This window comes from Lissotriton vulgaris, chromosome 1_1 (assembly GCF_964263255.1).
Source record: "Lissotriton vulgaris chromosome 1_1, aLisVul1.2, whole genome shotgun sequence".
NCBI lineage: Eukaryota > Metazoa > Chordata > Amphibia > Caudata > Salamandridae > Lissotriton > Lissotriton vulgaris.
The window spans coordinates 109,767,912-109,912,090 of record NC_141685.1 but is presented as its reverse complement, the minus strand read 5'-3'; the positions used below and the strand labels follow the sequence as shown (position 1 = coordinate 109,912,090).

At 47.1% G+C, this 144,179-nt stretch overlaps 1 protein-coding gene and 1 long non-coding RNA gene across 2 annotated transcripts; both read right to left on the bottom strand.

The window, feature by feature from the left end:
• Positions 1–38,772: 38,772 nt before the first annotated feature.
• Positions 38,773–65,853, bottom strand: LOC147737642 (uncharacterized). The gene is made up of 3 exons (XM_086939584.1): positions 64,196–65,853; positions 63,756–63,775; positions 38,773–38,901 (listed from the first exon to the last, which is right to left on the bottom strand). The coding sequence occupies exons 1-3, from the start codon at positions 65,676–65,678 to the stop codon at positions 38,773–38,775; spliced, it is 1,632 nt and encodes a 543-aa protein (XP_086795710.1). The 5' UTR covers positions 65,679–65,853.
• A 648-nt stretch (positions 65,854–66,501) lies between these two features.
• Positions 66,502–132,960, bottom strand: LOC147737641 (uncharacterized). The gene is made up of 4 exons (XR_015299338.1): positions 132,702–132,960; positions 115,563–115,613; positions 110,634–110,752; positions 66,502–67,048 (listed from the first exon to the last, which is right to left on the bottom strand). It is a non-coding gene; the product is annotated as an uncharacterized LOC147737641 (long non-coding RNA).
• Between the last annotated feature and the right edge of the window lie 11,219 nt (positions 132,961–144,179).

The following is a 144,179-nucleotide window of genomic DNA, read 5'->3' as shown; positions in this document are numbered from 1 at the left end:
GCCGAAAAACAGAACCTCCGACTTGCTGGAGTTGGCCTTCAGACAGTTTTGCTGAAACCAGCTGAAGACCCTGTCCAGGCAGTCCCGGATTCTCTCCCCGTCAAATGTCTGATCTTTTTCACATGTGAAGAGGAGTTGTGTGTCATCGGCATAGGACACGATCTGGGCTCCGTAAGCCTCCACCTCGGCCGCCAGAGGGGACATAAAGATGTTAAATAATGTCGGGCTCAAGACCGAGCCCTGTGGAACCCCAACACCCAAGTTCAAGTTCAAAAGCTTTTATTCGATTTGTACATACAAATCATACAAGCAAAACACAATTGAAATATTAAAAATCACGAATAAGCTTTCCTGAAAAAGGCGAAAAAGCTGAAGTGCAGCAGGTAGGAAATAAACATGCCTCTATAGGTCGACATGATCTTATAAAATACACGACATTCTTACATAGACTACCTAGGAGTCAGTAGAAATTACTTACTAGGCCTTTACTGGGAACTGTATATTAAAAATTTGTTAAATAATCATTCAATACTGCGGAACACTGTATAAATACCTTAATACAGACATTGATATAAAATTCAAGGAGAAGTAAAACATATATATACAGACAGGGATAATAACATTAATTTCATCATAAATAAACCCTGGCAGCTGTATAGCACAAGTACAGACAGGTCAGTAAACAATTTTTAAAATACAATACTTTTCCTGGCAGCTGTACATTTTAAAATAAAAGTAGCCAAGAAAAAACAAATCTCCTCGTTCACTAGTAAGGATAAGATTAGCAATGCTGTTTGCGTGGTACAGATGTTGTATTTGATAAAAATTGGTTTAAGGTATTTAAGCCTAAAACACTGGTAAAATTTACAAAAAAGTAAAAAATGGCAACTACTCTGACGCGAAGTACCATCACACGGACAAGGTGTGTTTGAACTAGTCTTTGTGTTTGGAAAAGCAACCAAGTGGTGTACAATACCCAATCTGACCCGTGTTAAAACATACTGGTGAGAAGGGCGGGTCACAAACACAAGATAGGATTGCAATCCAGGAGCTAGATTTAGATCTTTGTATAATTTCAAAGTAGCAAGATTTCCAACAGCTTTGTCTCGCTCAGCCTTACGAAATTTAAGGAACGTTATCTTAATTTCTTTTTTTGTAATAGATACAACCTTTTCCGGCTCACGGAACACATTAATGTTAAACAAAAGTAGATACCAATGGTGGATGTATTTTAACCATGATACCCGTGAGGAATGATCCAAACCTATACAATCAAGGATAATATCCTGAGTGAATCGAGTCTCCGACTTAGCCCAAATAGATCGCCACAATAAAAGTGGCCGAACTGCTGCTAAGTCAGAGATGTACTCGATCCCAACTTCATCATGGATCAACTGTATGGAGGCGGAGGGAGGAACGCATAATAGCCTCCTTAAGAACTTGTTTTCCTCCTTCTGCAAGAGAATACCCTCACAGTGACCCCACACCCCTGCCCCATACAGAGCAGAGGAAACACAACATACATTATATATGTTCATCATATCATAGATACTTCGTGAGCCAAGTTTAGAGGCAAAACGAAAAATGCTACTGGTGGACCGTAACATTTTTATTTTTACGGCATCAAATTCCGCATTCCAGGACCCACTGTTACTATATGTTATTCCCAAATAACAAAAAGATTTAACAGAGGTCAGCTTTTCCTTATCTAGGAAGAAAGTATGTTTTACCTGCTTGGCTGCCTGACCACAAGACATTACGTATGTCTTAGTTTTATTCACACGAAGCTGCCTAGCTTGTATAAACTGTGTGAAATTATCAATAAGGCGCTGTAAGCCCAACTGTGTTCGAGATAAAAGAACAGCGTCATCCGCGTAGAGTAACAGCGGAACAGGTTTACCGCCAATCAAGGGGGCATCTGCTAAAATGTTGGTCAGGGATCGGTCTACCCCGTTAATAAAAAGGGAAAATAAAAGCGGGGCTAAAACACAACCCTGACGAATGCCCCGAGACACTTTAAAGAACGGGGTACATTCGCCAAGGGTGCCATAGCGGACTTTACATGAGAGTTTTTCGTATAGTCTGGCTAAAAAATACACTATTTCCCTTGGTGCCCCTGCATCAAGCAGAACCTCCCAAAGAATACTATGGTTAACCAAATCAAATGCGCTGCTCAAATCAGCAAAACATAAAAAGAGGTTGCCACTTTTGGCCACAGTATATTTGCTGATTAAAAGGTCCAGGTTAACGCATTGGTCCAGTGTACCCAGACCTTTGCGGAAACCATATTGGACTTTAGTTAAGATGTTAAAATCAGTTACCCAGTCTTCTAGCCTCTTTAGCAAAATCCTGCTCATCACTTTTACAGAGGCATCCAATAGTGAAATTGGGCGATAATTAGAGGCCTCTGACTTATCGCCCTTCTTATGTAAAGGGATGATAATCGATTGACCCCAGGTAGAAGGGAATTCATTTTCAGCCGCACAATTAAAAATCCTTGTCAAAATGGGGGCCCATAACGCTGTTTCATCTTTATATAAATCCAGCGGGACCCCATCGGGGCCAGGTGCCTTGCCTCCTTTACTCAAAGAAATTGCTTCCTGACATTCTTCCAATGTTATAGCCAACGAAAGGGGCAACCATAGATTTGTATCTGGTGGTGGTAACTCAGATGTTGGCCCTTCAGGGTTAAATATTTTCGAGAAATGATTAACCCAGTCGCTACATGCCACATATGAGGTCAGTTCTGGAACATTTTCTCTACTGAGAAACGGACTATTTATCGTTTCCCAATAGAGTTTGCTGTTTTTAGTCTCAGCGGCCTCCCTCAGCTTGTCCCACGCCTCAGACTGTAAAACCCTTTTCCTTTTATTAATGGCTAATTTATAACTAGCCCTGAGGTGTTGTATCACAGTCTTAACGCGTGGTTTGGTACCTAGCGCTTTCTTTAGGTTGCGGAGGGCGACGATACATGTCTTGTCAAACCACCCCTGCTTTTGACTACTATTGGCTGACGGGGACTTAGTAAAAATACCCTCAATAATGATATTCAGAGATACAAAACATTCTATTAAATAGCCAGAATCACTGTCATCATCCAGACAATAACTAATTTGATTCCTGCATTGGGTGACCACCTCCTTCTGCTTAACTTTGGAATTTGTACTGGTCCATTTAACCCTAAGGCCCTTTGGTCTAATAGGCACTATATCGGTTGTACATTTACCACCTGAAGCTGTTGAGGTGCCATGGCCCAAGAGGGTAACCCTTAAGCTGTTATGGTCACTGAGACTTTCCTCGTTCACATATAAATCAGTGTAGTCTCCACTGCTAGACAACAAGATATGATCAATAAATGAACCTGCATCTCTGCCCGTGAATGTAGGACATGGTATTGCCCGGTTGTTGACATTGCAGTTAAACAGGGTCATATCTAGCATGGCTAGCATATTGTTTAGGGTGGAACCATAACTACAGTGTTGAAAATGAGGGGAATCCTCCTTCTCCCCCTGATCTCTCCAATGACTATTTAATGCTACATCAAAGCCACAGATATTCCCGTTAGATAGATGGCAAGGCTGCAAGTTAAAATCCCCAGCCCATACCACCTCAGCCTTTCTTTTCGAGATATCTAAAGCTTTAATGATTTCCTTTTCTAAAGGCAGTAAAATATCCCCCCTGGTGGCATCAAAAATGTTGTTATAAAAGTTAACAATAACTAAGTCAATGTTCTTTCTGCATTCCACCCTTATAACTTGGCTGTGTGTCCCCACGGTTGTACTATATTTAACCGTACAGTCACATAGCCTAGTTGACACTAACAATAAAAGGCCTCCCTTAGCCCTGCCCGAGCTGGATTTGGTTGCACTGAGACAAAAAGATACATACCCTTCAATATTAATAGGGTCTGGACACCACGTTTCCTGTAGTAAAATTAAATCAAAACCCTCGCCCAAAAAGCTGGTCCAAAAGGGTGTACCCAATTTACTAGCAAGACCGGCAATATTCCAGGAAATAAGGGAGATTCCTGCTGGTTTCCCAGCATTACCAGCAACAGATAGCTCCTGCTGGTTTACTGGTGATAATGAAGCAGGACCCTCTTCCCGAAAGATGGTAACCGGACTTAGGCTGGGGCTAGCACTAGTTGTACATATATCCAGGCTACCCTGAATGCCTATGAGCTGGGAAGATCTTAATGAAGACAGTTCAATAGAATCGTAAGGTACGACTGGGGGCTTGGCAGAGGGGAAGGAATACTCCTTCTCAGAATTAGGGTTATTAAGATCCGATGCTTCTAGTGAGCTGAGTCAGTCTACCTCATCTAGCACGGCATATCTATTTGGGTGGGCGAATTGTGAGGACATGGGGTCTTGAGAGTGGGGCGGGTCCTGCCACGTTTGTTGCCAAGAATATTTATCCAATTGAGGTGGCTGAAAGGATTGCGGCCATTGGTAAACTGGCTGGGGTAAAGGTGGTGGGAAGTGAAAAGGGTGTTGCCAGTGGGCTTTTGCTTGATGCATAGGAAAAAGTGGGGCATTTGGGGGCTGCTGCTGTAAATTAACATGATGTGGAAAAAAAGGGGGCGGATAAGGTGGTTGCAACCAAGATTTTGCAGGTTGCTGTGGAAAATATCCGGGTCCACTATTGCTTTGAAAAGTGGGACAGGGGGTGTTAGGTCGTGCGGGCTTTGATAGAAAATAAGACAGGGGAAGTGGGTTAATTTGGGTCGCAGGACCACTATTGGGTGCATTACACACGTAACTTGCTGCCCCTACATCCCTAAAATTAACAGTTATTACGTCCCCTACTATTGATTTCTTGCTTCTGCCCACCCAATCCCCTCTACGTACGGTAAGGATTTCACCGTTCATGTTGTTAGGTAGGGGTTTATGTAGATGGAGCCATTGAGCACATTTATTCCTAAGCTCGGTAAACGATTCTTTTACTCCCTCCTTTAATGGGGGAACCGCCGTCAACACAACTACAAACGGGGAAACCTCTGGTGGTAGGTTTATGGACCTAAAACGTGTCTGCTTTGGTTTGGGCACTTCAGGTTTATTTATAATGGGAGGTGCAGAAGTTGAGTTAGGATTCCCTGCTGCTTCTTTAGCTTGAATAGTGGGGGTAGCAGTATTAGTAACAACAGAAAGTTGGGTCGCCTGGACAGGAGTATTCTCTTTTGTAATGTGGACAGTCATTGGTTGAGCGGGAATATTCCCTGTTTGCGGCTTTGGGGGTATAACTGGGTTCCCATGGACTGCAGTACCTTGAGCCGTATTTGGTACACCTTTGGGGACCTGAGTACTCGTTGGACATTCAGTGGTTGATTCCAGGGTCCCTTGTGACTGGACAGACACTTGTACCTGCTTTTTTTGTGGCCATTTAGATTGTATTAAAGAAGTAAGCCTGTCCACTTTAGAGATTAAGGGCTTAATTTGGGCTGCTAAAGTGGCTTCTAGGTCTAGTTTTAAGTCTATTACCATGTTTTGCACCCAGCACGGGATACCTGATGTCAATTGTGGGGTAGGGGAGATCAAATTATGATTCCTTGCTTTACTTTTACCCTTCAAAGTGGCCTTATGGGGTTTAGGAGCCCTTCCCCGTGGAGCAATGGGTACAGAAACTGTATCCACAACCTTATGCCCACTCAGACTCGGCTCCACTTTGTCAGGTGACTGACAAGTTTCGAGATCTGGCGTAGCCTCCAGGTCTTCAAAAGACGGGTCCGAGTCTGATGGGGCAACCGATAGATCTACAGTATTCGGTACAGTCGAAACATGATTAGTGGACAAAGTTATAGGTAATGAACAATTATTCACAATCTGCGGAACAGGAGATTTAGCCTTTGCCAAAGGGCCCAGGGATGAACGCCTAGCGTTAGCGAGGTCCATAGAGACTCTTTTTTCCAATAAAACAATACTTTGATCAATAGTCTCATGTACGCGTGAAATAAAAAGATCAATAGGACCAGTCACCTGGGCTACCGCCGTAGCTTTTTTCGCGCAACTTCGGGTTCTGTTGCGTATGGTCGACATCTTGGGTGTTGATTTTCAGGGGTGAAGACGCAAGAGGTTCTGGGCCAGGGCCGTCCTCTAACGGCCTTAAACGGCCCGCTCTTTGCCCGGTCTTCGCCCCGGTAGTCGCCCCGCGCGCGTCCCGCGTGCGCGTTGCTGCAGCACAATATATGGGAGGGACAGGTGGAGGGGCGGGAAGAGGACCAGCTGCGGCCGATCAGCGCCGCGCTGCCTGCTGGTCCTCGCAGTCCCGCCTCACGCCCTCTGTAGCAGATGCCGGCTCTACAAAGCCGCGTTGGTGCTCCTATGCACTCGGGGGTTGGTCCAGCAACACAAGACTGCCAAATAGCCTGGCCTTCGAGCGGCACCCGCGGAGCGGGGGCCGCGAGGCGTGGGTCTCGGCAACAGAAAGATGAGGGTAAGGGAGCTGCACACGCTGCACGTCAGCTGAAGGAGAGTCCCAGGCAACTCACTCGGCACGGTGGTTTTGACCGGTGGGGGGGCGGGAAGAGGACCAGCTGCGGCCGATCAGCGCCGCGCTGCCTGCTGGTCCTCGCAGTCCCGCCTCACGCCCTCTGTAGCAGATGCCGGCTCTACAAAGCCGCGTTGGTGCTCCTATGCACTCGGGGGTTGGTCCAGCAACACAAGACTGCCAAATAGCCTGGCCTTCGAGCGGCACCCGCGGAGCGGGGGCCGCGAGGCGTGGGTCTCGGCAACAGAAAGATGAGGGTAAGGGAGCTGCACACGCTGCACGTCAGCTGAAGGAGAGTCCCAGGCAACTCACTCGGCACGGTGGTTTTGACCGGTGGGGGGGCGGGAAGAGGACCAGCTGCGGCCGATCAGCGCCGCGCTGCCTGCTGGTCCTCGCAGTCCCGCCTCACGCCCTCTGTAGCAGATGCCGGCTCTACAAAGCCGCGTTGGTGCTCCTATGCACTCGGGGGTTGGTCCAGCAACACAAGACTGCCAAATAGCCTGGCCTTCGAGCGGCACCCGCGGAGCGGGGGCCGCGAGGCGTGGGTCTCGGCAACAGAAAGATGAGGGTAAGGGAGCTGCACACGCTGCACGTCAGCTGAAGGAGAGTCCCAGGCAACTCACTCGGCACGGTGGTTTTGACCGGTGGGGGGGCGGGAAGAGGACCAGCTGCGGCCGATCAGCGCCGCGCTGCCTGCTGGTCCTCGCAGTCCCGCCTCACGCCCTCTGTAGCAGATGCCGGCTCTACAAAGCCGCGTTGGTGCTCCTATGCACTCGGGGGTTGGTCCAGCAACACAAGACTGCCAAATAGCCTGGCCTTCGAGCGGCACCCGCGAAGCGGGGGCCGCGAGGCGTGGGTCTCGGCAACAGAAAGATGAGGGTAAGGGAGCTGCACACGCTGCACGTCAGCTGAAGGAGAGTCCCAGGCAACTCACTCGGCACGGTGGTTTTGACCGGTGGGGGGGCGGGAAGAGGACCAGCTGCGGCCGATCAGCGCCGCGCTGCCTGCTGGTCCTCGCAGTCCCGCCTCACGCCCTCTGTAGCAGATGCCGGCTCTACAAAGCCGCGTTGGTGCTCCTATGCACTCGGGGGTTGGTCCAGCAACACAAGACTGCCAAATAGCCTGGCCTTCGAGCGGCACCCGCGGAGCGGGGGCCGCGAGGCGTGGGTCTCGGCAACAGAAAGATGAGGGTAAGGGAGCTGCACACGCTGCACGTCAGCTGAAGGAGAGTCCCCAACACCCAATGGCGACATCTCGGCGGAGCTCTGGGAAACCCAGACCGTCTGGCGGCGGCCCTCCAGGAAAGATGTAAACCATCTGAGCACCGTCCCCCTTAGGCCGATGTCGTAGAGCCTGGCAAGCAGCGCCTTATGGGGAACGGTGTCGAAGGCCGCCGACAGGTCCAACATGTGGACACACTTGTGTCAAAAACATATTTTATAGATGCGGGCAGCAAGTGGGTAAAGTTTGTGGTTGTAGTGGCCCAGAAGAAAGGTAAGAATGTGCAACTTAAGATTCGGCGACTATGGCGGCATTCAGAATTATGCCTGAAGCCTCCAAAAGCAGCCCGCCGGAGCTTGAGGAATTGCCAGTTCTGAGTTGCAAACTGCAATAGTCTTTAGTCTACAGACCTGAGGACGTGTGACTGGGCGCCCCAAGGCCACAACGAGCCTCTAACAGCCTGGTCGCAGGGCATTGGATTTATTTAGGCATTTTTTTATAGCGCATACTTTACCCAGCAGTGTCAGAGCACTTTACAATAGAGCGAAGTACATAGGATTAGATATTTTGGTAACATATTTACAGAGTATAAATCCGCCAAAAATTACACGATACAAACTAAAGTTGGAGCGATTAGGGTTCCAAAAAAACACATTCCACAGTTGAAGCGTATGGACAAACAAGTCTCCAGTGAGGAACACGAAACAGTCAATGCCTCCAGGCTGTGTTGGTGTATTGTTTTCACCCCGCCCCCACATCCACTGACCACTCCCACAGGCCCCGCCCCCAACTCACACACCCTGCCCCACTGCCACAGGCCCCTCCCCCCACAGACACCACACCCTTGCAGGTCTCATACGTTAATGCTCTTCCACCGCTTCCACTGCTGCCTCGAGGCCTTGTCTCCGCTTACCTCTCTTGTGGGTTTGAGGGGGGAGTGGCCGGAGCAGAAGGGGGGCAGTGTCGGCCTAGTTGGAGGGGACACACCCGAGGGCCCCGCGTGACAACAAAGCGGGACAAGAGCCGCTCTGATGATTTGCATTTTTCTATATTAAAGCTATTATGTGGAATTTCTTTCTTGGTGGTATATACGTATAATTAACGGATCTTGTGTAGATGTGATTGAGTAGAGTGGATTGAATGGTGGCTATACCTACTTAGTGATACTTTTGATTCCAAGAGGCTATTTTAATTTATACTCTTCAATAAAGACCAGATCTCCAGAGGACAGCGGACCTGTCCTGAAAACATTTAACTTCAAGGATTTCGAACAATTGAACTCTGAAGTTCCATCGTCTGACCTTCTCAACTCTCAACCCACCTCCAGTCCTGGCCACCGTGACTATAAACCTGTCAATTTATAAAGATGTGTTTTCTTCTTGGTTTCAGTGTCTAAAAGGTGTCAGCCCAGTATGTTTATGGTATGCCTCTCCTGGAGTTCATGGACCTAAGGCTTCGTGCCTGGCATATAGAACGGATGACAGAGGGCGTCCACGCCCAGTGCCCCAGGTGATCTGAATGGCGTCTGTGTTGAGCCCTTTTACGTAAACTCAGGCCATAGGCTGTGTGTCCAGCAGCTTCCTACGTGATCTCAAACTCCCTGACATACCAAGGCGCCTAAACGTCTCGATCATAAAAGACTGTTCCAGGGAGTGAAACGCCTTATCGGCATCACCAGCCTTCATGTGTGTGTTTTCCCGATGCAGAACTGCGAATACCGTCCGTAGATGAACCGGTGTGGATTTATGTGGGACAAATCCCAACTGTAATGGGGAGACAATTCTCTCTCGTAGGAGGGATAGCCGAGTTGCATCACCTCAAGCAGGAATTTATTTCTAAGCTTTATAAAACTCTACACCTGACCTTCAGATCCCGGAGCCTTTCCTCCTCCTGGGGCGTCTATAGCTGCAATGATCTGTTGCCCAGAGATCGATGGCTTATGACTGGATGTGAAAGCAAATTAATATAGCACTGAATAACTAGTTCGGGAAAGAAGCGTCCTGGTGCTAGTATAAACACATAAGTATCAAAATCCCACAGCCCCTGAACATGATTAGAAAGGTTTTGATTTGTTTCCTGAAAGAACTCATGTTTTCTTGGGCGCTCAGGGCAGGTGGGAGGGCCTTCCATTCCAGGTACCTGCAGTCACCACAGGCAGAGAGCAGCCATCTATTCTGATTTTTATAAATTTAGAGACTTTACACCGCAAAGCATGATGGGTTCACACCCCTCGGCCAGCTGATACTAGGCAAAAGGCGAGGACATTTAAGAATGAATCCCCTGATTGTAGAGCATTTATGACATAAAGTGCTTTATATTGACATCTTTTCAGGACAGGAAGCGGTTGCAATTTGACCAGTTTTTTGGAGATCGACCTTGATTTTATTAACCTCAGAACAAGCCCAACTGCTGTCTTTGTAGCAGCAACAATCTATGTAGGCAATATTCAGATATGCCTACATATAAGGTGATGCAGAAATCCACTATCGATAGAATCAGAACCTGTACCAGGTCCCTCCTAGATAAAGCAGGGAATAATGGAAGTATTTTTCTGATAACTTTCAGCAGTCAGAAGCCTGTAGAGCAGGTGATTTTAATGTATCCTTTTAGGAACAGATGCAAGTCCACCCAAACTCCCAGTTTGCTGACATGATGGAATGGGGTGGGCAGAGCTCTCAAAGACACCGGCCGCCACCCTTGTGCCATGAGGCTCCGGTCCCAAATACCACTATTTCCGTTTTTTCACTGTTTAGCGCCAGGGAGTTTGAGCTCATTCAATCAGCGACTTCCTGGCGGCAGCCCCTGAAATTAGTGAGCATTTTCTCTGTATTTAATTCTAATCCAATGATTTGTGTACATTCGAGTAGAGGTGATATTGAATGGCTCCATCAGGCGTATTTTCTTCTAATCTAATGATTTGTGTATCATCGAGTAGAGGTGATATTGATTATCGAATGACTCAATCAGATGTATTTTCTTCTAATCTAATGATCTGTGTATCATCGAGTAGAGGTGATATTGAATGACTCGATCAGGCTGGCCAAGTGGGCCATGTAAAGATTGAAAAGATTGTGGCTCAAAACCAGCCGGGTGTGTCGGGGGGGGGGTGAATTGTCTTAGGGTTGATCTGAAGTTAGCTGAGGCCACCGCTTGGGTCAGATCTTTCAAAAAGGATAAGAACCAAGCAGGCACTTTCCCCAAAGACCTACAATCTCCAATCTCTGTAGTAAAGTGGAGTGGGAGATGGTGTCAAAGGCTTCTGATAGATCTAATCAGATCAGAGCCCCGCCTCCCCACCCCCATACATAATGTCTCTAATATCCCACGTGGCTTTAGCTCTGTTGGAGCCCTGGATGGACTTTGTGCAGAAGCTGGTGGGACTCAGGGTATTTGGTGAGCTGCTTGTTCACCGTGGCCTCAGTTAGTTTGGTGAACATCAGGAACAGAGAGACAGGCCAATCCTTAAAGTTAGAACTGCTGGGACTACTGGAGCAGACATCTGGAAGTAATGTTGTCTAAAACACTCTGGCTGCAGGCTGGGGTGCAACGCAGGGCGAGAACAAGAAGGTTGGGCTTGAATGTGTCCCAGAGTAATTACCAGAGCCTGGGATGAACTCAAACATCCCACCCATCATTTTGCTTATTCATAAATATGCCACGTGTGCCCATGTGTGGGTCCCGTGCGCGCTGCACCGCTGGAATCAAGTCGCACCCTCCAGTCAGAGCCCAGATGTGGGTCCCGAGCACGCTGCACCGCTGGAATCAAGTCGCACCCTACAGTCAGAGCCCAGATGTGGGTCCCCTGCTCCCTGCACCGCTGGAATCAAGCCACTCCCTGCAGTCAAGGCCCAGATGTGGGTCCCGTGCTCGCTGCACCGCTGGAATCAAGCCGCACCCTACAGCCAAGGCCCAGATAGGCTGAAACTGGTCTTGGGTTGATTGTGTTCTGGTTCAGAAAGGATCTGGATTGGCTCTTCATGCTGGACTACTCCTATTGGAAGAAGTCTAAAGCTGATTTGCATATGTCTGCTTCCTGTTTGAGGTGGCAGTGTGGGCCAACAACCAATTGATCTCCCTCTCAGGCTTGGCCTGGTGAGGACCTGGACGTGAGCCGGAGTCTAGTGAGGAAGAGGATGTGATCAGGGCTTGTTGAGGACTAGGACGTGAGCCAGGGGCTTGTGAGGATCAGGATGTGATCAGGGCCTTGTGAGGGCCAGGACGTGAGCCGGGGCCTTGTGAGGACCAAGACGAGTGTCAGAGCCTGGTAGGGACCAGGACGTGAGCCGGAGTCTAGTGAGTACAAAGATGTGAGCCGGAGTCTGGTGAGGATGAGGATGTGATCAGGGCCAGGTGAAGACCAAGATGTGAACCGGGGTCTTGTGAGGACCAGGACGTGGGCTGGGGCCTTGTAAGGATGAGGATGTGTGCCAGGGCCTGGTGGACCAGGAAGTGAGCCAGGGCCTTGTGAGGACCAGTAAGTGAGCTGGGGCCTTGTGTGGACCAGGATGTGAGCAAGGGCCTTGTGAGGACCAGGACTTGAGCCAGGGCCTTGTGAGGACCAGGACGTGGGCTGGAGTCTAGTGAGGATCAGGATGTGAGCCTGGGCCTGGTATGGACCAGCACGTGAGCAGGGGCTTGGTAGACCAGGACATGAGCCAGGGCCTTGGGAGGACCAGGACGTGAGACGGGGCCTTGTGAAGACCAGGACAGGAGCCAGGGCCTTGAGTGGACCAGGACGTGAGACAAGCCTTGTGAGGACCAGGACGTGAGCCAGGGCCTTGTCTGGACCAGGACTTGAGCCGGGGCCTTGTGAGGACCATGACGTGAGCCAGGGCCTTGTGAGGACAGGACGTGAGCCAGGGCCTTGTGAGGACCAGGACTTGAGCCAGGGCCTTGTGAGGATCAGAATGCGAGCCAGGGCCTTGATAGGACCAAGACGTGAGCCAGGCCCTTGTGAGTACCATTACATGAGCCAGGGCATTGTGAGGACCAGGACATGAGCTGGGGCCTTGTGAGGAGCAGGAAGTGAGCTGAGGCCTTGTGAGGACCAGGACGTGAGCCGGCGCCTTGTGAAGACCAGGACGTGAGCTGGGGCCTTGTGAGGACCAGGAAGTGAGCTGGGGCCTTGTGAGGACCACGACGTGAGCCGGCGCCTAGTGAGGACCAGGATGTGAGCTGGGGCCTTGTGAGGACCAGGACGTGAGCCAGGGCCTTGTGAGGACCAGGATGTGAGCCGGGGCCTTGAGTGGACCAGGACGTGAGACGGGGCCTTGTGAGGACCAGGATGTGAGATGGAACCTGGTGGACTGGGATGTGACCCAGGGCCTTGTGTGGACCAGGACATAAGCCGGGGCCTGGTGGAACAGGATGTGAGCCGGGGCGTGTGAGGACCAGGACGTGAGCGTGGGCCTGGTGGACCAGGACGTGAGCCGGGGTCTGGTGGACTAGGACGTGACCCGGGGCCTTGTGAGGACCAGGACGTGAGCCGGGGCCTTGTGAGGACCGGGACATTAGCCGTGGCCTTGTGAGGATCAGGACGTGAGCCGAGGCCTGGTGGACCAGGAAGTGAGCCGGGGCCTTGTGGGGACCAGGACATGAGTGTGGGCCTGGTGAACCTTGTGAGAACCAGGATGTGAGCATGGGCCTAGTAGACCAGGATGTGAGCCGGGGTCTGGTGGACCGGGGACTTGTGAGGACCAGGACGCGAGCCAGGGCCTTGTGAGGACCAGGACGTGAGCTGGGGCCTTGTGAGGATCAGGACGTGAGCCGCAGGCCTTATGAGGATCAGGACATGAGCCAGGACCTTGTGAGGAACCGGATGTGAGCCAGGGTCTTGTGAGGACCAGGACGTGAGACGAAGCCTGGTGGACCAGGACGTGAGCCGGGGCGTGTGAGGACCAGGACGTGAGCGTGGGCCTGGTGGACCTTGTGAGGACCAGGATGGAGGCGTGGGCCTGGTAGACCAAGATGTGAGCCGGGGTCTGGTGGACCAGGACGTGACCCAGGGCCTTGTGAGGACCAGGACGTGAGCTGGGGCGTTGTGAGGATCAGGACGTGAGCCGGGGCCTTGTGAGGACCAGGACGTGAGCCAGGGCCTTGTGAGGACCAGGACGTGAGCCAGGGCCGGGCGAGGACCAGGACGTGAGCAGGGGCCTTGTGAGGACCAGGACGTGAGCTGGGGCCTTGTGAGGACTAGGATGGGAGACGGGACCTGGTGGACCAGGATACTGAGCCAGCTCTCGCTCCATTAGAGATGCCAGACTAAACACCTGGTTTGTCCTCTCTTGCAGGACCAGGGAAGGGTCAGTCCAGAGATCCAAGGACACTAGAGACTGGGGCGCTGGCCTTGCACCCCCTGTTTTTCATTGTATTTCTCCCTGATACAGAAAAAACTGTGTGAAATGTCCTTGAGAGAGATTCATATTATCACAGATCTCACAGGACTCACAATCTGCAGAAGGAGGCTGAGAATGAACAGCCTTGCACATGAACTGTTCTACTCTTCTCTGCCACGATGCCCCGGGAGGTACCAAATATTTCAATAGAGTGGTCCCCGAATATTCATGCCTGTACTTTCATGTGATACGCAAGTGCATTCTGGGGGTTGTAGTCTTGGTTACTTCACTAAAGACAGTGGTTTAAAAATAAACTCCATGCTTGGAGGAGATGTGTGACTTTGACAGGAGCCATCTGAGGCTCTGTGGTAACTTCAGATACTTTTCAAAAACTCAATTATGAGCTCTTAAAATAAAATGATATGTCTGGAAAGGAGCATCTCTGGGCGGTGAGAGCAGTGGCTGAGGCGGTCCACATTCTTCATACCAAGAGAACAGGACTGGCCTCACCTCCTACCCCTACAGGGCAGGTTTCATCCCAGCAGATGACATGCCTCCACTCCTCTGCATCCTCCTGGACAGGCCTCAACCACTCTGCACCCCTCCCAGATACGCCTCACCTCCTCTGCACCCCCAGCTCAGGACAGTTGCCACCTCCTCTGCACTCCTGGACAGGCCTCACCTGCACTTAACCCCATGGACAGGGCATGCTTCACCTCCTCTGCACCCCGGACAGGCCTCGCCTCCTATGCTCCCCCTGGACAGGCATCTCCCATGCACCCCTCATGACGGGCCTCACCTCCTCTGCACCCCTGGACAGGCTTCACCTCCCTAGCACCCCTGGACAGGCCTCACCTCCTCTGTACCCCTGGACAGGCCTCTCATCCTCTGCACCCCTGGACAGGCCTCACCTCCTCTGCTCCCCTGGACAGGAATCACCTCCTCTATACCCCTGGACAGGTCTCACCTCCTCTGCACCCCTGGACAGGCCACGCCTCCTCTGCACCCCTGGACAGGCCAATCTTCCTCTGCACCCCTGGACAGGCATCACCTCCTCTGCACCCCGGGACAGGCCTCAACTTCTCTGCACCCCTGGACAGGCCTTTCCTCTGCACCCCTCAGGACAGGCATCACCTCTTCTGCTCCCCCTGGACAGGCATCTCCTCTGCACCCCTCAGGACTGGCATCACCTCCTCTGCACCCCCACGGAACAGGCCTCAACTCTTCTGCACCCGCTTCGCAGACCTCATCACCTCTGCACACATGGACAGGCCTCACCACCTCTCCTCCCCCTGGGGAGGCATTACCTCCTCTGCACCCCAGGACAGGCCTCACCTCCTCTGAACCCAGGGACAGGCCTCACCTCCTCTGAACCCAGGGACAGGCCTCACCTCCTCTGAACCCAGGGAGAGGCCTCACCTCCTCTGCTCCCCCAGGACAGGCATCTCCCCAGCACCCCTCAGGACAGGCCTCACCTCCTTTGCACCCCGGGACAGGCCTCACCTCCTCTGCATGCCCAGGGACAGCTACCACCTCCTCTATACTCCTGGACAGGCCTCACCTGCACTTAACCCTATGGACAGGACATGCTTCACCTCCTATGCACCCTGGACAGGCCTCGCCTCTTCTGTTCCCCCTGGACAGGCATCTCCCCTGCACCCCTCAGGACGGGCCTCACCTCCTCTGCACCCTTGGACAGGCTTCGCCTCCCCTGCACCCTTGGACAGACCTCTCCTCCTCTGCACCCCTGGACAGGCCTCTCCTCCTCTGCACCCCTGGACGGTCCTCACCTCCTCTGCACCCCTGACAGGCCTCTCCTACTCTACACCTCTGGACAGGCCTCTCCTCCTCTGCACCCATGGACAGGTCTCTCCTCCTCTGCACCCCCACAGAACAGGCCTCAACTCTTCTGCACCAGCTTCGCAGGCCTCATCACCTCTGCACCCATGGACAGGCCTCACCTCCTCTCCACCCCCTGGGGAGGCATCACCTCCTCTGCACCCCTGGACAGGCCTCACCTCCTCCAAAACCAGGGACAGGCCTCACCTCCTCTGCTCCCCCTGGACAGGCATCTCCCCTGCACCCCTCAGGTCAGGCCTCACCTCCTCTGCACCCTGGGACAGGCCTCACCTCCTCTGCATGTCCCGGGACAGGCCTCACCTCCTCCGCACGCCCCGAGAGAGGCCTCACCTCCTCTGCTCCCCTGGACAGGCCTCTCCTCTGCACCCCTCAGGATAGGCATCACTTCTTCTGCTCCCCCTGGACAGGCATCTTGTCTGCAGCCCTCAGGACAGGCATCACCTCCTCTGCACCCCTGGACAGGCCACACCTCCTCTGCACCCCCACGGAACATGCCTCAACTCTTCTGCACCAGCTTCGCAGGCCTCATCACCTCTGCACCCATGGACAGGCCTCACCTCCTCTCCTCCCCCTGGAGAGGCATCACTTCATCTGCATCTCTTGGACAGGCGTCACCTTATTTGCAACCCCCCCTGAAAGGACATGCCTCACCTCCTTTGCACCCTTTGGACAAGCCTCGCCTCCTCTGTACCCCCCTGGACAGTCCTCACCCCCTCTGCTCCCCTGGACAGGTCTCACCTCCTCTACACCCCTGGACAGGCCACTCTTCCTCTGCACCCCTAGACAGGCCTCACCTCCTATGCACCCCTGGACAAGCCACTCTTCCTCTGCACCCCTGGACAGGCCTCACCTCCTCTGCACCCCTGGACAGGCCTCTCCTCCTCTATACCCCTGGACAGGCCTCTCCTCCTCTGCACCCATGGACAGGCCTCACCTCCTCTGGACAGGCCTCTCCTCTTATGCACCCCTGGACAGGGCTCACCTCCTCTGCTACCCTGGACAGGCCTCTCCTCCTATGCACCCCTGGACAGGCCTCGCCTTCTCTGCTACCCTGGACAGGCCTCTCCTCCTCTGCACCCCTGGACAGGCCTCTCCTCCTCTGCTACCCTGGACAGGCCTCTCCTCCTCTGCACCCCTGGACAGGCCTCACCTCCTCTATACCCCTGGACAGGCCTCTCTCCCTCTGCACCCCTGGACAGGCCTCTCCTCCTCTGCACCCCTGGACAGGACTCACCTCCTCTGCACCCCTCTGGACAGGCCTCACCTCCTCTGGACAGGCCTCTCCTCTTATGCACCCCTGGACAGGCCTCACCTCCTCTGCACCCCTGGACAGGCCTCTCCTCCTCTGGACAGGCCTCTCCTCTTATGCACCCCTGGACAGGCCTCACCTCCTCTGCTACCCTGGACAGGCCTCTCCTCCTCTGCACCCCTGGACAGGCCTCTCCTCCTCTGCACCCCTCTGGACAGGCCTCTCCTCCTCTGCACCCCTGGACAGGCCTCACCTCCTCTGCACCCCTCTCCTCCTCTGCACCCCTGGACAGGCCTCCCCTCCTCTGCACCCTTGGACAGGCCTCACCTCCTCTGCACCCCTCAGGACAGGCCTCACCTCCTCTGCACCCCTGGACAGGCCTCACTTCCCCTGCACCCCTGATACAGGCCTCACCTCCTCTGCACCCCTGGACAGGCCTCACCTCCTCTGCACCCCTGGACAGGCCTCACCTCCTCTGCCCCCTGGACAGACCTCACCTCCTCTGCACCCCTGGACAGGCCTCTCCTCCTCTGAACCCCCTGGACAGACCTCACCGCCTCTGCACCCCTGGACAGGCCTCACCTCCTCTGCACCCCCTGGAGAGGCCTCACATCCTCTGCATCCCTGGACAGGCCTCACCTCCTCTGCTCCCCACTCAGGCTCAGCAGCAGGAAGAGCTGAGCTCTCCTGACCTCATCATGAATGCCTGGGGGGGGGGGGGGGGGGGGGGGGATCTGATCCTTGGATTCATACATTGCCCAAGTGGCAGCTCTCCTACCTGAGCAGAAACCTGTCCAGGCTCTCTCCTCCTCCTGGGGGGCAGATCTGGGGTCTGATGGGGGGGTCTGAAGATGGAGGTAACTGCACAGTCAGACAGGGCTCCTTCCTCCTCTGCTGCAGGCTGCACTCATCAGGAGAGGCCGGAAGTGATGTCACCGCCACTGCTGGTGCTGTCTCTGCCACCGCTGACCGGGAAGAGGAAACCCTTCTCCCTTTCATCCAATGAGCAGCTCAGTGGCTTCCATCAGCAGGCGAGGAGCGCCCTCTGGTGGCCGCTGACGGAACCGCCGCCTCCAGGCTCCAGCAGTGAACACATTTCACCCAAACAAGCACTTATACCTGTAAAGACCTGGGATTTCAGATGTCACAGACAGGAATGTTTTTAAGGGTCAGACAGTTCAAGTACAGGGCCTCACACTTGGCTGCTGCTGTAAAAAAGCATTTATAGCTTTACTTCAGATGAGCATCTTCCAAACACTGATGTAAAGAACTTAAGAGTATTTACAGAAAGGTGACAACTGGAAGCAACAGTTTGTATTTCAAAGAATATATCTGTATTTCAATGAATATATCTGTATTTCAATGAATATATCTGTATTTCAATGAATATATGGGCATATGGGTCAGTTTTCCAATTAAACTGGGCAGCTTATTTTTTAAAAAAAAATCATTTATTTGCTGGTTTTTCAAATCCACAGCGTAACACACAGGAAAGTAAACAGCGGAAAATACCATGGTGTTTTAAACACCAGATCAAATAGAATGTGTCATAGGTCATGTGTCAAAGCGACAATTAAAGGAACCGCTTATTTCTAATTTTCCTGCGTCTGTGTCTGATTCCTTATATTTGATACGGTTTTATATCCTTAAACAAGACTGAAATTTAGGCCCTAATTAGGTTTTGAGTTTCTGATTTAAGAGCACAACTGTCTCCTAAATTATCAAGATAGCGGCCTCTTCCAGGCTTTGTTGTTTTGTTTAAAGTAACCACCATCCTCTCTCAACAAGGATTCACTGACAAAAAATAAAGCAATATATCTTTGAAACAATTAATTCCTAAGATAGAGATATCAAGTAAGAACCAGAAATTTCTCACACAGTTTGCATTGTATCATAAAAATGAGTGGGTGTTACTGGCCTGAAGAACAGGGGAGGGGCATTTCACTACTCAAAAATATTCTACTCCTTCAGATAGGCCCCTATATCACAGTATGCTCGTCATCAATACACCATTGATTAGTGAGTGTGTCAACACTTTGTAGCATTGTCATGCAAGCAGCCTTGAGTGCCTCCACAGCAACATTAGTTTGCACGTGCATACATCAGAGCCCTCAAGCCTCACTCATCACGAGTGACACTAACACATTTGGAGGTCGGTCTGACCTGGCCCATTCTTCCAAACTTTAGGGATTAACTAGAAATTCACACGTGATTATTTGGCACAGAGCAGACCCTCTATCCCACATTTTGTTGGCAAAACCTTTCTCATATTTCACCATGAGTACTGCACACAGTTCAGTAGATTAAAAAATTTAATGTTTATTTTAGTGAGACTTGGTTGTTAATTTTATCACTTTACATGTGTTCTCACCATGTCTGTAAATTTAGTAATGCCTCTTCCTTTGGTATTGTCAAAGTCAAATGTTAAGTGACACCGCTCCCTGTGTCTTTTTTTAATACCTCAATTCTCTAATGATTTTTCATATACAATGAGCATATAACAGGGATGGAAGTTTATCGATTCAGCAGAGTCCAAGATACTGTGTAAACTAGAACTTGTGAGAAGACATTCATACCAGGAAAAACAATATATAAGATAACCTGTCCAGATAGAGGTGATGTGGCCCAGAAGATCCTGCAGATTATCAGGGAAGGAGGACGAAGGGGAACACGAGGAGAAGGGACGTGGGAACAGGGGAGAAAAGTCAGGGTGCCAGGCCCCATGGTCGCCCCCCCCCAAAAGCCAACTCCCACAACGAAGGCCGTAGCCAGAAAACTCTTACCATGGTGTGTTAAATCCTGGAATATTGACATTTTGTGAAGCAAGGTCAGAAAGGCCATTAATTGCAGTGCCTGCCCTAGGTTGGTCATCAAGGTATCCCAGTAGCACAAAGTGCTGTACAGTCCGCAGGAAATGTAAAATGTCGCAGGCAACTGTGCCACACCGTCAATACCTCCATCACTTGGAATCGTCTGCCGTTTTTGCTTTATAGATCCACTCCAACGTCCAGTGCCAGTGGTGTAGGGACTTGAAATAACTGAATTTCAACCTGGCCGCCTGGAGGAAACTGCCATGGTCTTTCCAAAGGTCGTGCCCGTCCTGCTCAGACAGTGAGAGGCACAGTCTCTGCTCCCACAAACAGCATAAAGTGTGGGCAGTGGTGCTCAAAAAAAGGCTGTCCACAGCTGTAAGATACAATCCCACCATAGTGTCCTTGCATCCTTTCCACATCAGGATATAATGCAACATTGGGTCAGTCTGTAGATCATAAGGGGGAGCACCCAGCATGCAGATGAGCTGTCGGTACTGTCACTGATGCGATTGTGGCAGCCCATAATCACACATGAGAGTAGCAAAGGGGGCCAACTCACCGTCCCCTACTATATCGTCCACAGAGCAAATCCCTCTGGTCCTCCACTGTGTAATGGGAGTTCAGGTCATACTTAGCCCCAAGCAGCTTCTTGAGAAGAGCAGGGATCAGCAATGCGTTATACGTCTGAGCCAGGTGAAACGTGAGGTCAGTCAACCAACACTGTTATGCCTCACAGTGGCACTTATAGGCAGCCAAATCGATCATCGAATTACCTCTCAAAGGCCTTCTTGCCCTCCCACAGCACCTGTGCATAGGAGATGGAGCCAACGTTCTCCTTTAAGTACTGGCTCAGATATTGGCACCATCTGTGTTGTCTTCAGGGGCTTTATACCATGCTGTGTGCATACGTCAAATGGCCTGAGGGGTCAAAGATTATGGTGCTTAGCATGGGGGCGTGGCCAACTGCCGAGCATGAAGGACGTGAGCTGAAAGAGCTTCGTGCCGAGCCCCGACACTTTGCCAAGAATCCTGTAAGATCGGGGGCCATTGGAGTCACAAATCAACACATGGTGCGGCGTAACACCTGAGGCACCGGCAACTCTGACACTGAGGATCCGGACACCGATTTTCTTCGTTCCTGCACCGCTGCTTTTTATAGCAGCGAGCCGGCAGGGTGTACTCGAATGGAGTGCTGGTTGGTGCTGGGAGTATCGGAATGATTTGAAGACATGGAGTGACCCCCGACCTATTGGAGTTAACCGCTGGCTGGATTGAATGGCCCATGCTGCCTGTGTATGCGCTACCCAGAACTCGGCAGGGCGATAAAACTGTCGGCTGGGCGAGGAAGAGACAAAATGGCGGTCAGCAGCGAGTGAGAGCGGCGATTCACTACAGGCCACTGGGGAGCTGCTGGTGTTGTGCATAGACCCTCGCTCAGGCTAACAGAACTATACAGCACACCCAAGGTAGACCAGGGTAGACTACTGCTGGGGTGTGAGAAAGAGAACGCAGGGCTCAACTTCGGGTCGCCATGGAAAGAACCTTCCGACATCCAAAATCAGCGAAGTGCATTTCAGAACCTGAAGGCCAACTCGAACAGCCAACAACCATCCTGTTATACTGTCTCTTCACAGAGGGACTACGAACCGAGGCCGGAGGTGGGCTGTGTCGAACCCGGAAGTTGTTTCCCCGCTCCAATGACAGGAGGGCAAGACAAGAAAGAGACGTCTTAGACCAATATCGGAGAGGAAGCGAGAGTGAAGGTGGAGGAAGATGGACACTGCGGAGGACGACGTGGATGATGAGGACGCCAGTGTAGGGGACAAGGATCCTGACGAGCGGTGGAGCAAAGAGTGGTGGTTCCCACTGGAGTAGGCCGGAGAGCGGCTACAACTCAGGAGAGTTGCAGCAGAGCCGGCGAGTGCTAGCGTCTCAGGGGACAAACGGTAGGGTGCGCAGGAGGAGAAAGGAGGGAGGCATACACAATAGAGGGCACCGGTAGTAAAATTGAGGACACAGCCTCAGAAGTTCGCGTGTTTCGCAAGTCACTTACATTCCCCTGCAGAATCAACACTTTATCGGTGTGGTCACTGAGCGTTGTTTTCACTTTCTTTTCCCTTTCTCTGCACGTTTCCAACTAAGGACCGTTACGGCATGATATTCCCTATTGTTTAAAGCACTTTTCCTTAGTAAGACTGAATCTAAGGAAACCCTTGCACCGGAGTGATTGACTGCTCTCTTTTCTCTCCTCTCCTATGAGCCTCTGGGGAGACGCCATCAAGACCGAGGAGGAGCCGGGAAAATCTGCCTCAGAATCCCCGAACAGCTCAACCAAGAGTGAATTTGGAGAAGAGCAGGAAGAAATACACTCTGAGAAAATTACCAAACCCATACCTGATAATAAAAACATACTTTTGAAATATATATTCAGCCTCCTCACCTGTTTATTAAACCTGCCATCCCACATGGGAATATATTCGACCTTTGTTGGGTGGGGAGGACGCGCTGCAGTACTGTTTCCTACTGCGCAATAGCCATGTGCTCCTGCCACGGAAACACGAAACTTGCGGCGGTGATACCTTGCAGACTTATTGCCTGGGTACCGGACACTCACACTGCGTGGAGGGCTTTGGATTACCCCACAGACCAACACCATGATGTCGAGGTAAATCTAGGTGCTGCAGCTGCGCTAGGGCACTACATGGTGGCTGGATGGTCGCACCGCGGCGGCAAAGAGTAGGGCTGTGTCACTTGTGGCCGTGAGACTTGGTGCGGTGAGATGACTGTCGGAAACACACTGCAGGCCCCCGCGATGGTGATACAAAGAGGAACTGTCACTGCATCGCCACTGCGCAACAACTCGCTGCTAATATCCCCTTCAAGATCTGATGAGGTGGCCAACGGCAAACAGTACTGGGGCATGGGTGCACCAGCTTGCATCGGAGGAGGTCTGACTGTGCTGTTGCCTTGCGAGCGCACGCCATCGCACCACCACTGTACGGCAAGACTGTCTCCAACACACGGGTGTATCTAAAGGGACTTGGTGCGGCTCCTGTGTGTGCGGCCATCAGTTGTCTGATGCCTTCCTGGTGCAGTGTCCTAGAACATAGCTGGGATAGTGACCCCCCAGCCTGCATACATTCCAGTGCAGTTGGGCTTGGATGGTCAGTGCTGCTGCCGGACTCCAAAGTACTGTAAGTGGAGCGAGGGAGGGTTTCCCCGCTTGTGGTTCCGGAGTGAGTTGTTGTGTGGAGTCGCTGCTCCTCTACATCATGGGTCGCACCAGGGTCAGACAGGCCTTCCCCCCTACATCTGATGACTCACATACTACAACAAGCGGGAATCATGTGCATAGCTTTGATACTGCTGTGGTTCCGCCCACGGGAGTTGAATAACACACTGATAAGCTGAACTTAATACTAAAAGAAAATAGAGATTTACGTATGGCGATTGAAACGCAAATAGGGTCACTCTCTACTAGCCTCAATCTCTTAAAAGCAGACCACAAGAAACTGGCCGGAAAGGTAAAATCCAACAAACTTGCTGTAGATGATTTGATCCTGCAACAAACTATGCATACTTCCCAAATAGAACAACTACAACGCCAGCCATGGGGGCTTCAAGACAGGGTGGATGATGCCGAAGGGAGATCACGCAGAAATAATGTCCGCATACTGGGAATACCGGAAAAGAGTGAGGGGCGTAATCCCACCCAATTTGTGAAAACTGGCTGCGAGAACATGTAGCGAAGGAGGGTCTGATGGATCTCTATAGTGTGGAGAGGGCACACAGAGTGCCGCCCAGGCTTTTCCTTCTGGGTGCGCCACCCAGACCACTTATAGCACGCATTCTGAATTATAAGAACTGGGACACGATACTTCGAGAATAAAACAATCTCCCTATACCCGGTGTGAGAAGTTGGCCTGATATATAATGCTCACTAATTCTAGTGATCACTTTGTATCAGTCCAAATAACCCTTACGGTGATTGGTTGTAAGTCAACCTTATAGACCAGCTATCCTAGTAGCGTGGACAAGAGCAGTCCTAGGCTAAACTCTGAATGGTATGTAAAGCCAGCTGTTTTACCACATATAACCCTTTGAATACCAAATGAAAAGACACCACACAAGTTGTTATGAAAATAAACTGTCTATTTATTTATAACATACACCTCTGAACTCTTTATGAGGTCAGAGGGCTAAGCACATGACAATTGCTAAAAAGAAATACGAGTATCCACACAATTTACACAAGTGCCTTAGGGGCACGACAAACCATATACTAAACAAATGGAATGCAGGAAGAAAGAAGAACAGTGAGAGGATCCAGAGGCTAGAGGATTGCTGGGACTATGCTACCAACTCAAGAAGACAGGAGCAGGAGGCCCATGGGACTCACGTGCAGAGTGGAAACTCACACGCGAGATGCGTACCAACGTCTATGGATCGTACTGTTTATAAAGTTAAGGATTCCGGACGAACCCAGCAGAGATGACAAAAACAACAGTGGACCTGGACACTAGGAGAGTGAACACGTACTACAGCACCTAGATGCTTAAGTTACCTAACCAACGGACTGCGGGTGCATAGGGCTGAAAGTGTGTCGGGTTGCTGTGTTGAAGTCAATGGAGCCTGAAGTAAGAGATTCTGGCAGGCGACCAGATGGAGGTGTCCGGAGTGATCCAAGGGTGGATCAAGGAAGCTGAAGACCTGAAAGAGAAGGGACAAAGTTCACAGCCACTAGCCAGTGACTGGACCCGGGACCAGGAGGGAACCAGGTGATGTCGTCGCGATCAGATGAAGAGGAGACGCTTGACTCTGCAGCTGCACGGACCAGGAGGCGTTGTCGACGACCAGGCTTGAGGCACAAGCTGTCCCACAAAGGCTTCTGCTGATGGCGGTGTTGGATCGAAGATCTGGTCAACAGGCCTTGGCAAAAGCAAGCCCACGCGGTGAGCAAAGATGTCGTCTGTCGCGGACCAGGAGGGCCCGGGTACTTCTCCTTTGCAGGGAAGCAAGGACCAGTCTGGGGGAACCAGACCAGCAGTGTAGATTCTTCGGGTCGTCGTCAGGAAGGTCACAAGCCAGCCGGCAAGTGACCAGACAACTAGGGAAGCAGCAACAAAGCAAAAGGGCCCCACGCAGATCTCGTGGATGCTGGGGGGCTGGTCTTTGGTGCAGGTGCTGCTTAGGGTTAGGGCTTCTAAAACCCCGTTGCACTCACTCGAGGATCCCTCGGCGGTCGTGCTGGAAGCGCTGTGCAGGTTTTTGAAGATGGCCGTCTTCACGTGTCTCGTGGCACCCACAGGTCCCAGCTGTGCTGTGGATGCAGGTAGAGGTCAGAGACGTCTGGTGGTCCGGGTCTCGTCGAGCTGGGCAGTCTGGTTCCTGGCGGAAGGACGTTGCAGCAAACCGCAAAGATGCTTGATGGTGCCTGCTTGTGCAGGGTGGTCACTCCTTGGCCACAAGGGAGATTCTTCAGTCTTCTGAGGAGCAGAACGTCGAAGGTCAAGAGTTTCTTCTTGGGAAGTAGTCAAGATTTATCTAATTTGAAATGGGACCAGCTCCTACCTTTATCCTGCTAAAGGGGGCTGCACTACGTCTAGGTCCCTCCCCTGGGTGGGACCAGGAAGGGGGGTGGTTACACCCCCTTTCCTTTGTCCGGTTTCGCTCCAGAGCTGGGGCTGGAGTGCCCCAGCAACTGGTTTGAGCCGGCGTATGCACGGGACACCTTGTGTGCCCCCGGCATGTCTCATTCCTTTCAGCCTGGTCCTACCTAATACACAAAGTCCTGTCTGGGGTGGTGCTAGCACCTCCCAAGGCAGGAAACCCTTTGTCCAAGCCTCCCTCGCTGGAAGGACTCCCAGCAGCAGGAGGTCAGACATGTGTCTGTGGTGGCAGCATCCATTTTATGATGCTGAGGCTCTGGTTAAGTTTAACCGGGGTTCTGGTTCTGTAAATGTTGTGTGCCTCTAGAAGGGTGGAATGCTATCCCCGTCGCCAGAACTGGCGAGGGGGTAGTATACCAATTCGTATGACACCTTACTCGACATGTTTTGATAATGCTATACCTAAGTTGGCAAATAACCGCGAGGATTATAATGCACTTAAGAGTATATGGTATAGCCTTATCGTGGAAACAGCTAAAGGACTTGGTTCCGAAAGCTGCAGACAGGCTCAGCTCATGCTAGAGCACAATCTCACATATTTCCAAGCACTCTGCCTCCAGGATTGATGAGGCCTACCATAGGAGTGACTTATAGGAATATATGTGCCCACTTTAGGTTAGATATAGGTGTCTGATTTAGATGGCCAGCCAGGGGTGGCATAATACATGCTTCAGCCCCTGGTAGGCCTAGGGTGCCCCTATGCCCTGGGTACCTAAGGTACACAGTACAAGGACTTACAAGAGGGCCCCCACACCAATTGGTGGATGTACTTAAGGTATATGTGTGTAATTTAGAGAGAGAACAGCTAGGCTGTGGGTCTGATTAGCAGGCCCACAGCCAGGGAAAGTCGTAAACCAGTGAAGCAAAAAGCATAAATCTGGGGTGATCATAGGATTGCAGACCCTACTCTCCTGCAGTGACCAGATTGCTCTGTGGGGTGACTGAGCGACAGATTGATACGGACAAGGGGACGTGCCTGCTACACTGGTTCCCGCATACTAGTAAACATGAGATTACCAGTAAGTTTATGGATTTAGGCCTCATTTTAGCCAAGAGGGAAATAACATCACATTGGAAGCCAGCGGTTGGCCCTAGCTATGTTAGGTGGAAAGCAGCGTTGCTCCAGTGGGCGGGAAGTGAGAGCTCCATAAGAATGCAGCAGGCGCATAGGTCCCACAATGAAAAAGGCCTGGAAGCGGCACGGGCATGGGAGGGCATGGGAGGCCACAGTCTAGTCCTTGTATTTCATGTCCATTTGTACTTGAGGAAAGCACAGCATTGATGGCAATTGTGTTTTCATTTTCTCTCCAGTACTCGAGAGCACGTTTGGACGGCTTTCATAAATCGAATTGATCCTTTCGCATAATGGCACACCATTAAAGGGTGAGTGCCTGTGGAGTACTGTTTCTCAGTCCAAAACCTTCATGTTGTAGGTTTGCAATACTTAGCCCTTACATTTTTTGTTACAGGTGTCAGCCCAAACCATTGGGGTTACATGAGAATATATGTAACTTAGCCCTTCCCTTCACCTCCCGTCCTGATGAAGACCCGTCCATGAGGATATAAACTGCCCGTCGTATCCTTGGGTCGAAACGTCGACAATCTCCCCTACATTGAGCCTGCATCTCCTGTGCCCCTGCCCACTCACCCCCTCTGAAGACACGAAACTACGAGCGAATTGACCGCCGCAAAGACAAAAAAGATTGACTTTTTCTTTGCATTAACCATTGAGGGCAGGCTCTTGTTGAACAAAACCAAGGACTATCTCAGCCTTGGACTCAAAGACAATCGTGGAACTCGCTATCCCCTGACCTCCTTGTCCTTTCTCTCTTTCACACGAGCACAAAACCTCTCACACTATGCACTTTACTTTTTCCTGGTAACCCCCTCTCTTTTTTTATTTGAAATAACGGTATATTTTTGTATAGTAATGTTGAGGAGGAATTTTATTGAAAATAAACAGTAGAGTCTTCTCTCCTCTACTTTTTTAAAACAATTGAATATCTCTTTTGTGTGCTTACTGAACACCTGTTTTTGGGCTATTGTGTGTTTTTTCCCTTTTTTCTTCAATACAGGATTAATTTCGCACATGGAATAAGAATTAAGAAAGTTCATTTGCAATAATATCAAACATTGTGTGTGAAATTTGTGTCTAGGACCACCATATCTGTAACATTGAATACCCAGGTCCTAGGACTTGCTTTGGGTTACCCCGTATGTAATAACGATCTCTTGAGCAGGGACTCCTGCGAGGGTGTTGTGTTTTATATGTTAAATGTACCCAATGTGTGTGAATTTTGTATAACTGGTTATCCACAAAAATCGAGATAGGATATGGCAGAGAAAGACACTCTAACTTATAGTGAGGAATACATCAACAAACTCATTGAGGCCCAGAAGGGTGGTAGCTTTTTGGGGCGCTCCACAACCCCCATCGACCTCACCTTGAATGATAAAATCAATAAAGTTGAGAGACTAGAGAAAAAATTAATTCGTACTAGACTACATGGCCATGTACTAACTCAATATTTACAGGCGAATGTAATCCCAATAGGCTTACAGGTGAGAAACGAACCTGCCATATTTATCAACAACCCACAATTCAAGGGCAAATTTAGCTTTATCAGTAATAACTGCTCCAGGCACTGGATGGTGCTTGGAGTTGAGACTGCCCTTGAAGAGGTAGAGCGCCTGATAAAAGAAATTGCAGACCTCAGAAAGGAGATAATAGACGATAAGGCTCTGAACAACGCTAAAGAAGCGTTGGAACGCCTTGAAAAGACACTGAAAGACTTTGACACCTTCACTCAGTCAACTAAATTAGACAAACTAGCAAAAGATCTGAAGTTTTACGATAAGACAAAGGTCTACCCGTATCTGGCAGAGGGGTATTACAACAAGGAATCCCAAGGGAGGTTTTCAACTAGGGGGAGGGGTGGGTACAGGAGGTACACTACTTTCTCCGACTCCTCTGCCACCAGCAACTCAGAAAACGAGCAGGAAAGACCCAGCACCAGCAGTAACTCATACCCTGACTATTCCAATACTTTTTTAGAGGAGGAACAATGGGGAGGGTCCCTGGGGGAGACCCAGGGGCCGCGGACAATCGAACTGTATTCAAGGGAGGGGTGGAACAGGAAAGAAACAGGTCCACTTCAGACCGGAACAACATGGGGAAATCAGAACCCGGCAGAAACACTACAGGTGGTAGCATTCCAACCTGAACCTAGAAAAGACAGCTCGATAATTAATCTGTCCACCTATGCCCTAAAACCAGAGAAGTCTAGAATACTTGAAAAGGGCCTCTCTTTTGTCCCTACCAGCCTTCCTAACACAGTCAGTTTAAAAACTGAGTTGCACCAGTTTTTCAGAAAGGTGAGACTGAAACATCATTTCAACAAAATCCCTTACAAACCTACATTTAGCAATACTGGCCTACGGCCTCCCTCCACCTTTACGCCACCAGCACAAATGATGTCAAATAAAATTCTGGCATTCGAGCAAGTGGTAATGAGAGACATCAACCAGGTGCTAGCTAAAAAGAAATACACCAAATTTAATACCAGCAAACAAGAGAGACTGGCACTGGAAACCCTTAAACAAAACCCTGACATCGTGATTAAACCAGCCGACAAGGGTGGGGCAATCGTTATACAGAGTAGGGATGACTACAAGTCTGAGATAATCTCACAGCTTGGGGTGGAAGGCAATTACAAGAAACTACAGTCTGATCCCACTAAAGATATAGGCGCTGACATAAAATCTATCACTAGCAAGGCCTTAGAGGATGGTTTTCTAACCAAACATGAATACGAATACCTTAACAACAGCCACCCTAGGCTACCTACGATCTACACGCTCCCCAAGGTGCATAAACGGTTAGAAAACCCCCCGGGACGACCCATCGTTTCCGGTTGTGGTTCAGTGTTAGAACCCCTCTGTAAGTACGTGGATATATTCATAAAACCCATTGCTGAGACAACCACGGCTTATTTAAGAGATGCCATGCAGGTGATACAACTGGTGGATGAGTACCCTTTTGACCGCACTAACAACTTGCTGGTCACTATGGATGTAACATCACTCTACACCAATATCCCACAAGAGGCAGCACTTGAAGTCATCAAAGGGGTCCTGGATGAGAGGCCGAGACCTTGTCAGGTCCCGACGATTTTCATTCTTGATCTCCTTGAAATTGCCATGAAGAAGAATTTCTTCTACTTTGATGGTGACTACTATGTTCAAACGAAGGGCGTAGCCATGGGGGCCAGTTTCGCCCCGGACCTGGCCATAATCTTCATGAACTCCTATGAACATACCTTTGTACTCAATGAGACCAACCCTTTCCATGCCAACATCGTACTATGGCGTCGTTACATAGACGATGTGTTGATGATATGGCAGGGTAGTGAGGAACATCTGAGACACTTTCACACGTGGCTCAACAGCCAATCCAATGACATCCAATTCTCCCTCGAATTTAGTGACAATAAGATCAATTTTCTGGACATCAGTATAGTCGAAGATGAGGGACACCTACGAACCACACTCTATAGAAAACCTAGCGAAAGGAATACTTTGCTTCGCTACTCTAGTCATCATCCTCGCAACCTCAGGGATAACCTACCCTATGGGCAGTTTCTGAGGTTGCGTAGGAATTGTAGCCGGAAGGTGGATTTCTTCAATGAATCATCGCTATTGATTGAGCGCATGGCAGACAGGGGCTATCCACGCAGGCTGCTCAAAAAGGCCCGTAAAAAAGCATGGTTCTGCCACAGGGAAGTCCTTCTCGAACCCAGATCGAGAGAGAAAGATACCAACAACAGAATGACCTGTGTAACTACCTTTAACACCAGGAGTAGTGACATTAAGAAAATCATAAACGGTCACTGGCATTTAGTTGCAGACGAGATAGGGATCCCAGAACCTCCTATGCATGCGTTTAGGAAAGGGAAAAGCGTGAGGGACCATGTAGTCCGATCCCTGTTTCTCGGCAAACCCAGCAATACGCAAACAACCCTTTGGAATACTCCGCCTGTGATCGGCCACTATAAATGTGGCTCGTGTAAAGCCTGCCCCATGACCCTGGAAATCAAACAATGTACGCACAGCAACTACACCCACACTATGCGCCAACAAACCAACTGTAATACAGCCGGTGTTATTTATGCGATCAGATGCCCGTGTGGCTTCCTATATGTTGGCCAGACCATACAGAAGGTAAAAGCTCGCATTCTGCAACATGTAAGCAGAATACGCTGCAAAGTGCAGGGCGCTTCCCTGGTGGAACACCTTCTGACCTTCGGTCACCCACCAGAAAGCACGCGTTGGTGGGTTCTGGAGAAAGTCCAGGTGAATGTAAGGGGTGGGAATTTTGCAAATACCCTTAGCCTCCGAGAATGTAAATGGATGCATATATTTGACCCAGTCAACCGGGGTCTGAATGAATATGAGGAAACAACAAGGCAAATGGCTATCCTGTATAATGGTTGATGTAATCGTGCTGGTTTAATTTCTGTTCACAGGCAGCCAATGGAGACTATATGTAAACATGTGACCAGCATGTATATAATTATTTATGTATCTCGTAATTATGGTCTACTACTTAATTTGGCGCCGACTGAGCATCTCCCAGCAGTCGCCAACAGACAGAGCCCCACTGATAGGCCACGCAGTTCTACTGAGGAGGTATGTTACAGCAATGGGCATCCTTGAGCTCATCTTCCCCTCTTTGGACTGTTGATCCCTTTAGCTAACCATACATTCTTGCCCACAGACAAAGCGTGTATACTGCTCGACCGACCAATCAATCACCATCCGTCGCCCAACACAGCGAGGGTGAGTGTAACTAGCGTTCTCCAACGCTCTTTATGTCATTGTGTGTAGTATTGTCACAGTCTAGTCCTTGTATTTCATGTCCATTTGTACTTGAGGAAAGCACAGCATTGATGGCAATTGTGTTTTCATTTTCTCTCCAGTACTCGAGAGCACGTTTGGACGGCTTTCATAAATCGAATTGATCCTTTCGCATAATGGCACACCATTAAAGGGTGAGTGCCTGTGGAGTACTGTTTCTCAGTCCAAAACCTTCATGTTGTAGGTTTGCAATACTTAGCCCTTACATTTTTTGTTACAGGTGTCAGCCCAAACCATTGGGGTTACATGAGAATATATGTAACTTAGCCCTTCCCTTCACCTCCCGTCCTGATGAAGACCCGTCCATGAGGATATAAACTGCCCGTCGTATCCTTGGGTCGAAACGTCGACAATCTCCCCTACATTGAGCCTGCATCTCCTGTGCCCCTGCCCACTCACCCCCTCTGAAGACATGAAACTCCGAGCGAATTGACCGCCGCAAAGACAAAAAAGATTGACTTTTTCTTTGCATTAACCATTGAGGGCAGGCTCTTGTTGAACAAAACCAAGGACTATCTCAGCCTTGGACTCAAAGACAATTGTGGAACTCGCTATCCCCTGACCTCTTGGTCCTTTCTCTCTTTCACACGAGCACAAAACCTCTCACACTATGCACTTTACTTTTTCCTGGTAACCCCTCTCTTTTTTGATTTGAAATAACGGTATATTTTTGTATAGTAATGTTGAGGAGGAATTTTATTGAAAATAAACAGTAGAGTCTTCTCTCCTCTACTTTTTTAAAACAATTGAATATCTCTTTTGTGTGCTTACTGAACACCTGTTTTTGGGCTATTGTGTGTTTTTTTCCTTTTTTCTTCAATACAGGATTAATTTCGCACATGGAATAAGAATTAAGAAAGTTCATTTGCAATAATATCAAACATTGTGTGTGAAATTTGTGTCTAGGACCACCATATCTGTAACGTTAGACTTAGGTCAAGCTGCGATTAACTTCTGATTAAATTCATGAATTTTTATCTTGTGTTCTGATTAACTTGGACATATTATATCTGTTAATCTGTAACTTGGAAGATGTTTTATCATTTTATGTATGACTTTTATGGTTTTCTTTTATAAATCCGAATAAAGTTTGTTGATAATAATCACTAGGGCATTCATTTACAGGGTAGCATGGTATCCCTCACAATAACTCCAGGAGTCACAGTCCACACAATATACATGCTTTGTTACCCCTACTCCAACCTTACATATACCACCAATCACCTGCCCAAACTTCTTTCTGCTGATGCCAATGTGATCCTCCGTCAACCCGCAGACCATATTTTTGGCCCCTGTGAACACGCCCATACAATAAAAATGCTGCAGTTGTAAATACATATCTGACAATGACGCTGCCAGGCTGGCCACCGGGCGGGTGCCCGCTCTGATGTTTGCGGATGACACTCTGTTGTTATCTAAAACATCATCGGGCATCCAGCGTACTCTGGACGGCTTTGCAGCATTCTGTGCTTCACGTGGATTGGAGATAAACTTGGACAAGACCAAGTTTATGATTTTCAATTCACCGAAGCAGTCCCGTCCAAACCCCATTCTCAATGGTTCTGCCTTAGAAAGAGTCAAGACCGTTGTCTACCTCGATATTACCTTGACGGAAAATTTTGACTGGTGTTCCCAAATGTCTAAATCAGCTCTTAGGCTATCCCGAGTAACGGGGGGCATTAGTAAAGTCCACAGAATCTCGGACTTCAAACCGGCAACCCTGGTTATTGAAATATATCGACTCCAGGCTAGAACGGCCTTGACGTATGGTGCTGAACTTTGGGGCCATAAAAATACATCTAATCTCCTGAGGGTGGAGCAGGGCTTTATGAGGAGGCTTTTTGGCTTGCCACTAAGTACACCACTTATCCCTTTTGCGACTTGATCTGGGGCTGGAATTAATAGAAGAGTTAGTAGCAGCACGGCCCATGCTCTATTGGAAGAGACTTTGGTCAGTGCCAGAACTGGCTCCATACAGAGAGGAATTCCTAGAGGTTTGGGCTCTTCTAAAAGGCAAGAACATCCCGTGGCTGCACCACATCAAGACTCTTAGTATCCGGATTGGCTTGTCTGAGCTCTGGGAGACCCCTGAGGTGTGTTGCCCGGGGATATCCAAACTGGAACTCATAAGTCAGCTGAGGCAACAGAGCTCACTAGCTTTACAGAGATCAGGTTCCCTAGGGAGACTGTCTGCAGAGTTCCTCCTAGTGAAAACTGAATTGCGAGCAGAGAAATTCCCAGATGTAATTTATCCACCCCTTGCGAGGAAGCTTTACATCCAGTTAAGGCATGGCAGTCTACCATTCAGGGCATTTACTTGCAAATGGGCAAAATCAGAAAATATAGCCTGTCCGGCATGTAATTATAAGCGATAAGATGTTTGCCATGTTATATTTTTTTGCCCTGCGTATGAAATTATAAGGAAATGCTGGCTGATTCCGTTATGTAGGAATCTAGGGTTCAGATATTGCACTCAGGCCTGTAGAGTTTTAACGTATGATACTCACCCCCCCCCTCCCACCCTCCCCCCCCATCGTCTTTGCCTTATCTCGTTTTTTATTTGGCATGTGGCGTAGAAGGAATCGTTTTGGATAAATATCTGTGTTTAATCATGAATTTTATATCTTCAAGTCCTTGATAACTACCTAGTTTAATCAATTTTTATGTCTAATATTGACTTGTTCTCTATTTATTGTTTTAATTATTCGTGCTTTTCTGTATGTATTTTACTTGCACTTTTATGGTCCTCTGACTGAAATAAAGTTATCTATGATGATGATGAAATACATATCAACTACCATTTGTTTTGTTTGAAACATGTTATTGAATAATAAGACCAAATAAACATAAGCTGATTATTAAAGCAAAACAAAACATCAATTGCTATACACATAAGAGACAAAAGTTGTACATAAAAATCAACATAGTGTAACACAGCAAAGTTATGTAGAGCACAATTCTTAATTTCGGGCAATCTTTACAGTTCAACAACAGAAACGTTCATAAAGAACAGAAAAGGAAAGAAGGTGGTAACAGTGATTTCATTAATGTAATGCTTCCTAGATATAGAAAAACAAATACTAATTATTTTCCTTAAGCAATAAAGTCCGCACATTAAATACTAAGAAATATATTGAACAATGAACATTTCATTGGTAATTAGAATTCAATTTGAATATTTTAACCTCTTTAAAAGAGTTCAAACAGACCCAGCATGAGCTCCGCGAAAAATAGAAATTGACTGAATTGCACTTAGAGAAAATGTCGTGATAAGTAATCTATTGATGTAAAATACAGTGGGCAGGCAATGCTTGTAGATCTAATCTATTCAGATTTTAACTCCATAGTTTGTATAATAAATTGACTGAGCATAATACTTGAAGGTCCATCTCTCAGATCAGTTCTATTACAGTTTTAGTTGCGATAATAGAGATCATTGATAAATAGATTTTAAAAGCCATGGGTGGAATTGATCCTTGCTCTGAATCTAGATCATTGTCTGCAATAGAAACAAGTACAAACAGATCAAATCTAAAAAGATTGAATATGTTTATTATAGTGGTTTAGAGTAAACCAAGAAGACACACATTGTTCCTGAAAATCAGAAAATGTATCTAAAGATTATGATTACATCCTATTTTATGTCGAGAGACTGCTTTGGCTGTGTTCCTGTTTAAGTGACAACAATTGCAAATATATTTAACATAACATTAAAGCTGGATGTCAGAAATTCTGTCTTTAAGTTATGTGTGATGATTTTTATTTGATCTGAAGCAACACTAACACTAAATAGGTACGTGCACCGGTTATCGTTCAACTAACATTATTAGTAAACTTAATTTGGAGGGAATTGAGAAAAATGGCCTCATGTACCAAGGGTTTTATTGTTTAAAAAATCCACTGGTTCGGTAATTCACAGACTTTGCAAATGCTAAACCCCTTTTTGAAATGTACTAAGCCCATTTAATAATTCAGAATTTGGAAGGGGCATGTTAACAGTTTCCCTTCTGAATATTTAATACATCCTTAAGGTATGTATTAAGCTTTGAAACCATATGTGGGCTGAAAAACAGTAACAGGAGGTAGTAACCCAAGGGGACATTTGTGAATTTGAAAGTAAAATGGGGTGCATTAAACAATGCCTTTAATGTTTTCGGCCATGTTGAAAGGGGAAGGTCTTAGCCAGTCGGGATTCCTATTTAAATTTGGCAATCCAAAATTCTTCAAAAAAATCAAATTGAAGGTCCTGCATGGCTTGGCGAAAACATGGACTGAGGTAACAAAATCTATTAAACAGGGGTATTATTGCGATAAAACGCCGCTTTGGGGGTTACCTGATAGTCCAGCCTGGTTGGAAGATTCCCTATCCACTCCTTTAAGAGAAGCAGGACTTAAAGAAGGGGGGATCTTTTCTATGAGGGGGACCTGCTTTCATGGGAATATCTACAGAATAAAATAGGGCCAACCCTTTCAAGGTTCAAATACATTCAAATCCGAAGCCGGACAGTAGCATATAACGATCCACTAACAAAACGTAGCAAGTTTCCTCTCAGAGGGCATAGTCAATTAATAACTAACTTGGTTGGTACCCCTTCAACCAAACGTGAGATTTCACTATGGTATAAACTTCTTTTAGATGAATCTGATGGGGAATTTAAGCTACCAGCTCAACTTTGGGGGGACGTAATATTGACTCAAGATTTACAAGAACTTTGGTCCTCCTCATTCGAGCTTTTAAAAAGTTTGGTGAAACCCTCATGGCTACATAGGAACCATCTTTTTACCCTTCATAGGGCGAATTACTCTCCCCAAAGACTATCCAAATTTGTCGCAGGAAACTCAGTGGCATGTGCGCGGTGCGGGCTGATTGCAGCTTCAGATATTCATATGTTCTTTGAGTGTCCTCGAATTGCACCATATTGGGAGGCCATAGGTAAGACTCTTACGGCATCGTTAGGTATCCCAATTACTATAGATTTACCATTAGTGATTTTTGGTCTCCTGAAAACAACTCAAATTACAGTTAAAAGCCTGGTCTTCTATACGGTCCTCTTGGCAAGGAGAGAGATCTGCAGGAGGTGGAAGGATCCTACGCCCCCTTCCCATGCGGATTGGTTGATATCAACTTTACAGACAGCACGTATGGATTTAGCCAGATCGGGAAACCAAAATAAAAGGGCCTTTTGGCATTTGTTTGTATGGGCACAATAAAGATCCGGGGTTTTTTTTTTCCCCGGGTCCAATGATTATACTACTATGGTGCCAAATACTAATGTTGTCTGGTCCCAGTCCGGCCCAGGCCCAGCAGTAGGCCTCCCCACTGGTAGCCTAAAGGAATATCAAGCTGTGACAGTTGCGGGATTAATGGCCTTCCCACTCGAAATGAAATGATCACTCCCAGTTAAAATCACTGTGTCAACTGTACTAGAGCATATTCTAAATGGCTTTCTTAAACCATGGTGGATATGAGGACAAAAAAAAAAACAATGCCTTTATTTAAAAGCAATCACAGACACAGTAGTGTGCTGACTCTACAAGCAACCACTGTTTACCAAATGGATTATTAATTAGTACATGAACCTCAGTATTTTCTATATTGCTAAAATTTAGTCTCTAATATTTTTGTCATGTGGTGTAAATATTTGTTCCTGTTATTTCCCATTTCAGTATTGTCATGAAATGTACCTATTCTTTTTGTCAAACATATTGAAATATCTGTATCACAATTTTTGGGGCATTCTAAAAAGTGTTTTCACTCTCTAACTTGAAGCTTCCTATGGAAATACTGACGCGCAGTCCTGGTTTCTCCTAGATCATTTAGCTTTCTCACTAAACCAAGCACAATTTTCCTTTGAGAGCGGTGGTTATTGTAGTTAAACGCACTGGGGTTAGTTTAGAAAAGACAAATATAGAACTTCCTTTATCTTTAGAAATAATAATTGCAAAAGTTTATGTCCAATAATTTCAGATAATTTACTGATAAAGATATCAGATAAAGATCCCCTAATTTCTTATACCTTGTGGTATCAAAAATCTGCTAGAATTACAGACTTCTCTTCTAGATAAATCCAGGTTTGAGAAGGTATTAAATGCGATTATCAACTTTCTGTTATTTTAACACATTTTCTCAGTGCACAGAGTATTTTCCCTACATAGATCACAACATTTCATGCAATGGTCTGTGCTTAAACGTACAATGAAGGGGTAAAAATGTATTTCTACCACAGAAAAATATAGATATTAGTCGTATGTTAAGAAACAAGGGTGAGTAAAAACCTTTTGGGTGGAGTAAAATTGAAGACATTATTATTGTGATTTTTTGGGTATTTAGTTGATTTTTGCAAGCACTAACACTTCTCTGTGTAAAGTAAAGACCTTGAGAGTTTTGTAACTTTCAGATACTCAAATTGTAGATTCTGTTGCAATTAAAAATATTTCCAGGCCTGAAATTTCTTTGGAGGTTGCATGTGGGCAGCCTACGTTATCCAGCAAGAGTTTCTTGATGAATCCTATTGCAACTACAATATGTGCTCTCTCATGTAAAGTCAGGTTGTGAGAAGCTTTTCTGCAACTCAAGATACGCCTTACTTTTCACCTGGTGAGGACGCATTTCTCATTTTTAGTGAGATCTCCTTTCTGAGTATAATGTTTCTGGCTTTCCCCTCCAGTATAAGGCTTTAGTCTAGTGTGAATTCTCTCATGTGAAGTGACATTGTATTCAAGACTAAACCTTATCTGACATTCAGAACACACATGAGGCTTTTTTCTCCCGTGTGAGTTTGCTCATGTCAAGTGAAAAGTAATTTGTAACCAAAACTTTGCTTGCATTTCGAGCACTCATAAGGTTTTTCCCCAGAGTGGGATCTCTCATGAAGCATAACACTGACTTTCAGATTCAAGCTTTTATGGCATAAGGATTTTCTCCAGTGTGGAGTTTCTCATGGTGAGATAGTGTTTTTCTCTGCAGCTTTTCTGGCATTCAGAGCACTCATAAGGTTTTTCACCAGTATGGAGTCGCTTATGGTTAGTGAGGCTGTGCCTATTAAATAGGAATTTCTGGCATTCACAGCATTGGTAATGTTTTTTCCCTGTGTGCGTCTGCTCATGTAGAGTGAGATTGAGTTTAAAATTGATGCTTTTCTGGCATTGGGAGAACTGAATTATTTTGATGGTGTGGTGTGTGGCGCTTGTAACCATCTCTACCTCTGAATCTTATCTGACATTTAGAGCACTGATAATTTTTTTTCTCCAGTGTGGATTCTCACATGTTGAGTGAGATGAGATTTCATGGTGAAACATTTTTGGCATTCAGAGCACTGATAAGGTTTATCCCCAGTGTGGCTTCTTATATGCTGAATGTGATTGCTTTTTTGACTGAAACATTTGTGGCATTCAGAGCAATGATAATGTTTTTCCCCGGTGTGGGTTCTTATATGCTGAGTGAGGAATCTTTTTTTCATTAAAACATTTGTCGCATTCAGTGCACTGATAAAGTTTAAACCAAGTGTGGGTCCTTGTATGTATAGTGAGTCTCCTTTTGTTAATGAAACATCTCTGGCATTCGGAGAACTGATAAGGTTTTTCCCCTGTGTGGGTTCTTATATGCAGCGTGAGACTGCGTTCTTCACTGAAACATTTCTGGCATTCAGAGCACTGATAAGTTTGTTCCACAGAATGGGTTATTGCATGTCGAGAAAGACTTTGTTTGTTACTAAACCTTTCCTGGCATTCAGAGCACTGATAAGGTGTTTCCCCAGTGTGGGTTATTGCATGTTGAGAAAGACTTTGTTTGTATCTGAAACATTTCTGGCATTCAGAGCACTGATAAGGTTTTTCCCCAGTGTGGGTTATTGCATGTCGAGAAAGACTTTGTTTGTATCTGAAACATTTCTGGCATTCAGAGCACTGAAAAGGTTTATCCCCAGTGTGGGCTCTTCTATGCTGAGTGAGACTGGATTGTTGACTGAAACATTTCTGGCATTCAGAGCACTGGTAAGGTTTATCCCCAGTGTGGTTTCTTCTATGTATATTGAGATTGTTTTTGTAAATGAAAGATTTCTGGCATTCAGAGCACTGGTAAGGTTTTTCTCCAGAGTGGGTTATTACATGTCGAGAAAGACTTTGTTTGTTACAAAACCTTTCCTGGCATTCAGAGCACTGATAAGGTTTATCCCCAGTGTGGCTTCTTATATGCTGAGTGTGATTGCTTTTTTGACTGAAACATTTGTGGCATTCAGAGCACTGATAGGGGATGATGTCATGAGAGCACACCTGGAGCTGTGGAAGTTACAGAAGAAGGGCTGCCCTGCTGCCTTAAGACTGCCCTGTTGCTAGAAGGACTGCCTTGCTGTCTGAGAAGGAAGACTGGACCTTCTTACCTACATCCCAGTGTCCTCTGATACTGCCTCACTGCTCGACCAAGCTACCACTTTAGCGAGTAAGGTTCTATCTAAATTTAACCTCTGCCTACCTCTGGAGGGCCTTGGACTCTATACACACTGTACCTCACTTTGGTGCAGTATACAGAGCCAGTTTCTTACAATACCTCACAGTATGTCTCTCTCAATTCACATGTGATTTTTGTTGTCCAGTGGAAAGAGCAAGCTACTTCTGGTAAACTTTTGCAATGCTGGAGTTACACACCGGGTTGAGGGCAATATAACTCTGCTGGGGTCTGTACTTCAGGATAGCATCTTGAAAGGTCAGAGTTATCACTACATTTTTTTACAGGGGATTTCAACACTTATATGTGTGGGGACATCATGCACTGCAGGTATACTGATCCTGCGTTCTGAATCCTACGGGGATGCTGTTATCTTTTTAAAAATACTACTGTTTTTTTTTACATTATTATGGTGCACATTTTGTTTTCTGCACTTTGTTCTCCTGATTGTTGCTGCCTCCCGCCTGCCGCGCACCCCGTTCCACCGCGGTCTATACCGTTTGTGTGGAGGGTGAAAGTGGCTTCATTTCTCCTACGGCCGGCTGGTGAAGGGGTGGAGACATGGGGGTTGGAGCTCTAATGCGCTAAACTAGTCTCCCTACATAATAAGTATGCCCTGTCCTCCGTGCAGCGGACACGCGCAGCGGGCATGCCAAAGGCAAGCCCGTCTGCCCCCGTCGGCACCAAGACCGCTCCAGGGGCCAGGGATGCTGCCTCTCTGCCATGAGTTGACTGCCCCAGGCTATGGTATTCGAGGGAGGCGCTTTTGGAACTGGGGAGGAGGAACACACTGTGCTGTGATAGTATGTTTAACATCGAAAGGCTGCACAGAAAGGGGCCGTCTGCCTGTACAGAGTGCCGCATTTTCTGCTTAGGAGGACAAGTGAGTAGTCACTTGGGTAGAGCAACTAGTGAAATCCCCATTAAAAGTAACAAGCCACTACAGGGTTTTCTCATTAACACTAGATCCCTGATTAAGAATACGTGGCGTTTGAAGACTTTATGCTCCAACATTCCCCTGACTGGGTATTTTTAACTGAAACCTGGGCAAATCAGTTTTCTGGTCCAGAGCTTGTAGAGGCTATTCCAGCTGGCTTCTGACTTTTTAGACTGGACAGGGAGGGGCGCCGGGCGGTGGCCTAGGTATTTTGCTCAGGGATTCCTTCACTTTTAGATCTGAACCTCTCACTTCGTCGCTGGATTCTTACCAGGCCCTATATTTTTCAATGAATTTTACCCCTACGGAGAGCTTTTCAGGGGTCCTACGTTATAGGCCCCGGGCTCCAGGGCCTTGTTTAGCCAAGACCTGTGCAATAAGTTTAAACCCTACCTGGAGAGAGCCAATTTTACTCTTCTGGGGGACTTTAACTTTCATTTAGAAAATAAAGCGAACCTGGACACGCAAACGCTCATGGAATGCATGAATGGCTGCGGTTTTGCACAACTAGTTGAATTCCCCACACATTCTGTGGGTCACACCCTTGATGGAATTTTCTCCAATGATCATCGGTGGTGGTGTTGGGTGTGCCACTCCCTTTGGCATGGTCGGATCATTATGCTATTCCTTTTCAGCTAAGGGGCAAGAGATCAGGCTCCGCCAGCTCTGCCAATAGGGAGGTGGGCAAAAAGCGAAATTTTTATTTGGTTACTAGTGAAGAGGTCGCCACTGCTTTTGCTGATTTTCAGCTCTCTGAACTTTTAAGTGCTACTGCAGGGGCTGATATCTTCTCTGAGAAGATCATAGTGGTGATGGATACCCTGGCCCCTCTAAAACCTTATTATTCGGCAAGGAAGAAGCCTTCTGCACCTTGGTTCTCTGACCGGTTACGTAAGATGAGACAAGTGTGCAGAAGAAAAGAAAGGATTTGGCGGAGGGATTTGGCACCACAGGGTAGAGACTTACATAAGCTTTCCCTGAAAGCTTACAGAGCAGCCATCGTCGAAGAAAAGGGAAGCTACTATTCTAAACTGAGAGCCTGTCATCTTCCAAGGAGCTTTTTAACATCTTTAACTCCCTTGTCGCGCCCACTGTCTCAGATGCGGTGGAGCCATCCCAGGCGCTCTGTGATAGATTGGCCTCTTTTTCTGCTCCAAGATATCGGACATTTATGTGCAGTTGGAGATCTTAAACGCGAACAAGACACCCAGTGGTCTCCCTGTAACCTATGTTAGTGACAGTCCGAGAAAGGTGACTTCAGCAAGTCTCTCTTCTTTTCCAATCCTCTCTCCGGAATTAGTCGGGAAATTCAATTCAATTCAATTCAATTAACTTTATTTCGATAAAAAGATATCATAAAAGTTCATAGGCAGTACAATAAAATACAGTCATAAAAATATTTATAAAACCAGTATATACATAAGTACTACACATATGCCTTAGTTAATCGAATTAATCACAGTAGGGATATAAATATGAGTTGTTTGTAAATGTAACATTTTTCTTAAAAAAAATAAATAAATACTATGTAAACATTTCCTATAGACATTATCGATACCAGCTGTAATCAGTGATCTTATTTAGGTTCATATTTTCTCGCCCGCTTTTTTCCTTATGAAATACACTGCAAGCAAATACCTACTAATGCCAAATACAAAAACCTGACGCGTATCTTTTAATAAGATTCTTTCTGCATCTCTGCACCTCCGCACTCCTAGATTTCTACAAAGATGTTTAATCCACTTTATCCGTTGTGCCTTATAGGCAGGGCAGAAGAACAGAACATGCGTGATGTCCTACCTCCCACCTCCATTACACATGGTACATTTGTCATCACTGTTATTGCTCCACCTTGCAACACAACTTTTTAACAAGAGTATTGTATACCTGAATTTAAGGTATAAGGTTTTAGCTAGTGGTGGGTTCACTTCATTCAGGAAGGATTCATAGTGGGGGTCTATTTTGAACAACAGAAATTCTCTGGTTAGAGAGCCATTTGATATGTCGTTAGTTCTGTGTTCGTTCATATAGGCCCAAAAGATAGCTTTTAGTGTCTTGCTTGAATTAGGGGTTAATGCGTAAGGGCTATTCCAAAAATGTGACAGACCTACCCTCTAAAACCATACTCTTATGTGTGTGAACCATGTGATAAAATTGGAGGTATCCAGATCTTTTAGCTCCTCTAACTCTGCTCTATAATGAAGGAGTGTCGGTGTGGTCCATAACCGTACCCAGAACATTAGTGGTCTAAGTATTGCGAGATGATCAGTGCGCCTCATCTTGAGGTCTAACATCATCGGGATTATAGGGGTGCGCACGGGTATCTTTAGAAGAGATCTATAGAATATATTTTCTTTCACCTCAAATGATTTTTTACATGCAGGGTCCCACAGTTCGGCCCCATATAAGGCAGCCTCTTGAGCTTTAGCTCGGTACACCTCAAGAGCAGGGAGCACTGCTTTGTTCTGGCTATTCCCGTGCCTTTTTAGTATGGGGTGACTGTTCTGAATTAAGAGTAGCTTACTTTTTTCAATTTGGGTTTTCCACTGCATTTTAGAATCAAGTGAGACCCCCAAATAATAAAAATTTTGGACATATTCCAGTTTTTGGTTTTTGAGCAGATTTCCTCTGAAAGAGCTGTGAGGGTTTATGGCCATATATTTGGTCTTGCTAGCATTTATCTCTAATCCCTTGTCACTGCAGTAAGAGGCAAAGGAGTTGAGAAGACGCTGTAAGCCATTTGCAGTTTGAGATATTAGAATGGTGTCATCTGCAAACAGTAGTGATGACACCACCTCTCCCCCCAGTTTAGGTGAATCATTTCTACATTTGCTAAAATAAATAGGGACATCATTAATAAACAAGGAAAAGAGGGTAGGCGCCAGGACGCAGCCCTGGCGCACTCCTCTTCGTATGGGGATAGGACTCGTTAATTCACCCCCAGGGCCCCACCTTACCCTAGCAAAGTTGTCACGGTGTAGTCTTATTAGCTGCTCTATGATATTAGCTGGTAGTCCCTGTTCCTCAAGTGCTTTCCACAACAGATGCCTGGGGATAAGGTCGAAAGCGGCTCTTAAGTCAATAAATGTCCCTTCTTTAGACTAATGTATTTCCATGTCAAACAGCAAAACCTGAACACTTGATCTACTGTGCTGATTTTGGTTCTAAAGCCCGCTTGGAATTTGGAATGTACATTCCCTTTTTCGATCCATAGGTTAATTCTATTTAAAAGGTGCCTAGCGTATATGTTTTGCAGTACATCTATCAAACTGATAGGACGGTAATTTACTGGGTCTCTCCTATCCCCCTTTTTGAAGATACAGATAATTACTGCCCCCCTCCATAAAGCAGGTATTTCAGCTCCCGCAGCTATAAAATTAAACAAGTGATTAAGATACGGCCCCCAGATGCTCGGCTCGTGTTTATACAAATCTCCTGGAATGGAGTCTAAACCGGGGGCTTTACTTTTTTTCACCATATTTATTGCTAAAATTGTTTCCTCCAGGTCAAACTCCAGGATACTCTTTTCCTGATTAGATACTGGGTGGCAGTCCCACTCGACCTCAGAATCCGGGGCTGCGTATAGGGAAGTGAAGTGGCCTATCCACGTGTTTTCTTCCAGATATACTTCTCCGGTACCCTTTTCTTTGTGGTTTTTATTACCCACTAATTTCAAAAATAAAAAAGAATCTTTGTTCCTTGTTGCCGCTAACATGATTAAATCATCCCAGGCTGATTTGGCTTTCACAAGAACTTTCTTATATCTTTGTCGCGCTTCCCTTACCTTTGAGCTTTTATCCTTGGTTTTAATTGAGTTTATTAGTTCAGATTTGGCCCTCCGGCAGGCTTTATTATACCATGGTTTCCCAATGGGCCGCCTATTTCCAATTGCTGAATCTGCTTTAACTGTCTATGTTAGCATTGGTACTATTGCACTAAAGAATCCCTTATGTAATTCCAGAAACAAATCCCCATCCATTATCCATTGGAGCATCAGTATATGTAAGGGGGGAATAGGTTAAGACTAATAAGTTGTACATGTTGGCTAACTTAGTTCCATTGTCCAGAATCTCTACTCATTTGACTGCTCGACGGTTGTTGGAAACAATTACATTATCGGTTCTTGTAGGGTGGGGACTAATGGGGTCTGCAATATTAGGTATTATCGTACCTTTTAATAGTAATTCAATTGGCCGGTGGTCACTTTCCAATCTTAGCTCTACCTTGTAATCAATCGCATATTTCCAAAGGTCGAGGGACAAAACTATATAGTCTAACTTTCTATGGTAGTTATTTCTATAAAAGGTAGGAGCCATCAAGGGAGACGGCCACTACATGATCTTAGCCCATTGATCATCATTACACTCACTATTTGAAGTGCAAGAGATGTGCAAGAGACCGATTTTAAACTGGATATTTCAGGTATCTCGTTTACCATGTCTTCCTCCTCGTGAATATGTTCCAGTCCCTTTATTGGCTCATATTCGCAATTAAAATCACCTCCAAATATTACACCTGCACCTTTACTATTCTCACTGATGATCTTTTCCAATTGGGCAAATACTAGTGATTCTTTTGATACCAGGCAAGGTCGGCTATAAACATTATATACATGCAGGGCCCAGTCACTATTTTAATGCCAAGGATGTCGGGAGAGTGCGTCTCTAGCTGCTGCACTGTTCCATTGATGGTGATTTTAGTCCAGATAACTAAGCCTCCGGATGGCCTACCTCTGGGTGAAGGGGTGGCTGCAATAAAAAAAACTCTTGTAACCCACACGGTGTACATTCTTAATAGCCCACGTGTCCTGTAATAGACATATATCAAATTTCTCAATGTATTTATTCCACCCCGGGTCTATTATGTTCTTCCTTAAACCAGCTATATTCCATGACATAATTTAAATAAGTGTCAATTGGCTCAGTAGATACAGTGGAATTAATAATAGTATCTGGGGTCACTTCAATTGAAATGGCTACATCTTTGCCACACATGTTATCCTTAGTCACTTCTTCCATTATTTACACATATGGTAGATTTATTGCCTATACCTGTATTAGATTCCACCCTTGCCTGACTCCCCTGGGTGTGTAGTGGATGCAGTCAATCCACTGCTTCCAACTGGGATAGCTCTTGGAACCTATTGGACAGAGCAATCAAACTTATAATGTTGGGGAAGGCTATAGTTTTAATGTGATGAGGTTTGTAGAAATAAAGCAATGGAAGAGCATGAATGTTTGTTTGAGTTGTGGAAGTTTCTTCTTGGGATCTTAACAGGGATCGAGCCAGATGTGGGTGTCTAAAGTTGATGACTATACAGTCCCCAGTGATGTCTTTCGATGAGACTCCCACCCACCCTACCCTTCGTACCATTATGATATCGTTGGGTGCCCTATGATTAAAAATTTTATGTTTGGCTAGCAACTCGATGGTTTTATTTTTTAAATTACTCCAAGATTCCAGTTGATTTCTTTTTAGTACCGGAACACCTGTCAACACAATGACATAGGGGCATGAGGCGGGAGGGAGGTCCAATGCATCCATATTAGGGACCAAATCTGTCCCCTTAGGGCTGTATTGTATATCGCTACCTAATTTGTGTGGGGCACCATATATATCCTTATCTATAATTGGAGTTGGTGGAATCCTCCTCTTAGGTGGAGACAGACCAACCAACTCCTTGGTGGCATTAGGGCATGGTCTATCTAGATTAGTCCCACCTATATCCTTTGTGTTACCCACTGGTGCTTGTACATCAATATGCCCCCCAATCTTTATTAGTGGAGCTTTTAGTGTAGTGATCAGCTCTTGACCTTTCACTACTAGTGTTTTCCCTTCATCTATGCTCTTCCCCATATGGATAACAGCGGTGTTAAGTTAGACAATTTCAGCATTCAATCAACGGAGTTTACTGTTCAGTGACTCTTCTTTTTGTTTATGAATTAAGGATAGAGCTGTTTTTAAAAAGACTGTCATTGACTGTTCAATGCCTTCTAATACTCCTGTATCCCTTAAAGAATCATTAACGTAAATGCCTTCAGTTTGTGTACCCATGGTCCTTAATATGAGCCCTAAAGTTACAGTTTCCTTAGGTGTGACCCCCCCTTTGGTAACAGATTTCTTTTTTTTCTAGCTGATTTCCTTCTCCCTGGTCGAATTATCGCTCTTCTCACTATTAATTTGCCCCCTTGAGCCTTCGCAGTCCGTAATCTACTCGAAATGCCCGGGCTTGACGCTAAGTTGACTATAGCCTGATTTATGGTTGAAAAGGAATCGCAGAAGGGCTTTCATTATTAGGATTTTGCATAACTTGGGCCGTTTGAGATAATGGATGCTCCAATGTTGACGTGTCCATTTGGGTAACATAGGTCGGCAATGTAGAAGTGTCCAAGGAAAATCTTCTCTGTACAAGGTCCATCTCACGTTCTACAAGTGCCTCCGCTCTTGAAATAAAATCTTCCAAAGTACCATTACGTTTAGACACAGATATTTTACTCAGTGTAGGTCCAGACATAGTCAATGATTATAAATCGATAGCACAATATATAAGGGAGTAATGAGCAGGGCTATGAACGGCTCGCCAGCTCAATGAGGGGGATTAACGACAAACGCTCACGACCAATATGAAACAGTACCTTTACTCTGTTTAGATGAACTTCAAAAGGAGTGGGCCCAGCCCGGCCTCCTTCGGCCTGTGACGGCCTAGGACGGCCCGCCCTTTGCCCGGGCTTCGCCCGGCTCGTCTCACGCGCGTTCCCGCGACGCGGGAGGCAAGTGGATTTTGAATCGCCTCCGGGCGCGGTGATTGGCAGGGGCGGCGTCAGCCGCTGAGGAGTCTGGATGCTGTAGTCCTCCTCACTGCGGCCGCGGTGACATGTGCGGCGGCGGGAGGACAAGACAGAGCAGGGCAGCAGCGTCGGCTCAGGACCCTCCAAGATTCAGGAACCACAAAGTGAAGAAAGAATGCCCTAAGCGTTTACTTGCTCGGGAAATTACTTGAGGGAATCAAATCGGGGTCGCCCCTGGATCCCTGCCCTCTTAAGGTCCTGAAAGGAGCCAAGGGGGCCCTTGTCCCCTTTCTTACCGTGGTCCTGAATCTAGCCATCTCACAGGGCCAGTATCCCCGAAGATGGAAGGCGGCTGTGGTCAGGCCTCTTTTGAAAAAGCCTTCGTTAGACCCGCCTAACTTGAATTTTTTTTGCCCCTTTTCCCTTCAGCCAGTTCTAGCAAAACTCCTCGAAGTCCATCTGAACTCTCATTTGAGTGCCTATCTGAGGGAACATCAGATTTTGGATAGCTCACAACATGGCTTTAGAAGGTTCCATAGCACGGAGACAGCCCTCACTGCAGTTGTGGATAAGATTCGAGTACAGGTGGATGCAGGGTACACCACCCTCCAGATCTTACTTGACCTTTCAGCAGCTTTCGATACCCTGTCTCCCCAGAGACTGGTGGAGCATCTTAGGGAGATAGGGGTCGGGGCTCGGCCTTGGATCTTCTAACTTCTTTCCAGGAGGAGCGGTCCCAAATAGTCAAATTGAGCAGCTTCCACTCGGAGTCCTCCCCTCTAGTCTGTGGGGTTCCTCAGGGCTCGACTCTGAGCCACACCTTATTTAATATCTATGTGGCCCCTCTGGCAGGGGTGGTAAAGTCATTTGGGTTGAAAGTTTTGTCCTATGCGGACGACACCCAAATTATGGTGTCACGCATAATGTCAGGGATTCCGCACAGAATTTTAAGAACTGCATGTTAGCAGTCTCGTCCTGGATGGTGCAAAACTATCTCAAATTGAACGGTGAGAAGACAGAGTTCTTGGTCTTTGGAGATAGCCTTAACATTTGGTCTAGGGAGTGGTGGCCTGATGCCCTGGGTGCCTGCCATATCCCAGTCTCCCAGGGGAAGAAGCTGGGAGTTGTGGTAGATGATTCCCTTTTCAATGAATCTACAGGTCTCCAGAACAGTGGCCGCCTGTTTCGGGCTCATCCGGATCACAAGGAAGATCTCTCAGTTCCTCTCACTGAAAGCTCGTAAAAACGTGGTGGTTGCGTTGATACTGTCCAGACTGGATTATTGCAACGCCCTATATTTAGACATCAACAAAGGGCAGCTGCGACGTTTACAACTTGTGCAAAATGCGGCTGCCAGGTTGGTGATGGACATCCCTACACTAAATACACAATTAACAATGGGTCCAAGGGGAAAGTGATTAGAGACCAAGTAGTATTATATCCCCCATCCACAGTATGCCAAAACAAAAATGGATACTACTGGTCTAACAATAAAGTAAGATGCAACCAAAAACTGAATCTATAGTAGCTGAGCATGTGTTAAACAGGAAAAGAAACCCATCAGCCCAGATTCTTGGGCTTTATCGATTATAGTCCCAGTATTTAAAAAGGGAGATCGGGACAGTACCTATTGTTATAGGCCTATTTCTCTTCTGGACTCTATGGTGAAGGTGGTGGGCCACATGTATCCTGGGTTGATGAAAATAACTTTTTATCCGATTTCCAAAACAGCTTTCGCTCAGGTCGTTTAAACCTGTACATGGTTCTGAACAAATACACTGAGGCTCGTTCCAGCCCCATATACCTAGCCTTCATGGACCAGTCCTCAGCGTTCAACTGTGTCAATAGGTCCAAGATGTGGCAGTTGATGTCCTCCATTGGCATTGACAGTAACATCATTTTCTTTCTGAGGGATCTTAACCGTGATTCAACCGAGGTTGTCCGCTATTCAAAGGATCTGAAAGTGTCCAGTCAGCTTGACATCAAGAGAGGGGTGTGTCAGGGGTAATTTTAGCACCCTTTCTTTTTAACCTATATATTAATTCCTTGGAGAAGGCCCTTTTGGCCACAAATGCTGATCGTCCCCAGGTAGACGAGCGTAGCCTGCCAGTCCTATAGGAGGGAAGCTAGGGGCCTACAACTTCTTCTGAATTATTTTGCCCTTTTTATGGAGGACTTGGACCTTTTGTTTAATCATGCCAAGTTGTTCATTAAGCAGGTGGGACATCGTAAAGCTAAGCAGTTTACTTTTAAACTCGGACTTTCGTCAATGCCGAAGACAAATGTTTTCTCCTATTTGGGAGTTGTGTTTGACGATTCCCTCGGTTGGTGCCCTTTGCTTACTTGGAAGAAAGGGGATCTAGGGAAAGCTTTTGCAGCTGTTTTTAACTTTGCCAGCAAAGTAGGAGGGAAGCCAATGGGGTCTCTTTTGAAGATATATGAAGCCAAAAATATCTCAAAGGTTAGCTATGGGGGTGAGATATTGGGCCATATTGGGGTAGGGGCAGTACAAAGTGCTGAAAACTCTTTCCTGCAAAGGCCCTTTCTGTCCCACAAAGCACCCCATTTTATGTCGTGCACGAAGAATTGGGGATGCCTTCCCTATCAGATTTACTGGCTTTCGCCCCCTGGACTTGTGGCTTAATATTTGGGCTAAGCAAGAAAATACACTTAATAAAGACGTCCTATGGGAATGCCTTTCACTTGACCATGTCTCAAGCATCCAATGGCTCCAGTATATAAGAGTTGGCCTCTCCAGGGTAGGTAGGAACTATTCGTTAACCCTAAGCGCATATGTAAGAGGGACCTTTCTCTGGTCAAAGAGTGTTTTTTAAAGAATGAGCTGCTGTGATAGAGAGGGAAATGAGCTGTGTAAGCCTAGTGTGCGTAAGTACATTGTGTTAAAAACTGTACCAACCACCGAACCTTATCTTCTAGGGCTTAAAAGCATCCATGATTGTTTTCTATTGACCCGGTTTCAGCACAACCTCTTCCATTACCTCATGGCACACCCTTGTGGCTCCCATAGAGGCCAGTGCCTCAAGCCCTGTGGCTGCAACGGTGAGTCTCCTCAGGACATGATGCACGTTATAATGTTTTGTAGTTTTAATGCTGTCCCTAGAAAGTTATTTATTATTCCCATTCTCAAAAAAGTGGGTTTTAGGCGGGTGAGACCAGCTCTTATCTTTTTACAACTCGTCTCTAATGACACTGTTTTGCATATGCTTAACTTTTTTCGGGTCGCTGTTAGGCTCAGGTACTTCTGTACTGTAATTCATGAAATTTTATCTTGTGTTCTGATTAACTTGGACATATTATATTTGTCAATCTGGAACTTGGAAGATGTTTTATCATTTTATGTATGACTTTTATGGTTTTCTTTTATAATACCGAATAAAGTTTGTTGATAATAATCACTAGGGGATTCATTTACAGGGTAGCATGATATCCCTCACAATAACTCCAGGAGTCACAGTCCACACAATGTACATGTTTGGTTCCGCCTACTTCCAACCTAAAATATAACCCCAATCACATGCCCAAACCTGCTGATGCCAATGTGGTCCTCCGTCAACCCGCAGACCATATTTTTGGCCCCTTTGAATGCGCCCCTACAATAAAAATGCTGCAGTTGTAAATACATATCAACAACCATTTGTTGTGTTTGAAACATTTTATTGAATAATAAAACCTAATAAACATAAGCTGATTATTAAAGCAAAACAAAACATCAGTTGCTATGCACATAGGAGACAAAAGTTGTACATAAAAATCAACATACTGTAACACAGCAAAGTTATGTAGAGCACAATTCTTAATTTCGGGCAATCTTTAAAGTTCAACAATAGAACCGTTCATAAAAAAACAGGAAAGGAAAAAGGTGGGATACAGTGATTTCATTAATGTAATGCTTCCTACATATAGAAAAACAAATACTAATTATTTTCCTTAAGCAATAAAATCCTCACATTAAAATACTAAGAGAAATATATTGAACATCAAACATTTCATATGTAATTAGAATTCAATTTGAATATTTTAACCTCCTCAGCATTATTTGACTCATGATTACAACCTGAATGCTTTCTGGAAAGGAACCACCTCATGGGTCTCAAAATCATATATTTTGCAACAATACGATTCAAATGATAAACTTGAATTTCAATTCAAGTTATTGATTTAGGCCTTTTTGGAGATCAACAATTTTAAAACTAAACAAAATCCATACATTTTTGTGAAATTGTCACCTAAACTTTAATTCAATTCACCTTCTAATCAAACACTTCCCATTCCAGCAAGCATCACAGGACCACTTGTTGTAATTTTCCTAATTAGTGATAATTATACGGATGGCTGGGTGCACCCTGATGCCTCATTATGTACGAGGGCCTTTGGTGTTCGTCTGTACTAAGCGAGTGACAGAGTTAGTGGAGTGTTTATTGCTCTCTATGTCACTCTACTTCTGAGCACCTAATACAGCTTGTACAGTGGTTACGGTCATCTGGTCACCTATATTATGCTTAATATAAATAGTGCACAATTTAGGTGTTTGTGTCTGCCTACAACGTGGACCTGATACGATTAGTAGTACCTACAAGGTGGATGGTACAATTCAACAAGAGTCTAAGATACTTCCGCACAACTGACTTTGCATCAACATTACATGGCATCAGTCTTGCTGGCAAGCCAACTTAAAACTTATCAGTATTGTATCCATTATTATCAGAGACTATACTTGCCTCTTGGATACCACTTTACAACAGAATTTTATTAATTTTCCTACGGTTGTGTGTGTATAATAAAACAACCTACCCACCATAAATGATCTATCTATTCATCTTTTTGGATTCTGGAGTAGCATGCTACTTGCCGAAAAGCGCTTCAACAATTCATCAGGGGTAGCAGGCGCTATATAAATGCAAACCCTTCCCTCTTCTATCCCTCCACTATCTTTTTGAACCCAACTAACAGACCAACAGACCAACATGTCCAGCTCTCAAATAAATTTTATATTTCCTTACACTAATTCATCACTAACCATTTTTGGATCCTGGAGTAGCGTGCTACTTGCCGAAAAAGCGCCTCAATGTTCGTCAGGGGTAGTAAGCGTTATATAATTGCCAATACATTACAATTTCTGTTTGCATCGGGCTGCACTAACATGAGGATAGAAGTAGAGAGGGGCTTAGAGTTGATCTGCCCAGAAAGTAGCATACAACAGAAAGTGTGTGAACAGTCTATATGTTGTGCGCCTGGCAGAGAAAAACACAGCATACAATATCTATCGAAGAGTCTATTGGCTCAGTCAAGGCTTGTATTTTTAATACAATTAATGTTCGCAAGCACAAGGATAGGAAAAAAGCTTTCTAAATATACAAAAGAAAATTGGATGATTTTTACACTCCGGGCCAAACCCATCTCCCATGTAGCAGGAAGGATACACTGTGAATGCGATATCCTTTGTGGAAATGTGCGCCTCTACAGGAGTTACATCTGAATTATCAAAAACATACCTACCCCCAAAAAGAAAATGTTACTGGGGCAACTGGAAAGTAAATGTAAAGGAATAAATAGGCACTGTATCAATACTGAAGGCATTTTGGACAAACCGTGGTTAAAAGTTTCAGATGGCAAATTCGAGGAACCAGGCTACCAAAGCACAGAAATGCGACAGGAGCCTCCAGCTCTGGGTCAGATTCCTGGAATGGTGCACGCGCCGCAGGGACCAGATTTAGGGGGCACACAGCTTTCTCTTAAACTATCTTGACTTATATGGTGCAAAACTCTAGGGGCTTTCATTATTTGGTATTACAACGCATAGATATAGAAAACAGATCCCACGCTCCGGACTTCAAAAGAATAGATTCTTAGGCATTCTGAATTTTTTTTGTGCAATTCATGTTCGCAAGCACAAGGATAGGAAAAAAGCTTTCTAAATATACAAAAGAAAATTGGATGATTTTTACACTCCGGGCCAAACCCATCTCCCATGTAGCAGGAAGGATACACTGTGAATGCGATATCCTTTGTGGAAATGTGCGCCTCTACAGGAGTTACATCTGAATTATCAAAAACATACCTCCCCCCAAAAAGAAAATGTTACTAGGGCAACTGGAAAGTAAATGTAAAGGAATAAATAGGCACTGTATCAATACTGAAGGCATTTTGGACAAACCGTGGTTAAAAGTTTCAGAAGGCAAATTCGAGGAACCAGGCTACCAAAGCACAGAAATGCGGCGGGAGCCTCCAGCCCTGGGTCAGATTCCTGGAATGGTGCACGCGCCGCAGGGAACAGATTTAGGGGGCAGCACACAGCTTTCTCTTAAACTATCTTGACATATATGGTGCAAAAATCTAGGCGCTTTCATAATTTGGTATTACAACGCATAGATATAGAAAACAGATCCCACGCTCTGGACTTCAAAAGAATGGATTCTTAGGCATTCTGAATTTTTTTTGTGCAAGGAGGGATTTAAAATTAAATATGTTGCCTGCAAAAGGTCAGAGGGCACGGCGTGCCCCGGAGTGTGCATGATTTGGTTCCCATAACTCCTTGCAGGAAGGAGCTCGTGAATTTGAGTCTCCACAGATCTGCCGTGGGATCTCTGACGGGTCAGTTTATCTCTCCAAGCAATTCATTTCTTCTTGGTTACTGCTCAGAAACCGTCAGACGAGGTCCATTTTTCATGGGTTTGTCGTACTCCAATCTGCCATAGCTTCCAGGCACATGGTGATAAAACAAAACGCCTTATTAAAAGAACAAAGATCGGTCAGCAGGTTTTACAGCTTTTTGTTAACCATTGAAAAGGTCCCAAATCAAGAGAGGGAAAGGCAGAAAAGGAGAAGGTGATAAAGAGAGACAGCAAGGATAAACAAGCACAAGCACAAACACAAGCGTGTGTTCAGAGTTTAAAGCCCTTACTAAAAGCCTCGCAGAGCAGCGCATTCGGGCTGGCTCAAGCGAGACCTAAAAATGGTGTTCAAACCAATATAAGTATAAAGAAGGGTTTTAATATACAAAACCATCCAGTGATCGTATTAATCTTCATAGAGTGGTGAATTCACTGGTGGTACCTAAACGAATACATACATAGGAAATATAAGAATGGTTTGAAAAATCTAGGTCAGACATTTGAACAACTGTACTAGCGTTTCATTTCAAAGCTATTCAGTCCAGGACATACAAACCTGTCCGAACGGGACACAACCATATAAGATTCACTACAATAACAATATACTGTAGAAAGTGTTAATCCGCTGACGTGGGGAAATGTGCCTCATCTCACAGTGGCAGGTGGCTCATGGTGACTCTCTGCCCAGTAAAAGAATTATATCAAGTGGAGCATGGTAAGAAAATAAGTCTTAAATATTTGGAATGGCTTTTGGTTGAATTTTATAAAATGTGCAGCAGGTGTCTGCAACCAGTCGATCGCGAGCTACCAGTAGCTCCCAGACGCCACTGGATTATCTCACAGCTTTGAGTTCATTTTTAAATAAGAACAAGGTCATATTTTCCTTTTAAAGTTAAGGGAAGGCTGTGTTTATTTTATATTATTATCATCAGGCTGCATCTAGCAGAGTCTGATAATGTAAATGTTAATTTTTTTACCAAGTGCACGATTACCAAAAAGGCATCTTGGCACTAGTGTCATTTGAAACCTGACAGTCAGGGATATAAAATACCTAAACATTTGCCTAGCAGTTAGATGAGAACATTAAACTATGGCCTGAAAAGAAACGCCTTAAGTCCCTTCCTGAACTTCAATAGTTGAGGCTGACCTCAAATGATTGGATAGAGTTTCACCATTTGGAGGTGGAGTAGGAGAAACATCTTCCTACCCAATGGACACTTTTTATTCTGGGTAAACATACCTGCCTAGTATTGCTGGACCATAGAGTACGAGAAGGGGAATGTCATTTGAGCATCTTGTAGGAAGCGAGGGCCAACCTGATGCAGTGCCTTGTGGGCACAGCATAAGGCTTTGAATTTAATTCCTGTCCTAATGGGCAGCCGATGGAGGTCTTAAATGGCTTCAAAGGCTGAGCAGAATTTGGGGAGGTTCTTCATCACTCTTGCTACCACATTTTGGACGGTTTGCAACCTATTGAGCCAATATAAAGATCAATGAAATAATCCATTTTTGATACGACAAGAGCCAGGATAACACTTTTCCTAAGCTTCATGGGAAGGAAGGGCAAGATTTTCATTGAGTGTTTTAACATAAGGAAACAGGAAGAGGTTACCTGATTGTAGTGGTCAATAAAAGTGAGGTTTGAGTCAAGACGACTACCCAAATTTCTAGCCTTCTGGACTGGGTGGAAGGGGCTCGAGACTGTGTGGCCACCAAAAGGTGTTCCAGAAGGAGGAATCCTTACCAAATCGCATCCAATTAGCGATGCTAGTCATACTCGTTCTAAAATCTTTTGCCACTTTTTCAGGTTCTACAGTAACCAATACCACTATTTGGGTATCACTGGCATAAAAGAATGTAGAGAACAAACAGGATCGAACTAGTTAAATAAATTGAGTGCTGTATGCATTAGGCAAAGTCAGCCTTATTGAACATCTCCGAAACCCCACAATGAAGTGAAAATGGAGCAGAGGTCAAATCTTCCAAAGGTACCAATTGCTCTCTGTTTGACAAAAGGAACCTGGTCAGTTTGATTGCAGTACCGTTGATGCTTACACTTTCTAAACGGCTTACCAAAGAGAAATGGTTAACCGTATCAAATGTGTCCGAAAGATCCAATAAGATCAAGGCTGCATTAATCTCCTCTATCCACAATGGATCTGTTCTCTTCAGTTACCGCCGCTAAGGTTGACTCTGTACAGTAGTAGGGTCTAAACTCTACTGTTGAGTAGGATCCAGACAGTCAGTATTTTCAAAAAAGGCGGTGATCTCCTGATTCATGGCCTTTTCTTTAATTTCATAAGGAAGAGGAAGGACCAATTTGGATCTGTAGTTCTTTACATCTGAGGGATCGAGGGAAGGAGTCTTCAGAAGTGGCAAAATCAATGCCTTTTTCCAAGCATCTGGAAAAGAGACGGACTTGAGCACCATTGTCATAACAAAGGGAGATGAGCAGAAATGCTAGCTGAAACTGATTGTAGGGCAAGAATCTACAGGGCTCCACATTTCATAGTGTTGATAAGATTAGAGACTTTGTCTTCAGAAAGTGGGGTGAATGTACTCATTACCAGGAAATGGTAAGTTAGTTTATTCATCGTACGTTCCTCCACTGTATCTGTCCCTAAAGATGATCAGGTGTTATCTTAAAATTCAGGAATATTTTATTTACTTTGGAAAAAAGAATTTGGTTAGTTCATCACAGCTTTTTGGCTGGGAGTTGCTAAATGTTTATAAGCAAATGATGAAAGTGATTTAACTGTGTTTGAACAATAGGCTGTAATTCTTCCTCCAAAATTGTTATTGGTGCCTACATTTTCTTTGGCATTTCTTGAGATCATACGAGTACCATGGCGCGGAAGGTTGCAGACAGATCATTAGACCTCAATCTAAAAGGCCAAACTTGACAAACTGTCTGATAACAATGCGCGAGATGATTAGCCTTGAGTAGCTCAAGATTTTCACTGATCAGAAGTAGCTCTCACTACAGAAAAGGTTGAAGATTCCTGTTGTAAACACTTAATATCCCCAAAATCAAATAATTTGAAAAATGCAAAAAAAAAACACAGAAATGTGCTACAAAACAAAGAGTTTCCGTTGGTCCAGTTGCGAAAGGAGGCCTGTTTTTACACTTGCAATAATTGTCTAGGATAGATAGGACAGGCATGATGCAAATTGTGAAAGGGAGATGGGCACACGTTACTTACACCCTTTTCAAGTGGGAGTTCAAAAATATGGATCCAGCCCACAAGGTTATGAGTTTCCCAGAAGTGTACTGAACCCCAGACCGACCGGAGCCTTGAAGCAGCAAGAGTATATTGTAGATACCAGACAGCCCAAGAGCTCTAGAAACAGCAGAATCTACCCTCCAAGACTCTACACAAGAACAACAAGCATTGAAAATGCAATAGGTCTCAGATTTATTTGAGTTAGAGCAAATGGCATTGTAAATGGCAATGCCTTTTAGCCATGTGTTATGGAGTGTATGCATGTGGTGTGTAGTGAAATTATGTGGGTTGGATTGGAATTGTTAGTTGTGGAATTGTGTGGCGTGAAATTGGTTCATTGCGTACAAACCATTTCAGTATGGCATCTGTGTCCACAATTTTGATGAAGTGCAATTTGTATAAGCAGGTTAGTCAAAAAGTCCACCCAGGTGTGGATATCCGATTATCAAGTAGTTACATTCCTAAAGGCAGGGGAGAGTTCACCCAGTGCAATGCAATAGGTCTCGCATTAAGTTTGAGCTATTGGCATTGCAAAATATTGCAACACCAATTGCAACAAAAGTCTATAAATTGTAGGACAAAAAAATGTGTATTTATTTTTGTAGCAATGGTGGCATGCTGCTCTTTAGATGAATATGTTTAAAAGTAAAGTGCGCCATACTGCCATTGCTACAATAGTTAATTGTGGATGTGTTAACAAATGATGTGTGCACGGATGGCTGGTGGTGGGTGTGCCTGTAGAAATTGTGCACTGATGGCTGGTGGTGTGTGTGCCTGGTGGAAGTGTGCACTGCCGGCTGGTGCTGTGTGTGCCTGGTGGAAGCGTGCACTGACGGCTGGTGGCGTGTGTGCCTGGTGAAAGCGAGCACTGACAGCTGGTGGTGTGTGTGCCAGGTGAAAGCGTGCATGGACGGCTGGTGGTGTGTGCCTGGTGGAACTGTGCACTGACGTGTGGTGGTGTTTGTGCCCGGTGAAAGCGTGCACTGACGGCTGGTGGTATTTGTGCCCGATGAAAGCGTGCACTGACAACTGGTGGTGTGTATGTCTGGTGAAAGTGTGCACTGACGGCTGGAGGAGTGTGCCTGCTGAAAATGTGCACCACATAGAGCACCACTCAACCCCCAAAGCCTACATCACCACTCAACCCCGACCGCATTCAGCACCGCTCAACTTCCAACACCTACAGCACTGCTCAACCCCACGGCATACAGCACCAGTCAACACGCAACACCTACATCACCACTCAACCCGCAACGCCTACAGCGCCACTCAATCCCCACTGCGTACAGCACCACTCAACAAACAACGCCTACATCACCACTCAACCTGCCACGCCTACATCACCACTCAATCCCCACCGCGTACAGCACCACTCAACCCGCAACGCCTACATCACCACTCAACCCGCAACGCCTACATCACCACTCAACCCGCAACGCCTACAGCACCACTCAATTCCCACCGCGTACAGCACCACTCAATCCCCACCGCGTATAGCACCACTCAACCCGCATTGCCTACATCACCACTCAACCCGCAAAGCCTACAGCACCACTCAATCCCCACCACGTACAGCACCACTCAACCCGCAACGCCTACATCACCACTCAACCCGCAATGCCTACATCACTACTCAATCCCTACCGCGTACAGCACCACTGACACTTTGGAGGATACCTGTTCTTTCCTGCCCGAGGGTCTGGACAAAACCAATACATCACTAGACAGCGTCTCTGGGCTGTTATCTTACACTGTGTACACAAAAATGAAAGCGGAATATTGGTTTCTCCCATGCTCTCCAGACCGCCATCTTTAGTTGGGTTACGTTTGAAATGCTGTTATGCTAAGATCAGAAACATGTTGAGCAAAACAATGAAGAGCAAAAAGATGGCACTGCGAAAGTCACATAATAAGGCACAGGGTGGCTATTCCTAGCTATGATTTGACTGCATTGCCCTCTCTGACTCCAACAGCTTAAACAACATTGCATCCCTTGGCTAGCATCAGTCATTGAAGCTCTGCCCTGTATAATGTCACTGACCATGTCATGAGTGATGTAATATGTGACGTCATCAGCAGTGCATTGCACGCGCAAGTTATAGTGAGTCCAACTAACTATAACGTGGGAATTTCAATGGTTTTATGTCAGTAAAATTTCCAGGTAACTATAACTGGTGTGAAACCTATGGTTTGTTCAGTGAATTTAAAAGGTTTTTAAATGCTAATTCCTAACTATAACTGGTGTGAAACCTATGTTTTTTTCAGTGAATTTCTTAGCTTTTTTAAAGGCTAATTCCTAACTATAACTGGTTTGAAACCTATGTTTTTTTCAGTGAATATATATATATATATATATATATATATATATATATATATATATATATATATATATATATAAAAATTGGTGTCTGCTGTGAAGAGTGCTGAAAATAACATGTCACACAAATAGATATATTTTATGAAACACAGGTGCCACATTCACAACCACGTGGTGCTCTGATTCCAAAGTCGAAGATAAAAAATAATTAAGTACTAAAACGCTTTGTGAATCAACAAACCTGAAGAGTGTTATTTTCAGCTTCGTTATAACTTAAAGAGTTTTTAAAGGGTACTGAATTAAAGAAGGCAGGGCACAAGGATATGGGTTCCTTTCTCAACATAGCAAACTGTTGTGTGCCACAAACCCATACAATACCGGGGGGAGGAATTTCCTAAGTACACGCTTAGTAACAATTTCACAGAATGTTTCAAAAAATGACAGGCCAGTAGGCAAGTTTCATGTTCTACGACAGTCCACACCACACTGGATGATGAAAAGATATTTTGAATTGGCACGGGTTTGTTTACAAAAATGTAAATAAACTGATGCCCTGGTCTGGTTTCAGGGACCGAGGAATGCTGACAGACTCCTACAGGTGAGCAATAGATTTGCAAATCATGGTGGGACCCACGAAACCTGCACCTGCTACACCGAAGAAAACCACGGTAAACCACGAAGCCTTACTGACCAGACTTCGAGATAGGATGGGACTAACTGGAAATGTGCTGAATTGGTTCGACTCCTTCTTACGGAACAGGACACAAAGATTCCTGGTCAATCATTCTACCTCAACCCCATGTCCTAACACAATAGGAGTCCCACAAGGATCGACACTTTCTCCAGACCTGTTTAACCTATGTTGAACCACTGACAGAAATTCTCCGAGAATCACAGATATCCTACCACATGTACGCGGATGATACGCAAATTTACATAAAGGTAGCCTCCATTGAAGACATTGATCGGATGAACAAGTCCTTAGGAAGAGCGCTGCAATGGTTATCCACCAACCACCTGAAGCTAAATGCTCACAAAACAGAGTTTCTACTAATTTCGCCACCAAGGTGCCAGTCGGAAATAAGGGAATGGACCAAACTAGAGACTGCACTAAACTGTACCCCAACATTAGTAGAATCAGCTAAATCGCTTGGAATCACCCTAGATGAGAACTCGACATGAAAGTTCACATTAATGCAATGACTAAAAGTGCCCGCTTCCACCTTAACTACTTAAGGAAAATGAAACCCTACATCTCTGAAATTGATCTAAAGTTAGCTATCCAATCTCTTGTTATCTCTAGGATTGAATACGGCTGCTCCACCTTAGCAGGTCTACCAAAAATGTCAACAGCTCCGCTAAAAGCCTGCCTCAATGCAGCGGCAAGACTGATCACAGGATCAAGGAAATTTGATCATATATCCCCTCACTTGAAAGCATTAAACTGGCTACCTAACGAAGCCAGAATGCAAATGAAGTTAGCATGTATAACCCACAAAGCGCTTCACTTCAACACCCCTAGATATCTAGCCAAGAAAATTAAGATATCTGGAGGTGACAGACCAGCTCGGAGTGCCGTTGGTCTACTATTGCGGCCAGCCAGATTCCGAAAGAAAAAGACTTACGACAGAGTATTCTCTGGAGTGGCCCCTAGAATCTGGAACTCCCTTCCTCCAAGCATCAGGAAAATTCGCAATATTGCATCATTTAAGCGGGAAGTGAAGAGCTTCATGATGAGCAAATACCTTGCTTAGATAAGATGCCCCGACCTTGAGCTGCTCTCAGAAGGAGAAGCTCCAACTGGAATAATATCAAAGCTATTTGGTGACTCAAGACTTGAGATTTATATAAGATGCAGAGATACTCTTACCTAATGACCTGAAGGGCAATGGGATAACATATCTTGACTGGGTATATGGCATATGATATAAGCGTAGCCTTACCCCACATCTTAATACGAATTGCTTGGTACCTGTGCTTCGCATATATACTATCTCTCATATTCATATCCACACTATCTACCTCATAACGGCCCTGTTTTTAGAAAAGGTTAACACTTGTTAAGCCAAAACTTTACCATCGCCTACCTCACCTCGGCTAGGAATATGGGCATATGATATAAGCTTAGCCTTATCACACCTATTAATGCGATTTGCACATGTGTTTGTTTGCATATATACTGTTCACATAATTGTATTCATTCTATTATATACCTCATATCTGTTTGTTTCCTATAATGTCAACACTTGTGTTGGTTATCTATTCTGATGTTAAGCGCTCTGATACCCACGGGTCTTGTTCGCGCTATATAAAACTCTACAATAAATAAATAAATAAATAAATAAATAAGATTCCCATCACTCCTCTCCCCAACCCACCCAGCGCAGTTGGATCCGAACTATTTTGTTACAGCCAGAATTGACAAGTCTCTCATTATTAGCATATATATGCCTTGGTAGAATAAACTAATGTATACACTACTAAATACAATAATACATCTGTAACCATAAAAAGGATATTTAAAATCAAATAGCAGCCCTTCCGTTCATTTGATGTCAACAGGTTCCATAATTCAGAATACAGGTTCAGCCACCTACAAAAGCTTTCAAATACAAAAGGCAACACTTCCGCTGATTACATGACAATATACGGGACAATGGGCGTATGCCTGGGGCAGGGAAGAGTCAGCATAATGTGGGTTACTGTCCCCCGCCCTCCGAACTCACAATCACAGAAATCAGTCCTACGGCGGCAGCTAGCAGCACACTTGGCCAGGAGCACTCTGGTAGGGAGTATGCCCAAGCAAAAAAGCAGCCAGCAGTCAGAACCGAAAAGAGCCTGGACCCTAGCTAACCAGGAACAGGTACAGTAGTTTTATCTCTGCAGTGGGAGGGGCTATCTTCCAAAACCCACGGGTTCAAATCTAGTCGGGTGGTGCGGACCCTGCAGTGTTTTTGCTATTTCGGTTTCATCCCATAGTATATATTCCAATTGCACATAAGGCTCGTGACATCCTCTGCAGTGACACTGTACTAGCATGATGTAAAATCTAAAACGCATTTTTAAGTCCTATAACGCACGAAAGAATCTCTCACTTTGAGCGACGGACAGAAGCTGCCAACCAGCACGGCCGGAGTGGAGAAGCTCACACGAGTCAGCCCAAGCCGGGCCTCCGCCTCCCTCCAGCGCAGCAGCTATCTGAACCCATCAAACCTCGTACACTCACAGCAGCTTAATAAACACAGATAGGCAGTAAAAGCCACCATCTTGGCTGCCAGCAGCTGCCATCAAGACAGAACTGTTTGTTTAACCCGGCTGGGACCCCCGAGAGCTCTGACAGCCCGCTTTAGATCAGAGCCACTGCACTCCCTGCACTGCTTTTATGGCATAAGGATTTTCTCCAGTGTGGAGTTTCTCATGGTGAGATAGCGTTTTTCTCTTCAGCTGTTCTGGCATTCAGAACACTCAGGAGATTTTTCATCAGTATGGAGCCGCTTATGGTTAGTGAGGCTGTGCCAATTAAATAGGAATTTCTGGCATTCACAACAGAAATTGAACATGAACAAAAATTAAACAAGGCAATAAAATCATTACAAATGGTGAATTGTCCTGTGAGGAAGGAAATGCGTATCAGTTTGATACAATCGACAATACGGGATGGGGGGGAAGCAAGGGGAATTGCAAGCCAGGAAACATTATAGCTGAAACATTAGTAGGAATGTCGGTTCAGGGGGAAGGTGGAGTATCCGAGACGTCTGTGAAGGGAGGTGTACATATTTCACCACGATAGGAGTTCCACTGGCCCCAGACTTTCCCCCATTTTTTGGGTCTGCCGCGCGCCACATATACTGTCTTCTCTCTAAACATGCACCAGTCCATATTCACCTTCCATGCCAAGATCGTGGGCGGTCTCTGAGATCCCCACAACTGTGCAATATCTCTCTTGGCAATCATATTCCCGAGGGTCACCCACTGAGTCTGCACCACATCATAATCAGTCGGCTCCCAAACATTCAACAAACAACGCCTAGCTTCAGGCAACAACGCAACACCCGTGACCTCCTTCATCACAGCATGCACTCGACTCCAGAACCGCACAACCGCCGGACACTCCCAGAGAATATGGAGGAAAGTGCCCGTTAGGCCGCATCCAAGCTTACACAACCCATCCAAAGAGTATCCCATACGAATCAGGCGAGGACCAGTCACATAAATCCGGTGGAGGACTTTAAGCTGTACGAGCCGGAGACAGCACTGAATAATTTTGATGGTGTATTTTCTTATGGCGCTTGTAACCATCTCTACCTCTGAAACTTTTCTGGCATTCAGAGCACTGATAAGGTTTTTCCCCAGTGTGGGTTCTTATATGCTGAGTGAGTCTCTTTCTTTCACTGTAACATTTGTGGCATTCAGAACACTGATAAGGTTTTTCCCCAGTGTGGGTTCTTATATGCTGAATGAGACAGCTTTTGTCACTGAAACATTTCTGGCATTCAGAGCACTGGTAAGGTTTTTCCCCAGTGTGGGTTCTTATATGATGAATGAGACTGTATTTTAGACTGAAACATTTGTGGCATTCAGAGCACTGATAAGGTTTTTCCCCAGTGTGGGTTCTTATATGATGAATGAGACTGTTTTTTTGACTGAAACATTTGTCGCATTCAGAGCACTGATAACGTTTTACCCGAGTGTGGAATCTGACATGAGCAGTTAGAAGTGATTTAAGTTTGAACTCTTTTGGGCATTCAGAGCACTGATAAGGTTTTTCCCCAGTGTGGGTTATTGTATGTTGAGAAAGACTTCTTTTGTCTCGGAAACATTTCTGGCATTCAGAGCATTGATAACGGTTTTCCCCAGTGTGGATCTTCATATGATGTGTGAGACTCCTTTTTTCACTGAAACATTTTTGGCATTCAGTGCACTGATAATGGTTTTCCCCAGTGTGGATCTTTATATGATGTGTGAGACTCCTTTTTTCACTGAAACATTTGTGGCATTCAGTGCACTGATAACGGTTTTCCCCAGTGTGGATCTTTATATGATGTGTGAGACTCCTTTTTGTACTGAAACATTTGTGGCATTCAGAACACTGATAAGGTTTTTCCCCAGTGTGGAATCTCAAATGTTCAGTTAGAAGTGATTTACAATTGAAATGTTTTGGGCATTCAGAGCACTGATAAGGGTTTTCCCCAGAGTGGATTCTTCTATGCAGAGTGAGATTGTGTTTGTAAATGAAAGATTTCTGGCATTCAGAGCACTGGTAAGGTTTATCCCCAGTGTGGGCTCTTCTATGCTGAGTGAGAATGTTTTTTTGACTGAAACATTTCTGGCATTCAGAACACTGGTAAGATTTTTTGCCAGAGTGGGTTATTACATGTCGAGAAAGACTTGGTTTGTTCCAAAACCTTTTCTGGCATTCAGAGCACTGATAAGGTTTTTCCCCAGTGTGGATTCTCATATGAATAGTGAGATAAGATTTACGGCTGAAACTTTTTTGGCATTCAGCGCACTGGTAAAGTTTTTCCACAGAGTGGGTTAATGCATGTCGATATAGACTCGCTTTGATACTAAACTTTTTCTGGCATTCAGAGCACTGATAAGGTTTTTCCCCTGTGTGGATTCTCATATGCTCAGTGAGATAAGATTTACGCCTGAAACTTTTATGGCATACTTTGCACGGAGAGTGATTTCCCCCAGTGTGGATTCTCATATGCTCAGTGAGATAAGATTTACGCCTGAAACTTTTTTGGCATACATTGCACTGAGAGTGGTTTCCCCCAGTGTGCATTCTGTCAAATTCTGTGAGATAAGATTTATAGCTGTATCTTTTTTGGCACAAGTAACTTTTTTCCCCAATTTCAGTTATTTTGCCTTGATTGAGGCGGGTTTGAACACTGAATTTGTTCTAACAGTGTTTTTAGAAGGTGTATTCCTAGGGTTAATATCTCTATGTTTAGTTTTCTCTTACTATTATGCCACGGTAAGAGTGAACCTGATTTTAGAGTCGGGCTTGCTTAGATATTGTTCAGCATTTATCTCTAAAGGAAATTGCGTGTAATCTTCTTAACACTTGAATTGAGCAAAATATGTCTGGAAGCAGCCCTGTAAAACCTGTTGAAATTGTTCTAGTAGATAATAGTCTTTAGGTAATAGCCTCTCCGGCAGTAAATTATTTTGTGACTGATGTTTCTCTCCAATCTATTTGTATAGGTTCTTAGCAATGCAGTAATGAGGTGTTGGTCTGATATTTAATGATTAAACTGATAAGTACCTTTTTGCACTGACGTAAAGGTAGTAACTGAGGGTGTTAGAACATGCACAGTACTATTGTGGATCACCAGTCGCAGAACATCAGTTCCTTTTATCCTTTCTATGTTTGGTGTAAGGTTAAGGTTTGTAGTTCCGAAGACGAGGATTTATTTACATTACCTATAGCGCAACGGTGCTCATCTAATCCATTTTTATAATTAACAGTTTTACATATCACTCATGCACAGCAGATAATGTTGAGGCGATTTACATAGAATTACAGAACAGTACACAATAAAAAGGAAACAATATGAGATGGTCATGAACACAATAAAGTGGTGAATTTTTAAGGTTTTCGCAAGAGTGAGCAGAGTGGGCCGTGGTGTTCTATCCAGAGGCAGGTAGTCTCAAACTTGTGTAACTAGTTAACAATGGTTGTTGAACAAAGGTGATTTTTCAATCTTTTGCTTGTCAATGCGTCAGCTTCAGAGTCTTCTTTCAGCGTCTTTTCTTTGATGGTATGCAGAAGATACCTTTTGTTATAACTTTCTTTTATGCAATGTGTGCTTCCTCTCTAGAATTACAAGATGCTTTAGATGAACGTTATTCTGCCATGCTGAGGCAATTTGTCTTTCTGATAATATTTCAGATGAGGATGCTGAAGTGGTCTTTCTACATTATTTCTGATGCTGTGTGCACAGATATGGTTTTGCTCTGGGTTAATGAAATGCAAAATTAGAGACTTCACTTACAGGTATAGTACTTTCCTCGCCACACCTAGAGTTTTGGAAATTATTTAAACGTAGAATGCTGGATGTCCTTCAATTTTTCAAAATAATCCTTCTTATGGCACTGACATTCAGTTGCTTATTGCTAAATCTTGCTTTCTTCCTCCGTAATTTCAATCACCTAGAGTATTAAAATGAAATAGTTAATACATGTACATTTCCAAAAATATAATTTACAAGCCAAATTAATGCAGAATTTGGAAAATGTTGAGCTGTTTTTCCAGACACAGCACAGTGTAGAATGGTAGCATGAAAGTACTTGGATGTAGGAGGGAGGATTTGTAGAATTTTCAACAATTTATTAAGCTCACAAAGGATACATGTACCCTATGAAGTTGTAACATAGAACCCCAAAGGCAGATATTAAAGTCATATGGACTGGCACCAAACAGCTAATATAAAAATATATACTATTAATTAAATTTGTAATGCAGATTTCTGGGACTGGAATGACTCCCCCACGGACAAAAGGCATTTTCCCCTGCCCTGAGTTACCACCTACTTGTATCTGGTATCCTGACTTTTGAGTTTTGGCCTCAGTCTCAAGCAAACCTATTATGGGCTGCGAGGACTATGCCTAGACCAATCCCTCAAATATGGTCCAGAGTATGAATCAATAGCAATGAAATGAAGCCGTACTTTCATGTGTTCATTTTATTCCACCTGATTATCAGTTGTTAGGTTTTTCTGCACCTGGATTTACTGGGTGCAGAAAACCAAGACACAATTTTTTTCCAGACAGAAAAATTAGACTGCAAAGACGCATAAGACTCTGGGTGCAGCAGAAGCAGCCAAGACTTATGCTGTGTTTTTTTACTAACTGGGAGAAACACACAATTCTTCCCTCTGTTGGTGTTCACAGTCGTTGTCGGCCTGTGATTCGGCATTGAGTGCAAAGCGTACCGAGTATTGCTGAGGGGCCGAGCCGAGGGGGAGTTGACGAGCAAGCGGAGCGGAGCCTGGGACAACTGCCCGCATTTGTTTTGTGACCGGTTCCTGCTCCCGAAGATTTCTCCCGCTTCATTCGCGTCCTGTTATGCGGGCGCTTTAAGTTCTATGGATCTGTTGTGGGGGCAGGAACGGCTGCTGCCGGCACCGCGGTGCTAAGGTGCTGCTAGTGCTGCTGGTGCGGCGGCCGCTGCAGAGGTCAAAGGAGCCTTGGCCTGCGGTGCTGCTGGTGCGGTGGCTGCAGAAGGGCACAGAGGAGAATAGAGGAGCACAGAGGAGAATAGAGGAGCACAGAGAAGCCTTGGCCTGCCGCCTGATTTTACGTATTTACTAAGCATTGAGCAGAGCAGACAGAGCTGAGCCGAGGAGTGGAGGGAAGTGCCCACATCTGCCGTCTGTAGTGGGACTAGCTCTGGATTCCGCTCTTGCTCCTGAACGATTGCCAGCATTCTCCCTTGTACTCTTGTCAGAGATGAATAGCAACGAACAAGCAATGAACAGTGAGTGGTGAGTAACAAGTGGCAAGAGGTGTGTGGCGTGTGACGAGTAGCTAAGATTGATCGGTCCCTAAGTCGCTGAGCCATTGGAGCCTGTAATAAGTCTGTAATACAAAATCTTAGAAATTATGGAAAGGGGAAAGTGACAATAGACTTAGACCCTCTTGAAGCACCCCTCGGCCCCTGAATTACTCTGCATACCTAGACTACAGCCCTACCCGGTGCCCGGATGTTAATCAATCGGTTAATTAATTAATTAATTAAGTAAGTAACCAGCAGTACCGGTGGATTCTGTACAGAGGTGTGCTTTGTGGGTGTTTTCCCTTGGAGGTGTTTGGTGGTGTTTTTGTCCTATCAAAGCACCCTTTGGTCTTGTCACTGGCCCGTTTGAGTCTCTGAAAGGAGCAAGACTTCTTCTCCTTAGAGGGTGTATTATGAGGTCAGGAAAAGAGCGGCCACCTTTCCCTCCTATCAAAAGGAAAAGAAAAATACAACAAACACCGATATTAGATACGTTTAAAATAAAACTGGCAGTTGACATATAGTCCTTTAAATCATCTAAGGTCCATACATTTGGGAAACTGGGAAAGTCGCTGTCAAAGTTTGATTTTATGAAAGATCCAACTGATGCTATGCTAACATTGCTAACTAACCCATGTGATCTTCAAACTCCAATTAAACCACTGAGTAGAACAAATATTATATCCCCTAAGCAAGGAGTAAGTGAACTAGGCCACCCTAAATGTAAATGTAAATGTACAGGAATTTATATAGCGCAAATCACTGAGCGGTTTCTAAGCGCTTGCTTAGGGAACCCGTCCTGGTATTCCCCTGTGAGATAAACCCGGCAGGGTATCCGCAAGGTGAAAGCCAGGCATCCCGCCGCAAGGGGCCGTTGTGGAGATTAAGCAAGCTATTGCCCAGAGTCGCAGAGTGTGAACCTGTGAATCGAGTAGGCACCGGAGCGAGAATTGTCGAGTCCATGGACATTTTTAGGACTCAAGACTCCGCTGAGCTGGGAATTGAACCCTGGTCCCGGGCTGACCTCTGCTTCCAGGTCTGCCTCCTCTAACCAGTGAGCCACACTTCTCCACTAAAGCTGAAGTCGAACAAATGTCAAATTAAACTAAGGACCAAGTCAACCATTGGGGTCAAATAACGGACCTAGAGATGTTAACTATTCCACTTACTGGTCGTTCACAACAAAAGGACCCAAAATACACAAATCTAACAATGGGAGATACGCAGCAATTACTACCAACTTAGGCAGCCAATGCCAGTAGAAGTGCAAGTAAAAATCAGAAAAGCTAAAGTTATAGGGGAACCATCTAATTTGGGCCAAATAAATCAACCAGACCAAGAAGCTCCAAATGAACTAGATGGTGGGGTGAAAATCATTAGGGAAGCCAATACCCCACTGAAATCGGATCTTACTCTGTCTAAAATGAATTCAGTTCAAAAACAGGACCAGCCGAAATGTAATCAAAATAACGGATCTCAAATTAATAAGGATGAATACACCAGCAACCCAGAAACTCTGCAGCGTTGAAGTACTACGTATGAAAAATACGTTTTGAATAGTAGTCCACAATTCATTAATTCTTGTGACGAGGGACATGATTTTCAAGGACCACAAAAAGAGAAGTATAAGGACCTATCATTCATAAATGGGCAACACCATAACCCAGGTACTCAGGTACCAGGAAGTGGGAACGCAGCAGCAATTTGGTATTTATTCTTCAAAACCTAGCAATTAACTCTGGAAGCTTTAACATATCAGTCCAACAAAAAGGAGGTCCAAATAGATCTCTTGAGCGCTACGGCATTCTCTGTTGCTGGAACTGAACTGAGCAGAAGATAAGAACACAAAATAATCTAATAGTAAGGGCACAATCTCAGCCAATATCTACGTATGCAGAGTGTAGTTGTGCCCCACTAATTAAACTGGCTACCATTCCGGATATTTAAAAAACAATAATTGAAGATGTAAAAGTGAATTTTCCTAATGTGGGAATTCAACCCATCAAGACCGACTGCCCCTCTAAAGATCCAATAAAATGTAAAGACAATACTGTTGTTGTTAATGAAAAAATAGATGATAAAACAAAAGATCAAGAAGTGATAAACCTATGCTCAACACAATCAACAATGACAGACGCAGCTCCGGAAGTTCATCTATCAAAAAGACAGAGGAAAAAACAACAGAAAGCAAGAAATAAAGCTTCTAAAAGTTTTTAAAAAAACAAATACATCAGATATAGTGAGATTGAACACTGGAAACAACCTTGACTAAATATCATATTGTGAAGGTGAGGGTAAACACATGTCTCCAACAAAACCCTTTTACCCTCTATTTAATAAGGATCTATCGGAGGTACAAGCAGTTATGAAAAATAAATGCCTAAACAAGCAAGCTGATAGTATAAAAATTATAGAGAATGGGAACATTCAGTCCTTAGAAAAGCTGCAAGTGGAGGAATGTAATAAACAGGTGGAGAATAAGCCATCACAATTGGAAACAAATAGAGCAAAGAGTGAGAGTATCAGAGGGGATGAAACGAATAGAGATTTGTTAAAAGCCTGGAAGGATATTAAATTACCACAAGATCTGGGAATCGAAACGAAGTAGTTACATAAACATTGACAATTATGGTCTCAAACTGTTAGTAATCATTATGGAAGGTTAATTGAGCATGCTGAAGGTGAAAATAGCCTGGAACAAATTAAATTTAATAACCTAGATCAAAAAGAAGGAGTGGTGCAGGTAATTTTTGCGATGGAATATAAATCTAGGGGTACTAATGATATCTTGACTCGTGGAAAACATATTAAAATTGTGTAATGCAGTACCCTCATTAAAGGAAATTAAATGTACCGACATAGAATCAATTGAATTCCTCACAATCAAAAATAATCGTGAATCGACATTAGTAATTTGGACATCTTCTACTGCCGCCAGCCTTATTATACAAGAACATAATCGCTTTCAGGACTGGGGAATAAAAATAACAACTCCCCCTGCAACGTCCTTTTGTTTCAACAAAATTACAAAATCATAACCAAATGAGAACCGAGAATAATAAGAAATACTCAATATTAAAAAAAAACATAGGTATGACCAACGGTCATCTTTTAAAATCATTAGAGGGACAAATAGGAGACCTATTATTTGACACTGTCAAATTAGGTTGGCTAACAGCAGCCCTCCATAATATCAGGCAGGATTGACATCTACAATCTGAAGTTCCTTTAAGGGTCCCAACAATTATGAATGAAAGAGTCAGATTATGTTCGAGGAATATAAATGGGGTTCAAGCAAAGATTCAGAATAACCAACTCGCTACTTTGTGCTGTTTTCAAATCATTTGTTTACAAGAGACTTGGGCTGTAGTTCCTTTTAGATTGGAAGGGTATAGGGTTATTACTCATGAGCTAAGAGAACAAGTAACTATGGCAGACCTTGTGGGGGTTTGGCTATTTTTATATCAACTGAGCTAAAAATGGAAAGTGAAATGGACGTCCCAAGTCAAAACGATTATCTAATTGTCAAAATATGATACAAAGAACAAAATATAATTAAATCTCTTGTAGTAATCAACATATATAATTACAAAGAACAATGGCGACCAATTTGATAATTATAATTTTGCAGCAACTGGACAATGACATCCAACCTGAGTTTATTATTACCGGTGATTATAACATGAATATGCTATGATCTTACGATAGAGATGTTGAAATACAATGGCAAAATTACTTATGGTCAATTCCAAGTTTTTTATCAACTATGGGTATGTGGGAACAAAAGATGAAAACATCGGCAAGACTCTTGTAAAAGAATGAGAAACCATTGGTCTAAGAGTCCTAAATGGGCGATTTCCTCAAGATTCGCCACCAGCATGGACTTTTCAAGCAGGGGATCATAGGTCTAGAATAGAATATACCATAGCATCGTTGAATCATTTTCATTTTATTTCTATCAAGGAAATCAACCTGACACTGGCAAATAATGCAAATGTTTGGATTTTACTGCAATAGTATCCTAAACAGACACACGAGTTGAGCTTACCTTGCGCACGATCTGTAGCACACCTCTGGCATACCGCAGGCGCTCATTGAAATAAACCCGAGCCACTTTAAAAACGGCATTAAAAACTCACAAGCAAATATTCCAAGCTTTCTAAAATTATGAAATTTACTTTGTTTAATTCACAAGTTTTATACAGCTCCTGTTACAAAATGCAACAATGTTCACTGTCCACGTCCATCTATTTGCCCTTTAAAGCCCACAGCTCTGACACATAGATAGTCTGAAAGAATCACAATCAAACAACATGGAGGAGGTAACAAAGCAGTTGTAGTGAACAGATTAATGTAATGTTAGGAGTCCCTTTGGGAACGAGCAAACTCTCCTTTAAAAAATTAAAATACAAATTAAATTCCAGTGCTTCAAATCAACTTGTTACAAAGAGAAAACCCACAGTGTTCTGGCAAACTCAAATCTTTCATTTTATGATAAACAGAAAGTACAAACCTGATTCACTCTAATACAGGCAACATTACACACATTTTTTATTCAAATAGTTTGTTGACTTGAAATTTTAACCAGTGGTTTCAATCTCAAACATGTGTAAGAACCAGAGTTCAACAGAATCATTTTATATTTTTTATCATACTCCGATGTGTGTCCAACTTGTTATCAGACTTCATAAATAATGTTTTTGTAAGCTCCTTGGCATGTTTATATTCCATATAAATTCTTGGTCATTGAAGTACCCTAATTTTATGGAAGTTACAACTATGGTGAGTGAAAGGATATCGCTAGTACACTGTGGACACTGATGGAAATCCATGCCCATTTTATTATTTGTTTTTAATATTGTTCACCTCTACCCATTACAACATACGTTATAATCTAAAGCTGAAACACATTTTAGAAACTGAAACAGAAATTTGAGGAATAGAAACCAAATAAAATATACATTATATCAAATATTTCAGTTCATGGCGGCTAAGGCTGTGGTGACACTTGAGCCTTTCTCATAGACCTCAAGGCCTTTTCTCGCAGGTGTTATTCTAAATCATCAAGCTTTTCCTCACCATCACTTTCAGAACCCTTTATAGGTAAACTATCATCGTCCATTTCTCCTCTTTCCAACAATGAAGCAGGAGGGCTAGGTGCCCCCTCTGCATTAGAACACCTTTCTTTCTTGTGCTTCTTGTGTTTCTTGTCCTTTGTAACCTTCTTTTTCTTCCTGCCACCTTCTTGGTCAGAAGTCCTTACAGGAGACGGACTTGGTGAAGCACTTTGAGCTTTCTTTGCTGGTGGTGCGGGTGACTACGTTGGCGAGGGAGATCGTGATCTGGATGGTGATGGGGGTGGGAGCATCATTTTAGGTGGTGGCTCTGGTGATCCTGAGACGGATCTAGACGAAGACACTCTCCTCACAGGCAGCGGACTAGGAGAAGCCCTTTTAATCTTCTTAGGTTCATGTGTCCATGACACTCTCCTGATGAGCCTAGTGATTGGAGATGGTGATTGCTGTCTTCTTGGGGGTGAAGGAGAAGGTCCTCTGCGAAGAGGGGGAGGAGGAGTTGGAGAGATACGGGGAGGTCTTGACCGAGGGGAAGGCGAATGCCTTTTGTTCTGCAGTGGGGATCGCATTTCACGGTTTGACCTGCTTGGAGGGGATCCTTTTCTATGTTTTGAAGATAACGAAGGAGAGTGTCTCTTTGCCACTAGAGAAATTCTTTGTTTTGGAGGTGGAGATCGAGAAATGCTATGTTTTGGAAGTGGAGATGAAGATAGTCTTCTTTTAAGAAGTGGTGGAGGTGGGGGTATAACAGTTCTTCTTTTGGGAGGCAGTGAAGGAGTATACCTTCTCTGTATTGGTGGAGAATACCTTCTTGGAGAAGGGGAGCACCTCCGTGGAGGAGGAAATGGTGTCCTGCAACTGAGAGGTGAAGCTGATCGACGTCGTCGTGGAGGAGGTGGAAGTGAAGGAGTTTGGCGCCTTCTTACTGGAGGTGGGGATGGGCTTCTTCGTCGTCTTTTAGGCACAGGAGACTGACACCTCTTTGCCATTTGCTGCATTGTAGGAGAGAACTCTTTTTGACATCTTCGTGAAGGTGATGAAGTTCTTGAGCCTGAATGACGTCTGCGATGTGCCATTTCACAATTTTTCACATTTCTTTTAGGTCTCTCTTCAGAAGAGGATGATGAACCAGAATCTGTACCAGGTGAAGACTGCCTATTTTGTCATTTATACTGCCGTCTTTGTCACAGAATCTGCTGCTGCCATTCTACTCCCTTCGTCATCTTCAGATTCTGACAATTCCACTCTTTTCGTTTTTGGAGCTTGGGGTGGTGAAGATCTTTTTTCTAGGATTTTGTGTTTTGGTCCTGGAGACACCGAGCTGCAACCTTTCCTTTGATAACTGGATTGCTGAGGCGAGGGAGATCTGGGTTCTTTTTAAGGGGGGCTAGGAGGTGGAGATGGCCTGTGCCGCCTTCTAGGGGGGCATCCAGAAGGAGACCCGCGGGGCTTTTGAGGAGGACATGATGAAATTCGCTTTGATGGTTTCTTTGGAGGAGGCGGAGTCTTTGAACGTGAAGAAGAGGAAGACGAACTGCTGCCAGATAAAGAAGCTGATGAATGGCGTCTTCTTCTGACTGGTGTTCTACTTCTCCTGTGTTTAGGAGGAGGTGGAGGGCGCCTGGGAGGACTACGTTGGCGAGGAGACGACCTCCGCCTTGGGCTTGAGCGCCTCCTCGGTGAATAGGACCTGGAGCGTGACCTGTGGTGCCGCTGAGATCTGGAATGAGGAGGTGAATGTGACCTTGACCGGGACTTAGAACGTGATCGAGAACTGGCCCGGGGCTTCTTCTCCATCTCTGTTTTAATACTTTGCTCTGGGGATGGTTCTTGCTTGATGTCTGGGGTAGGTTCATGTTGCATTACTTTAATAATGTCACTGGTTGAAGTTGCTTCCTGAACAGAAGGCTCCCTTATTAACATAGAAGGCTCAGGTTCGGGAGGTTCTGGTTCTCTCTTTTCAGGCATAGGACTAGGACTGCGACTCTTTGATCTGTGCCAAGGAGATCGTGAATGGCTGTGTTTTCGCTCTCTTCTTCCAGGAGATCTTCTCCGCGGGGAAGACAACCTGGATTTGCGTCTTCTCGGACTTCTGGATCTTCTGTCCCAACCCCTCATTTCTCGATCTTCTTTGTCCTTTTTATCTTTCTTTTCATCTTGCTTCTTTAAAAACGCCAGCTTTTCTTGCTCAATCTCTCTCTGTTTAATTTCCTCTTTCTTCAGTTCCAGAAAAGCAGTGGGTATGCCAGCAATATTTTCTTGAGCACTCAAAAGAAGCGGCCAAAGCTCTCCCATGAATTCTCTGGCCTTCTTACCATTTAAAAACCCAGTAAATTAACACATTGTCTTCGAATCCCAGAATTTCAGTAATTCGCTTAGTTATTAATGGCTTGATAACTTCCATATTAACCTTGACCATGTCTACCTTTGTTTCCAGGCATTCTGTAAATTTTAGCTGTTTCAAAAGCTTCTTCTGTTTGTTGCTGAAACGATTCTCTTGCTCGGCACTTGTACCGCGGAAGAAGCCCGCGTCCATCTTGCCTCTCTGGGAGAGCTCTCGAGGTCCCACAATGCAGCGTGAACGGGAGGCAATTTCATAATCTATTTCATAAAATTTTGTCTTATCAGATAGAGGGAATAAATATAAGCGACCACGATCAACAAATAATTGATTTAAACCTAAATGGCCTAAGATATGAAAACTATACAACACTTCCGGGTGAAATAACAACAGTAAAATATAAGAAACTTAATTGGTCAGATAACAACAAAGATTCTATTACAAACACTGCGCAGGCAATTGTTGATTTTCACTTCGAAGGAGATTATTCGAATGCTGTCGAAAAATGGTCTCTCTTCACAAAGCAATTAATTACCAGTCAATCTCAATATTATGCTAATAAATGTCAGTGGAGGAAAAAAAACAGCATGTTCATTGGTGAAAATGTTGTTTGAAAGCCATCAATTCAAAAAAAAAATGTAACAGAATCCTGAGATTGGTAAAAAAGTTCCCAGTTAATTTAATTTACAGAGTAAAGCTTAAAAAGATAAATACAGGAGAAGGAGAATGGTCTGGAAGGACAAAATGAAAGAAAAGCAATAGTTGTGGGCAAAAGCTATATATGCTTGCAAAAGGAGTAATTCAAGTGCCACTTGTGTGGAGGGAGGAGAGGGACCAGGGGAGTGACAAGAAGCCCTCCGCCAGCCTCGACCCAGAATGTGACGTAGGTGGTCCGCCGACCCATGTGGCGCCGCCAGGGCTGATAGACCTCCGTCGAGGCAGCCGCCTGCGTGGAGGGCCGAGAGGGGAACAAAGGGTCCCCGTCCAGCGTCGACCCAGAGCGGGACGTGGGGGGTCTACTGACACCTGTGGCGCAGCTCAGCCGTGGACAAGGCCGTCGCCTGTCTAGAGGGCCGAGTGGGGCTCGGGAATGCGACCCGAGCCCCGCAAACCTCCTGCGACACTACAGGGAATCCCGCAGGAGTTTGAGGCGAGGCAGATGTGCCGTGGTCTGAAGGAGGGACCCCCGAAGGAGCCGAGCCAGTTGGCACTGGGGCGAAGCGGAGGGCCCCGCGCAATGCAAGGGATTCGCCGACGTCCCAGAAGGAGAAGGAGGAGGAGATGCCAACGAGGCCTGCAAAGCCGCTGTATATGTCTCCATCTGGGTTCTCGACGCCCCCCTCACCGGGAAACGGTGGATAGGAGAACGACACGCGGGCCGCATCACCAGCGGGGAGCCCACGCCCCCGGCAGGCCGAACACCAGCCCCCGGGGACAAGCTGCGACACTTACCCACCGGGGAGCAACGCTCGTGCGACATCGGAGAGGGTTGAGGATGCCGACGAGGACGGCCACTTCTGAAACCGCCTGCGGAGGCTGATGAAGCCGATCTTGTGAGATGCTGCCGAGAGTAGTTGCTTCCAGCGCTCCAGCCGCGACTTCTGCTTCAACAGTTGGCACGCCTCACAATCAGTGGTGCTGTGATCTTCCCCTAACTCCACATGCACCCTCAGCCTCCTAAAGCATTTTATTCATTCATTTGTATTTCTTTTTTCCTGTCATGGGGATGACTGCTCAGATATCCTTACAAGTAGGATCTTTTGAATTCTGCATGAACTGATTTACTAATGTTCCTAGTTGAAAATGTCATTTAGAAGTTAAATATATGTTTCTGATGTGAGGTAGGGTGGGTATGTGTGAGAATGCGTGCGAGAGAGAGTGTGTGTGTCTGTGTCTGTCTGTCTGTCTATGTCTGAGTGTGTGTGAGTACTTGAGCGTGGGGAGCCGGCTCTCACTATACTATACCAAAAAGAGGTATAGTGTGCAGAGTGTCCAGTGGATCACCCAGAGATTTTACAGAGGCTAAAGTAGATAATATTAATGCTCTTTTGTGGTAGTGTGGGGGAGCAGTTAGACGTATATGAGGGTAGTTTTAAGCATTTGTTGTACACACAGTGGCAATAAATGACACACGCTGTTGTACACACAGTGGTAATAAATGACACACACTCAATTAATAAATCTGAGACCAATTTATAAAATGACACTTGGTTAGATTCATTTTGCGGAACCACAGAATTTAATCTTGAGTAAATACGTTTTGCAATAGAAATTCTGTTCAATATAAAAAGTGGACAAATAGTGCAATTTTCAGACTTTGCAATGTTATCTTATGGGGTGAAGAAAACATTCAACATACATACAGGCAACATCTACTTCACAGCTTTCCAAACTTTTCATGTTGGTGACACATTTTTTGGAGATGTATAATTTTGGGACACAGTAAGGCAGTGTAGCGAGCGAGCGTAGCGAGCGAGCCCAAAGCACTTAACGGGGGCTCGAGGGGGTCTCCTGCGGAAGAAAATTTTGATATAAAAGTGGGCAAATGGTGCATTTTCTAGCAAATTTGAGACCATGAGGTTGAACACAGGCCCCTGCAGCGGATGCCTTTTGTCCACTGAGCCACCAGACCCGGCATACACACATCTTTCTTTCTCTCTCTGTCTCCCTCCCTCTCTCTATTTCTCCCTCCCTCTCTCTTTCCCCCTCTCTCTATATCTCTCTCCCTCCCTCTTTCCCTCTCCCTCTGTCTCACTCACTCTGTCTGTCTCTCTCTCTCCATCCCTCCCTTTGTCTCCCTCTGTCTCACTCACTCTGTCTGTCTCCCTCTCCCTCCCTCTGTCTACCTCCGTCTCTCTCCCTCTGTCTCACTCTGTCTCCCTCCGTCTCTCTCCCTCCGACTCTCTCCCTCTGTCTCTCTCCCTCTGTCTCCCTCTATCTCCCTCTGTCTGTCTCCCTCTGTCTGTCTCCCTCTCTCTCTGTCCCCCTCCCTCTACCTCCCTCTGTCTCCCTCTCTCTCTCTCCCTCCGTCTCCCTCTCTCTCTCTCCCTCTGTCTCCCTCTCCCTCTCTGTCTCTCTGCCTCTGTCAGTCCCTGTCTACCCCTCTATCTGTCTATGTCTGTCCCTGTCTCTCCCTCTATCTGTCTACCCCTCTATCTGTCTGTCTGTCCCTGTCTCTGCCTCTATCTGTCTCTGTCTGTCCCTATCTCTGTCTGTCTCCCTCCCTATGTCTCCCTCTCTCTCCCTCTGTCTCCTTCTCTCTGTCTCCTTCTCTCTGCCTCCCTCTCCCTCTGTCTCCCTCTCCCTCAGTCTCCCTCTCCCTCAGTCTCCCTCACCCTCAGTCTCCCTCCCTCTGTCTCTCTCTCTCTGTCTCCCTCTCCCTCCCTCTGTCTACCCCAGACTCCCTCCCACTGTCTCTCTCCCCCTGTCTCCTTCTGTCTACCACGGTTTCCCTCTCTGTCTCTCTCCCTCTGTCTACCACGGTTTCCCTCTCTGTCTCCCTCCCTCTGTTTGTCTCCGTCCCTCTGTCTGTCTCCTTCCCTCTGTCGCCCTCCTCCCTCTGTCTCTCTCCCTCTGTCTCTGGCCCTCTGTCTCCGGCCCTCTGTCTCCGGCCCTCTGTCTCCTTCCCTCTCTCCTTCTCTGTCTCCCTCTGTCTCCCTCCCTCTGTTCCCTCCCTCTCTCTGTCTCCCTCCGTCTCTCTGTCTCCCTCCGTCTCTCTCCCTCTGTTTCCCTCCCTCTGTCTGTCTGCCTGCTTCCCTCTCTCTGTCTTCCTCCATCTGTTTCCCTCCCTCTGTCGCCCTCCTTCCTCTGTCGGTCTCCCTCTGTCTGTCGCCCCCTGCCCCTGCCTCCGTCTCCCTCCCTCCGTCTCCCTCCCTCTGTCTCCCTCCCTCTGTTTCTCTCCCTCTGTCTCCCTCCCTCCATCTCTCTCTGTCACCCTCTGTCACCTCACCCCAGCTTTCCGGGCACACACACAGCCCACCTGAGTACTTCACAGGTCTTTAAAAGACCATTCACTTTTTAATGAGGCTTGGTTGTGAATCGCCCAGCCCCCATAGAACAGAGTGTCTAGGAATGCCTCTTAATTAGCAGCAGTGCTAAGTGCCCGCGACACACCCACCATTTGCAGGCGACACAGTACTGTGTCGGGACACACAGTTTGGAAAGCTCTGACCTACTTACAAGACCATTCTTCGGAAGTTAAGGTTAGTATTGGACAAGGTTCAGTTCAGAACCAATAGTGCACCACCAGCGGCACGTGGGTGCCCGGGTGCAGGTGCAAGTTCAAGGTTGGAAACCCAATACAAATTAAGGGGGACTGGGGCAATCAGACAGAGGCTGCTTACAGGTAAGTAACAGCGGCTTGGGGGAACTAGTCTCTGGGAGTTGAGGCCAACACTGGACATGGCCCAAGGCAGCACCATGACTACACCAAACCACCAGCGGTACGGGGACGCCCGGGTGCAAGATGCCAACACAGCATCAAAGACAGGCCAAGTTGGAAAAGATCTGCAGGCTCAGGCCAGGAGGCTGGTCGAAGGAAACCAAAAGCTGTCATGGTAAGTTTCGATTCTCGGGAACGTAGCAACACCCTTTGTCCTCTTCACCAAAGCCCAGGACGGATGGTTGCAGGGGTGCATTTTGGTGTCAGAAAAGGCATACCAGAGCACCTCAAGGTTGAGGGGGTCTCCTTGCAGAGGCTGCAGGTAACATGTGAGTCCAGACGATGTCCGCTCATGGTGGACTCTCGCTCTAGACTGCCTGGGATCGATCCTCTAGAAAGGAGCTAATCTAACTAAGGGCTGAGCCCTGAATGCCAGCCTTCTTGACATGGTCCACCAAGATCCCATGGTTGACCGTGTCAAAGGTGACCGAGAGATCCAACAGCACCAGGGCCTATGGAGTACCCCTGTCAGCCCTCTCTCGCAGCGAGTCCAATACCGCCAGTATTACAGTCTCCGTTGAGTGGGCAGGCCGAAAACCAGCTTGGTGTGAGTCGAGATAGTTGGATTGTTCAATAAAATTGGACAGGCACTTCACCACATGAGCCTCCAGTACCTTTGCCAGGTATGGGAGCAAAGAGATTGGGCGGCAATTCAACACGATCTGGGGATCTGCCCTGATTTCTTCATAAGGGGAATCACAATTGCCTCTTTAAAGGCCTTAGGGACACAACCCTAGAATAGGGACTCATTCAGAAGAGAGAGGGCTGGACCCGGGAGGTCGGTGAAGGCTTCTTTTAGGACGTTTGGTGGGCAGCGGTCCGTAGGGGATCCAGATTTTACTTTAGACAAAAGGTCCTGGAACACCTGTGTACAGTAGTTCTCTGCAATCTTCTCTGCTGGTGCAAATCAGTAGTGCCCGGCTCTTCTTAGGTCATCAGGAACTGAAGTTCAGAGACTGGGGATGCTGCCTGAAAACTAGATTTAAGGGCGTTACAAGGGAGTGACAGGTGGTGTCCAATGGGCCCTTTGACTGGGGTGTCTACGCCCTCTAACATGCCCACCTTCTGTGAGAGGAGGACACAGTCCTAGCCCTAACTGGATAAGACCCATCATCTTCAAGATGGTGGGCACTGAAAAGCGTACTTGACCTAGCTTCCAGCACCCGAAGGCTGGAGTTGGCAGAGGGGGGCACATCTCCTCTTCTATCAAAGGTTTCCCACCTGTCCTGCCACCAAAAAGGGGGTGAGGACAGGATGGAGGCCAGCTCCTTCGAATAGGAGAGGCTGGGGTCACATTACAAAGGAGGAAAGACCTTAGAAGCTTCCCACCACGGACGGCTCTTCCTGTGCAGGGGGAGACGTGAACACCTCCACCCAAGAAAGGCATTGTTCTCAGCCTCAGAGTGCGCAGGCACTCTCCCCTGAGGTCAGAACACACTCTGGTGGTAACAGGCTGGCTCGGGCCAGTCAATGACCACACTAAGGATTGGTAGGTTTTAGGGGACCCGTCTAAGGGGCCCTCTGTGTGCAATTTTTAATGAAAGTGACACTGGAATCAGTGCAAGTATTTTATGTTGAGATGCTTGGTGCCAAACATCACATATTTCAGTGAGGCCATCATGGAGCTGGCGAACTCATAACGACGAGTGTCCAGCCTATGTACTTACTATGACTTCCCGGGTTCACTTACAATATCCAGGAATCGACTAGAACAGTGATTCCCAAACTGTGGTCCGAGGACCCCCAGGGGTCCGTGACACAATCCCTGGGGGGCCTCAGGCTGTAATTTTAAAAGCACAACAAAGTTCCTTGTATAATTTGCAGTTTTCTAGCAACAATAAAAGTGTCAAGATAACGTCTGTGATTAATGTACCTCCTGGAGCGAGATCTAGTGTCCTGAGGGCGAGATGAGAGTTTTGTCAAGTGGCAGCTTTGACTTATCTAATGTAGCACAGAGGGTTAATATGCCTACTGCAAAGAATGTGTACCATGCATTTTAAAAAACTATTTTTTATGTGCATAGGTTAGTGGGTTACTGCTTTTGTAACCGAGATTCTTTTGTTATTGTGCAGTTTATAAGTGATGATCGTAATCTAGCACAGTAACCTAAAAACTGTCATCAAAGAGCTGCTTGCAACCTGCATGGTACAAGTTAGAAACATATGTTTGTTCCAAGTCTTTCATTATCATGATGCTGCTAAAAAGGTCTATTTGGGTGGAAATACATTTTTATTGTTAAAGTCAATGCTAGCCACTGTGTTATGTTCTGAATTCTGAGTTTGTGCTTCTCCGCTTCTCCAGACCAAGGACTCTTTAAAATGCCTACCAGTATGAATGTGAATCCTACACCTTGTACTCGCATTTGCCTTATGTAACATTTTCTATACACTGGTTTACACGTATGAATCATTGCATTAGCACACATAGAACTTGCAAAACATCATTGTTTTCCTGATTGTTTATGTGCAGGAAGGGATACCTTCCTGTACATAAACAATCACCAGAGGTGATATGCTTTTTCTAAGCGAGCTGCAGAATGCAACACACATAGAAGTGTGGCTCAATGGTTAGAGTGGCAGACCCTGATGCAGAGGTCTGGCAGAGGTCTGGCCCGGGACCAGGGTTCAATTCCCGCCTCAGCGGCTCTTGGGCTCAATTTCCCCGGACCTGATCATTCTTGCCTCGGTGCCTATTCTAATCATGGGTCCCACTCTGCAACTCTGGGCAATAGCTTGCTTAATCTCCACAACGGCCCCAATAACACTAGGATGCCTGGCTTCACCTTGGGGGTGCCCAGAAGTGGGCACTTCACAGGGAAAGGCCAGGAAGGGTTCCTCAGCGGTATTCGTACATGCGCCGAGATGCCTCATGATGATTCGTGCACTATACAAGTACCACTACATTACATTACATAGAAAGAGGAAAAAAACAAGGAGAAATGAATACATATTCTCGTTGCACCTCCCTACGCCTTCCCTGGGGAGCATAGCATTCAGACACATTTGCAGATTTACCATTTCTAGTAAATCTGGAAATGTGTCTGGTTTCATGGGTGTTGCGTGGGAACACCCACAGCAACACCCATGGAACACCCCTTTCACGCAAAGTGCTTTGTGCAAAGGGTCCATATTTAGAAGACCAGTAAAAGTCACGCAGGGTGGCTTTTCCTGGCTTGGAAATATGGGGCACTAAAATGCGCCACTGGTGCGTCACGTTTTGTGACGCACCCGTGGTGCAAGGAGCTTGTGTGTGTGATGTAAAGTGCTCTTACATCCTTCAATGGTATGAGAGATGCTATAAAGCAAATGAAATACATGTGACAGAGGGGCTATGGAGAGATGAGAGGCACTGATGGAGGGTGACAATAAGGGAATCATTGAAGAATCCCAACAAAGATTGTCGTATCCTGGTTCATAGTAAGGTCATCATTTACTATTCTTTTTTTTTTGTGTGAAAAACTTTATTGTGCAAAAATATCATTACAAGTATGGGCCTACAACCACAGGGGCCGGCCGCTAGGACATGGGAAGCAATTGTATAAACTCACAAAGCAGAGACCGAGCTCTAGAGGTCCAGCAGAGTACAGGATACATTTTCAGCAACACAGGATGTAAGCAGGATATAGATGTTTTTAATTTTTAGAAAGAGAACAGAAAGGGAAACAAAGAAACAAAACTCAAGGCGGAAAGCGTTCTAGACAATGTCGTGCTCAGATGGGGGGGACCTACAGTACCGGATGACGAATCAGGAGGGCAATAAAGATGATCAGGGGGGGAGGCAGTAGGGAAGTCAGACAATCAGGAAAAAGGAGTAAATCGTAACAGGAACCTCAGGATCAGGGGGACCGAGAAATGTCTGGAGTGTCTTCGAAGGGGGGTGTGCAGATGTTCCCTCGGTAAGCGTTCCATTGACCCCAAATTTTACTCCACGCCCTAGGCTTGCCCCTAGCCAAATATACCGTCTTCTCTCTAAACATGCACCAGTCCATATTCTCCTTCCATACCGACACGGTGGGAGGCCGTTGGGAACCCCACAGCTGCGCAATATCTCTTTTTGCGATCATGTTCCCAAGTGCCGCCCACCGGGCCTGGGCAACGTTGTAATCATTTGGCTCCCACACATTCAACAAACATCTACGAGCCTCAGGCTGCAGAGCGACCCCGGTGACACATTCCATGACCGCATGCACACGCTGCCAATACGCCGCCACCTCACGACACTCCCAGAGGATATGAAGAAAGGTGGCACTCATTCCACATCCGCGCTTGCACAACCCGTCAGAGGAAAAACCCATAGCAACCAAACGAGGACCCGTAACATACACACGATGAAGAATTTTGAGCTGCACGAGACGGAGACGGGCAGGAATAGCGACCTCTTTCGGGGAGGATAGGGCGGACTGCCAGTCCTCGTCATCCAACTCCAACCCGTCTCCGGTCCAGACCTCCCTGAGACGCACAAGGAGATCTGCTCAATTGTTAATTAGTTTCTTATAGATCAAGGAGATCGTACTATCGGGCAGATGACCGTCAAGTATACGGTCCTCGAGTGGGGAAGATTCAGGAACCGTAACACCAGCTGTGAAGACAGACAGCAAAGCGTGGCGAACCTGCGCATACCTGAAGAACTCCCGATCCCCCAACTCGTACTCACTTTGAAGCATCGCAAAGGTCTTCACCGCGCCCTTCACCCAGAGATCACCAACTCTGCTAATACCAATCATATCCCAGTTCTCAAAACCTTTCGTTGTCCAGAGGCATCCCAATTGTTCAGAAGCATACAAAGGGGTCGCTTACTATTCTTTAAAAGCTGATACAATTCAATATATAATGATAAATTTGTTGTAGAATGAACCATTATTTCCTAAATTTTCTTGGGGGCAGAGCCTCCCAAAGCCCCCTTTGCAGAGGTCAGGCTCATTCACTGCACATGGCGTGCACTGTATTTGCCAGGGCTGCTTTGGGTTTCAAGTCTGGCCCTGGAAGGAACCTCGTACTGCGAAATAAAACCAACCATTTAAAGGTTAGTCACCGAGATGCAGCACTAACCTTTTGAGAATTCTTTCAATATAAAATACCAAAATCCTTAGTAATTTGAGTATTTGTTTTGTGTGCACGCGTGTGTTTATTGTTTTTGAATTACTGTTTTAATGTTTGAAATTTAAATAATACAAATTGCTTGGTGGTCCCCGGCTTCCAGTGGTGACTCAATGGGGGTCCTCAGGAGTCAAAAGTTTGGGAACCACTGGACTAGGATATTGCAGGGGCATCAAGGGCCTTTCATGCAGATATGCCCTAACAGGGGGGAGAGGATGCGGTGCAGCAGTCAGAGCTGCCGCCTCGGGAACTGGGGATCCGGGTTCAAGTCTCTGCTTCAGCGCAACATCCTGTGATTCTGGGAAAATCACTGTCTCTCCCGGTGCCCATAGACAGCGTCTGTAAACCCACACAGGTGATGAGCCGCACTATATAAATCTGCGAACTTTAACTCACTGCCTGAGATATGTGTAAGGCACCCCTCTAGCAGTGTTCATGGGAATGGCACACAGGGATGTGTCAAGAATAGAAGTCCCCATAGACAGCGTCTGTAAACCCTCACAGGTGATGAGCCGCACTATATAAATCTGCGAACTTTAACTCACTGCCTGAGATATGTGTAAGACACCCCTCTAGCAGTGTTCATGGGAATGGCACACAGGGATGTGTCAAGAAATAGAAGTCCCCTCGGGCATATGAATCTGAGTAAAAATACTCAAGCAACTTACAAAACACACTTCACTAGGTATATATGCAGCAATCAAACAAGGGCCATGCAAAAAAGTAAAATCCAAGTCAAGAAAACATATTTCATAATAAAATAAAACACAGTTTGATCATAAAAACATATTAGAACGGGACAGAAATACAAGGAAAAGTTTAGTTCCTATTAGTAAAAAAGGAAACACAGGGAAATGATGAGCACAGTTAAGCTTTGCGTCAAAAAACTGTTGTCTCTCAAAATGTCATGTGTTTTTCCTTAAGCATCGACGCCCAAGGGGACTTCTATTTCTTGACATTTGTCTTTTAATGCCCACTCCCTTTGGTGTTTGGGTCCCTCTCTTTTATTAGAGACACAGGGATGTGTGCCAGGTCGGCTCTTCAGTTTTGTCAGTAGGTGACGGAGTCTGAATTTAATAATTGTCCCACTCAGTAAGAAGGGATCTATCACCCAATCCCCTTCTTCTCTGTCGTCGTCAGTTGTGTATGCGTCCTCCGGGTGATGAGACATCGATGCCACCGGAGGGGGCGGCCTGATGATCGATGAAGGCAGAGGAAGAGGCATCTGTGGGACAGATTAGGTCGATTCTGAGGGAGGAAATATGCGGTAGTAGTCATCAAGCACATGTTGCAAATTAAAGATGAGAGACATGGGCATCTGCACAGTTGGATTCTCAAGTGGTGGTTGAGTATTAGGCTCAGGGTAATAATCATATCCTTGGTCATCATCAATATCTTGGCATTTGATAAGAAGCTCGGAAGGAGTACGAGCAGCACGGAACCGGTCATCCTCTTCCGAAACCTCCTCATTAGCCCCATAGTCAAAAAGCTCCACAGAAAGATTTGGAGATGGTTGAATTGGCAATAGATCCAAAGAAGAGTTCCTACGTTGACATTGAAGTAGGTAAACATCCGTCGTTCCTGAAGGCGGCAAAAGTGTTGCTGAAGATTTCAAGGGGACTAGAGACATCAAAGCTGAAGGTGGAATCAAGGATGCCGCCGCGGACTCATCGGTAAACGACGAAGAGCGTGGTTGAAGTTCCGTAAGGAAAGGCTTCTGTGCTGTCGACGAGGCAACCGTCGACGAAGCAGGTGGAGCCTTGAGAGCCATCGACTGTCTCGTCAGCGAGGAGGCATCCGCCGATGACTGACCGGAGACAGGCCTCTTTTTTGTCGACGACAAAGTGAGGGAGGTTGCAGACGAGTGAGGCTTCACCGACACCATGACAAACGTTGACGGAGAGGACACTGACAACATAATCATTGTAGGTTGAGGAGAAGAGAAGGTGGAAGTCGTCGTTGTAGCAGTGGCGACGGAAGTCATCATCGTCGAGGAACCCATTTTTTAGGCAACTTTGTCACAGTAGGAGACGACGCTGGAGACTTAGAGGTTGATCTCGGAGGCGTAGAGGGCATAGGTAGTCCCTCACGGAGCAGGAGCCCTTTGTGAGGAAGAAGTCAGGACTTCATGAGTAGAGGTGTGGTCTTTCTTGAGCACCTTAGCCTTAGCAGATACCGTCTCCGTCTCACAAGCCCTCTTCTTAGAGATAACAGTCCTGAGAGAGGAATCACTCTCAACATCTGATAAGGGATTATGCTTGGTCTTGAGTTTCTGTAACCACAGAAGTAGACGTCCCTCTCTGTCTCTTAAAGTCTTTTGAAGAAAAGTCCTTCAGATTTTACAATCTCTCACCTGATGTTCAGGGTGGAGGCAATAGATACACTTTTTGTGGGGGTCTTCAGAATGAAGCCGGAATTTCCCACAAGACTCACAGTGTCTGATGAGTGACCTCTTTGTAGTAGACAAAGCAGTGAAGATATTCTGAAGAGTTTCTGAAGGGAAAAGGTAGTTGTACTGAGCAGAGCTCAGGGAGGCTCCCTTCACACGACGTGCAGTAGAAAATCTGAGAGCCTGAGCCTCTGAGGAGAAGGTTCCAGAGGGCGCTGTTGCCTGATTGGCTGGAGTTTGTACCATATCTAATGACTTGGACAAAATATTAAAGTGACAAGTTTTTTCCTATTAACGTCCATGTTGCAATACTTACTATTGCTCTTTTAGCTATGCTTTCGCTATGCTATTGCTATATTGCTATTCTATGTACCGTGGGAATCCCACTTCGTTGACGAGGAATGATTCAAGCATGTGAATCTCTGAAATATACCCCATTACTGGAGAACAGCAGTTTTCTCACTACTGAAGCTCTTAACCAAGTTGCTTTAGCCTTTGTCGTCTCTCACATTGACTACACTAACTCTTTACTTTGGCATTCCAGCATATCAATCAAAAAGACTGCAACTAGTACCAAACCAGGCTGCTAGATTAATCTATCGCCAGCCAAGAATGCAGTATGTAACCCCTCTTATGAAAAAGTTACATTGGCTTCTAGTAGTCGAACGCAGTGCATTCAAGATGGGATGCCTCCTCTTTAAAGCGCTACATGCCAACTGCCCAGTGTCTGTAACTACTCGGGTCCAGAGATATATCCACACTCGGGATCTTAGGTCTTCCCATTTAAATCCCCTAGCTAATCCGTCCTTTAAATGCTAGAAATTGGGGGCGGGGGGGACTAAGATTTGTGGTCCTGGCTCCTAAATTTTGGAATTCTCTCTCTCATGACACTAGATAGATGATATCATATCCTCAATTTTGGAAACTCTTAAAGACCTGGCTATTTCGCCAGGCTTATGAATGAATCACTTAGTGGCAGTACTCCCTTGTCCGCAGTGCCATGAAACCTTGTGGAGTGCGTGCGCTTTATAAGTATTTTTAACATAACATTTAATGTCGAACAGGAGGTAAAGCAGCTCACCACTCAGCCATCCTCAGGAAAGTAAGAGTAGCATAGTAAGGAGCTGACACAACAACACAGGGCCCATGTACTTCTCACAGTTTACTCATCAACGGCAGACGTGGGAGTTGGCCCTTTGCAGAGCTTCTGTAGGGATCTTGCATGTTCCATCTCCATGTTCCATTGCCTGCTTCCCCAATGCGTAGCCTCGCTGGGTAAAGCATGACATATGGTATCTGTTCTTGGAGTAGCACCTTCTTGACATTCTGAAACTCCTTCTGGGCCGCCTGCACCTGTGCCGTAAAATCTGGATAGAGGGTATTGTTTTGGTACGTGATCGTTCCCTTCTGGTGAGTGATCCGTAAGACAGTGTCCCGGTCTCTAAAATTGAGTAATCGAGCGATTATGGTGTATCACCTGGAGGAGGGTGCGCCACCAAGGAGCGATTAGCCCGCTCCACCGCAGACATAGGTGACAAGTCATCCGCGCCGCATATCTCCCGCAGCATCGCCTCCATGTATTCTTCAAGGCGGCCCACATTTGTTGATTCCGGCAGACCCAAAACTCGAATATTATTGCGCCTCGATCTCGCCTTGATATCTGTAGTCATCGCCGCTACATGTTGTAGCCCATCCTCTGCGTCTGATATTCTCTGTTCCGCTTCCCCAATGCGTTCCGCATGTTTGTTGAGTTTGGCCGAAAAGTGATCCATTCTCCCATTGAAAGCCTCGATCTTACCGTCATTAGCTTGAAGACTGGCCTGAATGGCAGCTAGCGATTTCTCCAGTGTTGAGGGTCCCTGGGAGGCCAATTCCAGCTCTGTGTCAGAGGCCGCGTTTTGAGTAGGTTTGCCCCCCTTACGCAGCTCAAAGGTGAGGCGTGGTTGAATCTTCTCTGGTTTTCCCATTATGGCCTCACCCTTCAACAGTCGGCAATTTGCAGACCACAAGTACTACCCCTCGTTGTATTTAAACGAGTCACTCCTAGGGGCCGGTCAGAGGGAGTAGTGATGCAACCCAGTTGGCCCCAACTACTAACTGCCCCACAATCAGTCCACAACAGCAGGGAATGTTCAGCAGGAGACTGTGAGTGAGACACTTTAACACTGCGCACCACACAAACAGGCCAGAAGGGTGTAAGGAATCCAACAGTCAGGTGTCTCGCGGCCCAGTACGGAGCGCTCGCCCGCAGTGCAAAGCTACAACAACAATCCAGCTGTCTGAAGCAGCGTCTGTTATTCAATACCGCTAGGAGAACCGCAAGAGAGAACCCGCTCCCAGGGGGCCAGCGCCGTGTCACCACATCCTCGTGCAAGTCCCAGCACCGCTAGCCACTCCGCGTCCCCCAAGAGGTCCGGATAATGAAGGCGCCACCTCCCGCTGCACAGAAATTGGTCTCTGAAGGCGCCAACTGGGCAAAGGTGAACGCGTGCAGCGTTGCTTGTAAATAACACAGGGGAGAGATGTAGATGTGGGTGGGGGCTAATTGTCTGAGCGCCTCAGCAACGAACGGCCGCTCTGACATGGCCGCCCCTCATGAGGCCTAGGTGCGGCCTAGTCCGCCAGCTCGTGCCAGCCGCAAGCATGTATCCGCAGCCAAGCACGGCCGGCCGCACCCCGGTACAGCACACACTAGTGTCCGCAGCCCCCTGGCAGGTCACTTATCTGCGGTCACGGCACCACTGCAGTCTGCAGATACTCCGTTGTGTCCCAAATGAATCTCCGCCTTCCCAGATCGCTGCCATGGGCAGTAAGGGACCACAGCACGGCTGAGCCAGGAGAGTCATGGTGCCATTACACCCGTGCAGACGGCTCACCCCTCTCACTGCCTAACGCTCCTCCGGGCAATCGTGACGATCAAAAACCACCTCAGCCGATCAGTCGCTACATCAGCTACACAGCTCCAGCGATACAGAAAAATGGTCCAAGACCTCTATGTTTTTACAATACCTGAATTAATCAGTAAATTTTACAGTTCAACAAACTCCGAGGCTTGTCATTACAGATCAGCTCAACTCAATAAATGTATCTCATTCTACAAGACATGAGAAATTCAAAACAATTCGAAGAAAGCGGCAGAAAAAATTGTATTCGACCCAGAGTAATATTTAATATTTCTAGGTCAACAAGTTCATCATTTTGAACATTATTATAGTTAATAACAGTGGTTGCCCCAATTAGAGAGTGCAGATAGAAAAAGTTATAGGTGATAAAGTGTGTGAGAGATTAAGATGGAAAGGAATTCACAGAGAGTATTTGTGACATAAAATAATCATAACAATTTCCTATATAACATACGAAAAAATTAATTGATCGTACTGTTCAACCTGGCCAAAATAAAAATCAATTTGCTCAAATGTTTTTTCTTAAATGTTCATGACTCATCAGTGTCAACAGTAAAGTCTGCACATCAATATACAGAAACAAAATGGTCCAGGTTTTTTATTACTAGGGGCGTCGACGTTTCGGCTCGTCTTTAAGGCCTGTCGGTCAGTTAAGCCTTGGCCATGCGAGTCTTCATCAGGACAAAAAACTGGAGGGGCAACCGGGGGTGATAGATGACCCTACAACAAAAGACAATAGTTCTATAAACTGCTGCCGCAACTGCTATAAGATAAGACCCTAATCATGTCTCAAAACACAGCTCCAGCGGCAAAAGCCATGGATGGCGTGGTGAAGGCAGGATAAGTGAAGGATATTTATCGGCGGCCGGCAGAGCAACACTATAGTGCGGCCATCTTGCAGATCGCCAGGCCACACCCCCCTCCCTGGGGATTAGCCTTTTACTGATGGGATAGCACTGTTCCTATACCATGTTCCGAGGCATCAGTCTGCACAATGAATTTCTTGACATAATCTGCAGATTTCAGAGCAGCTGCAGAGCACATCGCTTCCTTCAGCGTGTCAAAAGCCTTTAGACAGCTCACAGTCCAGTTCACTATTTTTGGGCATTCTTTTGGAAGTCAGTTCTGTGAGGGGTGCCACAATGGTGCCATAATCCCTCACATGCCTCCTATAGTACCAGGGAAGCCAAGGAAGGCCATCACTTGAGTCTGGGTAGTTGGACCAACCCAGTCCAGAATGGGCTAGATCTTGGGTTGTAAGGGTGAACCTGGCCTCCACTCACAAAGTGATCCAAGTATGCAACCTTTCCTTGTCCTGTCTGGCACTTGCATGCCTTGATAATGAGGCCGGCACTTCTCAGAGCCCCCGGTACTTTCCTAAGGTGGATCATGCGCTCCAGCCAGATGGAGCTAAAGACAGCAATATTGTGTAGCTATGCTGCACTCAAGGATTCCAATACAGCAAGATGCATTTTTCAAACCAAAGGGCATTACAGTGAACTGATAATACCCATTTGAGATTGAAAATGCAGATATTTATTTTTCTCCTGGAGTCGTCAGACCTATCTGCCAGTACTGTGATGTGAGATCAAACGTACTCAGATACTTGGCTGCTCCGAACCTGTCAATAAGTTCATCTGCCCATGGAATTAGGTATGCATCGCTTTTGGTCACAGCATTCACGCCCCAATAGTCCACACAAAACCTAATTTCTTTCTTACCATCCTGGCTATGAGGCTTGGGGATTAAGACAACTGGCCAGGTCCAGGGGCTCTCAGAAGGCTTTAGAACTCCCAATTCCAGCATCATGCTTACTTCAGCTTTGATGTTCTCTTTCACATTTTCAGTCTGCCTGCATGTTTTATTCTCGAAAGGTAGTCTTTCATCAGCGTCTACATCATGGATACACCAGCTAGTCTGGAGAGAGGTCAAAAAGAAGAGCTCAGCAAACTGATTTAGGACTTGCCTGCAATTAGTCTCCTGATGGGCAAGTAGGTTGTCTGACAAGACCACACCTTCCACTGACCCATCTTTTGGATTTTTGGACAGGTCAGGGACAGGTTCACTCTTTGCTTCCCGATCCTCATCTGTAACCATGAGCATGGTCCCATCTGCCATGTCATAGTAGGGTGTAAGGCGGTTGAGATGGACGACCTCTTATGGTTTCTGTCAGAGCCATGGTCTACCAGATAGGTGACCTCCCTTTTTCTTTCTAGGATAGGGTAGGGTCCACTCCACTTACCTAGCAGAGCCCTAGGAGCCACAGGACCCAAACCCCACACTATCTGCCCAGGCTGGAACTCAACCATAGCTGCCTTTTGGCATTACCAGAGCTTCTGCAGCTAGGCTTTCCTCAATGTTTTTGCTTGCTTTTTCCATGTACTCATACATCCTGGAGCAAAAGCCAAACACACAGTCCACTATATCTTGCTAAGGTTCTACACAAGGTTTCTCCAATCCCTCCTTCACAAGGCACAGTGGTCCCGACAGGGAATCCCAAACAGAAGCTAAAATAAGAAGGACCCCACTCCTTTCTGTGACCCTTCCCAATAGGCAAAAAGCAGGCATGGCAGTAAGACATCCCATCTTATTTTGAGTTTTTCAGGAAGTCCACCGATCATGCCCTTCATGGTCTTGTTAAATCTTTCAACAAGGCCATTACACATAGCAGAGTGGCTATCTGTAATGGCCACTATCGCTCCTCCTCACGGATAGAGTGGTCGCTCCCTGTGCTCCTGGCTGCTCCGTGGTATCGTAGCGCTGCTCTGCAGGAAATAATTGATTTGGCTGTTTATTCTAATTGCTCGACTGAACGTGGTATCATAGCGCTGCTCTGCAGGAAATAATTGATTTGGCTGTTTATTTAAATTGCTCGGCTGAACGTGGTATCATAGCGCTGCTCTGCAGGAAATAATTGATTTGGCTGTTTATTCTAATTGCTCGACTGAACGTGGTATCATAGCGCTGCTCTGCAGGAAATAATTGATTTGGCTGTTTATTTAAATTGCTCGGCTGAACGTGGTATCATAGCGCTGCTCTGCAGGAAATAATTGATTTGGCTGTTTATTTAAATTGCTCGGCTGAACGTGGTATCATAGCGCTGCTCTGCAGGAAATAATTGATTTGGCTCTTTATTTACACTGTCTGCGCGTTTTCCAATAGCGCTCCGCTCTGCTCCTCCCCCCGCCTCCATTTTGTTTATTTGTTGTCCTCCTCGTGTGCCCGACCCGCCTCCCAGCTGAGACGCCCTCCCACTAAGTTAATACAGCGCTGCTGTGATGTGCAAGCTGTGACTCGCTCCTCCTCACGGATAGAGTGGTCGCTCCCTGTGCTCCTGGCTGCTCCGTGGTATCGTAGCGCTGCTCTGCAGGAAATAATTGATTTGGCTGTTTATTCTAATTGCTCGACTGAACGTGGTATCATAGCGCTGCTCTGCAGGAAATAATTGATTTGGCTGTTTATTTAAATTGCTCGGCTGAACGTGGTATCATAGCGCTGCTCTGCAGGAAATAATTGATTTGGCTGTTTATTCTAATTGCTCGACTGAACGTGGTATCATAGCGCTGCTCTGCAGGAAATAATTGATTTGGCTGTTTATTTAAATTGCTCGGCTGAACGTGGTATCATAGCGCTGCTCTGCAGGAAATAATTGATTTGGCTGTTTATTTAAATTGCTCGGCTGAACGTGGTATCATAGCGCTGCTCTGCAGGAAATAATTGATTTGGCTGTTTATTTAAATTGCTCGGCTGAACGTGGTATCATAGCGCTGCTCTGCAGGAAATAATTGATTTGGCTGTTTATTCTAATTGCTCGACTGAACGTGGTATCATAGCGCTGCTCTGCAGGAAATAATTGATTTGGCTGTTTATTTAAATTGCTCGGCTGAACGTGGTATCATAGCGCTGCTCTGCAGGAAATAATTGATTTGGCTGTTTATTTAAATTGCTCGGCTGAACGTGGTATCATAGCGCTGCTCTGCAGGAAATAATTGATTTGGCTCTTTATTTACACTGTCTGCGCGTTTTCCAATAGCGCTCCGCTCTGCTCCTCCCCCCGCCTCCATTTTGTTTATTTGTTGTCCTCCTCGTGTGCCCGACCCGCCTCCCAGCTGAGACGCCCTCGCCCCTCCCCCTCCACTATCCATATATGACAGTAGCTCCCGCGCGCAGCGTCTACGCGCAGCGTCCGCGCCCAATCCGCGCCGAAGGTGCGCCAAAGGTAAGCCCGTCTACGCCCGTCCGCGCCTGGACCGCGCCCAGCGCCAGACCCCTTGCCCCTCGCGCTGCCCAGCCCCCCCGCATTACCTACGATGCCGCCACCCTCCTAGCCCTTAACCCCGGTCGCGCCCCCGACTGCGTCCAAGCCGCTCCTGGACGCACCCATGGACCGTTCTCCTGCTTCTCCTGCAAATTTAGCGGCACCGACAACTTCTCCGCCACGACCACACCACAGATTCCCGACCCCAACCACTTAGAATGCATCCTTCTCAACACCCGCTCGGTCCACAGGCACGCCATTGACCTTTGGAACCTACTTGACACCATCTCTCCTGACGTCGCCTTCCTAACGGAAACATGGATGAACGCTTCCTCCGCCCCTGACATCGCCATCGCTATCCCTGATGACTATAAGATCACACGCAAGGACCGCACCGACCATACAGGAGGAGGAATCGCTATCGTCCATAAGAAAACTATCCGCATCTCAACCAGCTCTGATGCCAACCTCGCCAACTCCGAACACCTCCACTTCCAGATCCACATCGACCCCAAGACCACACTCAGAGGCACCCTCCTTTACAGGCCACCAGGACCCGCGCACAATTTAGTGAGGACATCACGGACTTCATCACTCCACACGCACTCCCCTCCAAAGACTACATCCTTCTGGGAGACCTCAACTTCCACCTCGAAAAGATCAACGACCGCAACACCTCCACCATCTTGGACAACCTCGCCAACCTCGGACTTAAACAACTGGTCACTTCCCCCACCCACATCGCAGGTCACACTCTCGACCCCATCTTCACCTCCAGCAACCATGTCTCCTTCATCCACACTACGGATCTCCTCTGGACTGACCACAGTTGCGTTCACTTCACCTACAACAAGCCGAAACCCATCATCCACCCCCAACCAACTCTGCAAAGAAACTGGAACAAAATCACCACAGAACAGATCTCCACATCGCTCCTTCAAACCTCCCCAGCCCTCTCTTCTAACGCCAACGAAGCCGCCTCCAACCTCACCCTTTGGTTATCCAACACCGCCGACAACTTAGCACCACTGAAAAAACGTCAACACAAACTTGGCATCAAAAAGGCCTCATGGTTCAACGACGACCTCAAGAAGTCCAAGAAACTGTGCCGCTCCTTAGAAAAGGCCTGGAAAAAAGACCCATCCATCAGCAACAAGGACGCCTTCAAAAACGCCACCCGTACTCACCACCAACTGATCCGAAAAGCCAAGAAAACAGCATTCAAAGATCGACTTGACAACAACGCCCACAACAGCAAGGAACTTTTCAACATCGTCAAGGAATTTTCCAACCCCTCGGCCAACTCCAACGACATCACCCCCTCTCAAACCCTCTGCGATTCCCTAGCCTCTTTTTTCCACAACAAGATTGCTGACATCCACAACAGCTTTGACAACCAACCCGGAAGCCAACCCACCCCACCATCAGCTGACCATCTTCCCCCCGTTAACACCCTTAACGCCTGGAACCCAATCTCCACTGAGGACACCATCCGCCTGATGAATTCCATCCACTCTGGATCCCCCACAGACCCATGCCCTCACCACATCTTCAACAAAGCAGACTCCGTCATAGCTCCACACCTCCGAGACGTCATCAACTGCTCCTTCAACTCCGCCACCTTCCCAGAAGACTGGAAACACGCTGAACTCACCGCCCTTCTGAAAAAACCAACAGCAGACCCCACCGAACTCAAAAACTACCGCCCCATCTCGCTCCTCCCATTCCCGGCCAAAGTCATCGAGAAAGCTGTCAACAACCAACTCGCCGCCTTCCTCGAAGCCAACAAATCACTCGACTCCTCACAATCTGGCTTCCGAGCCAAACACAGCACTGAGACCGCCCTCATCGCGGCAACAGACGACATTCGAACTCTACTGGACAATGGAGATACAGTCGCCCTCATCCTCCTCGACCTCTCTGCAGCCTTCGACACAGTCTGCCATAGCACCCTTCTACAACGCCTCAGAAACATCGGAATCCAAGGAAAGGCACTGGAATGGATCACCTCGTTCCTCTCTGGAAGAACCCAGAGAGTCCGCCTCCCACCATTTAAGTCAGAGGCCTCAGAAATCATCTGCGGCGTACCACAAGGATCCTCACTCAGTCCCACCCTCTTCAACGTATACATGAGCCCCCTCGCGGCCATCGCACGCCAACACAACCTCAACATCATCTCTTACGCGGATGACACTCAACTGATCCTATCTCTCACCAAGGACCCCAGCACCGCCAAAACTAACCTACACGAGGGAATGAAAGAAGTCGCCGAATGGATGAAACAAAGCCGTCTGAAACTAAACTCAGACAAAACAGAAGTCCTCATCCTAGGCAAATCCCCTTCCGCATGGGACGACTCTTGGTGGCCGGAAGCCCTCGGAAAAGCACCCATCCCGACAGACCACGCACGAAACCTAGGCGTCATCCTGGATTCTTCACTATCAATGAACAGACAGGTCAACGCCGTATCCTCTTCCTGCTTTAACATTCTTCGCATGCTCAGAAAAACATTTCGCTGGATCCCCTCCGAAACAAGGAAAATAGTCACCCACGCTCTGGTCACGAGCCGACTGGACTACGGAAACACCCTTTACGCAGGTACTACCGCAAAACTCCAGAAGAAACTACAACGAATCCAAAACGCCTCAGCCAGGCTCATATTAGACATCCCACGCAACGAACACATCTCTGGTCACCTTAAAGACCTCCACTGGCTACCCGTCAATAAGAGGATTACTTTCCGACTGCTTACCCACGCACACAAATCACTCTACGACACCGGACCAGAGTGCCTCAACTCCCGACTGTCCTTTTACACCCCCTCCCGCCAACTTCGCTCTTCCAGCCAAGCCTTCGCCACTGTACCTCGCATCAACAAGACCACCATGGGAGGCAGATCCTTCTCCTACCTGGCTGCCAAAACATGGAACTCACTCCCCGCTTACCTTCGCCTCACCCAGAATCACCTAGCGTTCAGAAAGCAGCTTAAAACGTGGATATTCGACAATTAATCCTACCCCCCTTCCTAGCGCCTTGAAACCCTCTGGGTATGTAGTGCGCTATATAAATGTTATGACTTGACTTGACTTGACTTTGGCCACACTGACCAGGACGTATGCAGCGGGGGATTGGAGGTCCCACATTTCGACCCCTAATATTATGCCGTTCAATTGCAACACGCAGCTCGATGGCTCAACACAGACCCTAGTTGGGAAATGCGGCTGTCGGCGGGAATGGTGGACGCTGGTTGTCTTCCAGAGCTGTTAATGGAGGAATCAGGTACACTGAGAGAGACTTCATATATTGTGCGACAGATGGCAAGAGTATGGCAATGGTTTGTAGTGAGAGTACTTAAGCACGCACCATTCCATAGGGAGCTCCCAATCTGGATATTAAAACCAATCAGGCAGATAGCACTCAGTATGTCCTTCCAGGCATGGAGGGAGGGGGATGAGAGCAATAGGATGAATTGTACCTAGATGAGACTTATCGCCTTTAACATGCCCGCAAAGAGTTTGGTCTAAGCCAGGGGCAATTTTTACAACATGCGGGCTTGCCTGACGTAACTAAGTACACCTGGCCATGCTATCCGACAGCTCCACCGCATACTCAAACCCTTGAGATACTGCTAACCTATGGAGCGTGTAGACACCTAATTATGCATCTTTACAGAACAATGCGATCAGATACAGTAGGCACTACACACGGGCCCGAGAGGCCTGGAATTTAGACTTTGACATTCCAATGGAAGATCAAGACTGGCAGCGGGCCTGTGAACTAACATGCATGATTTCTAGTAATGCCCATTTTCGACTGATACATCATAATTTTCTGCAAAGAACCTACTTAACGCCACAAGACCTTCATCGAATGGTCGGGTCTTGCCCAGATATATGCCTGTGCTGCAACACTGTGGGGGCCGATTTCTTACATGAACCATGGTCCTGCGATGCAAAATACTCCTTCTGGCAACTAGCTGTCGAAGAAATGGTGCATTCCACACAACTAAGTATTGAGCTGACACCCAAATGCTGTTTATTAGGCCTGTTTAGATGTTATAAGGGCGCAAGATGACCTACACATTTGGTCAGTCGTCTATGGTACTGGCATGACGTAGAATTGCAATCACATGGCTGCCCCAGCATGCCCCAACGATTGCGCTCTGGCAAAGAGATGGGCCTCTTCTTCTTCGGCGGCCGCTTCTATCTCGTCTTGGTCATATTCTTCCCCAAAGATATCCAGAGTGTGTTGAATGCTTTGATGCTGCCTCTCTCGTCATCGAGCGTGATGATCGGGTAGAGTCCTCTTGGACAGGAACGACTTACAAGCGTTGCAGTCTTCCTCCTTGTGCTCCGGAGAGAGGCACAAGTTACAAACTTGATGTAGGTCGGTACGAGGGTACTTGGCGTGGCACCCAGGACAGAAACAGAATGGAGTCCGTTCCATTTGCAGATGGCTGGCCCTACGCAGCAAGGTATGACGGTTACCCACAAGGTTTTCTATCGAAAATGAAGAGTTTGACGATCGATTTGTAACAAGGAATACAGGGAAACGCGTACTGAAACAATACCGTTGAGGGTAGAGTGGGCTGCGCACTGAGGGGAACCCGAAGAGCGGTTTCGGAGTGCAGCAATACACATCCGAACTTGTTTGGGGTAAAAAACAATCTAACAATGGAGTCGATGCCCATGCGCAAATATCACAGAAAGGAAGAGTCATCTTACCTCATGGCTGGAAAGACTTCTTCAAAGAAAAACAACTTGCAAACATCCGGACCAAACACAAGATGGCAGGAGTATTCAAAGCATGTACATCTACAGCACACATGCCTCAAACAGAGGATTAATGGCCCCAAATCCCTGCCGTGGTATCTTGTCATGTTGTGGCTGAGTGTGCCATGTGATGTGGCAGGCTATAGTTCTTGGTGTGATTTAGTCATTTTTGATAAGGTGGAGTGCTGAATGGTTAGGCAATTTTTGATTTTCTTTGTTTTTGGGATTGTGTGATATAGTGCGTTACCTACTGTATGATGTAAGTAAAGAAATTACATTGCTATTATACTATAAGAATGTGGGGTGAGTGTATTTAGGGCCGAAGCCTTGACGATTATATGCAGAATAACAGGTCTGGGAGGTCACAACTGACTAGAGCAGGTTAGCAGCTGCATAGGCCTTGGGCATTGATCCTATTGAGGATAATATGTGACGGGCACTGGTGACTGGAGCTGGCTAGCAACAACGCTGGCCTCTGGTATTCATTACAAGCAGGGTAACAATACATGTCAATATTGACTGGAACTGGTTGGCAGTAGAGTTGACCTCTGGTTTTGTAGATTAGCAGGATTTAAGGTACAGGGGTCACTACTGACTGGAGTTACTAAGCAGGATAATAGGTCTCAGGGAGCCAATTCTGACTGAAGCTGGTTAGTATGCCTACAAAGTTACATGATTCTATTAGGACCCAGAACCATTTTATTTAGTGATGTCCATCGGCACACTTTCCTGCATCTTGTAGTCAATTGAATATTGACAAACAGAAGTGTTATTTCCAGAAACAGTGAATTCTGCAGCTTGTCTGTGTATCTTTTATCTGCACCTCACGCACTCCTCACATTCCTCTCGAGAGAAGATCCTGCCTCCTACTCATTAGTGTTGTTTCAGTAACTGTTTCTATCACGTGTTCATGTTTCATTGAATTGTATTAGGAGAAAAGTGTATAAAAATACATTGTGTAGCATTAGCATTATATACTCCAACTTGCTTTAGGGTGGATGCTCTCGTCCATTGCAAAGACAATTGTCACTTGTTAGTTTGCTTGGCCTTTTGCTATTTTTGCAATAAATGTATGATAGATTTGTTGGCCTCCAGGTGTGTTGTATATTGTTTTACATAGCACAAGAGATGCTGAGGAAAATGACAGTCCAGTATAAACATTCTTCATATAAATCAACTCACAAAATACTGTTCTGGAGGTTCAGTCCAATGGACATTATCTCTAACTGAACACCCTAGGAAGCATGTGCTTTTCAAACCAGTTGCCCTCTGATGCGGCGTCCTCGCTATTGGATAAGTCAGTATGTCCTGACCCTTAGGAGGGTTACCGTATCTAGTGCACCCTGTTAGACAGCGCTCACCTGTGGTAGTAAGATGTTAATAGGCACCTTATCACCTATGCACGGTGCAAGGCTTGAGTTACAGAGCTCCTCACGCTGTGGAGAAGATTAGGTCACATTTACCCATTTTCCCATATTTGGTCCTGATGAAATGCCAACAGATTGCTCCATGACTACACAAGGCATGAAAAAAGTTGACCTGAAGTATAGACCCCAGCTTACCAGCAGGTCCATAGGTGATCAACACTTTCACACAGTGATAGGGGCCATTAGTTCCTCAATTTCTCTGCCACTGTTTTTAATCTCAACATGGACCAGGAAGATCACATTAACTATATTGTGGCAACAGGTCAATAGTTGATCTTATATTCAGACTTTACCAATCTCACATCTTATGACACACCATCCTCTGTCCTACTATGCTCATCCAGCGTACTTAATAAAACATCTTCGGGGGAGGAGCCGAGCCGGAGACCATGATTGCCGCCTGATGACCGGCTCCGGCCGAACCTGCTTCACCGGCCTATTATCCGGTTAATCATCCTGCCGCCGCCTTGTGCAATAGGCGGGGGAAGCCTTGCGGTGCCGGGAGCAACCATCCCGGGAATCCTGTGTGCCCCCGGGACTGCGCAGCGCCGCCTGGAATTCTGCGGCCTGTGCGGCTCTGAAGCCGGGGACTCGAGTGGCCGGGCCCCCCGACCTGAGTGAGTCAACTTCGGCCGCCGGGACGGCCTTTTGCCGCCCCGGTCGGCGACCGGCTGGCGCTTTGCCACGAGGGCACTCTCTGGTGGCACGGGACCCCCACCGGACTGGTGGGGGGTCTGGTATAATAGTGGGGGTTGAGTTTGGTCCTCTGAGAGCCCCCGAGATCGTCATTGGAATCGGAGCAATTGCCCTCGCATCGCCGCCATTGGGGAGGGGCCCTGAGGCTTGGAGCGGACCCCCCTGGTGGCGTGGACTTGCCGGTGCTGTGCTAGGCGTGGGCTGTGGGACAGGCGGCCTCCCCCCTGTTGGAAGTTTGGCGCGGGATCACCGCTGGACATGGGTGGTGTCTTGCCTGGCACCCCCTGGGATCCTTGAGCTGGCGTGGGCCCCCGTGTGGAGTGGGCCCCGCCTGAAGATCTTGTTGGCTTCAGATTAGCGTGGGATAAGCGCTTGATCCTGGTGGTGTTTTGCCTGGCACCCCTTATTATCCTGGAGGCGGCGTGGGCCCCAGTGTGAGCCGAGCAGAACTTCTCGGCTGGGGGGCCCGGACCAGTCGGAGCTCCGCAATTTGGCTGCTGGTGAGGGAGCGGACTTGACCGGCCGGCGCCAGCCTGTGCAACGCGATCCACGGCATCCTTGGCTGGAGCGTGGCCCTGGGTTGGAGATTGTTGGGGTGAGGTGCATGGCCCTTGGTCTGAGACCATTGGGGAGGAGTGTTCTGCCTCTGCTGTGGCCGTTTCATCCTGCTGCATTGGTGGCCAGAGCTGCCAGCAATGGCGACGAAGACGGACTCTGAGCGGCGGGGCCCCAAGACCACCGGGGGGGGCCGGCAAGCCCAGGCTAATTAACTTGATAGATATACTCTGCCTAAGGGTTCGCCGGCCGAACTTAAGACGGGTCCGAGTGGTGGCGCCGGCGACCGTTCTGCAGCAGAGGAGCCCACACTGACGGATTTGATGGCGGCCATCACTGGAGTCCGTACATCTTTGGGGCAGCAGATGGAGACTCTGGATGCCAAGCTTGACACGGTCTCGATCAAGATGGGACTGATCAGGGCCGATCTGTTGAAAGTCAACGAGAAGGTCAAGTCGCTGGAGCTTAAGACGACTAGCCTCATTGACGATGTGAGCCAGCTCCTGCGTGAGGTGGGTGATCTCAGATCCTCGAGGGAGACCATGGTTCGGCGGCTGGACGAATACTAAGGGCGGGCCCGACGCAACAACGTCCGCATCCTTGGCATTCCAGACAAGGCAGAGGGGCAGGCCACAGACCTCTTTGTGGAGAACCTTATCCTTGACCAGCTTAAGCCGAAGGGGCTTAGCAAGTTCTTCACCGTGGAACGAGCCCACCGAGTGCCTGGTGGCAGGCCCCAGGTCGGGGCACCTCCTCGGCCGATTATTGCCCGAATGCTGAATTTCCAGGACCGTGACGCTATCCTGCAGGCGGCTCGTTCGGCGGATCCCCTGAAATTCGAAAATGCGACAATCTTGTTCTTTCCGGATTTCACCCAGGCGGTTCAGAAGCAAAGACAGAGGTTCATCGCGATCAAAAAGAAATTGAGGGACAGGGGCCTGCGGTATGCAATGATGTTTCCAGCACGCCTTCGTGTGGAGCTCGATTGGAAGGCCTGGTTTTTCGACAATCCTGAGGTGGTGGCGGACTGGCTGGACACTCTTCAGCACCCGGATCAAGAGGCAGACGATCGATAAGAGGCTGAGGAACAATGATGTGGTTGAGTGGGGCTTAATGGGGGGTGTTGGATAGTTGTGAGGGGTGTGTTTCTCCGGGTAGAGGTGTTAGGATTTTGGGCGGAATTTGGGTTCGTGAATTTGAGCAGTAATTATGATGTCCCATTGCATTGGGGGCCGGTGGGCGGGGGGTGGGTGGGTCAGTCTGTAGGCCCTCCTCTGTGTTCTACTTTTAGATTTTCGTAGTTAATTAGGGGCGACAGGCACACTGCTAGTTGGGGATTCGCTGAAGTTATATGCAGGGGTGCAGAGAGGGGGGTGGGGGGCGTTGTAGGGGTTTGTTATTGTTTTTTGTATGTACATTTTTTTTGCACTGGGCGCTTATGCAGTATAATGTTTGCTTTTGCCTTTTCAATGTCTTCCGTTAAAGGGGCAGTAGGGATCTCCACGCTGAGCTGGAATGTTAATGGGTTGGGGGACAAGATTAAGAGGGGTATGGTGAGTCAATTAATCCGTAGGCATTCCCCGGACCTTGTGTTGTTGCAAGAAACTCACCTTATGGGTAGGCGTTGCATGGCACTTCACTGGGGAGGCTATAAATTGGTTGCACACGCTGGCTTTACAACAGAGTCACGATGGGTCGGGATCTTGGTCAAGAACACCTTCCCTCTCTCCATACAGGCTACATGGATCGACAACAGGGGGAGGTATGTTGGTGTCTCTGGTTTGTGGGAGGGGAGAAGTGTGACCTTTTTGTCTGTTTATGTTCCTTCGACCCTCCAGACGGACACATTTCATGATCTTTGTAAAATTTTCCTGTCCTTGCCGGTCGGCTTGCTAGGTGTTGGTGGGGATTTCAATGCTGTGATGGATGGGAATGTTGATCGATGCCCGGCTCCTGAGCTGTTATCCTCCCAGAGGTGGTTGGCTGATTTTGTGGGCACTACGGGCCTGGTAGATGGTTGGAGGCTCAAGCACCCTGATGAGATACACTATACACAAGTCTCGGCGGCGCATAAATCCCTTTCTAGGTTAGATTATGTTTTGGTGCCGGCGGCTCAGGCTGCGTGGGTCCGGGAGGTACGGCACTTGGCCAGGGGGTTCACGGACCACTCACCTGTTTGGCTTAGTTTGGATCTCGGCAGGAGTGATGTGGCCCAGGTTGCACCGATAAGCACTTGGCGGTTCCGGGACCCAGGGGCTAAGAGGGAGATAGTGCGGGTGGCGGACAGGTACTTTCAGGAGAACGTTGACTCGGTGGCCTCCGCATGCTCCCTTTGGGAAGCTTATAAAACAGTCCTTAGGGGGGAGTTGCTTTCGTATATTTCGGGTAAGAAAAAGGAGGGGCGTGCCGAGGTTGATAGGGTGGAAACAGATCTGCTTGCGCTGGAGCAAGAGGTGGCATTTGCTTCCACGCCGGAGGGGTTTCATCGCTTGTCTCTCCTTAAGAATGAATACAGGTCCTTGGCCCGTGATAATGCTAAAACACAATTGGCCAATACCCAGAGTAGAATATATGAGCATGGTGATAAGGCGGGAAGCTGATTGCTTGGTTGGAGAGGGGGGATTGGGCGTCCCAGCTAGTTCCGGTGCTGCGGTCCCCCGGGGCTGACAGGGTCACTGACCCGCAAGAAATTGTGGAGGTCTTCGGCAGATATTATGAGAAGGTCTACGCGGCCGAGTGTCCTTATACGGAGGCCGAGAAAGCAGATATGATTAGGGATATCCCGATGCCTATTCTTTCAGACGACGACAGGGGATTCCTCGATTCTCCCCTCACCAATGATGAGGTGGCGCAGGCGATCAGGGGGGGTTCGTTCAGGTAAAGCGTCAGGCCCGAATGGGCTTCCTATTGAGCTTTACAAAGTCAATGCGAATAAGCTGGCTCCCTTTGTCATGGGTATGTTTATGGAGAGTAGGGGGAGAGGTCGGCTTCCATATGATCAGCGTGTGGCGAATATTATTGCCCTCCATAAGGAGGGTAAGCCGAGGACTGACTGTTCATCCTACAGGCCGACCTCTTTGTTGAATGCTGAACCTAAAATTTTGGCAAAGTTGTTGGCAAACCGCCTGGTTAAGGTGATTACTACACTGGTGCATCCCGACCAATCGGGTTTTATGACCCGCCGTAACACAGCTCTCAAATTGCGCAGGTTACACAGGGTAATTGGTGGGGCTTCGCAGATACACGAGCCGACAATATTGCTCTCTTTGGATGCCACTGTGGCCTTCGACAGGGTGGAGTGGCCTTATCGGTTTGCTGCCCTTGGTAAGTTGGGGATAGGCCCAGAGTTCATTTCTTGGGTTCGCCTCCTGTATTCTGGTCCACTGGCCCAAGTAGTCATCAATAATCACACGTCGTCAGATTTCGTGTTGGGGAGAGGCACCAGGCAGGGCTGTCCTCTCTCCCTGTTGCTTTTTGCACTGGCGCTTGAGCCGCTAGCGGCCTGGGTTCGTTGGGATAGGTCAATCAGGGGGCTCCAATGGATGCCAGACTGGGAGGACAAGATATCTCTCTAGGCAGATGATATTCTTTTGTATTTGTCCTCTCCTCGAGCTTTGCTTTTGGCATTTCTGGATGTCCTGGAGGTTTTCAGTAGGTACTCAGGCTTTCCTATTAATTGGACGAAGTTGGTCTTGTTTGTATTGAGCGGTGATCCCCTGGAGGTCCCCCGCGCTGTCCGGTTAAGTTGGAGGTCGCAGGTTTTAAATATCTAGGCATTTTTATATCCTTGGACCCCCGTAGCAGGTACTCTAATAACCTGTTGCCTCCGTTGGTTCGGCTCAGGCGTGATGTGGAACGCTGGAGGTCACTTCCTCTTTCCCTTCTTGGCCGAGCTGTTTTGTTCAAAATGATGGCTCTTCCTCATTTTCTTTATGCACTCCAGAATTCTATGGACCCGGTTCCGTAGTCGTACTTTAAGGAGGTCGAATCTCTCCAGAGACAACTTCTCTGGGAGGGGAGGCCCCGAATTGCGTATGTGAAATTGACGCTGCCGTGGTATAATGGCGGGATTGGCCTGCCCAATATCAGGAAGTATTATTGGGCATCACAGCTGGTGGCGGTTAACCAGGCTGTGTATGGCTCGCCACTAGACCCCGGCTACATTATGGACCGTGGCCAGATTCCTGGAGGGGACTTTACTAGGGCGCTGTATGCTAGGCCGGGATGTTTTCCGACGGTGGGACCAACGGCGGTGGCTGTTGGGGTCTGGCATGAGGCTAACCGCTCCCTTGGGTGGGAGGGGAAGATCACGTTTGCAACACCCCTCTGGAACTCGGAACGTTTGGGCAGCCTATGGAAATCAAAGGGTTTCGATAAATGGGACCTAATTGGGATCTCCTGAGTTGGGGATCTATGGGGAAAGGATGGTATCCTCCCATTTGAGACCCTGCAGGAACGATATCAGATGCACGGGAGCGAGAGGTTTCGTTATCTTCAGATTAGGCATGCGCTGCTAGCTAATATCCCCCTTGGCGTGGCGCCTCCGGAGGCCTCCCCGCTGGAGGATCGTGTACTACAGAGGTCTTCAAACTTTTTGATGCCGAGACCCCCTTGTAAAACCTTTTTAGGCGTAAGGACCCCCTTACGACAAAAGATTCTAGAAACTGGTACTCCTCATCATCAACAACTATCGACAACCATAAATGCGCCTGTTAGACCTCATCACATCCATCCATCCATCATTCATCCACCCACACTTTCACACATCCATCCACCCTTTCATCCTTCCATCCATACGTCCATCCTTTACCTATCCACCCATCTATTCATCCACCCACCTTTTCACACATCCATCCATCCATCATTCATCCATGCAACCTTTTACCCATCCATCCATACATCCATCCTTCTTCCATCCACCCTTTCATCCTTCCATCCATACATCCACCATTTCACCTATCCATCCTTCATCCATTCACCCTTTCATTATTCCGTCCATACATCCATCCACCCTTTCATCCATACATCCATCCTTCATCCACCCACCCTTTCATCCATCCATCCACCCATCATTCATCCCCCCACCTTTTCACACATCCATCCATGCACCCATCATTCATCCATGCAACCTTTTATCCACCCATACATCCATCCTTCATCCATCTACCTTTTTGTCCTTCCATCCATACATACATCCTTCATCCATCCACCCTTTCATCCATCCATCCATCCTTCATCCATCCACCTACCCTTTCATCCATCCATCCATCCATCCACCCATCATTCATCCCCCACCTTTTCACACATCCATCCATACATACATCCTTCATCCATCCACCCTTTCATCCATCCATCCACCCACATTTTCACACATCCATCCATCCTTCATCCATCCATCCACCCTTTCATCTTTACATCCATCCACTCATCATTCATCCACCCACCCTTTCATCCATCCATCCACCCACCTTTTCACACATCCATCCATCCTTCATCCATCCATCCACCCTTTCATCTTTACATCCATCCACTCATCATTCATCCACCCGCCTTTTCACACATCCATCCATTCATCCTTCATCCATCCATCTACCCTTTCATCTTTACATCCATCCACTCATCATTCATCCACCCACCTTTTCACACATCCATCTATTCATCCTTACATCCACCCATCCATCCTTCATCCTTCCTTCCATCCATCCATCCACCCACCCTTCATCCTTCCATCCACCCATACATCCATCCTTCATCCATCTACCTTTTTGTCCTTCCATCCATACATACATCCTTCATCCATCCACCCTTTCATCCATCCATCCTTCATCCATCCACCTACCCTTTCATCCATCCATCCATCCATCCATCCACCCCCATCCACCCATCATTCATCCCCCACCTTTTCACACATCCATCCATACATACATCCTTCATCCATCCACCCTTTCATCCATCCATCCACCCACCTTTTCACACATCCATCCATCCTTCATCCATCCATCCACCCTTTCATCTTTACATCCATCCACTCATCATTCATCCACCCACCCTTTCATCCATCCATCCACCCACCTTTTCACACATCCATCCATCCTTCATCCATCCATCCACCCTTTCATCTTTACATCCATCCACTCATCATTCACCCACCCACCCTTTCATCCATCCATCCACCCACCTTTTCACACATCCATCCATCCTTCATCCATCCATCCACCCTTTCATCTTTACATCCATCCACTCATCATTCATCCACCCACCTTTTCACACATCCATCCATTCATCCTTCATCCATCCATCTACCCTTTCATCTTTACATCCATCCACTCATCATTCATCCACCCACCTTTTCACACATCCATCTATTCATCCTTACATCCACCCATCCATCCTTCATCCTTCCTTCCATCCATCCATCCATCCACCCACCCTTCATCCTTCCATCCACACATACAATCATCCTTCATCCACCCACCTTTTCTGTGCCTCTCTCATGGGGGTGGGGTCAGTATCTCTCTGTGTCTTCTTCCTTCTTCCTCTCTCATGGGAGGGCATCTCTGTGCTTCCCTGCATTGGGGGGGTGGGGGGGGGGGGGGGGGTTGTATAAACACCTCACGGTGAAGAACAGTTTCAGGCACATTTCTCCTGCACAGGCGCCAGGTATGTGGGACTTGAACCAATGACTGTAATGTCCTTCTGCTGTTTGCTATGTGTGTTTGTAAAGCGCTCTGATACCTACGGGTTAAGCTAGCGCTATATAAAACGTTAAAAATAAAAATAAACCCCACAGCTAAGTCCATTGATTGAACTCAAAGGGCTACAGCCTCCTCCCCCAGACACCCCCCCCCCACTCCCCAGCACGTGTAAGTGAGCCCGGCTGAAACAGCTTCGGGACACACAGAAAGGCACACCCGAGTACTTCATAGGTCTTCAGAAGACCTTTACTTGTTAATGAGGCGTGAATTAGGCCTCCACCGTGATCACCCGGCCTCAATCAGCCTGACGCCAGGAACTGCTGCACGCTCCAACAGAATCTGCGACCCCCTTCCCAGGACTCCACGACCCCCCTGGGGGTCGCGCCCCACAGATTGAAGACCTCTGGTGTACTAGATGGTCATCTTCCGACGAAAACGATTTCTCTGATCTACAAAAAACTAATTAACAATGCGGAGGATCCCTTGGTGGCCCTGAGAGACCAGTGGACGGCGGATGGTTTGCTCCTGGATAATGAGGACTGGAGTGAGGCAGTGGCCTCTCCAAGGGTCGTTGCCATTCAGATGAGGCTTCGGCTGGTCCAATTAAAGATTCTCCATCGCTGTTACGTGACCGGCCCCCGGTTGGTAAGAATGGGTTTGGCTGTGAGTGGCGAGTGCAGGCGAGGGGGTGGTGAGTCAGGAACTTTTTTCATGTATTGTGGGATTTTGCTCTCATTCAGGGGTATTGGTCAGCTATTCATGCCAAGGTGAGGGAGGTGTGGGGAGTGGGGTTTGAGTTGGAAGCGAGGCGTTGCATCCTGAATGTCTGGGACCCGACTGATTTTACGTCTTATGGAAAGACGTGGGCCACACTGGCTTGTAGTATTGCGAAGCGTAATATAGCTCAGCTGTGGGGGGCGGTTCAGCCACCGACAGTCGGGAAATGGATGGATGATTTGGATTGGTGCATGTTCAGAGAGCGGGCTGTGGATGTGGCACGGGGTAGGCCCCAGAAATGGGGGAAGATTTGGGGGCCCTGGAATGCTTACAGGGGTGAAATATGCACTCCCCCGGTGGCCATGGAAGACCCGGAGGTGCTGGTGGATCCCTGATCCCGAATATAAATCTTATTGTTCATCGTTATGGAACGAGAAGATGTGAACAGATTTGTAATGCAGATTGCGGCTCAGTGCATTTATTGTAAGTGTATTATTTTTGTTTGTCTTTAATAAAAAGAATTAAAAAAAAAAATAACATCTGCGACACAGTGCCCTCTTGTGGTGCCCGCCAGGCATTGTAGCGCTGGCCTGGTGAGGAGTATAGCCCAATGATTAAGCATGTCACCTTCAGGTGAGTAAACGCAACTTGTCTTAAAAGCACATGCTTCCTAGGGTGTCTGCGTTCAGTTACGGATAATGTCTCTGGGACGAACCTCCGGAACAGTATACTGTAATTTGACTGTTTTATTTTAACAAATGTACATAGCAGATATTGGCCCTTCCTTGTTTCACAAAAATGATCGGATACCTGCCTCAGAGCGCACTTCTTACAGACAGTATGGGGTTATCGTGTTGCTGCTACAAGCTCCTTACCTGTGTGAGTTATCAGGATCGATGCAGGGAGCAGACCCAAACTAGCCACACATGGAGATCAATGACAAATACTGAAGAATTAACCGAGCTTCCAAGCTAGTGACCATTACATAATTGACCTTGAAAATAAAAGACACGTTTTTAGTATTCTGGTGACTCATGACCATAAAAAACAAAGGTTATAAATTCAATATTGTGTCAAATACTTAAAAAATGGAACTGGGTGTGCTGAATCGGATGTTGTCCCAGGTCATGTGTGACACCTTCCACCACTATTGCTTATGTGAGTTGTATTTTTTATTTATTTATTTTTTAAAAAGTTTTATATAGCGCTGGCTAGACCCGGAGGTATCAGAGCGCTTTACATGAGCATCAGATCATAGTTACAGGTTACATCATTACAAAGGTTACACAGTTCTTAGAGAATGGCAACATAGTTACATGTAAGGTCGAGATAAACAATAAGCACAAATACGTAAGGGGAAAAGCAGGCAAGGTGAGAGATTCCGGGGAGGGGGGGTTGGAGCATGGGAAGTAGACAGATAATGAGGGCGGGAAAGGGGAGGGGTGGGTGAGAGACACAGCATGGGAAGAGGAGAGGAAGGGTGATGGGGACACAAACCGGTAGGCGAGTCAAGGCAACGTCCAAAGTCCAGTAAGGTGTGATCCCAGGGCAGACAAGGGGAGAGATTCAGGGTAGAGAGAGGATAGGAGCTAGGGAAGAGACAATAAGGAGAGACGAAAAGAAGTCTGCCTAAAGACCGACTGGGTAGGTGACGACCAAGGAGGGAATCCACGGCCCATCTCCTCTATAGCTAAACCAAGTAGCTCCATCGGGCGTCAGACAAAATAGTTCAGTCTCAATACATTGAGAGAGGAGGGAAGGAGAGACATAAATAGAGGGAGGATGCGGTAGGAGACGACAGGAGAGACGAAAGGAAGTGTAACTATGTGGTTCAACAATAAACCAGAAAAGATCAACAAGTAAACATTATATCAAACAATCAGCAATACAATTAGGGTAGGAGAGAAAGGAGAAGGTAGTGGGGGGTAGAGGAGGAGGGAAAGTGAGGATAAGGGAAGAGACAACCGTAGAGACGAAAGGAAGTCTGTCTAAAAACCGACTGGGTAGGTGACGACCAAGGAGGGAATCCACGGCCCATCTCCCCTATAGCTAAAACCAGGTAGCTCCATCGGGCATCAGACAAAATAGTTCAGTCTCAGGTGGCAAGGGAAGAGGTTCACAGAAAAACAGGGTGGGGACAAAGGACAGGCGCAAGCGAGGGCAGAGGACAGAAGCTGGAAAGAGTAGGAGCGGAGGGGGGGAGGTTGGGGGAAGTGGGAGCACATATTTCAGCAGCAGCAGGTTCATTTCTTTTATTTAGCGCTGGCTGGACCCGGAGGTATCAGAGCGCTTTATATGAGAGTCAACAATGTAACAGAAAACGTTCAACAATCACACAAACCATTCAAAACATAAGCAATACAATTAGGAGAGGAGAGAAGAGAGAGGAGAGAGCAGGATATTCAACTGAATCCGCGGTCCTCTTTTCCATAGAACGCCTGAGACAACTTGTTGATGGAGGGCAGACGGCAGCGTTGGTACTTTTAGACCTTAGTGCAGCATTTGACACCGTGCTGCACTCAACGCTGCTGTCATGCCTCTCCGATATAGGAATAGAGGGTCCAGCCCTGGAGTGGATAAAATCCTTTCTGGAAAATAGGAATTTTCAGGTGCATTGCCCTCCTTATAAATCATCTCCTCGTAAGTTGAGGCATGGAGTTCCACAAGGCTCAAGTTTGAGCCCCACGCTGTTCAATATTTATATGGAGCCTTTGGCACATATTGTGGAATCCTATGGTGTGGATATCGTCACATACGCTGACGATACCCAATTAATAATCCAACTTGCCAACAACCAGCCTGAGGAAGCCGCTAACTTTTCCAATTGTATGCGGGCTGTGGCAGGATGGATGAACAGCAACTGCCTCCGCCTAAATGGCGATAAAACGGAGTTGTTGGTGGTCGGTAAGTCCCCCTCCACCTGGTCGCAGGACTGGTGGCCAACGGAATTAGGGCCAATCCCCCGCTCAGCAGAGGTTCTCAAAAATTTGGGAATTATGATCGATGCAGAGCTTTCCTTCAAGCAACAGATTAATAAAATCACTGGAAAATGCTTTGGAATATTGAAAACTCTCCGCAAAGTTCTCGATCTGCTCCCCTTCGGTGCCAGGAAGAAACTTATCCACGCCCTGGTCACGCCACATCTGGATTATGGCAATGCCCTTCTTCTTGGCCTGAGCAAAAAAGGCATTCAACAGCTACAGGGTGTCCAAAATGCCGCGGCCCGCTTGGTACTCAATCTTCCACGCAGGGCATCCGGTAAGACAGCATTGCGTAAACTTCATTGGCTCCCTATTGTGGAGCGCATTAAATTTAAGGCACTATGTATGGCTCACCGCATTGCCCAGGGAAAAGGCCCCAACTATCTGCAAAGACTCCTCACTATCCATCGCCCCACCCGAAATCTCAGATCCGCCGGAGTGATGTTATTCCAACTTCCCCGTGTTCACAAGACCAGAATGGGAGGCAGCTCCTTCCGTTTCTTGGCTTGCAAACACTGGAATAGCCTCCCCCTAAACCTTCGAATGGAGCCCTCCGAAACAAGATTCAGACAATATTTAAAAACTTATCTCTTCCCCAAATAAAGAGTACTCTGGTACTTTCTGTCTCATCTGGGAGTAGTAGCATTTCAGCGCGGGGACACACCGTCATAGGTGTAACCAGGCGCTTTAAAAATGGTTTTATTATTATTATTATTATTAGAGGAGAGAGAAAAGTAGTGGAGGGGGCAGGGGAGGTGAGAAAGGGATGATAAGGAAAGAGACAATAAGGAGAGACGAAAAGAAGTCTGTCAAAAGACCGACTGGGTAGGTGACGACCAAGGAGGGAATCGACCACGGCCCATCTCCCCTATAGCTAAACCAAGTAGCTCCATCAGACATCAGCCAAAATAGTTCAGTCTCAAATAAATTGAGAGAGGAGAGAAGGAGAGATATAGATAGAGGGAGGATGCTGGAGGAACCAACAGGCGAGAAGAAAGCAGGTGCAACAATGTGGTTCAACAATATACCAGAAAAAGATCAACAAGTAAACATAATATCAAACAATCAGCAATACATTAGGAGAAGAGAGAAAGGAGAGAGAAAGTAGTGGGGGGTAGGAGAGGTGAGAAAGTGAGGATAAGGGAAGACACAACCGTAGAGACGAAAGGAAGTCTGTCTAAGGACCGACTGGGTAGGTGACGACCAAGGAGCGATGTTGGTTAAATTCAGAGGCCTGACGGAGATGAAGCATTACATGGCTCTGCTTAGCAGTGAGATGAATGACAGTTCCCCAGCCCTTCCATTCTTTGACCTACAGAGGCTCGTTGGCCATTCATATTTTTTTGCAATGACAAAGAAACTTATATTGCAGCTTGTGTCAACTGAAGAGATAAAACGTCTGGGCGTGTTTCATTAACTACTGACAAACATGAACAATCAAGAACATGAGTTTCTGGAAAACTATCAAGCACCCAATCAGAATCAGCCGCCCTTCACACTCAGGAATTCTTGAGGCTTTGGAGAGGGTTAATTGCACGTGGTATAGGAGGAACACTACATCGACTCAAAGCTCACTTCTCAGGGATGTACTGAACTGCCAGCCTCATGACACACTTAGCCAGCTTTTCACCTCCTCCTCCTCAAACTGTTGACCAGCTATCAGGGCAAATGAGCCTGCAGCAAAGCATCGCTGGCTTGGTTCCACACCGGACCAAGCAAGGTGGTCAACTCCATACTCCTCCAAGTCAGCAAGCACTCTGGTCGAGCCAGTCCTAACCCACATGAATGTTCCCCATCACAACTATTTTAATGGTACTAAGTTATGTTTCTGCCAAATGATTGAGTCAAAAATTGAAAGGTTTTACTATGAAGTGCTGAAAGAGAAATCATGAAGTTTTTCAATATTTCTGAGTCTGCAACAGTACACAGGAGCATTATTTCTCTACAGCAGCAAATCATGTATGTGCCCTGTAGAAAGCATGTTTGAATGAAACATTGAATGCATTGCAGCCAAAAATCCATGCAACAACATAGAGTGCAAGATATTTTGTGTTATTATTTCATCAGAACGAAATGCCATTCCTAATGTGTACGTAATTTTAAAGACAACCCCAGATAAATGTAGGGTCAGTGTTGTTCTTCTGCCAGTTAAAAGGCTATCACCATTAATGTGCCAGGAAATAAAACACTATGAGAAATCCTACTCTATGGCAGGGTGCTGCCTGCTACTATATTGCTGTTTACTTCCAACATAATCTGATTTATACATACATACTCCAGGGTGCTGCCAGCTATCGGGTCTGCACACAGCAGACTGGAGTCATTCAGGAAGGAGGTAGGCTCTACATTTCATCTTAAGCCCTTAGGTTACATTCACAGCCTGATGGGTCCGGAGAACTTTTTTCCTCGCTCTAACTGCGCCGAGCAGATGGACTTAGCCCAACATAGGCTGTGCTGTGTGCTGGGTGATGCCTGGCATCTTATTTTCGTTGGCGGGAGGATGAAGCTCTGATAGGAGCTACTACAAGAAGAGCAGAGAAACAGGACCACAGATCGCCACAGAGCGACAACTGCCCAGAAGCTGAAGAAAGAACTGTGAAACAGCTAACCTCCTCCACCCTGGAGATTCTCCAGGGTAAGCAAATGATGGTAATGACATGGAAACTGCAGCATTAAGGTCACACACAACAATATTGTTCCCTTTAAACCACAGGTAACAGCCTACAAGAAAAAACTAAACAAAAAGCAACAAAACTAGAAAATACATTTCCAAATACTGCCAAAGAGTTAATACAAATGAACAATATTAAACTTTGTTGGTACCTTAGTAATGTGCTCACTTCTTGGCTTCACTCCATCTGCAGCGATAACGCTCTGAAAGGAGAAAATACTGCTGTGAGTCTCAGAGTCTTCAGTGTTACTGGTCTTAGTCACGAAGACTGTGGTGTCGGAAGATAACTTTCTCTTATTTGGCTTTATAGTTCCACCAGTCACGCCATCGCTTTTAGCAGACACGCTACTGTCAGTGGCATCATAACTTCAGGCAGATCAGCAGAGCGGATATCACCACTCACATTGGGTGAACAGACTAGTCTCTGCTACATACATCCACTCTGTTTTCAAACTTGCTTGGGGCTGTCAAAATACAAAGAGCTGCAATATATTCTTCACACTTTCCTGACTACCTTGTTTTAAAAGGGTGTGACATCCAAGCGTGATCTTGGTTCATCTGCAAGCTGAATATTTTGTAGAGGTTCTATTGCCACACTATACTAGTCTCACATTCCAGTTTGTCCACAGGGTGTTTCAACCCTGGTAGGTTATCAACTGCCTGTTTTGCAGATAATTTCAGATAGTTTCTGTAAGAAACTGTATTATTATTTGTCGTAGATGAGGAACAATCACAACCATTGTCAGAGTGAACTTTCAAAGCCGTTCAATTAATCTACGATCAACCCCCTGGTACCTAAGCACCGAACAGGCAGGCTTAACTTAAGGTAATATGTAAAATATTTATGCAGAAACCAAAAAAGTAAAAGTCAAAATGCAAAACAATAAAAAACCCAAACGGAAATAGAAAAATTTAAGTAAAATGTATTGAACAAAATGACACTAAAATGACAAAATCCATTAAGGGGAATGAGATATGAACTGTAACGCTGTAAGAATCACAAGGTGCCAATGGATGAGGGGCCCGGGCATGGATTAGTCACTCTGGAATTGACTGCCAAGTCAGAGGAAACCGGAGGCCATGGCCTGCAAGCACAAAGTGCAGGAATTAGAATTAGTGGTGCAAGAAGACATCTAGTGCTCCAGGCTCAGATAGGGCTGCTGGCCTACAGGGGGATTTACGACAGGTTCGGGCGCAAAGTAATTAGACTATTGAGAACAAGCAGCAGATGCCCAGCAGGGCAATAGCAGATGGTCGATGGCAGCAAGGCCCAGGCGAGACTGAAAGGGAGTGACACCTCTGGCCCTCAAAATCATGCAACAGTGTATTGGAGCTCAGCGGGAGGACAAAAACCCGATGACAGCCAAGGCAGGCCGGTCTGGTGGTGTGGTAAGAGATATAGCAGCCATGTCCTCAGAGAGAAGCAAGAAGGATCAGAATCTAAAAAATATGCTGACCAAGCTCCTGATGACCGGCAGAGGAGAAGGGAGGATCACCCCAATGACACAAATTAGCCAAGATGCAGACACCTCTGAAGCCCCAGTTACCCGCGCCTTTTTAGAGTCGCTATTTGGTGCATTACGAGGCGACTTGCAGATGCTGAAAAGGGACATAGCGGGGGAGATGAAGGAGATAACCGATGGAGGCCACACGTTACCAAACGGCATCAACGTCCCGCCTTATGATAAGGCGGGACGTCGATGCCATTGGGGACCGCGTGGCCTCCATTGAGGATCAGGAGCAAGCCCGGGAAGAGGAGATGGAGCATCTACAGCAAGGACACTCGGGCTCAAGGCTCAACATAGCGATCTCCAGGCACACACAGAAGACCTGGAGAATCTGTCTTGGTGAAACAACATCCGCGTTAAGGGAGTTCCCCCTAAAGAAGAAGGGCCAGACATCACACAATACCTGCAGGGTCTCTTCAGGAGCATACTGGGTGCCCCCACCGGATATGTTGGCTTACATTCCAGACTTTCAACTAAAAGAGTGAATACTACGTGCTGCCAGGGACAAGCAACACTAAGATATTAGGCCGACTCCATAGCTTTGTACCAGGACCTGGCTCTAATACCCCTTCAAAAGTGTTGGGTGTTCCGAGTGGCAACCACGCGTCTTCGAAATCAAGGAATACCGTATTCTTTGGGTCACCCTTTCCGGCTGATTTTCATATGGCAGGGCAAACTCCTCCAGCTCAGATCCATGCAGGACACTTGCCAGGTGCTGGGCATCGAGAATCCAATCCAGGAGGAGACAGAGGGCCCACAGACCAAAACTCCTCGAGAAAGATGGCATAAGCTCTACAGGAGGCGTAGCACAGAGCGAGCGACGAGACCGGACCCCAAGACCATGGCACAAGAAAGACTGGTAGTGCTGGAGACATTGTCGAAGAAGACATTCTCTCATGATGACACCGTGAACGACTGAGGGATAGATAAGTGACATTTGTAAGGCTGGGTGGGCGGCGAAGAAGTCTGCGGGGAGCGTAGAGACACGGGGAGTGTAGAGACACGGGGAACTGGCCACACACGTTCCCAACTATTTCGACTTCCAAGGACGCACATGCATGAAAGGCGGGCCCTGGACAATTTGAGGTTAATGGGTTTCTAAGTTGGGGTTAGGGAGGGGAGGGTGGAGAACGGGTATGCAGGTTAAAGGCATTGAAGAGAGGATCAAAGTGCAATGAAGGCCAGGCAGACTTTGGGAGCTCAGGGGGAAGAGGGATCACAGGGACCCAAAAACCGTCCAAAGCTAGTGCACTCACTATGATACGCTATTTCCCAGCCCACACTGAAAATTCTCACTCTCAATGCGAGAGGTCTCAACAATCCCAATAAAAAGAGGTCCATCCTTTCCTACCTGGATAACATGGAGGCAGATGTGTGCCTCCTCCAGGAGACACAGCTCCTCTCCAAAGATTGGCACAGGAACTATCTTGCTGGTTCTGGGAATTGGCTGAACCACAAGAGTCAAAAAGAGGAACTATCTTGTGTAAAACAGAGACCATCTGCTCTCTGGCTTGCAGTCAAGGACAAGTGGATGAGAGGAGCAGATCAGCACAGGAGAAGAGAACAGAGAGTTAGAGAAGGAGTTGGGTCGAAGAGAGCAGCAGATCAGCACAGCAGAAGAGAACAGGTAATTAAAGGAGGAGGTGGGGTGGAAGAGAGCAGCAGAACAGCACAGGAGAAGAGAACAGGGAGGCAGAGAAGGAGGCGGGTTGAAGAGAGCAGCAGATCAGCTCTGGAGAAGAGAAGTGAACAGGGAGTTTGAGAAGGAGGTGGGTGGAAGAGAGCAGCATAACAGCACAGCAGAAGAGAACATGTAGTTAAAGAAGGAGGCGGGTGGGAGAGAGCAGCAGATCAGCATAGGAGAAGAGAACATGGAGTTAGAGAAAGAGGCAGTGGAAGAGAGCAGCAGATCAGCACAGGCGAAGAGAAGAGAACAGGGAGTTAGAGAAGGAGGCAGGGTGGAAGAGAGCAGTGGAGGACATGAGGGTGGTAGAGTGGTAGAGTGAGGGCGGTATAGTGAGGGTGGTAGAGTGAGGGCGGTAGAGTGAGGGCGGTAGAGTGGTAGAGAGGGCGTGAGGGGGGTAGAGTGGTAGAGTGAGGGCGGTAGAGTGGTAGAGTGAGGGTGGTAGAGTGGTAGAGTGAGGACCGTAGAGTGAGGGCGTGAGGGTGGTAGAGTGGTAGAGCGAGGGCGGTATAGTGAGGGCAGAGTGAAGGCCGTAGAGTGGTAGAGAGGGCATTAGAGTGAGGGCGGTAGAGTGGTAGAGTGAGGGCGGTAGAGTGAGGGTGGTAGAGTGGTAGAGTGAGGGCGGTAGAGGGGTAGAGTGAGGGCGGTAGAGGGGTAGAGTGAGGGCGGTAGAGGGGTAGAGTGAGGGCGGTAGAGGGGTAGAGTGAGGGCAGTAGAGTGAGGGTGGTAGAGTGAGGTCAGTAGAGTGGTAGAGTGAGGGCAGTAGAGTGAGGGTGGTAGAGTGAGGGCGGTAGAGTGGTAGAGTGAGGGTGGTAGTGTGAGGGCGGTAGAGTGGTAGAGTGAGGGCGGTAGAGTGAAGGCGGTAGAGTGAGGGTAGTAGAGTGGTAGAGTGAGGGCGGTAGAGTGGTAGAGTGAGGGCGGTTGAGTGAGGGCGGTAGAGTGGTAGAGTGAGGGCGGTAGAGTGGTAGAGTGGTAGAGTGAGGACCGTAGAGTGAGGGTGTGAGGGTGGTAGAGTGGTAGAGCGAGGGCGGTATAGTGAGGGCAGAGTGAAGGCCGTAGAGTGGTAGAGAGGGCGGTAGAGTGAGGGCGGTAGAGTGGTAGAGTGAGGGCGGTAGAGTGAGGGTGGTAGAGTGGTAGAGTGAGGGCGGTAGAGGGGTAGAGTGAGGGCGGTAGAGGGGTAGAGTGAGGGCAGTAGAGTGAGGGTGGTAGAGTGAGGTCAGTAGAGTGGTAGAGTGAGGGCAGTAGAGTGAGGGTGGTAGAGTGAGGGCGGTAGAGTGGTAGAGTGAGGGTGGTAGTGTGAGGGCGGTAGAGTGGTAGAGTGAGGGCGGTAGAGTGAAGGCGGTAGAGTGAGGGTAGTAGAGTGGTAGAGTGAGGGCGGTAGAGTGGTAGAGTAACGACGGTTGAGTGAGGGCGGTAGAGTGGTAGAGTGAGGGCGGTAGAGTGGTAGAGTGAGGGCAGTAGAGTGGTAGAGTGAGGGCAGTAGAGTGAAGGCGGTAGAGTGAGGGCAGTAGAGTGGTAGACTGAGGGCGGTAGAGTGAAGGCGGTAGAGTGAGGGCAGTAGAATGGTAGAGTGAGGGCGGTAGAGTGGTAGAGTGAGGGTGGTAGAGTGAAGGCGGTAGAGTGAGGGCAGTAGAGTGGTAGAGTGAGGGCGGTAGAGTGGTAGAGTGAGGGCGGTTGAGTGAGGGCGGTAGGGTGAGGGCGGTATAGTGGTAGAGTGAGGGCAGTAGAGTGGTATAGTGAGGGCAGTAGAGAGGTAGTGTGAGGGGGTAGAGTTGTAGAGTGAGGGCGGTAGAGTGGTAGAGTGAGGGCAGTAGAGTGGTAGAGTGAGGGCGGTAGATTGGTAGAGTCAGAGGTGTTGGTAGGGGTACCTGTCAGACAGTGCTTTATGAGTTGAATATGCGCTGAGATGGTTTCCTGAGGTGGGAAAGCTGGTATGTGTAAAGCAGTGTCCCCAGAGGTGGTAATGGGGCACGTGCAAAGCAAAGCTTCCAGAGTGACATTTGTGATTAAGTTGTCCCCTTCTTCACATTACATAGTGCTTTGCTTAACATTTTTGTCTCTTGTGGTACAGGATGAATTCATGAAAAGAAATCGTGAAAAGGAGCACCTCCATCGTAGCAAAATGTCAAAAATAAAGCTCAGGAGATTAACAACATCCACGAAACCAACAAAGTCCTGAGAGGTTGGAGAAGTTTTTGAAAAGAAATGAAATGTGAATAAACAAGGGAGGGTCAGTAGTGTGTTGACAAAGGAGAAGAGAAGTGGGGGCAGAGCGTTGAGTAGGGCTAGCAGCAGTGTGAGGAGGAAGGGGAGCAGTAGCACATGGAGGAAAGGGGAAAAGCATTGCCACTAGGTGTTGGAGAGCAACAAAGGAGACGGTGGGGGGAACAATGGTTAGTCGGCGGGTGAGGGAGCAACCGAGGTGCTTGAGACTGACCAGCTGCACGAAGAGGACGAAAGTATTCGCAGAACTTTAAAAACCATAACATCCTCTTTGGAAAATGCATTTACAGTGAAGAAATTTGTGAACGTGTTTGGGTTAAGTTTTAAGTGAATTTTACGTTACCCTACAGTGAAGTTACTGACCTTGTAGAATATAAGATAGCCAGACTGCAGAAAGAAATAAAACAAACAAGTGGGGGGCTGCTGGTGGACACTCATGGAGTGCTTAAACAACAAAAAAAAGTGCTTGGCGCGGCGCAGCCTGCAGTGGCCCGGAGAGGACAAGTAGTTCACACAATCTGAACACATACAATATTAAATGTACAAAAGCAGCATGTGTCAGTGTTCATACAACAAAAAAAAGTGCTTGGCGCAGCGCATCCTGCAGTGGCCTACAGTGGCCCGGAGAGGACAAGTAGTTCACGCAATCTGAACACATACAATATTAAATGTACAAAAGCAGCATGTGTCAGTGTTCATACAGCGTGCTCAGCTGGCTACTACATGCAAATGAGATATGCGTCAGTGTTTCCCTTAACAGATCAAGAACATCGCCGAAAGAAAAACAAGAAAGGCCAGAGCTGCACAAAAAAGCGAGTCTAACAGAGGGCAGAAGGGCAGTAAAACGGGAAAAAACAAGTCTAATAGGGGCAGAAAGGCACAAAAAGCTAGACTAACAGGGGCAGAAAAAACGCAAAATGAAAGCCTTTGATGCAGCAGGGGGCGGAGCGGATCCCTTTGAAGTGAAGCTGCTGGCGGCACCACGCTGGGGAAGCAACAGATGGCTGGCTTTGATGTGGTGATGCCAGGCAGGCAGGCAGGCGGGTAGAAGCGCGTGCACTGGACACATGCACTTCTGGAAAGCCGCATTTTTGAGAGCTTAGTTTAGCTCTTAGTTTAGCCCCAATAGTCTCTTCCTATTCATTCCTTGCGGAATGGAATAGGACGAGACCTAAAAAACATTTGTTTCAAAAAGCTTTACATTTAAAATGCGATTGTCTTAGAAGCATTCAGAGTAATTTTAAAAGCGACACATTCAATCGTTCAAAATACTCTGGCTTAAAAAGACTGTGCAAACAAGCAAGTTCTCAGTTAGTATTCTCTGGTACCGTGGGTCTGACCTGTGTCAGTTTCTCTGATTCTTCCTGTTTCTCTTGTTAAGCCATGGCAGCTTCTTGAGCTGTGCAGGGTGTGGGCATCTTGAAGGGCAGCCCCAGCTCTACCCCTCCCAATCCCCCCAATGAACGCACTACGGCTTAGCAAGAGAAACAGGAAGAATCTGATCTGAGCCTCTTGTCACCATACATTAGGAATAAACAGACTTGCTGAATAAATATTGAAAAAATGTAACAGACTCACTCAGTAACTCGAATGACTCAGCGAGCCTGTCTGCTCTTACACTTCTGGAAAGTTAGGGAAGGATTAGCAGAATGAGCAGCTTCTACTCCCATGGGACCACCGAGAGCAAAGGAGATACAGTGGCCCCGGCTCAACCCCGGCCCCTTTTTGAAGAATATTGAAATACACATGTAGCTGGGGCGGTTGACAGGGAGGATCTAGATCAGTGATACTCAAAGAACGGCCCGGGGGCCGCATAAGGCCCTCCAGGTCTTTACATGCGGACGCCTGGGCAGCACCAGCACTGGACTGCCGTTTACTCGACTCAGCACTAACATGAAAAAAAACGTATGTATACAGCAAACACTTCTTTAAAGGTTAATTGCAGTTAGGAAAAGGAGGTAACTAGGCCTTTAACTTTAGGAACACCTTCATTCTGGCATCAGTGCGGGCCTCGGTCACACCATAGACCAAACTTTGAGGCCCCCGGGAAAATGTTTGTGAGTACCCGTGACCTAGATCATCAAAAGGCGGGAGTAGTTAGACAGGAGGACAAAACAGAAGCATGCATCTCTAAAAGGCACAAACAGGAACCAATGAAAACAAGCATTGTCATAGCCAATAGGTTGCACCTTTAGGACCTTATAATTGTTTAGCCATGCAACAGTTGATGTTGTTTCACCAAAGATATTGTGCTGGATAACTAAACACTTATAAGGTCCCAGAGGCGAGACCTACTGGCTATGCCAATGCTTGTTTACCTGATGGGCATTGGCTCACCGCTACCTAGTTACTGAGGCCCTAGTGAGGTTGAGGCATATTAGGGGGAGTTTTAGCCACATCAGATGATGCTGTGCAGGCCCAGGCCCAGGTACAATGAGGCGCAGTCGCTGCTGCCTGGGAGTGTGTTCTTTCACTTTCAATTGACGGGGCTGCCCCCCTTTACTCTGGTGAAAGCCAAAAACGGAATTCAAGTCAATCTTCTCCAGTCCTGTCAAGTATCACGCATCACATGTGACAACCACGCATTTCAGAGTGGTGTTCCGCAACACCGCACTGAAATCATTGTCACGCATTTACAGCTCGCCAGCTGTGTGCCACCGGCGGCGCCTGTGCACGCACCTGTGCGCCGGCTCTGCTTCTCTGAGAGAGGTGGTGCCAGCCAGCAGCTGCTTGCTGGGCTCTGAGTCAGAGTTCATAAATAGTTAAAGAAGATCCACTGACTGCTCTCAGCTCTGGGGCAGCTGCGAGCGCCACAATGTATCTGCCCAGGCAGCTTGTGCAGTCTCATGCCTGGCTCCAGGCAGGCTGCATTGTAATTATCTCCTGCGGCGCCCCACGGCTAAACGGACACACAGTGCGCTGCCAATTACCGGGGGCGGGGCCTACCCTCAGCAGTCGTTGCTCCTGGCTGTCAATCACACTGCGGCACTGTGGGGGGTGGCCGGGATAATTATCCAGATGTGACCGCCGTAGTGCCAGTGGTTGCTCCTGCTGTGGAATATCCGATGTGACATGCTCTCTGCCTCGGCTCCCTCACGTCCTGGGACACAGGAGGAAGGAAGTGAGGTTGGTCAGAAGTGGCAGGGGACTCGAATCTGAGTCGAGTGAATCCTGCAGTGTCTGCGCATATTTGTTTGCAATGGTAGGTGACCGTAGAGCCTGAGGAGGAATGGACTCGAATCTGAGGCGAGTGAATCCTGCAGGGTCTGCGCATATTTGTTTGCAATGGTAGGTGACCGTAGAGTCTGAGGAGGAATGGACTTGAATCTGAGTCGAGTGAATCCTGCAGCGTCTGAGCATATTTGTTTGCAATGGTAGGTGACCGTAGAGTCTGAGGAGGAATGGACTTGAATCTGAGTCGAGTGAATCCTGCAGCGTCTGAGCATATTTGTTTGCAATGGTAGGTGACCGTAGAGCCTGAGGAGGAATGGACTTCAATCTGAGGCGAGTGAATCCTGCAGGGTCTGCGCATATTTGTTTGCAATGGTAGGTGACCGTAGAGCCTGAGGAGGAATGGACTCGAATCTGAGTCGAGTGAATCCTGCAGTGTATGCGCATATTTGTTTGCAATGGTAGGTGACCGTAGAGCCTGAGGAGGAATGGACTCGAATCTGAGGCGAGTGAATCCTGCAGCGTCTGCGCATATTTGTTTGCAATGGTAGGTGACCATAGAGCCTGAGGAGGAATGGACTTGAATCTGAGGCGAGTGAATCCTGTAGTGTCTGCGCATATTTGTTTGCAATGGTAGGTGACCGTAGAGCCTGAGGAGGAATGTACCGTTTTTTTGGGCCGGGGGCTGTATTACATTCAAAATAAGGTTGACTTGTTCTGACAGCTTGTAAGTGAACTCAGTGCATGGTCTCGTACGTTTTTTGCAAACTGCATTAGGACCAAGCATGGCAGTTATTGTGTGTTTTTTTGCAGGTGTAGAAAGTATTGTTGCTTTTTATATTTGTATGTTACGGCGTTGTGATCGGTTGCACGTTGTTGGTAGTGTCTCACAGAGAGCAGTTAATAAAAGCAGATTAGCTGCGTTTACCTAATAGGCTTTGAAAGAGAGCAGCAGATCAGCACAGGCGAAGAGAAGAGAACAGGGAGTTAGAGAAGGAGGCAGGGTGGAAGAGAGCAGTGGAGGACATGAGGGTGGTAGAGTGGTAGAGTGAGGGCGGTATAGTGAGGGTGGTAGAGTGAGGGCGGTAGAGTGAGGGCGGTAGAGTGGTAGAGAGGGCGTGAGGGGGGTAGAGTGGTAGAGTGAGGGCGGTAGAGTGGTAGAGTGAGGGTGGTAGAGTGGTAGAGTGAGGACCGTAGAGTGAGGGCGTGAGGGTGGTAGAGTGGTAGAGCGAGGGCGGTATAGTGAGGGCAGAGTGAAGGCCGTAGAGTGGTAGAGAGGGCATTAGAGTGAGGGCGGTAGAGTGGTAGAGTGAGGGCGGTAGAGTGAGGGTGGTAGAGTGGTAGAGTGAGGGCGGTAGAGGGGTAGAGTGAGGGCGGTAGAGGGGTAGAGTGAGGGCGGTAGAGGGGTAGAGTGAGGGCAGTAGAGTGAGGGTGGTAGAGTGAGGTCAGTAGAGTGGTAGAGTGAGGGCAGTAGAGTGAGGGTGGTAGAGTGAGGGCGGTAGAGTGGTAGAGTGAGGGTGGTAGTGTGAGGGCGGTAGAGTGGTAGAGTGAGGGCGGTAGAGTGAAGGCGGTAGAGTGAGGGTAGTAGAGTGGTAGAGTGAGGGCGGTAGAGTGGTAGAGTGAGGGCGGTTGAGTGAGGGCGGTAGAGTGGTAGAGTGAGGGCGGTAGAGTGGTAGAGTGGTAGAGTGAGGACCGTAGAGTGAGGGTGTGAGGGTGGTAGAGTGGTAGAGCGAGGGCGGTATAGTGAGGGCAGAGTGAAGGCCGTAGAGTGGTAGAGAGGGCGGTAGAGTGAGGGCGGTAGAGTGGTAGAGTGAGGGCGGTAGAGTGAGGGTGGTAGAGTGGTAGAGTGAGGGCGGTAGAGGGGTAGAGTGAGGGCGGTAGAGGGGTAGAGTGAGGGCAGTAGAGTGAGGGTGGTAGAGTGAGGTCAGTAGAGTGGTAGAGTGAGGGCAGTAGAGTGAGGGTGGTAGAGTGAGGGCGGTAGAGTGGTAGAGTGAGGGTGGTAGTGTGAGGGCGGTAGAGTGGTAGAGTGAGGGCGGTAGAGTGAAGGCGGTAGAGTGAGGGTAGTAGAGTGGTAGAGTGAGGGCGGTAGAGTGGTAGAGTAACGACGGTTGAGTGAGGGCGGTAGAGTGGTAGAGTGAGGGCGGTAGAGTGGTAGAGTGAGGGCAGTAGAGTGGTAGAGTGAGGGCAGTAGAGTGAAGGCGGTAGAGTGAGGGCAGTAGAGTGGTAGACTGAGGGCGGTAGAGTGAAGGCGGTAGAGTGAGGGCAGTAGAATGGTAGAGTGAGGGCGGTAGAGTGGTAGAGTGAGGGTGGTAGAGTGAAGGCGGTAGAGTGAGGGCAGTAGAGTGGTAGAGTGAGGGCGGTAGAGTGGTAGAGTGAGGGCGGTTGAGTGAGGGCGGTAGGGCGGTAGAGTGAGGGCGGTATAGTGGTAGAGTGAGGGCAGTAGAGTGGTATAGTGAGGGCAGTAGAGAGGTAGTGTGAGGGGGTAGAGTTGTAGAGTGAGGGCGGTAGAGTGGTAGAGTGAGGGCAGTAGAGTGGTAGAGTGAGGGCGGTAGATTGGTAGAGTCAGAGGTGTTGGTAGGGGTACCTGTCAGACAGTGCTTTATGAGTTGAATATGCGCTGAGATGGTTTCCTGAGGTGGGAAAGCTGGTATGTGTAAAGCAGTGTCCCCAGAGGTGGTAATGGGGCACGTGCAAAGCAAAGCTTCCAGAGTGACATTTGTGATTAAGTTGTCCCCTTCTTCACATTACATAGTGCTTTGCTTAACATTTTTGTCTCTTGTGGTACAGGATGAATTCATGAAAAGAAATCGTGAAAAGGAGCACCTCCATCGTAGCAAAATGTCAAAAATAAAGCTCAGGAGATTAACAACATCCACGAAACCAACAAAGTCCTGAGAGGTTGGAGAAGTTTTTGAAAAGAAATGAAATGTGAATAAACAAGGGAGGGTCAGTAGTGTGTTGACTAAGGAGAAGAGAAGTGGGGGCAGAGCGTTGAGTAGGGCTAGCAGCAGTGTGAGGAGGAAGGGGAGCAGTAGCACATGGAGGAAAGGGGAAAAGCATTGCCACTAGGTGTTGGAGAGCAACAAAGGAGACGGTGGGGGGAACAATGGTTAGTCGGCGGGTGAGGGAGCAACCGAGGTGCTTGAGACTGACCAGCTGCACGAAGAGGACGAAAGTATTCGCAGAACTTTAAAAACCATAACATCCTCTTTGGAAAATGCATTTACAGTGAAGAAATTTGTGAACGTGTTTGGGTTAAGTTTTAAGTGAATTTTACGTTACCCTACAGTGAAGTTACTGACCTTGTAGAATATAAGATAGCCAGACTGCAGAAAGAAATAAAACAAACAAGTGGGGGGCTGCTGGTGGACACTCATGGAGTGCTTAAACAACAAAAAAAAGTGCTTGGCGCGGCGCAGCCTGCAGTGGCCCGGAGAGGACAAGTAGTTCACACAATCTGAACACATACAATATTAAATGTACAAAAGCAGCATGTGTCAGTGTTCATACAACAAAAAAAAGTGCTTGGCGCAGCGCATCCTGCAGTGGCCTACAGTGGCCCGGAGAGGACAAGTAGTTCACGCAATCTGAACACATACAATATTAAATGTACAAAAGCAGCATGTGTCAGTGTTCATACAGCGTGCTCAGCTGGCTACTACATGCAAATGAGATATGCGTCAGTGTTTCCCTTAACAGATCAAGAACATCGCCGAAAGAAAAACAAGAAAGGCCAGAGCTGCACAAAAAAGCGAGTCTAACAGAGGGCAGAAGGGCAGTAAAACGGGAAAAAACAAGTCTAATAGGGGCAGAAAGGCACAAAAAGCTAGACTAACAGGGGCAGAAAAAACGCAAAATGAAAGCCTTTGATGCAGCAGGGGGCGGAGCGGATCCCTTTGAAGTGAAGCTGCTGGCGGCACCACGCTGGGGAAGCAACAGATGGCTGGCTTTGATGTGGTGATGCCAGGCAGGCAGGCAGGCGGGTAGAAGCGCGTGCACTGGACACATGCACTTCTGGAAAGCCGCATTTTTGAGAGCTTAGTTTAGCTCTTAGTTTAGCCCCAATAGTCTCTTCCTATTCATTCCTTGCGGAATGGAATAGGACGAGACCTAAAAAACATTTGTTTCAAAAAGCTTTACATTTAAAATGCGATTGTCTTAGAAGCATTCAGAGTAATTTTAAAAGCGACACATTCAATCGTTCAAAATACTCTGGCTTAAAAAGACTGTGCAAACAAGCAAGTTCTCAGTTAGTATTCTCTGGTACCGTGGGTCTGACCTGTGTCAGTTTCTCTGATTCTTCCTGTTTCTCTTGTTAAGCCATGGCAGCTTCTTGAGCTGTGCAGGGTGTGGGCATCTTGAAGGGCAGCCCCAGCTCTACCCCTCCCAATCCCCCCAATGAACGCACTACGGCTTAGCAAGAGAAACAGGAAGAATCTGATCTGAGCCTCTTGTCACCATACATTAGGAATAAACAGACTTGCTGAATAAATATTGAAAAAATGTAACAGACTCACTCAGTAACTCGAATGACTCAGCGAGCCTGTCTGCTCTTACACTTCTGGAAAGTTAGGGAAGGATTAGCAGAATGAGCAGCTTCTACTCCCATGGGACCACCGAGAGCAAAGGAGATACAGTGGCCCCGGCTCAACCCCGGCCCCTTTTTGAAGAATATTGAAATACACATGTAGCTGGGGCGGTTGACAGGGAGGATCTAGATCAGTGATACTCAAAGAACGGCCCGGGGGCCGCATAAGGCCCTCCAGGTCTTTACATGCGGACGCCTGGGCAGCACCAGCACTGGACTGCCGTTTACTCGACTCAGCACTAACATGAAAAAAAACGTATGTATACAGCAAACACTTCTTTAAAGGTTAATTGCAGTTAGGAAAAGGAGGTAACTAGGCCTTTAACTTTAGGAACACCTTCATTCTGGCATCAGTGCGGGCCTCGGTCACACCATAGACCAAACTTTGAGGCCCCCGGGAAAATGTTTGTGAGTACCCGTGACCTAGATCATCAAAAGGCGGGAGTAGTTAGACAGGAGGACAAAACAGAAGCATGCATCTCTAAAAGGCACAAACAGGAACCAATGAAAACAAGCATTGTCATAGCCAATAGGTTGCACCTTTAGGACCTTATAATTGTTTAGCCATGCAACAGTTGATGTTGTTTCACCAAAGATATTGTGCTGGATAACTAAACACTTATAAGGTCCCAGAGGCGAGACCTACTGGCTATGCCAATGCTTGTTTACCTGATGGGCATTGGCTCACCGCTACCTAGTTACTGAGGCCCTAGTGAGGTTGAGGCATATTAGGGGGAGTTTTAGCCACATCAGATGATGCTGTGCAGGCCCAGGCCCAGGTACAATGAGGCGCAGTCGCTGCTGCCTGGGAGTGTGTTCTTTCACTTTCAATTGACGGGGCTGCCCCCCTTTACTCTGGTGAAAGCCAAAAACGGAATTCAAGTCAATCTTCTCCAGTCCTGTCAAGTATCACGCATCACATGTGACAACCACGCATTTCAGAGTGGTGTTCCGCAACACCGCACTGAAATCATTGTCACGCATTTACAGCTCGCCAGCTGTGTGCCATCGGCGGCGCCTGTGCACGCACCTGTGCGCCGGCTCTGCTTCTCTGAGAGAGGTGGTGCCAGCCAGCAGCTGCTTGCTGGGCTCTGAGTCAGAGTTCATAAATAGTTAAAGAAGATCCACTGACTGCTCTCAGCTCTGGGGCAGCTGCGAGCGCCACAATGTATCTGCCCAGGCAGCTTGTGCAGTCTCATGCCTGGCTCCAGGCAGGCTGCATTGTAATTATCTCCTGCGGCGCCCCACGGCTAAACGGACACACAGTGCGCTGCCAATTACCGGGGGCGGGGCCTACCCTCAGCAGTCGTTGCTCCTGGCTGTCAATCACACTGCGGCACTGTGGGGGGTGGCCGGGATAATTATCCAGATGTGACCGCCGTAGTGCCAGTGGTTGCTCCTGCTGTGGAATATCCGATGTGACATGCTCTCTGCCTCGGCTCCCTCACGTCCTGGGACACAGGAGGAAGGAAGTGAGGTTGGTCAGAAGTGGCAGGGGACTCGAATCTGAGTCGAGTGAATCCTGCAGTGTCTGCGCATATTTGTTTGCAATGGTAGGTGACCGTAGAGCCTGAGGAGGAATGGACTCGAATCTGAGGCGAGTGAATCCTGCAGGGTCTGCGCATATTTGTTTGCAATGGTAGGTGACCGTAGAGTCTGAGGAGGAATGGACTTGAATCTGAGTCGAGTGAATCCTGCAGCGTCTGAGCATATTTGTTTGCAATGGTAGGTGACCGTAGAGTCTGAGGAGGAATGGACTTGAATCTGAGTCGAGTGAATCCTGCAGCGTCTGAGCATATTTGTTTGCAATGGTAGGTGACCGTAGAGCCTGAGGAGGAATGGACTTCAATCTGAGGCGAGTGAATCCTGCAGGGTCTGCGCATATTTGTTTGCAATGGTAGGTGACCGTAGAGCCTGAGGAGGAATGGACTCGAATCTGAGTCGAGTGAATCCTGCAGTGTATGCGCATATTTGTTTGCAATGGTAGGTGACCGTAGAGCCTGAGGAGGAATGGACTCGAATCTGAGGCGAGTGAATCCTGCAGCGTCTGCGCATATTTGTTTGCAATGGTAGGTGACCATAGAGCCTGAGGAGGAATGGACTTGAATCTGAGGCGAGTGAATCCTGTAGTGTCTGCGCATATTTGTTTGCAATGGTAGGTGACCGTAGAGCCTGAGGAGGAATGTACCGTTTTTTTGGGCCGGGGGCTGTATTACATTCAAAATAAGGTTGACTTGTTCTGACAGCTTGTAAGTGAACTCAGTGCATGGTCTCGTACGTTTTTTGCAAACTGCATTAGGACCAAGCATGGCAGTTATTGTGTGTTTTTTTGCAGGTGTAGAAAGTATTGTTGCTTTTTATATTTGTATGTTACGGCGTTGTGATCGGTTGCACGTTGTTGGTAGTGTCTCACAGAGAGCAGTTAATAAAAGCAGATTAGCTGCGTTTACCTAATAGGCTTTGACCATATTTAATCGCACTTACACGTCTATCAGTTAGCCTCAAAGATCCCCGTTTTTTCGTTGCATTCTTTCTCTTCTCGGAACTAATGAGCATCACCGGGCTCTAGATGGGAGAGGGAGCAGATGTGGCTCATTTGCTGCCACATTCACAGCGGTAGTTGTTGACCCAAGCTCTGGCTTTGGTCAACCACCGCAGCTGTTCAATGTGGCTGCTTAGAAAATAAACACACTGCACCCAAATACCTTAACTGTAAAGTAGTGTTTAAGACGTTTTTCATCTGTGACGAACACTTGCTCTAATATATATGATTACGAATTCAGCTTTAAGAGTTTACCCACAGGTGTGTATGTATGATTGTGTGTATATCTATCTCCTACTGGCGGTCGCAAATAAGTTAACTGTGTAGCTTAGGTGAGCCGGACCATTACACTGTGGCAGCTCACTTTACTGGTGTGACATTTTAAAGTAATACTGCCTGCCGTGCTGTGATCGCTGTGTGTGTCGCAGCCTCTCCTGAGGCTTGCCCAGAAATCACGCTTCCATGCCACTACTGACTGCGTCGGCCAGAGTCCTAAAGTCAGCTGACTAATTAATTTATGGTAGAGGCCCGACGCAGCTAAGCTCTGTGTTAAGGCCTCTCACATCCTGTTGTATAGTCCTGTGATTCGGCGGTCTAAACACAAGTCCTTGCTCTTGTTTGCTGGTAATTCTTAGCGGAGCCATGTGAGTCCTGCTTTCTAGATGTCCGCATTTTATTGTTTTCTTGTGGTGATGTCTGAGGCTGGTATTAGTAGTTACTTCACAAGCCTTACATTAATCCTGCTTACAGCATTCGCCTATGAATAAGGTTGCCAATGCAGTGGCAGCCTTACTAACTCTGTTGCTCACCCCACTCCAAGTGACCTGTCATGTACAACAAACACCACCCGATAAAAGTGTTTTGTTTTATACTCCTTGTTTCACCATGCTCCTTATCTTTTATTTTGGCATTTTTTCCGCCTTTTTATCCTTATTCGCCTTATGTGCCATCCAAAATTCACAAGTTTATTATATGATCAGCATTGTACAAGAGAAGCAATTAAATACCAATACAATAAAACACATACTTCCTATCACTTTTATGAAATATGTAAATAAAGAAGACTCTGTGTCAAGAACAGGAGAATGGGCACGGTCTTCAATGCTATGTTATGTGAAGTGATGCCCGCCCTCTTTCCTAGCAGCCAAGCTTATGTGTGACATTTTGATAATTTCATTATAATTATGAGTTACCCACACAGGCGTTTCTTTCTCATTGCTCAAATAGGTCTAATTGCTGATATTTATACGTTTCCCTCGTCTTCATTGCTTGAAAGAGTCACTCATAGTTGTTGAAATGTCACTCATAATTATCCTGAAGTTATGAAAATGTCACACGTAGCAATCTGAAACCTTGGCAGCTATGCTTCTCATCACAGGCTTTTCAGGCAAAACACATGTAAATGTTTGCTGAGGCCTTCAAAATAGTGACCCAACTCCAGCAGTGAGGGCCAACGAGCATTGTTGATACAAAATAATCATCGATCGATGCAGACAACAACAACAACAAATGAATCCCGGACAGCAGGCTCGAGACCCTCCAGCAGCAGACAGTCTTTGTATCTCATGGCCTCACCTGGGGTTCAATGTGGGTGCTGTGCACCCTGCTGGGGTCGGGCCTCTCCCGGGGTTCAATGTGGGTGCTGTGCACCCTGCTGGGGTCGGGCCTCTCCCGGGGTTCAATGTGGGTGCTGTGCACCCTGCTGGAGTCGGGCCTCTCCCGGGGTTCAATGTGGGTGCTGTGCACCCTGCTGGGGTCGGGCCTCTCCTGGGGTTTCGTGAGGTAGTTTGGGTGCTGTGCTCCAGGACTGAACCATGAGCGCAGGGTTAAAAGGGGGCCGGTGATGGACACCTGCGCATGCGCTGGGGATAGACACTGCTTTCCACAGTGGATTAACTGCGCATGCGCTAGGGATAGACACTGCTTTCCACAGTGCAGATTAAAGAAACCTTGGATTAACTGCGCATGCGTTGAGGACAGAAAGTGCCTCCTGCCACGGAACGCGGGTTAAAGAAAGCCTGATGGATGAACAACTGCGCATGCACTGAGGGCAGATAGATTGCAAGAAAGATTTATTTCTTTCGTTCACAGCACAGTAAAGGGCGCCAGCTCAGCGCCAGCTCAGGCCTGCGCGGGGGCACAATGAATGAGAGACAACTGCCTCGCGCCAGGGAGCACGAGCTGAGATGTATTCAAGTGCAAAGCTCCCCGGTTCGGCTCCTCTATGCGGGGGAGTGTCTTTCCTCCGCGCAGGCGCAGTGAGACTGAGCGTCCTCTGTTCAGGGCAGTTCACAGTCTATACTCCGTGCAAGGGCCTAATTCGGCGCCGGGAAGTAGTGTCTTCGCTTCGCACATGCGCAGCTGTGACGCGCGGTCCTGATGTGATGGATGTTTAGTTCGCGCGCGCGCCACCCCGGAGGGAAAAACACACCGGGCCCCACACACTCCTCACAGGCAGCCGGGCCCCCGGTGCCGGACTCGGCGGGGCTGCCCCCACCTCTCCCCCAGGCCCTGCAGCCCCACGGAGAGGTGCACAAGGAGAGGTGAGGAGGCCTCTGACCCCGCGCGCTGCATGTAACTTCCAATGTCCACACGTTGAATGAAGAGCATCAATGCAGCTGCACCAGCAGGGGGAGCTGCACTGAGGGCGGTGGAAGCTCAGTTGTGGGGGATCCCTGCAGGGTCTGTGTGTGACCTCGAGGATGCATTGGAGATCAGGAGCATGGGTTGAAGCGCTGTGAAGCCCTGGCCTCTGCAGCACTAGGAACATGCATGACATTATTATCAAAGAGAAGGTTGCCCCCATATCCGGGGTGGTGAAGCGGTCCATTTTTGTCTGGGTGGCGGGGACCTTCGCCGATCTGTCCGTTCTGCCCATGTTCGGCCCCCGGGGCGGCACGGGGTCCCAAAGACCCCCCAACCGGACCCCACAATGGTGTTCTGTTCCTTGGTGGGGGTAAATACCTATAGTCACTTAGATAGGTCACAGGACAGACGCGCGCAGCGGCAGCAAATTACTCACTGACAGTTCGTAGTATTGACCGGAAGTGACGCCTCCATGCAGGCGTCCCCCTTTTATTACTTCCCCGCAGGCCACGCCTGGCCTGCGGATGTGTGGGTGCATGAGGGGGCAAACACTAGACCGCAAACTATTACATCCCTATCCAACTATAACTTTTTTTTGTTTTAACCAAAACATGAAAGTCCAAACATATTACATTCAATGAGGCAAAAGGGAATCATGCATGATACTTGCGTGTCCCTTTGGTGGGAGTTCAGGGTCTCGGCAAGCAGGCTCTCTCAGTCTCTGAGTCTCTGGCTTGGTCGCGGATTGGGTCTCAATCCGTACCTCTGCGACCGGACATCCCCACTCCTGACATCTTGTTTGGGGCTACTGGTGGGGACATCAGATGTCGGCGGGCCTGTGGTTTCACCAGCTTCTAGTGGCCGTTCTGCTCCTGAAGTTCCGTCTTCATTTACCGTGACTATGTTCCCACCAAGCTGCAGCTTTTTTGGGGTCGTTCTCCACTCATTGGTCGGTGATACTTTTCTGAACCATGAGGTGTTTCGTGCCACTTCTTCACCCTTCCGTACCATCACCATGGTTCCCTTGGTTGACGTGACTGTCCAGGTACCTAGTTCAAACCGGGTTTGGAATTTTCCCCCAGGGCGTCTGTTCTTTAAGATGACTGGGGTTCCCGGTTTCATTTTCTTCACAGTTGCTCATCGGCGACAGCTGGCTCGCTGGTTGCCTTGTCTCCTCCTCTCCTGAGCTTCCTCATGGATAGCTGGGGCTGGTGTTACCCCTGGTCTGTTAGGGAGGAGATCTCGTCGAGATCCCTGAAACATGAGGCTCCAGGGACTCCTGTGAGTGGTGCAGTGGAGAGTGCTTCGATACTCCCGCAAGAACTCATGCAGCCTCTGTTTGGGGTTAGCATGCTCTGCCAGGGCTATGCGAAAAGTCTTGTTAAGTGTGCGGATAAATCTTTCCACGTCTCCATTGGCTTGAGGCCATTGGGGTATTATGCGTCAGTGATGGATTCCCCACTGCTGGAGGAAGGTGGCAAAATCAGTTCCTTGAAATGGAGGGCCGTTATCGCTGCGCACCTCCTGCGGGTATCCAAACATCGCGAAAACCCTCTCTAGCGCTGGTCCAACATGACTGAAAGCGGTAGAGGCCACCTTTTCTACCACTGGGTATTTTGAATAAGCGTCCAGGATTACCAGGGTGTGTCCTTCCCCCGGGAAGCTCCCAAAATCTACACTCACTTTGGTCCATGGGGTTGAGCAGGCTTTTTCGGTGATGACATGTTGGGGCCTGTCTGGGTCGCTTGTCAATTGGCAGGGCATGCATCCTCGCACATATTCTTCCACCATCGCTTCCAGGTCCGGGAACCACATCTTTTCCCTCATTCTCATCTTCATTTTTGTGATCCCCTGGTGCCCTCCATGGGCAAGTTGTACCGCCCGGTGCCTCAGGGACTGTAGGATGACTAGTCGAGATCCTCGCAGCAAGATGTTATCTGCGGTGGCACTCAGCTCAAGTCGAATCCGCCACATCTTCGTGAGTGCCTTTTTGTCTTCCGTGACCCATGAGTTGGTGTGACGAAGATAATCAGCCCATGATCCCTCCTGTACGGCTCTCAATGTCCGGGCGTACACTGCGTCAGTGGCAGCTGCTTCCTTGATCTTGTCCAGGGTCATGCTTTGGGGGCACGAGGTAAGCGCCACCCACTGGGCAAATTCGTCACATTCCCCATCTTCCCCCTTTTGGCTTTGTTCATCCGGATGGCAGCAGAGGAGGTCCGCTGGGTTTTTGGCACCCGGGCGGTATATTACCTCCATCTCATAGGGTTGTAGTTGGATCACCCATCGTTCTATGCGCGGAGGTGGGTGTGGGGTCGTCCCTTTGAAAAGGGATACCAGTGGCTGATGGTCGGTGACCATGACAAATGGGTGGCCCCTCAGGGATAGGTGGAAGTGACCGCATGCCCATTTGATAGCGAGGGCCTCCCGTTCAATTTGCGCATATCTGGTCTCTGTAGGGGTGAGAGGCTTGCTGGCAAAAGCTAGGGCCGTCCATTGGCCGGGTTCTTGTTCTTGGGTTAGTACCGCACCCAATCCTACGGACTGGCATCGACCAATACTTCTGTCCACTTGTCAGGGTCAAAGTAAGCCAGGGTAGCTTTTTCTAACAGGGTGTCCTTTATCCCTCGAAAAGCTTCGTCCTCTTTCGGTCCCCAATGCCATGCAGTGTCAGTCTTGGTCAGTGCCTGCAGCGGCTCAATCCATGTGGCTAGGCCGGGTATGAAACGGCCACAATAAGTGGCCATGCCTAGGAAACTCCTAACTTCCGTCTGGGATTGCGGAGCTGGGGTATTCTTGATTGCCTTAGATTTCCTGGGGTCCACCTGGATACCCTCCTGGCTGAAAACATAGCCAAAGAACTCGATTGTGGATTGGAAAAAGTGGCATTTCTCTTTGTGAAGTGTTGCCCCATAGTCACGCAATCTTCTCAGTGTATCTCAGAGATGTTTGTGGTGTTCCGTCGCAGTTTTGGAATGGATAAGAATGTCATCGCTGACATTGATGACACCGGGTAGACCGGACATCAGCTCTCTGATAGTGTTCTGGAATACCTCCGCCGCTGAGGAGATGCCAAAATTTAAACGTTTATAGCGCCATAGCCCAAGGTGGGGGCTGAATGTGGTAATGAAACGACTTTCCTCGGCCAGGGGCAGCTGGTGGTATCCTGCATTTAGGTCAATTTTGGAAAACCACCTCGACCCATTCACGTCTGCGATGATGTCGTCCATGGTGGGCGTTAGGTGACGTTCCCTTCTGATCGCCTTATTTGGTAGTCGCATATCAATGCACAGACGAATCGATCTTGGTTGTCTGGGTTTCTCCACGATCACCATTGGGGAAACCCATGGGGTAGGTCCTGAGACCTTTTCAATGGTGAGCCACGTAGGCTAGTGGATGCCCTCTGTACTGTCAAAGTTGTTGTTTACCATCGTTTCCCGAGCGCTTAGAGGCCTGTAGGTGATTGAGCGCGCTACAAATCAAAAATAAAAATAACAATAACAATAACAATGACCCCTTGGTCTTCCAGCTTTTCTAGTTCTTTTCCCACCAGTGGCCTCAAGTGGAAAGGAATCCGGCGATGTCGTAATGCGATGGGTGTCACCGTCTTGTCAATATGCAATCTCACTGGCTTGCATTTGATGCAGCCCAGTCCCGTGAAGAGTTCGGGAAATTGTCCTAAAAGTTAATCTACCTGATGATCTCGGAACTGGTTAGCAAAAGCTATCAGTTTGAGGTCCTCGGCCGTGTGGCTGCTCAGAAATGTGTCGGCCTCTCGTTCAATTACATGAATGGTCGCCATTACTTCCTGTTCATCCGCTTTGATGGGGACCGTAATTTTCCCTTTTAGGGGAAGTGGAGTATCCGCTCCATAGGCGAAGATTCGGGTTTTGCACGGCAGTATCGACGGACGGGGACGCAGTTTTTTGAATTGTTGCAAACCCATAACATTTACTGTGGCTCCCGTGTCGATCACCGCCTTGACTTCATTTCCCCCCATCTGGACGATGCACGTGGGCTGTGGTCGCCGGCGTTGCTTTAACTCTCGTGCGAAAGAGATGATATGTACCTCTTTGTCCTCCGAGTCTGACGATTCGTCGCCTACGGTTGGTAGATACCACCCTGGATTCCATTGGGCTCCCTCCGTGGGTGGTGTGTCACTCACGGATAGCTGTCGTATTGCCCTTGTTGGTGGATTCGGTCTCCTCCTCTCCTCACTGGCGGCTGCTGGTGTGTGCCTGGTGGAAGCGTGCACTGACAGCTGGTGGTGTGTGTGCCTGGTGAAAGCGTGCACTGACGGCTGGTAGTGTCTGTGCACGGGCGGTGACGATCAGCCCTCTATCATAATGATCCCCTAGAAATTCACTTGCCTCCGAAAAACCCATACCCACCCTGAAAAATCCTTTGGCACGTCAAAACCCACGCCCATCCTAATTGCTGAAAAATCCCTTACCACTCAAAAACCTACATGCACCCTAAACCCTAAAAATGTACTTGCCTCCCAAAAACTCATACCCATCCTGAAAAATCCCCTGCCACCCAAAAACCCATACAAACACTACACCTAAATGATTCATTACCACCCAAAACCTATACCCAGCGTAAACCCTAAAAAATCCTTCACTACCCATAAACCCATACCCACCGAGAACCCTAACATATTGCCTGCTCCCAAAAATCCACACCCACCCTAAACCTTAAAATTTCCCTTGCCACCCAATAAAATATACCCACGCTCAACCCTAAAAAGTCTCTTACCACTCAAAAACCTACACCCACACTAAACCCTAAAAATTCACTTGCCTCCCAAAAACCCATACCCACCCTGAAAATCCCTTGCAACCCAAAAACCTCATACAAACACTACACCTAAACAATTCATTACCACTCAAAAACTCATACCCAGCATCAACCCAAAAAAATTCCTTACCACCCAAAAATCCATACCCACCCAAAACTAAATATTTCACTTGCCCCCAAAATTTCACATCCACCCTAAACCTTAAAAATTCCCTTGCCACCAAAAAACCACAGCCAGACTAAACCCTAAAAAAATCCCTTGCCAATCAGAATCCCATAACCACTCTTGAAATAAAAATTCCTTTGCCACACTGAAACTTAACAAATCCCTTGCTACCAAAAAACCCATAACCACCCTCAGCCCTAAACATTCCCTTACCACCCAAAAAAATTATTCTCACGCGAAACGCTAAAAATTCCTTGTGACCCTAACCCCCAAAAATCCCTTACCACTCAAAAACCCATACCTACGATAACCTTAAATAAATCCTCACCTCTCAAAATTCACTGGTCAACCAAAAAACTATACCCAACCTAATACCGAAAAAGTACCTCGCCACCGAAAAACACACATCCACTCTAATCCCTAAAAATTCACTTATCATCCAAAAACCATACCCACCCAAAACAATAAATTGTCCTTGCCACCCAAAAAACAACACCCACTGTAAACCTTAAAAATTCCTTTGCCACTTAAAAATCCACACCCATCCCCAATGCTGAAAAATCTCTTACCACTCCAAAACCTACACCCACCCTAAACCCTAAAAATTCACTTGCCTCCTAAAAACCCATACCCATCCTGAATAATCCCTTGCCACCCAAAACCCCATACACACACTACACCTAAAAGATTCCTTACCACCTAAAAACCCATGCCCAGCCTAAACCCTAACATATCCCTTGCCCCAAAAAATTCAAATCCACCCTAAACCTTGAAATGTACATGGCCACCCAAAAAACAAACCCACTCAAAAACTCATACCCACTCTAAATATAAAAAATCCCATGCCACCCTAAACCCTAACAAATCCCTTGCCAGCCAAAGACCCATACCCATCCTAAGCCTTAGAAAATACCCTTACCACCCAAAAAGATACCCACGCTAAACCCTAAAAGTACCTTACCACCCAAAAACACACATCCAGTCTACTCCCTAAAATTTCCCTCATCATCCAAAAACCCATACCCACCCAAAACCATGAATTTACCTTGCCTGCCAAAAGTCAACACCCATTCTAAACATTAAAAATTCCTTTGCCACTTACAAACCCACACCCATCCAAAATGCTGAAAATTCCCTTGCCACCCAAAAACCTATACCCGCACTAAACCCTAAAAATTCACTTGCACCTAAAAACGTACCCGCCCTAAACCCTAAAATGTCCAGTGCCAACCAAAAATCCATACCAACCCTAAACCCTAAAAAATCCCCTACCACCCAAATACCCACACATTCCCTATAACCCTACATATTCCCTTGCCAACCAAAGAACCCATACCCACCCTAAATACTAAGAAGCCCTTATCACCTACAAACCTATCCCCAGCCTAAAGCCTGGAAATTCCATTGCCACCCAAAAACCCATACCCACCCTAAATTCTCAATATTCCCTTGCCACCCAAAAACACATATCCACCCTAAACCCTAAGGCAAACCTTACAACCCAATAATCTGTAACCACCCTGCACCCTTAAATTCCTTATCACCCTAAAACGTATACTCACCCTAAACCATAAGATTTACCTTGTCCCACAAAAATCCACACAAACCTAAAACCTTAAAAGTGTTCTAGTAACTCAAAAACCCCTACACACCATAAACCCTACAAAATCCCTTGCCACCAAAAATACTACACCCATACTAAACACTAAAAATTCCATTGAAACCCATAAAACCCATACCCATCGTAAACCCGTTCATGCGTCACTCTATGCCTGAATGGGTTTTCTTTTGACTTTTACTGGGTGCTCCCTTGTGTCTGCACAAAGCTATACTTCTATGAAGAGCACTTATGAGAGTGAAACACATGTCAGGGGTTGTGCTGCAGTGTGGTCAAAAGTGCTATTTATGGCACTTTCTGCCACATTTATGACTCGCAATTTGTCAATTTTAATGACTCGCAATTAGTGAGTCGTAAAAGGAAATGTAGTAATGTGCTCAGCTGCATTTTGCAATTCCTAGTGGAGTCGCAACTGACCTACCTCATCAATAATGATATACAATACTCCACTATACAATACTCCACTATACAATACTCCACTATACAATACTCCACTCCATGCCACCCCACTCTATGCCACTCTGTGCCACCTTCTCTACAACATTTTTCCCCACTCTTCTCTAGGCCAATCCACTGTGCACTCCTCCACTCTACGCTACTCTTCACCAACCTACTGTACTATTCTGTACGCCACTCTACGTCACTGTTCTCAACTGTTTCCCACTCTACTCAGCTGTTCACCACTCTACTCATCTGTTCACCACTCTACTCATCTGTTCGCCACTCTACTCATCTGTTCGCCACTCTAATAGACTCTATTCTATAACACTTTACTTCACTCTATGACACTATACTCTAATCTAAGACATTTTACTCCACTATATGACACTTTACTCCAATCTACAACATTTTGCTCCAATCTATGACACTATACTCTATGACACTCCACCCTACGACAGGCTACCGACTTGCATAATAGGGTTGATACATGCAACAACCCTTTTTAGCAGTCGCAGATGCCCCGGATCTCCAGTTCTTACACTTGGACGCAGAGACATGGGAATTAGGACCAAGGGCCACATGTATCAGCCTGATTTACAAAAATAACTTACAATTTTGGGTAATTAAACTTTTGAGTAAGTTTATTTTTTGGCTGTTCACAATTTTGAGTAATTAAACGTTTGGGTAAGTTTGTTACTTTTTGGCTGTTCACAATTTTTGAGTAAGTTTACTACTTTTTGGCTGTTCACAATTTTTGAGTAAGTTTACTACTTTTTGGCTGTTCACAATTTTTGAGTAAGTTTACTACTTTTTGGCTGTTCACAATTTTGAGTAATTAAACATTTGAGTATGTTTACTACTTTCTGGCAATTCCCAATACATGTCTCCTCCAAGCCAAAGGGGCTGTTGGCTGTACACTGTTGAGTAATTTATACTTTTGAGTAATTTACACTTCTGTATAAGTTTAATGATGTTTGGCTATTCACAAAATCTAAGTGTAAATGTACTTAAAAGTGTTATTTACACTCGAATGTTGTGATTAGCCAAAAAGTAGATGTTCTCAAAATTCTACATTTTTTCAAAAGTGAAAGTTATCTTTGTGAATCCGGACCTTATATATTGTCCTAGTGTTTCTCTCTTGTTATCTTAAAGGTTTTTATTTCCCTAAACTAGTGTCAAAGTTACAATGTTCCAGTATGAGATATGTTTGCCTTGCTATCTGTACTGTCTCTCTACCATTGCACTGGTCTAAGGCCATGTCTTGGAATTTGTGACTCCTTGTTCCAGTGTCTCTTCGCCAGGGCACATTTATTCATGTCCCAAAGTTTGTGTCTTATTGTACTGGAATCAATGCAACCCTGTATCATGGCAATTGTCTCTCTCTGTCCAAAAGCGTTTTCCTGCTTTCCCCATGCCTCCCATATGCACGTCTTTCTATGTCCATGTCTCTCTATGTTAATATTTGTCCATGTCCATCTCACCATATCACTGTCTAGGCAGCTCAATGTTCTTTTGACTTCCTGTGTCTGTTTTCGCATCTGTCTCCCTGTTTTAATGGATGCCCTTGTCTCTCTCTGATCCATGTTTTATTTTTTAATTTTCCCTGTGTCTCCTGTGTCCACGTGTTCCACATTCACCACTCCATGTTTATGTATGGCCACATCAGCCTCCCCCTTCTCGTTGTCATTGTCTTTCTCTACCCATAATTCCTCTTGTCTCAATCCACAGTGGCTGACTGCAACCCAGCAGCAAATCATCTGTTCAATGAAGCTTAGACCTGTAATTTCCAGGAATTGCTGGACGTTGTACTGAATACACTTTCATTGTAGCAGGAGCTTCAAAAAAGGGGGCGCTTTAATCAGAAAAGTATGTGCAGCATCCGTGGTGACTGTAATGCAGAAACCAGGATGTGATAGGAACTTGGAGAGTAATAGTGAAGAGTGCAGATAAAGCGACGTGCACGATCTGCAAAATGTTTTTTGTCTAGTGGAGAACACTGAGTTTCAACCCAGATGACAAGGTGCGAAAATTAGCATTTTACACTATCCTGTCAAGATTAATTATTCACAGTTCACAATCACACATTACAGACTTTACATGCTTATTTGTATACAGGCTTTGAACAGACCTGGAACTACAAATATCCTGGCTTTATGCTAAGCCATTAATTATGCTATTCGTGTGAATATTCATCCTTCTTGGAGCTCTCGGATTTAGATTTGTCAAATTCAGATTGCTGCTGTGCCCATTACATGAGCCCTAAACATTTTATAATTGTAAACAAATTAGTATAGCATTAAAATATAGATAACTAGCAACTTGCAGTATCACAGCATTGTATATGTGGCGAAAGAGGGCCTGATATGAGAAATATATGTTGTCATAAAACAGAAAATAGTTTTTAAATTGAGGTATATGATTAGGTGCACTTGCCGTTCTTTTGTTGGACACCTGCCTCTAAAGTAGGGTTCGTTGTATTGCATGGTAAAAGGTTCTGAAAAAACAAATCCACTTGAGAACATGTTATAAACTATTGCGAAATATCTCCTTCAAGTTACAGTTTAATATAACGCGGAATTTAAATTGGTAATCTTGTCTTCATTAAGGGGTGCAGACATCCATACATACAGCCCAAGCGGGTTCCCTTCCAACAGCTGCAGCCCTGAGCTGCCGCGTTTCTCTTCCATTGCTTGCTGCTCTGTGGGCGCCGGTGCCAGGGCGTGGAGCAGGTCTGAACGGAGCTGGGAGCATCATGCGCACGACCCTTTGTTATGCTGAACTCGGAATAGGGCACATTCACACCTGATTCTCAGCCGCAGTCTGACCGCAGAGGCTGACAAAGGGCCTCTCACCCGCAGCTCAACAGGAGTATGGGGGAGGGTTGCCTCAAATAACTGGGCACGGAAGGGCTTCTTATCTTCAGAGGAAGAAAAGTTGCAGCAATGTTACCTGCAAACTCTCATCCACAATCCTACATTACCTACAGCTTGAAAAGTTAGTAAAGTCAGGAATCTGCTAAAGCACCTACAGCGCACCTGCATGCAGCCAACATTTTTCTGTTACGGTTTTGCAATATCCCAATTTCATAAATGTTTCTTTCCATTCAGTCACACGACGGCTTGGGGGTACAGTGACCTGTTCATAATTTACCAATTGACTTACCCCGTTTTCTGTTCTAGTTTTAATATTGTACTATTTCTTTTTCAAAACAAATTCTTTCTTACTCAGTGAGTCACCCGTTTTATAGACACACATTCTGTGCACCATTATTTGTTTTCATTTTGTGTTTTACTTTTATCTTCATTACACCTTTGGCAAAAGATTGCCTTGAAATTTTAGGGCATATTTACGAGTTCTGGCGCATCTCTGCATATCAGCAGAGATGCGCCAGAACAAATGCGTCACGCAAAACTACCCTTGCGTCACGGCAGAAGCACCGCAT

Bases quoted from the DNA above. Each gene is read 5' to 3' on its own strand.
- LOC147737642 (XM_086939584.1), bottom strand. From the start codon at position 65,678: ATGCACACTGGGGGAAACCACTCTCAGTGCAATGTATGCCAAAAAAGT. The intron at 63,776-64,195 runs GTAGAGATGGTT...TTGGCATGGAAG, and splicing joins ATGCCAGAAAAGTTTCAGAG to GTGAATATGGACTGGTGCAT. The intron at 38,902-63,755 runs GTTTAGAGAGAA...AATCACATTCAG, and splicing joins GTGAATATGGACTGGTGCAT to CATATAAGAAGCCACACTGG.